Below are 144,179 nucleotides of genomic sequence, written 5' to 3' on the forward strand. Positions count from 1 at the left end.
CAGCAAAGGTCCATCTAGTCAAGGCTATGGTTTTTCCTGTGGTCATGTATGGATGTGAGAGTTGGACTGTGAAGAAAGATGAGTGCCGAAGAATCGATGCTTTTGAACTGTGGTGTTGGAGAAGACTCTTGAGAGTCCCTTGCACTGCAAGGAGATCCAACCAGTCCATCCTAAAGGAGACCAGTCCTGGGTGGTCATTGGAAGGACTAATGCTAAAGCTGAAACTCCAATACTTTGGCCACCTCATGCAAAGAGTTGACTCATTGGAAAAGACTCTGATGCTAGGAGGGACTGGGTGCAGGAGGAGAAGAGGACAGCAGAGGATGAGATAGCTGGATGGCATCACCAACTGGATGCACATGAGTTTGGGTGAACTCTGGGAGTTGGTGATGAACAGGGAGGCCTGGCGTGCTGCAATTCATGGGGTCACAAAGAATCGGACACGCCTGAGCGACTGAACTGAACATGAAATCTGGTCCTGATGTCTATGAACTCTGCCATGCCTTCTGGGCATGAGATCTTGGCACTTAGATACTACACTTTTCTCTCTTAAGAGCAGTTTCTTCTGCTACATAAGCCACATAGACTTACTCCTCTGTCTCCCCTCCCCACTATTCTAACTATCTAGTCTTCATAACAAACCACATTTATGGCATAAGAAACATTTTATCATATTCTTGGATTCTGAGGAGCAGGCATCCAGAAAAAGCCCAGTGGGGACAGCTCGTTTCTTCTCTGAGCTATTTTGGGCTTCATCTGGAACACATGATGTCTGGAGACTGAAGTCATCTGAAGACTTCTTTCCTTTATTATCATGTCTGAGCAATGAGGCTGGCTGTTGGTTGCAACCTCAGCTGGTCCTGTTGGCCCAACACCTATATGAAGCTTCTCTTGGCTGCTTGGGCTTCCTTATAGCACGAATGGCTGGGTTCCAGGGGAGAAAAAAAAATGCAAGAGAAACAGGCAGAAGTTGTTTGCCTTTTATTACATAGCCCTGGAATCACACAATGTCACTTTTCCTGTTTGTAAGCCCACCAGATTCAGGAAGAAACACAAACCCCTCCTCTCAGTGGTAGGATGTCAAAGTCACTTAGTAAAGACAGAGTGTGGAAAAAAGGAATTGTTACAGTTGTATTTCAAAAATACCACATGCCACACCCGCCTTATGGAGAACTTGATTCCTTACCAAGGTTGCACCAAACCAAGCTTGTGAGAATTCTCTGAAGCTGCCTTCAAGCCCACAGTGCGTATCTCTTCTTTTCGTTTGGCACCATCACGTGGAGCCTCTCTTCAAGGTCTGAACATTCATGGGCCACCCTTGGGAACAGAAAGGCTTCACTACTCTCAGATTTCCATCAAACTCATGTGCGGTCCAACTCTATCTCACTGAACGGAACAGATGGGTGGGTGTGTTGGACTTCTTTTTAGCTTCCATCAGCTGCTATAGACTAGAAACTTCTCCAACTTTCCTCTCTCTGCCTATCCACTGAGACCTTTACTCATCTGTTTCAAAAAACAAAGACTGTATCTGCATATTTCCGTTCTTACTCTGATGTTCATTATTTACCTTTTCTCTGTGTTGTAAATATTTGTTCTTTCCATTGTTGGAATCTTTAAATCAGATTTCTTTCCTGCAAATCCACATTTATATAAATCAAGAGTTCACGGAAGACTTTACCTAGATTTCGATTCTTAAATCTTATTTTGGAAGTCAAAGCCAATTATTTGACTATTTGTTCATATTCTGTTGTTTTTTCCCTTCACAGGTCAGCAACTCAGTATTATTTTAATGATATAGGTAACTCAGAGTAAAACAGAACCAAGAAAGGGAAAAAAATCAGTTGAATAGAATTTCAAAATGCCTTTCTGCTACATTTGCAGAAAGACAATTATCTATACTTACCATTATATAACCAATAGAATTTGGCAATGATAAGTTTTCCATTATAACATTTACTATGAGTAAGTCATAATAAAATATATTAATCTAATTCTGACACATATACAATTTCTAATTATACTTTATATTTTTGTTTATGATAATATGATCTCTAACTGTATAAATATTTAGGTCATACCAGATCCCAAGGAAACCCAGGAATATTTAGTAAAGTTTGCTTTTTGACTCAACTCATCTTTTTACTCTCTAATTTGATGTAAGTTCCATTTGTTGTGTTAATATATGTTTCGTCATTTTCTAACTATGCGAAAATGTAATATTTAAATCCAACTGATAGATAAAATGCATGACTTGCCAATTGGATGTGTTTATACTAAAAATAGGTTACAATTAGTTGTCAGGTTCTCATAGTAGCAAATTATGAGGTTTATCCTGGCTTTGTTAATTGATTATTTTATGCCTCTCTAAAATACTGACATATATATGATTAGATGGTATTGTTCTTACTGTGTGCACTCAGTCATGTCCAATTCTGTTTTACTGCCATGGACTGTAGCCCACCAGGCTCCTCTGTCCATGGGATTTTCAAGGCAAGGGTACTGGAGTGGTTTGCCATTTCCTTCTCCAGGGGATCCTCCCAACCTAGGGATCAAACCTGTTTCTCCTGCATTGGCAGATGGATTCCTTACCATCTGAGCCATTGAGGAAGCCCTTGATGATATGCCTGGGTAAAATTTCTGTAATACTTTTAAGTAGATTATTAAATACAGGGAAGATAGTTATAGACATAGACTTGGAGTCTGTTTTCAGCATAATCACAAACTTACAGACTATTTTTAGGAGATTTTTTTCCTAAAACAGAGAAATATACTCAAAAATACTCTGTTAAAGACTTCTGCTTTCCAGTTTGACATGTAAAGAGATTGAAATTGACTATTCCTTCTCAATAACATATGAAAAGATGAACAGATGGAAAAATAACATTAAATAAAACTATGAAAACAAGAGATGACACAGGATAAACTGCTGCCTCTAAGACTAGACAGACAGGTGAACACAGAGAGTTACAGCTTCTTGGAACCTGAAAAGAAAACCCTTAATACAAGCTGTGGACTTTTGGTGATGTTGTTAGATCAGTGTAAGTTCACTGCTTATAACAGATGTAGTGTTTGATGGAGGAAGTTGAGAATGGTTTGGGGGGGTGGGTGCTATGCATTTGTGGGGGAATCTCTGTACCTTTACCTCAGTTTTGCTGTGAACACACAGCTCCTCTAAAATATGAAATCTTAACACGAATTTTTTTTAATTACTATACTAATATAAATTTGAAAAAGTTATTGAAAAATACACGATGATATTTCTGGAAGTATTCTGCGATAAGAAAATGAAGCATTTCTTCAATTTTTCGTTAGACTCCAAATTGTTACTGGTAGAATTCCCATATGCCTGTGTGTGAACACACAGAAACACGCACAGAGGGAGAGGATTAAAACATAGAAGTTAAATATAAAAAGCAAACAAAGAAACAGATCAATAATTGAAGGAAAGACGAGGCCCAGTCTTCATCTTCTAAAGTAGTAGCTCTGAAAATATAGTATTCAGGCTCTTGGGGTCCCCTAGACACCTTCATTGTAATAGGAAAATTATTTTCATGATAATACTGAGGAGGTATTTGCCTTTCTTACAGCATTGGTGTATGTGTCCACCTTGGAAAGCAGCTTGGGTAAAACTTCTGGATTCTTGGTGCAAATCAGCTGAGTGACCCTAAACCACAGGTAGCCATGGATTTCTTCACAGTCAGGAACGTGTAAGGAAAACATAATAAGAAAATTTATTCAAGACTTTCCTAAGTGAAACATAAAAATTATGACTTTTGTTAAATCTTAACTCTCTGGTAATGCTGTTGTAATTTACTGAGTGATGAAATGAAGGCATTTATAAAGCATTACTGCTGCATATCAAAGTATGATATTGCTCCCTAGCTTGTGTAATTGTCTGAATTGCAAGCCAAACTAGCTCTTTTATTTCATGAAGCACCATTTTCACTTGAAAGAAAAATTGACAGAAAAGCTCTCTTTATTTATTTTTTAATAATGAACAAAGACATTGAACTTGCCACTTTAAGAAATAACATCTGATAGGGACTTCTCTGGTGGTCCCTATGGTCTCTGGTGGTTGAGTTCACCTTCCAGAGCAGGGGGTATGGGTTTAATCCCTGGATGCGGGGGCTAAGATTCCACATGCCTCATGGCCAAAAAAATAAAACATAAAAGAGAAACTACATTGTAAAAAAATTAATAAACTTTAAAAAGTGGTATGTGTGCATGCTCAGCTGCTTCAGTGGTGTTCGACTCTGCAACCCTGTGGACGGTAGCCCATCAGGTTCCTCCATCCATGAGATTTCCCAGGTAAGACTAGAGTAGGTTGCCATGTCCTCCTCCAGGGGATCTTCCTGACCCAGGGATGGAAGCCACGTCTCTTATGTCTCCTGCACTGGCAGGCAGGATCTTTAACATTAGCACCACCTGGGAACCCGTCTTTCCGTGCTGATCTGTGATTATATTATTTTCTTCTGACTTTTCTCCTGTCCTTTTGTTATTCCTTTCTGGACTCTTTCAATATTTTAAAATATTGGTGTTTCTGACAGTTTACTCCTAGCTGTTTATTTTTCCTCTGTAACGTCTCCCTAGTGACCGTTGTGAAAGAAGCTCCATCTGCTGTGGGTGGCACTGTGCATTCTTACCAAGGACGCCAAGAGCATACAGCTCGGCCCAGTCTCCCCTGGGGCTTTCTTTGGACTGCGTTTTCAGTGAGAGGTCCTGAAGGGTGAGAGACGAACGGCACCCTGACTTCTCTTTTGATGCAAGCAGCAGATTCCTCAGTCTCAGGGCTCCTCTTCTCAGCGCGACCTGCTGTGCGTGCCAGCACCCATCATGGGCCGCCTGCATTACCTCCTGGGATCTGAGTGTCTTTGCAAGCGGACAGAAACAGATGAGAACCTCTGGCTTTCCTGTTTGGGTTCTAACCAGATGCCAAGTATCTTCTGCCAGCACCTAAGAAATGGTGGCAGGCAGATTTGCTAACTTTCAAGTAGAATAAAACCCTTGACCTCTCACAGTTCTTGAGTGTAATCCTGTTTTTCACCTAGGGTTCCCAATAAAAGTCACAAAAGCAAGGACTTATAAAATGCATGACTTTAACCTAGATTACTGTCTCAGTCCAGATAATCTACTAGAATAATAGGAAAAAGATACATTTCATTCCTATTTTGCTCAAACGTAAGGTAATTCATTTCCTCACTGGCTGTAAAATCCTTGAAGTATAGGTCAGACCATCTAGATATTGTATTTGCAGCCCTACATTTTGTATTAGGTCATAGCTAGACTTCAGTAAGGTCCTCAATAAGAATTAGTTATCAGTGATAGTATTTTCTTCTTTGATGCTCTACTATCGGGTAAGAATTACCAAGCAATAATTCAAGATCCCACGGAATCTTGTTTTTTTTTTCTTTTGTTCCATATTTTCCAGAAATATAATTAATTTAGCTTGAGAGTTATCTCACAAGCTGCAGCTCTAACCCATGCCCTTTTAAACAGTGTACCTCTAAGAGTGTCTGAAAACTTAGCTGAGCAGAGAGCTATAGCCAAGAGTTCTGTTCAAATGCACAAAATACAATATGTTGGTTCTGAGACTTCAGTTTCAGCTCATGGCCGGTGTGATCATGGTCCAAAGCCAACTCTTGGTATGGACACAGTACCCCTGAGGGGGGAAGAAAAAATATCTCTTGTAGTGACATTTTAGTTATGGTTTCAGAATCCAAATTATTGACACATTTTGCTTAGTGAGAAATAAAACAATAAAACTTTGAAACCATAATTAAGGCTAGGGTCATATTTTAGGAGAGTTTGAACAGAACATTTGCACAGAACAGAAGAAACTTCCAGAGACATTTACAAAAATTAAAAAGGTTGGTTCGAATGATGACCAAGTGATATCAATGAGGTATTCTTCCATTGAGGTCACATGATTTGTTACTCTATATTCTTGAAGAATTAAGCTTTAGGCCTTTTATAGCAGGATTCTGGTAGCCCCAATGAAATCTACAGATTGTTCTAGCAGTTTACATGAATATACACTCTATTTTATATCTCTACCAACTATGACTAGTTAATAACCACCTTCATGATGAGGCATATTTCAGAAATTAAAACCACCCCTTGATTTTGTTCTGGTTAGATAGTCCTTTAAATTTGGTCATCAGAAAAACAGATTCAGCTATTATTCTAACTTAAAACTTTGTTTGAAATGAAACAGAGGAAAAAAAATTATAATACATATATGTATATATACATACACACACACATGCACACACACACACACACACATATATAAAATACAAATGCAGGCACACCTCGGAGAACTTTCATGTTCTGTGCCATACTACCACAATGAAGCAAATACCACAATAAAGAAAGTCACCCAAATGTTTCCCAGTGCATATTAAAGTTACATATACACCATATTGTTGTCTGCTAAATGTGCCATAGCATATGTCTAAAAATGATGTATATAACCTTAACGGGAGCACTGTGGGAGTCTCTGCTGGAGGAGTGGGTCAGTAGTGGCCTGCTGCAGGGTCCAGGCACCAAGTACCGCAGAGCTGGCATGGAACCTTCTGAAGGAAGTCCCATTATCTTCATTCAGTTCACTTCAGTTCAGTCATTCAGTCATGTCCGACTCTTTGTGACCCCACAAACCACAGCATTCCAGGCCTCCCTGTCCATCACCAACTCCCAGAGTTCACTCAAACTCATGTCCATGGAGTCAGTGATGCCATCCAACCATCTCATCCTCTGCCATACCCTTCTCCTCCCGCCTTCAATGTTTTCCAGCATCAGGCTCTTTTCAAATGAGTCAGCTCTTCGCATCAGGTGGCCAAAATATTGGAGTTTCAGCTTCAACATCAGTCCTTCCAATGAATATTCAGGACTGATCTCCTTTAGGATGGACTGGTTGAATCTCCTTGCAGTCCAAGGGACTCTCAAGAGTCTTATCCGACCCCACACTTCAAAAGCATGAATACTTCAGAGCTCAGTTTTCTCGATAGTCCAACTCTTACATGACTGCTGGAAAAACCATAGCCTTGACTAGAGGGAACTTTGTTGGCAAAGTAACATCTCTACTTTTTAATATGCTGTCTAGATTGGTCATAGCTTTCCTTCCAAGGAGCAAGCGTCCTTTAATTTCAGGGCCGCAATCGCCATCTGTAGTGATTTTGGAGCCCAGAAAAATAAAAGTCAGCCACTCTTTCCACTGTTTACCGATCTAGCTGCCATGAAGTGATGGGACCATATGCCATGATCTTAGTTTTCTGAATATTGAGCTTTAAGCCAACTTTTTCACTCTCCTCTTTCACTTTCATTGAGACTCTTTAGTTCTTCACATTCTGCCATAATGGTGATGTTATCTGCATATCTGAGGTTATTGATATTTTCCCAGCAATCTTGATTCCAGCTTGTGCTTCATCCAACCCAGCGTTTCTCATCATGTACTCTTCATAGAAGTTAAATAAGCAGGTTGACAATATACAGACTTTACTTACTCCTTTTCCTATATGGAACCAGTCTGTTCCATGTCCAGTTCTAACTGTTGCTTCCTGACCTGCATACAAATTTCTCAAGAGGCAGGTCAGGTGGTCTGGTATTCCCATCTCTTTCGGAATTTTCCACAGTTTATTGTGATTCACACAGTCAAAGGTTTTGGCATAGTCAGTAAAGCCGAAATAGATGTTTTTCTGGAACTCTTACTTTTTCGATGATGCGACAGATGTTGGCAATTTGATCTCTGGTTCCTCTGCCTTTTCTAAAACTTACCTCCACCATAGTTTGGCCTCAGGTCAAACAACAGTAGGGAGCACAACCCCACCCATCAACAGAATATTGAATTAAAGATTCATTGAGCATGGGCCCCGCCCATCAGAAAAAGGCCCAGTTTTCCCATCAGTCAGTTTCTTCCAACAGGAAGCTTCCATAAGCCTCTTACCCTTCTCCATCAGAGGGCAGACAGAATGAAAACCACAATCACAGAAAACTAATCAAACTGATCACATGGACCACAACCTTTTCTAACTCAATGAAACTATGAGCCATGCATGTAGGGCCACCCAAGATGGACAGGTCATGGTGGAGAGTTCTGACAAAATGTGCTCCACTGGAGAAGAGAATGGCCAACCACTTCAATATTCTTGCCTTGAGAGCCCCATGAACAGTATGAAAAGGCAAAAAGATAGGATACTGAAAGATGAACTCCCCAGGTTGGTAGGTGCCCAATATGCTACTGGAGATCAGTGGAGAAATAATTCCAGAAAAAATGAAGAGACAGAGCCAAAGTGAAAACAACACACAATTGTGGATGTGACTGGTGATGGAAGTAAAATCTGATGCTGTAAAGAGCAATATTGCATAGGAACCTGGAATGTTAGGTCCATGAATCAAGTTAAATTGGATGTGATCAAACAGGAGATGGCAAAAAAAAAAAAAAAAATCAACATTTTAGGAATCAGTTAACTTAAATGGATTGGAATGGGTGAATTTAACTCAGATGACCATTATATCCCACTGTGGGCAGGAATCCCTTAGAAGAAATGGAGTAGCCATCACAGTCAACACGAGTCTGAATTGCAGTACTTGGATGCATCTCAAAAATGACAGAATGATCTCTGTTTGTTTTCAAGGCAAACCATTCAATATCACAGTATTCCAAGTCTATGCCCCAACCAGTAATGTTGAAGAAGCTGAAGCTGAATGGTTCCTTGAAGACCTACAGGACTTTCTAGAATGAACACCCCCAAAAAGATGTCCTTTTCATTATAGGGGACTGGAATGCAAAAGAAGGAAGTCAAGAGATACCTGGAGTAATAGGCAAATTTGGCCTTGAAGTACAAATTGAGGTAGGGCAAAAGCTAACAGAGTTTTGAAAAGAGAACGCACTGGTCATAGCAAACACCCTCTTCCAACAACACAAGAGAAGAGTCTACACATGGACATCACCAGATGGTCAACAACGAAATTAGATTGATTATATGCTTACAGCCAAAGATGGAGAAGCTCTATACAGTCAGCAAAAACAAGACCGGGAGCTGACTGTGGCTCAGATCATGAACTCCTTATTGCCAAATTCAGACTTAAATTGAAGAAAGTAGGGAAAACCACTAGACCATTCAGGTATGACCTAAATCAAATCCCTTATGATTATACAGTGAAAGTGAGAAATAGATTTAAGGGACTAGATCTGATAGACAGAGAGCCTGATGAACTATGGACTGAGGTTAGTGACAATGAATGGGAAGCAGTGACCAAGACCTTCCCCAAGAAAAATAAATGCAAAAAGGCAAAATGGTTATCTGAGGAGGCCTTACAAATAGCTGAGAAAAGAAGAGAAGCTAAAGACCCATGAGAAAAAGAAAGATATACCAATTTGAATGCTGAGTTCCAAAGAATAGTAAGGGAAGATAAGAAAGCCTTCCTTAGTGATCAATGCAAAGTAGAGGAAAACAATGAATGGGAAAGACTAGGGATCTCTTCAAGAAAATTAGAGATACCAAGGGAACATTTCATCCAAAGATGGGGACAACAAAGGATAGAAATGGTATGGACCTAACAGAAGCAGAAGATATTAAGAAGAGGTGGCAAGAATACACAGGAGAACTGTACAAAAAAGATCTTCATGACCCAGATAATCATGATGGTGTGATCACTCACCCTCACCTAGAGCCAGACATCCTGGAATGCAAAGTCAAGTTGGCCTTAGGAAGCATCACTACGAACAAAGCTAGTGGAGGTGATGGAATTCCAGTGGAGCTATTTCAAATCCTAAAAGATGATGCTGTGAAAGTGCTGTACTCAATATGCCAGCAAATTTGGAAAATTCAGCAATGGCCACAGGACTGGAAAAGGTCAGTTTTCATTCCAATCCCAAAGAAAGGCAATACCAAAGAATGTTCAAACTACTTCAAGATTACACTCATCTCACCTACCAGTAAAATAATGCTCAAAATTCCACAAGACAGGCTTCAGCAATACATGAACCATGAACATCCAGATGTTGAAGCTGGACTTAAAAAAGCCAGAGGATCCAGAGATTAAATTGCCAAAAAAGCAAGAGAGTTCCAAAAAAACATTGACTTCTGCTTTATTGACTACGCCAAAGCTTTTGACTGTGTGGATCACAACCAACTGTGGAAAATTCATCTAGAGATGGGAATATCAGACCACCTTACCCGCCTCCTGATAAATCTGCATACAGATCAAGAAGGAACAGTTAGAACTGGACATGGAACAACAGACTGGTTCCAAATTGGGAAAGGAGTACGTCAAGGCTGTATATTGTCACCCTGCTTATTTACCTTATATGCAGAGTATATCATGCAAAATCCTGGGCTGGATGAAGCACTGGAATCTTCTGGAATCCAGATTTCCAGGAGAATTATCAATAACCTCAGATATGCAGAAGACACCACTCTTATGGCAGGAGTGAAGAAGAACTAAAGAGCCCCTTGATGAAAGTGAGAGAGGACAATGAAAAAGCTGGCTTAAAACTCAACATTCAGGAAACTAAGATCCTGGCATCCGGTCCCATTACTTCATGGCAAATAGATGGGGAAATAATGGAAACAGGGACAGACTTTATTTTTGCTGAGCTCCAAAATCACTGCAGATGGTGACTGCAGCCATGAAATTAAAAGATGCTCAGTCCTTGGGTTAAAAGCTATGACCAACCTAGACAACATAATAAAAAGCCGAGACATTACTTTGCCAACAAAGTTCCCTCTGGTCAAAGCTATGGCTTCCCAGTAGTCATGTATGGATGTGAGAGTTGGACTATAAGGGAAGCTGAGCACTGAAGAATTGATGCTTTTCAACTGTGGTGTTTGGGAAGACTCTTGAGAGTCTCTTGGGCTGCAAATAGATCCAACCAGTGAACCCTAAAGGAAGTCAGTCCTGAATATTCACTGGAAGGACTGATGTTGAAGCTGGAACTCCAATACTTTGGCCAACTGATGAGAAGAATTGACTCACTGGAAAAGACCCTGATGCTGGGAAAGATTGAAGGCGGGAGGAGAAGGGTATGGCAGAGGATGAGATGGTTGGATGGCTTCACCGACTTGATGGACATTAGTTTGAGTAAGTTCGAGGAGTTGTTAATGGACAGGGAAGCCTGGCATGCTGCAGTCCATGGGGTTTCAAGGAGTCGGACTTTACAGAGCAACTGAACTGAACCTTAATTTAAGGGATTCCCTGATGTCTCTCTGGGTAGAGAAACTGCCTACAATACAAGATAAAGGAGTTCGATCTCTGGGTCAGGAAGATCCCTGGAGGAGGAAAGTGCAGAGGAGCTTGGTGGGCTACTGTTCAAAGTGTCACAGAGAGTCGGACATGTCTGAGCAACTAAACACACAACCTTAATTCAAAGATACTTTTTTTTTTCTACAAATTACTGACATCATCTTAGCTTTTAGTGAGTTATAATCTTTTTGCTGAGGTTAGGTCTTGTCTCAGTGTTGGTGGCTGCTGACTGATCAGGGTGATAGTTGTTGAAGACTGGATGACTAAGGTAATTTCTTTAAGTAAGACAACAGTGAAGTTTGCCATACAAACTGACTCATTCTTTCATGTACAATGTCTCTGTAGCATGCCATGCAGTTTGATAGCATTTACCCACAATAGAATCTCTTTTAAAATTGGAGTCAGCCTTCTCAAAACTTGCCTTTATTGTATCCACCTAATTTATATAATGTTCTAAATCTTTTGTTATCATTTCAAAAATCTTCCCAGAATCTTCCCCAGTAGATTTCATCTCTAGAAACTATTTCCTGCTTCTCTTCTGTGAAAATTTGCTCATGAGGTTACATTGTCTTCAGGCTCCACTTCTAATTCTAGTTCTCTTGCTGTTTCCACATCTGCTGTTACTTACTTCACTGAAGTCTTAGAACACTTCAAAGTCATCCATGAAGGCCGAAATCAACTTCTAAACTCTTGTTAATATTTTTGCTTCTTTCCATTCCCAGATGGCTCAGTGGGTAAAGAACCCACCTGTCCAATGCAGGAGACACAGGAGACTTGGGTTCAATCCCTGGGTCATGAAGATCCCTTGGAGGAGGGCATGCAACCCATACCCACTCCAGTATTCTTGCCTGGAGAATACCATGGGCAGAGTAGAGTGGCAGACTATAGTCCATGGGGTCCCAAAGAGTCGAACAAAACTGAAGTGACTCAGCACATAGGCATGAATCACAAACATTGCAAACCGCATCTAGATTGGTGAAATCTGTCCAGAAGGCTTTCAATTAATTTTGCCCAGTTCTGTCAGAGGAATTGCAATCTATGGCAGGTATAGCCTTATGAAATGTACTTCCTAAATATTGAGAGTTGAAAATTAAAGTTACTTCTTGATTGATGGGTTGCAAAATGGATTTTGTGTTAGCAGGCATGAAATCAACATTAAGTCCATTGTACATCTCAATCAGAGCTCTTGGGTGACCAGATGCATTGCCAAAGAGCACTAATATTGTGAAAGGAATTTTTTCCTGAGCAGTCAGTCTAAATAGTAGGTTTAAAATATTCAACCCAAACCATGTGATAAACAGAAACTCTGTTATCCAGGCTTTGTTGTTCCATTTATGGAGCACAGAAATAGTAGATTTAGCATAATTCTTAAGGGCTCTCAATTTTTGTTTTTCTTTTTGAATGTTAAAGAGTGTTGGCTTCAACTCAAAATCCCAACTGCATTAGCCCCTAAGAAAAAGGCCACCCTGTCATTTGAAACCAGGCATTGATTTCTCCTTTCTAGCTATTCTTAGCTGGTATCTTCTCAAAATATTAAGGCTATTTCATCTACACTGATCATCTTAATGTGGTCTTTTCAGTTCAGTTCAGTCGCTCAGTTGTGTCCGACTCTTTGTGACCCCATGAACTGCAGCACGCAAGACCTCCCTGTCCATCACCAACTCCCAGAGTCCACCCAAACCCATGTCCATCGTGTCAGTGATGCCATCCAACCGTCTCATCCTCTGTTGTCCCCTTCTCCTCCTGCCCTCAATCTGTCCCAGCATCAGGGTCTTTTCCAATGAGTCAGCTCTTCACATCAGGTGGCCAAAGTATTGGAGTTTCAGCTTCAGCATCAGTCCTTCCAATGACCTTGGACTTGTATGTGATGGAGATGGCTTCTTTCCTTAAACCCCATGAACCCACCTCTGCTAGGTTCAAACTCTTCTTTGGCAGCTTTCATACCTTTCTCAACCTCAATAGACTGAAAGGAAGTAGGAACTTGTTCCGGATTAGGTTTTGATTTAAGAAATTGTTGTTATTGGTTTGATTTTCTATCCAGGCCACTCAGATATTCTCCACATCAGTAGGAATGGAGTATTTTGCTTTCTTACCTTTTTGTGTGTTTGTTGGAGTAGCATTTTTCATTTCTTTCAAGAATTTTTCCTTTGGATTCACAACTTGGCTATTTGTTGCAGGGGGACCTTGTTTCTTGGATGCAAACAAGATGCCGTGAAGTAGGTGAATAGATGAATAAACAGTGGTACATCTAGAAAAAGAAATATTTTTCAGGGCTATCTAGTCATGAAAAGACCTGAAATGCATGTTCACCAAGGGAAAGAAGCTAATCTGAAGAGTCTACAAACTCTACTACAAACTACAGTAGGGTACATTTTTGAAGAAAATTTCATGAGTGCTGGATAGAGGGAATCATGATGAGTGCTAGATAAGCCACAATTTTATAAATAATGCAGCTGCACAAAATAGTATATTAATACATGTCCCTTCCTGTCTCTGCTATATTGAGCTCTGCAACTCAACTTGACTCTGACCTTAGAGAAACACGGTGCAGTGACAATCCACGTGGAGCAGCTGGATATAAAATATTAGGAAATACCAGGGAGAAAGTATTAGGAAAGGTGGGCTCTTTCAGAACTCTCTGCACCTGTTGAAAATGGATCAGCGCCCCTTTGCATCCCTGCTGTGGATGCCCAGTTCCTGCAGCGAAGCTGCTTCCTACTCTCCCAGGCTCGTTGTCTTGCCAACCATAGAAGCTGACATTTCTCCTCTTGTTTGCATGAGCATTTAGAAAAGGTTCTTGAAGCAGCACCTGAGGGAAAGGCAGATCTAGTGGGGGAAAAAAAAAAAAGGAAAAAAAGCCACATAAAGAAAGACGATCCTCCTAACCAAAAGCACAAATTTAACAACAACAACAACAAATTTTAAAAGAGGAATGAAGCTTTGGGGAGCAATTGTAATAGCTTTGTCACATTGATTTAAGAGAATTATTTTAGGTAAAATGTTTGCAATACAACTGAGAGCTATACCTTAAAGAAAGCTGGAGCTTAGGCTATTGAATCTCTCTTTATCCAGTTCTTAAAATAAAATAGACCTGCAGGCTAAATAACTTTTGAAATAGGTACTAGATAATTTTTATTACATCTATATAAACAAAGCACTGACAAATGATATAAGGCATATGAATGGACTTATATGTATGCATGTATAAAATTAACACATAAGATACACATGAAAACATATACATATAAATAATAGTAATGTCATCAGTATTAATTGTGGCTTTAATGCAATGGTTGTATATATGCAAACAACATCTATATTTACAGATGCATGTAATTTTTCAATTGAACATTTGGGTTCCATTTGGAGTTAATTTTTATTTATAAAATTTCATTTTAAATGTGCTGTCATTTTAGAAGTATTTAAAGTATACTATTTTTGTAACATAGATAACTCATACTAGAGGATTGAACCTGCCAAATTTGAGTGACTATGATACTGTGAGTATTAATAGGACCTTCTGAGGTTACGGAATCCTGTGATGTTCTGATGACTCGGAGTTGTGCTCTAGTGGAAGTGCTGACTTCAGGTGGATCCTCGCCCTCTGTCCTCCCAGGTGTGTTATCAGACCTATATCACCACCTTGCAAATTGCTCCTCGAAAAGGAAAGACATTCTTTTCAAAGAGATCTTGCTAAAGACCCATTTCTTCTCTGCTTAGAATGAGCACTTGAGCTCAATCCAGATAATCAGCTCCAGTTTACAGTGATTTATGTTTAGTAGCAGGGAGAAGGCAGAGCTATGCCAGCTCATTGTAAGTTTGGCTCTTTGTAACGCTGATGCTTGAGAGGGCAGAACTTCTAGCTCAGTTCAAGGGAGTGGCATCATTCCAAGTGAGGACCTAACAGTTGGAGAAAGACACAGATACAGAGTCAGTTTCAAAACTTGATGAAAAGAAAACACATGAATGGAGAAGAAAACGGAGCTGATATAATAGAAAGAAGCAGAAAGAATAACTCCTATTAGATCATCCAGGAGGACGGACTGTGACTTCAGTTGCCTGGAGCCAGCTGTGATCTCTCATCAGTCTTGCCAAAGAGAGAGGCATATGCCCCAATTAGGGACAGGGCACAAGGCCATTATCTTTGTGGAGGAGCACCACTGGGTGTCAGATGAGAGATGGCCAATGGGGAGACAGTCCAAGGGTGTGTTCCCTGCAAGGATGATGCCAAGCTCTGTCTGCTAAACAGTATGGCAAAGCAGCACCACTGCGCTGTGGTAATAACACAAGCGATGTCTCATGAGAAGGTATGTCAAATAACTTAAAGACCAAGGGTTACATACGTAACTATTGCCAGCTTTTGTCTTCGCATTCCCTAAATGAGTGCATCGCAGCTACATCTGCAGTGTGAGACCAGCATATAACTGTCACCAATTTCTAACATTATTTTTACTGCTGTTATCATTGATAGAGACATCCCAACACTTCAGCTTTCTGGGATGGGCATGTGGCCTCTTCACTGCATAAAGAGGGCTTTGAAGGGAACTACAGCGAGGTATCATTTTTAAGAAGCAATGTAAATAGTTTGTTGGGAGCAAAAACAGGGTACTGAACACTCCTTCTGCACTCAACACCACTGGAGTGGTGCGTAAAGCCACTGCTCCAGCCAGACCCCGGGACACACCCCTATCCTCACCCCACATAGGGAACAAGTTCACCCCCAGCCCCCTCCCCACCAAAGAGCAAGCAAGCAAGGGAAATTGTTCCTTCTTGTTACCCCCTGCTTCAGCAGGGGACCCAGACAAAGCCTTGCCTGAAAGAATAAATAAAAGAACGTGTTGTATCTTTGGGTAGTAGCAGCAGATATGATCAGAGCAGGATGAACTGAAGCTTATGAGTTAGGAGGACCTGGGTGGTTTATCTCACTACTTCTTTGCACGATGCTGATGTGTTTGATATGCAGAGAGAAGGGCCCTCAGGGAGGGGGAAATTGCTCTGATTAATTTTGATATGGTACATAGGAAATATGTTCCCCAGTAGATTTCATCTCTATAAACTACTTCCTGCTTCTTCTAACCCTAACCCTAACCCTAATTTTCACACCTTCCTTATTTAGGTGTGAAACACAGATCAGGTGAAGAAGGTCAGGACAGACTTTGGTCAGTGGAAGGAGAGGGGTACATCATCTGGTTTAGGGAGCAGTGTTTATTTCGAAGCACTTGAACGATATTTGAAGGGAGGCAGTCTTAACAACGCCAAATGCACACTTGATGATTTTTCAAAGGCTGGCAGTTTAAGCAGATGTAGGAAACATCTGTCATGTTTAAAGTTTACAAATAGCTTTAATTCAAGGATACAATGGGCTGATACTATGTAATTGAGTCTGGAAGGCTAGCACTGAAGAGGAAGAATGGGCAGCAGAAATGAGAACCATCCTCATTCTGTGCATTTCTAGAAATGTGTCAAAGACAGTTTAAGATTTTCTATAGTTTCAAAATATTGAGCTAAATGTGCTGTGGTTTCCTTGATTGGATCGTAACACAGACAAATGTATTTGTGGAAAAACTGGTGAATTCTTAATAAAATCTAGAGTTTAGTTAATGGTATAGGGCTTCCCTGGTGGCTCAGTGATAAAAGAATCCACCTGCAATGCAGGAGACACGAGTTCAATCCTTGAGTCAGGAAGTCCCTGGAGAAGGGATTGACTACCCATTCGAGTATTCTTGCCTGGAAAATCCCATGGAAAAAGGAGCCTGGTGGGCTCCAGTCCATGGGGCTGCCAAGAGTCAGACATGACTCAACAGAAACACAAGGTACATACCAATCAAGAAATAGCATTATGGCAGTGCTAATTTCTTAATTTTGACCAATGTGTCTTGATTATTTAACATGTTAAACTTAAGGGTAACTGGGCTAAAGGTATTTAAGCCTTAACTCTCTGTGCTATCTTTGCAACATTTTTGTATATCTATAAATATTCCACAATATGTGCATTTTTAACATTGGGAGTTTTAAAAAGATGTCTCTGAAAAACTGAATAAAAGCATGAAAGCATTGTTTTTCCATGCACCAGGGAGGCACATTTCAATCTTTTATTTTTTTACTAATTTTTATTGTTCTATGTTTTAAGCTACTGAGTATTGAATAATGAAACAATGCAAGAAAACAATCTCAAAAGTTGTATGAATTTCTGTTTTTGAGTCGTGTCTATCCTTGGAGCTTTTGAATCAATGATAAGGACCCTCACGTGTGTGTGTTAGTCACTCAACCATGTCTGACTCTTTTCGACTCGATGGACTGTAGCCCGCCAGGCTCTTCAGTCCATGGAATTCTCCAGGCAAGAATACCGGAGTGGGTTGTCTTGCCCTTCTCTAGGGGAATCTTCCTGACCTAGGGATTGAACCCTGGTCTCTGAATTAGCAGGTGAATTCTTTACCATCTGAACCACTAGGGAAGCCCTCTTAACGACTGGGAAAACTGTTCATCAAATTTCTCTGAATCTAATTTTCCTTAAAAAATATTTTACAGTGAAAAGTTGTAATTTATACATGCAAAGAATATTCAAACTTTTTAGAGATTGTACTTTAGTTAGAGAAATTAAGCCTAAGGGAACCAGGTTATAAGAATGCTGATGAAACTGAGCACTTAGCCCCAGAACACAGGCAGATTTTTTCTAAAAGGTGAAAAAAGTCTGTTCTTTAAATTCTACCACATTGTCTCAGGATAAGATATTCTCATCGATCCTGGCATTATTTTTCTTGCAAAATTTCTTCTCTAGCCTGACATCAAGGATGATTTTTAAAGTGTTAAAGATATAGTTTTGGAAGTATGATATGTATTTTATCTCTAATCTTTTAATGATTGTTTGCAAATCTATTCAGAGTTTTCTATAATAATGCTTATGTCTTGTTTCATCAGTAAATTGCAATATAATTGTTACAACCATAAACCATTTTGAAGTTTAGTGATTTCACATCAAAATAATAGCCAGGACATAGAAGCAACCTAGATGTCCATTAGCAGATGAATTGATAAGAAAGCTGTGGTACATATACACAATGGAGTATTACTCAGCCCTTAAAAAGAACATATTTGAATAAGTTCTAATGAGGTGGATGAAACTGGAGCCTATTATACAGAGTGAAGTAAGCCAGAAAGAAAAATACCAATACAGTATACTAACGCATATATATGGAATTTAGAAAGATGGTAGCAATAACCCTGTGTACGAGACAGCAAAAGAGACACAGATGTATAGAGTAGTCTTTTGGACTCTGTGGGAGAGGGAGAGGATGGGATGATTTTGGAGAATTGCATTGAAACATGTATAATATCATATAAGAAACGAATCGCCAGTCCAGATCTTATGCAGGATACAGGATGCTTGGGGCTGGTGCACTGGGATGACCCAGAGGGATGGTACGGGGAGGGAGGTGGGAGGGGGGTTCACGATGGGGAACACGTGTACACCCGTGGCAGATTCATATTGATATATGGCAAAACCAATACAATATTGTAAAGTCATTAGCCTCCAATTAAAATAAATAAATTTATATTTTAAAAAATATATACATATCTTATTTATTCTCCCAACAGCAAGAGTTTATAAAACCCATATAATACATTAGACACTAGGTGACTTATTAGACAAGAATCAGACAAGTCAATGTTCTAACTCACGGGATGATTTCAAAGCTAGTGATTTAGTTTGTTTTACTATTTATGAGAACTATTAAATACCACTTGCTTTGGTGATGTATTTGATATTATTTTATTTTGATTCTTGGAAGATTGGGGAGTAAGGGAGTTGTGTATTAATGCATTCTCTTAATTTGCCAAAATCTTTCCTGTTAAATTGAATATAAATATAAAATGGGTCTTTTGAAAAATGGTGGGATTTCCCCTGGATTTTGTAATTTGGCTCATAAGAAAGATACAGGAAAAATATACCCACACATTTTGCATGATGCTTTTTGGCTGTTGCTTTTCTATATTTTAAAACACGTTCATTTTGGTGAGTTTGCTCTGGAAATTCATTAAATTTGAGCTAAATAATTAAATCATATGTGAGAAATTTATGGCAAAAGTAGTATTCACGATGCTTTAATTCATGTTCAGGGCTGTATGATGTTTTAAAGAAATAATGATTAAAACACTACCACCAATATCCTCCATGTTTCAAAATGTTCCAGGTATTTGGGGGTTCGATGACAAATTAGTGTGTGGCCCTGACATTTGACCAGAATTTTAAAAAAACAGATAATATTAATTCTAACTTACAACTTAAATAAATTTTAATATTTTAGAAAAACCTAGAAAGAACTTACAGACTTTTTATAAATCAACATAAACTCATACCCAATGAGCTTGTACAATTTTCTTTCTTTTTCTGCTTTTTCTTTATTTTTCTTTATATCTGTCCTTCACAGCCATGGCCTGTCCTCTGATGTTCTCTTAATAACACTGAGAAATTATCACATTTTTTCTGGTACTTTTTTTTTTTTTTTAATTCTTTTTACACACAACCAAGGAGTTTAAGTTTCAATTGTGGTTTGTTTGCTTGTTTTTCTCTTGATTTATTTTTTGATTGATTTTCATGATAAGATCACTTACCAGGAGTTCTCTGCTCTTTAACAAAACTTGAAGTGTACAGTATGACCTTGTTACCTGTGGGCACAGCGTTGTCCAGCAGACCTTTAGAACTTAATCACCTTGCATCATTGAGACTTTATATTCCATGGACAATCTTCCTTTTCCTTTCCCAACAGCCCCTGGCAAGTACCATTTTACTCTGCTGCTTATATGTTCTGGACTATTTTTGATTCTTCATATCAATGGAATCATGTGATATTTGTCCTTCTGCAACAAAGTAGATGAATCTTGAGAATACCATCATTGGATTTCTCTTTAATCATGTTTATAGCATAGATATTATTACTTTGTTACAGACGTAAGACTTAATGGACATGAGTCTGAGCAAATAGTGAAGGAGATAGTGAAGAACAGGGAAGCCTGGTGTGCTGCAGTCCATGGGGTCACAAAGAGTTGGACCCTAATTAGCGACTGAACAACAAAAACAGATATAAATAAAAATGTTACAGATATAAGTAACAGTACCACAACATGGTTGCCTTCTTCTGTCTCCTCCACATCCACACACACGCAGTGCAGGACCTTGCACTTGTCCCTCCATGGAATAAGATTTCATCATTTCTACTGTGGTTTAGTCGCCAAGTCATGTCCAGCTGTTTTGTAACCACATAATACATGTATTGTAGCCCAATAGGTTCTTCTGTCCATAGGATTTCCCAGGCAAGAACACTGGAGTGGGTTGCCATTTCCTTCTCCGGGATATCTTCCCAACCCAGGGATCAAACCCAGATCTTCTCCATTGCAGGCAGACTCTTTACCAAATGAGCTACCAGGGAAGCTATCATCTCTACTGTACTAGTTTTATATTTCTGCTGCAACAGATAGCTGCAGACTAATGACTTAACACAACAGAAGGGTATTATGTTACTAGTCCAGGGTAAGGAGACTAATGTGGGCTGGCAGGACTGCTTTCTGGACAACCTCAGGGCCAAAGCATCTCCTTACCTGCTCCTGCTTTGAGAGGCAGCCCCTTGCATCAGTCACACCTCTACGTCCATCATGACCTCTCCTTCCCTGAACCCTCCTGTTTCCTTTTATAAGGACGCTTGTGATTACATTGGACCCATCCAGAAAATCCAGGAAAATTCCTCCACCAGAGAATTCCTTAACTTAATCACATCTGCAAAATCTCCTTTGTCATGTGATGTCACATAGTCACAGGTTCTGGGAGTAGCAGGTGAACGGCTTTGGGAAGCTGTTATTCTGCCTACCACACTGGTTCATAGGATGAAGTCCAGATTGAATAGAAGAGCACCCAGACCCTTTTAATATCCAGCTCTCATCCACATTCTCCATCCCTACCCTCTCCGAATTTCTCACTGGCATCTCAGGACAAAGCCATGCCAAATTGCGCATGGCTTTCTGAAACCATCTTCTTCTTTTAGAGTTTCTAAATTCCTTTGCTTCCTTCTGCCTGCAATGCATTTTCAGTTTTTTTCTACCAGACTAATTCCTACTCATCCGTGTTTTATTTTAATTACAAACCACTTTAAACATATGGAAAGAAACAGAAATAACAGAACAGAGCCGTGTACTCCAACTCCCAAGATTAACCAGATGTTAGCCCTGTGCTGTGTTTGTTTTGAGTTTCTCTTTCGTTTTTTAGAGAAATGAAACATTGCAGATCCCACTGAACTCTTATCTTCCATCTCTGCCAGCGTACCCAAATAAACACCTGAGTTGCTATTTTTTGTTTATAAACCGTGTATATTGTAGTTTTTATCTCTATTCATATAGAAGATAGATTAAAACATGAATTTGATTACAGTATGATTTGTTCACTCAACATTGTGTTTTTAGATCCTATGCATGTGGACACATACTATTTTTTAATTTAAATCCTCTGCAATCTTCTAGATTATTAAGAAATACATTTACCCAAATATCTATTTAGAATTAGCTAAGAAATTTCTACATCATTTTTTGCTATTTGAAGAAACTGCAATAAACAGCAATGTGAAACTCTCCCTTTGATGATAGGAGGTTTCTCTAACATAAACACCTATAAGTAGAATGTTTTATGAAGCTTAATACTGTCAAACTGTTTTCTAATGTGATAGGACTAAATCCTACTCCTGTATCCTATTTGGTATTATCTGATTATTTAAAAGAAATCATCTGATTATTATATAATATAGTTTTGATATGTATTTATCATATCTGTCACCCAGTGAGGTTAAAATCTTCATATGTCAATTTATCATTCAATTTCCTTGGTCTTCAAATTGAAATCAACATGAGCAGTTTTAAGTTTTTATAATTTTGTATGTGTATGCTTGAGCCTTGTTTAAGAAATCCTTCAAACTTGAAGGTATAAAGATACTCTATGATCTTTTCTTCTCAATTTTATAGACTTATTATTTAACTATCTTTTCTTAAAATATGTTGGAATTTGTTTATGATGTGAAGTAAGAATCTAAATATATACAAATAGACATGCTTGTTTCTAGGCTTCCTGTTTTGACCCACTTGTCTATTTGTTTTGCTTTTTGTGCTACTAATACACAATGTTATTGACTTGATCTTTTTATCATGACCTCAGTTCAGTTCAGTTCAGTTCAGTCACTCAGTCGTGTCTGACTCTTTGTGACCCTGTGGACTGCAACACACCAGGCCTCCCTGTCCATCACCAATTCCCGGAGTTTGCTCAAACTCATGTCCATTGAGTCGGTGATGCCATCCAACCACCTCATCCTCTGTCGTCCCCTTCTCCTCCTGCCTTCAATCTTTCCCAGCATCTGAGTCTTTTCTAATGAATAAGTTGGTTCTTTGCATCAGGTGGCCAAAGTATTGGAGCACTGAAAAATCTCTCTATCTCTTCCTTATATTTCTTGTCTTCCTCCCCTATTAAAAACAAAACTAAGTTTTATTTTTCAGAGCAGTTTTATCTACATGGCAAACTTGAGCTGAAGTCTATGAGTGTGGGTCCAGGGGCCATGTGGGAATCCTGTGTACTTTCAGCTGAGTTTTGCTGGCATAAACTTCAGCACTCTCAACATCCCACACCAAAGTAGTCCATTTGCTGCAAAAGGTGCAAGTATTGACACATCGTTGTCACTCAAAGTCCATGGTTTACACAGGACTCACTCCTGGAGCTGTGCATTCTATGGGTACTGACTAGTGCATAGGGACATGTCTCCACCCGTGCAGTATCTTACAGAAAACGTCACTGTCCTAAGGAGCTGTGTGCTTCATCCCTCTCCCCAGACCTCCTGGAAGCCACTGATATGTCCACACAGCTCTATCTCTTCCAGAAGTTTATGTACTTGGAATCATATAACATGTAGTCTTTTCAGATTGGCATTTTTCACTTAGTAATATACATTTAAGCTTTATCCAGGCCTTTCAGTGATGTGATAGTTCAATTCTTTTTAGTTCTTGATGGAAATGTCATTGTCAGGATATACCAATTCATTTGTCTATTCACCTACCAGAGGACATTTTAGTTGCTTCCCAGCTTGGCAATAATGAAAACACCTGCTACAAACATACATCTATAATTTTCTTACAGATATAAATTTTCCAATAATTTAAGGTGATGTCACTAGATGATAAGAATGAGTTTAGTTTTTAGCAAACTGCCAAACCATCTCCCAAGGTTGCTGTACCATTTTGCATTCCCACCAGCAATGTATGAAGTTTCCTGTTATTCCACATTCTTGCCAGGATTTGGTGTTGTCTGTGTTTCAGATTTTGGCTGCTCTAATAGTCATGCAGTGGTCTCTCACTCTTTGCTTTAATCTGCAATTCTCTAATGACATAGGATGCTCTTTATTTTTGGTTTAGCCTTTTTAATTCATTTTCAGGATTGTCTCTGCCATTCTTGCTCCTTTACTTGACCAATTTTATGTGCCATATTGAATTTTCTAATTAGCTTCTATTTTTTTAATTTCTATAAATTCTATTTATTTTTTCATAGCATCTCTCTGTTCTTACACATCTGATAGCTTCGTTTACATTTTCACTTGTTGGCAATGCCTATATTTCGTATTTTCAGACTGTCTGTTATCTAAAGAACTTGAATTCACTTTCTTATGGTAGTTGTGTCTGTCAAATATTTCTCAAATTCAACACAGATAAAAATCACATAGATTGGGAATGAAGGAGAGGTGGGCAATCCTACCTGAATTAAATGAGGTGGGACTGAATATCCCACAAGAAAGACATATGCGTTACAAGAATGGGAAACGAAGTAGATGCATTTTGGACTGGGGGAATAAACCATTGTAATTATCACAGTCCTCTAGAGCTCCTCTGATTCAATAGACAGGCTTTCTTATGTAATGATGCTCTGAGCTCCCACAGCACTTTACAAGACTGAAGACTCTGTAGCACTGATAACATGACTCTATTGTATTGTCTGTTTGTATGTCACTTCTACTCTTCTGTACACCCTTCAAGATCAGAAAGTGTATTCTCTTTTATACTTGAAATCTCAGTTCCCAGTCCTTTGTAATTGCATCAAAAATGGTTATTAAAAAAAGAGAAAAGGGCAAAGAAAAGGAAAAAATAGGAAGAGAGAAAAGAATCCTACATAAAGAAAGATTAAAAAAGTTTCCATCATTGCCTCAAGTTCGTGGTAGAGACAGAAGTAGAACCCATTTTCTATAAACACAGCCAACTGAACACTCCTGTTACATGTATATGTCTAAGTAACATCATAGAGATATTTATAAATGTTGGTGAAGAAAAACCAAAGAATCTAATAAAACTGAAAAATGAAAAAAATACACTATCTCCTTTATTTAAATAATTTCATGGAGACTATTAGTTTAATTTATTTTGGAACGTTCAATTTTACCATTTGGATTTAACGTCCTATTTTACAGTCCTCTATATTTGCCTATGTCTGCTTCAATGTCATCTTCAGATTGTCCTCCCCAAAGTAGCCACATGAGTGTGCAAATTCCCTGATCTCAGGTCCTGCCCTCTTAATGTCCAAGATAAGAGTGAGCACTTCCTTCAGGCGCCGCTTTTTAAAAGCGTGAGGTTGGCTTTCAGACTCGCCGATAAACGTCCTGCGTTACTTCGTTGGCTGTGCCTGGCACAGCTCCACAAGCACATCCTCTTGCTTACATGATGAGCTTTCTGAATGACTGACCTCCATCAGGTCCACTGTGAGAAGTCTTTGGGTCAATCCCCGAAGAAGAAATGCAATTCAGAACAAGAATGTTTGGTCTTACGAAGGAAATCTTGGAGAGTTCCTCACCAGAAGGTGAAAAAGTGAACACCTGACAGTCAAAACCACCATTGTGCACGCATGCTCAGTCGCTTCAGTCATGTTCGGCTCTTTGCGACCCCCTGGACTGTACCTCCTCAGGATCTTCTGTCCATGGGCTTTCCCAAGCAAGAATACTGGAGTGAGATAGCCATTTCCTTCTCCAGCGGATCTTCCCAACCCAGGGATCGAACTCAGGCTTTCTGCATATTGCAATCGGGAAGGCCACTATCACCAAACACCTTTTTCTCCCTGGGAATAGATTGCAGTCTCTGTGTGGTTGATGACAAGGTCTTGATCAGTTGATGCCCAGTAGTTATTTGTATTTGCCACTGAATAATCATCTGCTGCTGATACTAATTTTCTCATGACAGGTCAGAATTACTTTCTTTGTTAGCCATTTCCCTCTGAAAATGTATTCTTTTCCCATACTTGCTAAGACCACCCACATCGTATTGGAATGTCACATGCTGAAAGCTCTGTTTGAATTGCTAGATCCAGTTACATATTCACTTTGTATAGGAGAATAATACCCAATTAATTAATACGAAAGGGATTTCCATGCTTTCATACAATGTGTTTTTCAGATCTGAATATCCAGTCTGTGTCACCTACTGTTAGCTTCCACTCAGCATGTTCTACACTCTTGAATTGCCCTTGTTTTCCTTCCTCCTAATGCAGTCAGTCGGTCTGAGTCAGAAGAGGCCTGCCTTGGTGTATACACCTTCTCTGAGAAAGGAAGCAATTAATAGACTTAAAAGTTCCTTTTTTTCGCTCTTGCTAGCTCCTGCTGGCCCAGTGTAAACTGTGACACTGTTCATGTCAACAGAAGAGAATCAGCAAACGGATAATCCACGTGCGATTATCCAGACTTCGCAGTAACAGCTTCATTTCTATTTCATAGTTTTGAAAACTTGTCACTCCGCTCCAGCCACAAGAGCCACTGAACTTAACCAGATGTGAGAGTTTGGCTGCTCTGTCAGTCCCTGAGGAAGCCTTGGCCAAGGTTTTTAAATCTCTGACCTTATTCTCACCCTCCAAGAGCAGAAGCAGTAATCCAAAGTGGTTTATCTTTCTTGCATTTTAGTCTTTTTCCCAGCAAATGTACATTTACTATTCTTTTTTTAAATTTTTCTTTCTTCACTTTTGCTTTCTTGTATAACTGTATTTCTTGAATCTTGGTGAAAGAGGAGAAATTATTTTCCTTTAATCCTTGAGGGCAAGTAGGATAGGAAGGCACGATATCATTTTGGCAGGTTGAAATAACTCCAAAGTGTATTATAATACTTTACAGATGTATGAAAGCTTGGTTTACAAATCTCTTTTGTGTGCATTAGCTCAAAATCTCAGAGAGGCCAGTAGGATAGGAGGCTCAGAAAGCTGAAATTATGTGTCCAGTATCATGCACAGGGTGATGTAAGGACGCTCATACAAATCTGTTTGGAAATGCAATGTCTTTTTCGAGCTGCCTTCTTCCATGTCTCAGTGTTGGTTAGAGCTTGTGGAGTAGGGAAAGCACATTCATGTATCCACATTTTTCCTTGCTCTTACTTGTCTTTGTCTTGCCATCAGGTTTTCTGTACTATCGAACTAAAACATTGCAAAATGTTTCTGTGTCCCAGTAGCTTTGCTTCACAATTATAGTTCTAATTGCTTTACAGCCAACCAATTAGGCAAATCCAAAAGTATATACGGAATTCCAAGAATCTGCCTGCCGATGCAGGAGACACAAAAGACTCAGGATCGAACATCCCTGGGTTGGGAAGATCCCCTGGAGCAGAAAATGACACCTCCAGATTCTTGCCTGGAAAATTCCATGGGCAGGGGAGCCTGGTGGACTACAATCCATGGGGTCACAAAGAGCCAGACATGACTGAGCTTCTGAGCACATATTGAATCTGCTTGATATAAGGTACTGAGTAATCAGTGTTAGCAGAGTGAAATGATCATTGCCAAGAGTTGGGGGAATGGGGGTGCAGAAAGATTGGTCAAAGAGGGTGCTGGTTTTAGCTGCTCTAGATTAGTAAGTTCTGCAGATCCGATTTATGGCATGGTGACTGCAGTTACAAATTCTGTATTATATACTTGAAATTCACTAGGAGAGTCGATTTTAATTGTTCACACACACACATAAAACGTAATGATGCTAGTTGTTGAATATCTTAATTACCTAGTATGGTGAATGTTTCAAAAATATACATGTTTCAAAACATCACATGTACATCTTAAACATATACAATTTGCAAGTGTCAATTATATCTCAGTAAATCTGAAAAAGAGAGAAAGAGAGAGAGATCAGGGTTAGTAATATTTTTCCATGGTCACATCCAGTAAAAGCCATTTTGCGGTAAGATGAAGCAAATTATTCTGAAGAAGTGTATTGATCCTATGAATGATGATGATTCTGGAATTAGAATAGATTGAAGAAGCAAGTGAGTGCTATTTTCTTGCTTCAAAAATGCAAGAACCCAAGAAGTCAGAGCTGATAGGAAGAGATTTATGTGGACATTGAAATATGTCAGGAGTCAGTGGGTTCCCTTGTATCAATAATCCGTTCTCAATTTGGTGACAGTCCCCTTGATAAATTACCTCAACTCAGACAGGATGACTTCCTGAAAAGTGAAAGGGAAAGTCACTCAGTTGTGTCCGACTCTTTGTGACTCCATGGACTACATATGCAGTCCATGGAATTCTCCTGGCCAAAATACTAGAGTGGGTAGTCTTTCCCCTCTCCAGGGGATCTTCCCAACCCAGGGATTGAACCCAGGTCTCCTGCATTACAGGCGGATTCTTCACCACCTGAGCCACAAGGGAAGCCCAAGAATATTGGAGTGGGTAGCCTAGCAAATCTTGCCGACCCAGGAATTGAACTGGGGTCTCCCACATTGAAGGCAGATTCTTTACCAACTGAGCTATGAGGGAAGCCCAAAGATGGGTCTGAAGTATGAGTCTTCCAGGATTCCCAGTAATGCTGTGGTCCAAGCAAGGCATAGATTCCAGAGAGAAACTCACTTGAGGTCACCAAAGGAATCACGTTGGTTTGGACCGTGAACACCTATGTTTTTGATATTGGTCCAGCATGGCGATGAGATTGGAAGTATTCTAGAATATGCATGACTGTGAAGAAATCAGGACATCTCTTACCTAGTCTTTTCACAATTGTTCTTGGAAGAGAAATACTGCTTCATGTGATGAGTATATAACTTCAACTGCTGCTGGAATTACTGTCAGTATCCTCAAACCCCAACAGTAAAATGCAGGAATGATACATCTCAGGAAGTGTGTTTAGATCCATGATTCTGATTAAACAAAGAATAAACCTGTGAATTTATTGCTATCCCCTCCAGAAATCCACTTAAAATCTTAGTATAAGAAGAGAATAGTGGTGACCAGCAACCAAAGTTATGTCTATGTCTGTATCACTTGCTCCCTTTCACAATAGATGATAACAAATCAAATTCATATTTCTCAGACTCCTATGTTGATACATTTGGCCATGTGACCCAGTTCTGGCCTCGCAGGTAATTGGAATCAATTGCATTTGCAGGCTGCAGTCTAGCAAACATTTCCTCCTTGAGAAATAGCAGGTGTCACTCTAACCTGGAGGGGAATATGAAGGAGATGTGTGTATTTTCTTAATCAAATCATAAAATAGCAACTGGATATATCTACTTATAACATTCAACATTCTTCTGCATAGCAGGCCCGCATTCCAGCTTACAGAATGGACTTTTACCCCACTGATGTTTTCTCAACCATACTTCTTCCACATATATTTGTTATGGAATATTAATTTTTGTGATTGCTGATGACCTCCTTGTAGTAATCAGCAAAATAATTTGGAAAAATTTCTACAATGCCACGTGGTATGGATTAAAAAATGAGCTTCATTAGGTACTTAACAAGAGAAGGGGCAGCAGGAGAAGACAAAGCATACGCCTTTGCCTTACTTCTCATTTTACCCTTGGGACTGTTGTTCAGTCACTAAGTTGTGTCCCTTCTCTGCAACCCTATTGACTGCAATATGCCAGATTTCACTGTCCTTCACTATCTCCTGGAGTTTGCTCAAACTCATGTCCATTGAGTTAGTAATATTATCTAACCATCTCATTCTCTGCAACTCCCTTCTTCTTTTGCCTTCAATGTTTTCCAGTATCAGGATCTTTTCCAATAAGTTGGCTCTTCACATCAGGTGGCCAAAGTATTGGAGCTTCAGCTTCAGCATCAGTCCTTCCACTGAATATTCAGGGTTGATTTCCTTTAGGATTGACTGGTTTGATCTCCTTGCTGTCCAAGGAACTATCGAGAGTCTTCTCCAGCATGACAGTTTGAAAGTGTCAGTTCTTCGGCACTCAGCTTTCTTAATGGTCCAGTTCTCATGTCTGTACGTGACTACTGGAAAAGCCATAGCTTTGGCTATATGGACCTTTGTCAGCAAAGTGATATCCCTGCTTTTTAATCTCTAGATTTGTCAAAACTTTCCTTCCAAGGAGCAAGCGTCTTTTAATTTCATGGCTGGAGTCACCATCCACAGTGATTTTGCAGCCCAAGAAAATAAAATCTATCACTGTTTCCATTTATCCATGGAGAGGGACACCCAAACCATGACACTCTGCTGGATACGACTCTCCATTGCTTTCTGTACTTACAAGACAAGCATGGGAGCAACCTGCCGAGCAGAATTTGAAAGGACCATTTTACCAGTAGACAGTGCGTATTTTCAGGGAAGCTATTCACTTGTATTATCTCAGAAAGCAGTCTTCCACCACTTGGGAAACGTGGAGTTCATTAGAACCACATACCCACCTCTGGCAGATGATTGAAGTCTGTATCTTGTAGGAACTTGGCTTTGGGTGCTGGTCCTTATGCTGGGAGAAGGTGGAAGCCCCTAGATCCTGTTGGCTCTTGATCCAGGCAACCCAGAGGAATTTGTAGACATTCCTGCCTCTTTCACTATGACTCAGCAATTGTCATAACTGGTGTAAAATCCTAAGGCATTTGCCTTCAAAGCAGTGATTTTAGACTTTCTGCAATACTCAGGAGTTAACTCTATTCTAGGAGAGATCATTTTCATCTTTAAAAAATTATTATAGATTCTTGGGAACAATAGATGGAAATTAGACAGTGTTCTAAGTTTAGTCCAACAATTATGCTCAGATTTAGAGCTAAAACCTTTTTCTCTTGGAGTAAAAATAGCACTCTTTATTTTCCACCCTTGAAGATCAATTAATCCAGGAGGATTGCAGAATCTTTTAGAAAGCATGACGGTGCACACATAATCTGACATAAATCAAGCTTTGATTGGACATGATGGCAGTATTAGCTTCAATAGGCTAATGGTGATACTTCAAAAATACATCCCTAATTGTAGAGACAAGATTTTTGTGTAACGCTATTGGAAGAGGTGTCCAGGGATATGTACAAAGTGAGATCAGATGGCCTGGCAAAATTATGAATATGTTAAATACTCATTTTAATGCATCCAAATAAGTGAAGTGTCTGTAGTTTATGAGAAAATGAAATTCTACAGGTCTTCATTTACATTTATAAATTCTGCTAGTCCTTGCTCTTTCCTACTGTAAAATATTATGTTTATATAGTTTATGTAGTTTAGTCACTCAGTCGTGTCCGACTCTTTGTGACCCCATGGACTGTAGACTACCAGGCTCCTCCTTCCATGGGATTCTCCAGGCAAAAGTACTGGAGTGGGTTGACTTTTCCTTCTCCAGAAGATCTTCCCAACCCAGGGATCGAACCCAGGTCTCCCACATTGCAGGCAAACTCTTTACTGTCTGAGCCACCAGGGAAATCCTTATGTTTGGCATATGTCAAAATATTATAAAATAAAATAAATATTATGTTTGGCATATGTCAAACACATACATGTTTTAATTTTGTCATTATATATGTTCTTTTTGCATTGTGCTGTTTAATTAATACATTCATCTATGATAAATATATCTATATAATTTTATATTTAGATAAATATACTCATGTTTACTGTAAGCAATGTGAGGACTCAAAAGATTAGTAATGTGCTTTCTATGGTAATGTAACAACTTAGAACCTGAATTATGATATTTTTTATATAAAATTTGTGACTCTTTGTGACCCTATGGACTATACAGCCCATGGAATTCTCCAGGTTAGAATACTGCAGTGGGTAGCCTTTCCCTTCTCCAGGAGATCTTCCCAATCCATGGATTGAACCCAGGTTTCCCTCATTGCAGGCAGATTCTTTACCAGCTAAGCCACAAGGGAAGCCCAAGAATACTGGAGTGGGTAGCCTCTCCCTTCTCCAGGAGATCTTCCCAACCCAGGAATCACACTGGGGTCTCCTGCATTGCAGGTGGATTCTTTACCAACTGAGCTATCAGGGAAAGCCCTTTATATAAAACTGGGATGATTCTATGCACAGCTTTCCAAAAGGAAAGGTTTTGTGTACCACACAAACCGCTTCATTTACTTTCAATTCTTTTGCAAATCACATGCACAAATATACCCCCGTATTCTGTTTCTATTTTGAAAGGTAATATGTTTTCAATTAGGGAGAAAATTATCTGAAAGATAGCCAGGATTAAGACTAGATTGTATGCATTAATGTGTGGATTTGTGTGTGTAGGTTTCCATATATTTGTGTTTGTATGTCTCCATATGTGTGCATGTATATTTGTGTATGTGCTTGGGTGTGTGTGTATGCTTGTGTGTGCTTGCATGTGTAAAGTTGTGTGGGGGCATATGTGCGTGTGTGTGTGTGTATGTGAATTCCTCTAATTTCTCTGAGTAACCTATAATAGCACATATATACTTTCAGAGGTACAATGAATCTTTAGGCAATGGATAACATGCAATAAACTGTTAGTTCAAATTAAAGATTGTAGATAAACTCAAAGGTCAATTACTGAAAAGCTCATTGTACATAAGTGACGCGTTTATAATGAAATCATCCATTTAAAAGCCAATCTATACCAGAAAGTGAATTTGTATTTCATTTCAGTTGCTCCCTAAACTTGCATACCTATTTAACTCTAATTTTTATAAATAATAATAAAAAGCACAAAGAATAAAACTGATGCCGTCCAGTTACTTTATTTCCTACAAAACCTAACACAATGAAGACTATAAGAAATAAAAACAGTTGTAGCACTGTGCTAGCTTCATAGAGAAATAAATAAAATTACATTCTTTACAGGTGTGGGAAAGAAAGAAGTGTGATATATAATATGCATATATGTAAATATATATATATATGATCTCTAGTAATGCAATAGTTATTTTGCTTCAGAGTGATTATTATGATTGGGTTTTATATTCAAATCACATAATCACAGCATATGTTTCTGTGAGTCATTTCAATAGCATAATACTCATCAAATTGTTTTCTATAAACCAAACTTTAAAAATATATATGAACTGCTATAAATTCTTAAAATTTCTACTAGATTTAAAAATACGTTGGTACATTAATAACACTAAAAATATTATGTGAATATGTTTTTAGGAATTACATGTTTGTTTATGTATAAAAATGTGATAATACACTATTATATTTTAATTAATGCATATTAATTTGAAAGAAATTGGCTGTACTACTCTACCAAATCCTGATTGTTTGGGATAAAGAAAAATGTTAAAAAAAATAGAGAATACTCTACTTCTTTTAAATAATAATAATAATGTCTCTCTACACATATGGTATTTGAGTCTCATCTTTACAAAATATTTTTCTGAAGCACTCTGGTTCATTTGAACATCTCAGGGCATATAACAATGCAATTTCAGTACTTTTCAAATATCGCTGCTCATAAACGTACAGAAGCCATAGATTCACAAAGGCTGTCTCACATTTAAATATCCCAAAGAGTTTGTTTTTCCATTTTCCCTAAGAGACAATTCCTGCTGAAAGGCCTTTACTATCACCGCATTTTGGATGGCAGTCAACCCAAATTTTCTCTTTATTAACTTGGAGTGATTCAGGCTTTCTGATCTCAGCCTGAGCATTTCTGCTCCAGCCTTGATATTTGCATCCTTGTAAGTACTTGTAAACAATTACCATATCCCCTACTTAGTTGTCTGTTAGCCAAGCTAAACAGATTGAGCTCTTTTAATCTTTTCTCATAAATCAATCTCTCCATTCCCTTAATTACTCCTGATGTTCAGTTTTGAACTTATTCCAATATGCTCATCATATTTCTAATACTCAGTTTCCCAGAACTAAAGTAGTTTTTTAACGGATTCATGTCAAAATTGTGCTTATTCAATTGAAATAACTGCAGCAAAAGATGTTTTTCTACTGTGTTCAGTTCTCCACAGAGTGGAACCACCACCATCAGGGTGCTCTTCATGAAATGTATTCTTTTTTCACTCTTCTGGCCTTGAGCCAAAGTACAGGGCTAGCATATGATATGTGAAGGGTAATGGTTTTAAGATTGCATGGGATGAGTGCAAAGACTGTTAAAAAAAAAAATACTGTTTCCTAGTGTAAATAGGAGAGTGAGTTCATTTGCACACATTAGCTTGACAAAGAATTTCTCTATAGAGTATATAGTCCAAAATGTAGGTGTCTTCCCACCAAGCTAATTCATATTTAAACCAAAGTTTTGCTACTGCTTTTTGCGGTTGTTGAACAAATCCTCTCTTAGAAATTAACAGCTATGATTTAGTATTCAAACTAAGATCTTGTGAACCGATCACAAACATTTAGTATCAAGAAGGGAAGAGTAAAAAGAAAAGTTGAACTTGAATGTAGACCTATGTTGCAGCAGCGAGCGTACTGGGGATGTTTGATCTCACTGAGACCTCCCGATAATCCCACAGGGGAGAAGCTGACCAATGCCAAGACCAGCCTGGGGTTACAGAGCAAGAAAGTCACTGCGTTGCATAACTGCTTGCCTCCAAGGATAGAGGAGTGATGAAAATATTTTTCTAGAATTATGTTATGATATAATCGTTTCATAAAACTTTTATTCTTTATCATTAAACTCTGCTTTAGAAATGTTTTGAAGTCTTGGAAGAAAGAGGCTTTGATCCATTTAAAGAATCCAGGAACACAACTGGGAGACCCAAGCACATGAGAAATGAATGGAGTTATGTTTACCGAAGGGGAAAAGTGGAGGGGGGATAGATTAAGAGTTTGGGATTAACATATACACACTACTATATATAAAAAAGAGACTCAGGGACCTACTGTATAGCACAGGGAACTTTACTTGAGAGTCTGGAACTACCTACATGGGAAAAAGAACCTGAAAACGAGTAGATATATGTATATATATGACTGAATCACTTGGCTGTTCAACTGAAATTAACACAATATTGTAAATCAACTATATTACAAGACAAAATAAACGTTGAAGCAAAAAAGAGAAATGAACAGAGGACATGTGGCTATAGTGTGAACATTTCACAAAATATCAGAAACATATAGATATGCCAATATCTACATGATTTTCATAAATCTGAAGAGGTCCTCTTCCTACATTCTCTCCCATGCTTCTTTGATTTTTTTGGCACTTTACAGGTTCTTGAAGTATTTTCAGAAAATTCCAATCATTTACTCAATGAATCAATATTTATAGAAAGCATGGACATGTGCATGCTCAGTTGCTTTAGTCGTGTCCAACTCTTTGTGACCCTATGGACTGTAGCACATCAAGCTCCTCTGTCCATAGGGTTCTCTGGGCAAGAATACTGGTGTGGGTTGCCATTTCCTTCTCCAAGTGGTCATCCTGACCCAGGGGTTGCTTCCTACATTAGCAGGCTGGTTCTTTACCTCTAGTGCCACCTGAGAAGCCCAATAGAAAGATATCAAATGTCAAAAATATATATTTTCAGGGTGTGATGTGAGTAGGAATTTGAGCTAGAAAGTAGGTAACCATAATAGAGCACAGTGGAGGATTATAATTGCTTCAGGTGGATTGAAGGTGGTTATGGGAATCACTTCAGTTCAGTTCAGTTCAGTCACTCAGTCATGTCCGACTCTTTGTGACCCCATGGACTGCAGCACATCAGGCTTCCCTGTCCGTCAACAACTCCAGGAACTTACTCAAACTCATGTTCATTGAGTCGGTGATGCCATCCAACCATCTCATCCTCTGTCATCCACTTCTCCTCCCGTCTTCAATATTTCCCAGCATCAGGTCTTTTCAAATGAGTCAGCTCTTTGCATCAGGTGGCCAAAGTATAGGAGTTTCAGCTTTAGCATCAGTCCTTCCAATGAATATTCAGAATTGATTTCCTTTAGGATGGACTGGTTGGATCTCCTTGCTATTCAAGGGACTCTCAAGAGTATTCTCCAACATCACAGTTCAAATGCATCAGTTCTTTGGCACTCAGCTTTCTTTATAGTCTAACTCTCACATCCATACATGACTACTGGAAAAACCATAGCTTTGACTAGACAGACCTTTGTTGGCAAAGATCACTGCTTTTTAATATACTGTCTAGTTTGGTCATAACTTTTCCTCCAAGAAGCAAGTGTCTTTTAATATCATGGCTGCAGTCACCATCTGCAGTGATTCTGGAGCACCCCAAAATAAAGTCTGTCACTGCATCCATTGTTTCCCCATCTATATGCCATGAAGTGATGGGACCAGATGCCATGATCTTTGTTTTCTGAATGTTGAGCCTTAAGACAAGTTTTTCACTTTCCTCTTTCACTTTCCTCTTTCACTTTCATCAAGAGTCTCTTTAGTTCTTTGCTTTCAGCCATAAGGTTGGTGTCATTTGCATATCTGAGGTTATTGATATTTCTCCCAGCAATCTTGATTCCAGCTTGTGCTTCATCCAGGCCAGCATTTCTCATGATGTGCTCTGCATATAAGTTAAATAAGCAGGGTGACAATATGCAGCCTTGATATATTCCTTTCCCAATTTGGAGCCAGTCTGATGATCCATGTCCGGTTCTAACTGTTGCTTCTTGACCTGCATACAGATTTCTCAGGAGGCAGGTCAGGTGGTCTGATATTTCTATCTCTTCAAGAATTTTCCACAATTTGTTGTGATCCACACAATCAAAGGCTTTGGAATAGTCAATAAAGCAAAAGTAGATGTTTTTCTGGAACTCTCTTGCTTTTTCGATCATCCAATGGATGTTGGCAATTTGATCTCTGGTTCCTCTGTCTTTTCTAAATCCAGCTTGGACATCTGGAAGTTCATGGTTCACATACTGTTGAAGCCTGGCCTGGTGAATTTTGAGCATTACTTTACTAGCGTGTGAGATGAGTGCAATTATGCAGTAGTTGGAGCATTCTTTGGCATTGCCTTTCTTTGGGATTGGAATGATTTGGATTATTTTTCCTTTCAAAATGATTAAGATTCCCATGTATCCACCTTCACTTTCTTATTCTTCTTTGTGGATCCTTGATTCTTTAGTTTTGGTCCCATCAGAAGCAGGCTCGAGACAAAGATTAAAAGGAAGTGCCTGATTTTAGAGGTGATCACAGAAACCACTAGTAGTAAATCTAAGAGTCAGTGAGACAGGGAAGGAAAAGAAGCCCAAACTGTGTTTTTTTAAGCAACTCTTTAGCCCAATTGGTATAGGAGTCTCTAATCCTTTCAGGGTATTCAGAAGTCAGTGTGAAAAAATTACAAAAGATAATAAGGAAATAGATAAAAAGAAATGTATTTAATCATACATATAAACACATATTAATAATAAAATATCATCATCATTAGTGTTCAAAATATAGGATAATTTAATACATTTGACTGCAGTGATGCAAAAAGGTAAACATTAGATAATCTATCACTATAATTCATTACATTCAAGGAAAACTCTTTAACCGTGCTCAACACTGAATAAACACTTCATAAATATGTGTTCTTATACTGAAAATAAAGATTAAATGTATTACCTCTTCATGCTAATCTTCCAATCAATAGAATAAAACTGATACAATCATACAACAATTAGCTACCTGAAAAAAACAGTAAATATTTTAAATGGTAGTCCAATTCAAATCTTCTACATAAAAATCAAGGATGTCTACATTGTCATTGCTAGTCTTTCTTTTACCAGAACTGTCTTAAAGCATGAAATCAGAGAAAGGAAGAATACATATAAGAAATGTATAGTATCATAAGTATTATCATAAGTATTAGAGAGGCATACACAAGAATTTTCAACTGCCAGATTCCAAGACTACCAATTATCAATTCTTAGAAGAAAAATTGAACTTAAAATACTGTTGTTGTTGTTGTTTTTTCAAGACTACTATATGATGCTAAAGCTGAAACTCCAGTAGTTAGGCCACCTCATGCGAAGAGTTGACTCATTGGAAAAGAGTCTGATACTGGGAGGGATTGGGGGCAGAAGGAGAAGGGGATGACAGAGGACGAGATGGCTGGATGGCATCACCGACTCGATGGACTTGAGTTTGAGTGAACTCCGGGAGATGGTGATGGACAGGGAGGCCTGGCGTGCTGCAATTCATGGAGTTGCAAAGAGTCGGACACGACTGAGTGAATGAACCAAACTGAACTGACATGAGCTGTCTATTCTTTTTAGTGATAACCAAATGGACAACCAAGTAAACAATGCATTGATTTGTAACTTCAAGAAAACATGGAAAAATAAGAAATAATCTTAAGCAGAAACATTCAAAAACAATATAGTAAAAATCAATAAAAATTTAGTAAGGACACTAGGCAAGTGTGGTATAATCAGAACATTTATTGTATAAAATAACAGTGATATAAAATATAGTAGAAGTGAAAATTCTCAAGTCAAGCTACAATTGAAATTTGAAACCAATCTGAAACCTAGGTTTTTCCCATAAATTTAAGGTGCTGTTTTATCAATAGCTATACAAAAAAAAATTGGATAACTTTTTAAAATAGCAGGTTTTTACAGACTTTTTATTTTGGTACTAATAGATTAATATAAGAGAGTACAGATTCTATGTAAGACACAAAAATTATTGGAATGTAAATGCAATTGAGTATGCATTATATGATAAGATTGAATTTTCAAATCATAGAAAGGAATACTTTAGTCAATGTTTGTTAAACCTATCAATTATCTCATCTACTTCATTTACTAAGAAATATAACTGATGAATATAACTGATAGAAATGTTTGTTTGAAAGCACACACTTTACTTATATTTTATTAGTTAAAATACTCTCACCTTCACTTAGAGGACAGATTCTTACCTCACATTAAATTTTCCTCAATTCTCTACATATTTCAGGATTTTAAAATTCAGTTCATCGGTTCTGCCTGTGAAGTGTGTGGAAGTGTAATTCACTCAGTCATGTCCAATTCTTTGCAACCCAATGGACTGTAAGCGACCAAACTCCTTCATCCATGGGACTCACCAGGCAAAAATACTGGAGTGGGTTTCTATACCCTCCTCCAGGGGATCTTCCCAACCAAGGGATTGAACCTAGGTCTCCTGCATTGCAGATGGATTCTTTACCTTCTAAGCCATCACACAACCACCTATTTTACACAAACATGCAGTTTGGCTGCCTGGTTTTTAAAATTTTACTGCAATACTCTCCAAATTACTTACTTACTGCTGCTGCTAAGTCATTTCATTCGTGTCTGACTCTGTGTGACCCCATAGACGGCAGCCCACCAGGCTACTGCATCCCTAGGGTTCTCCAGGCAAGAACACTGGAGTGGGTTGCCATTTCCTTCTCCAATGCATGAAAGTGAAAAGTGAAAGTGAAGTCATTCAGTCGTGTCCAACTCTTAGCAACCCCATGGACTGCAGCCCACCAGGCTCCTCCTTCCATGGGATTTTCTAGTCAAGAGTACTGGAGTGGGGTGCCATTGCCTTCTCCGACTTACTTACTAAGACAGTGTATGTCCTTGTTAGACATAATATATCTGTGTTTTGCTTCATAGACTTTAACATAACCTTTTTGTTAGTATTGCCAATGATAATCCAGGGGTTTTGTTCCCCTTGGCTTTCCATTTGAAACTCTAGTTCATATTCTGTGAAATGTGCAAGGCATTGATTTAGTCCGATATCTGTGATTTTTTTTAATTAAAAAAAGCTATTTCTTAAAATCAATGGTATTTTTACTTCTGTGTTCTTATGATGTGTGTTCCAGGACATATATCAGCAATAATAAATCTTGGAGTATGAAAAATTCCAGCCATGTTAGCTGTGTAGTGCTAGTGGTAAAGGACCCACCTTCCAACGCAGGAGATGCAAGAGATGCAGGTTCAATCCCTGGGTCCAGAAGATCCCTTGGAGAAGGAAACGGCTCCCCACTCCAGTATTCTTGCCTGGAGAATCCCATGGACAGAGGAGCCTGGAGGGCTACAGTCCACGGGGACACAAAGAGTCAGACATGCCTTAATGACTGAACAAGAACAGCACAATTTTGCTCTAATCTAAGGCTTAGCTCGGAGAAGGCGATGGCACCCCACTCCAGTACTCTTGCCTAGAAAATCCCACGGGTGGAGGAGCCTGGTAGGCCTCAGTCCATGGGGTCGCAAAGAGTCAGACACGACTGAGCGACTTCACTTTCACTTTTCATTTTCATGCATTGGAGAAGGAAATGGCAACCCACTCCAGTGTTCTTGCCTGGAGAATCCCAGGGACGGGGGAGCCTGGTGGGCTGCCCTCTGTGAGGTCTCACAGAGTTGGACACGACTGAAACGACTTAGCAGCAGCAGCAGCAAGGCTTAGCTATCTATCATTTGAAATCATCATGGGCACTAGAATTCTCTCTCATGCCCTTTAAAATGTATTTCACAAGTTATACATTTTATACGGAACACAAAGCAAATGCTCAGTAAAAATTTTGTAATGAACCACAGGTTGTATTTTTATTCAGTAAACAAATACTTCCTAAAGTTCCCCTAAATGTTTCCATGCAGTAGAAGTTAGACTATAGCTCATATCAAAAGTGCCATTGGCAAGAATTTGGAAATCTTTGTTATACAGGGAAAGTTTTAAAATTTGTTGTAATGGTATTTACACACACCTATGCACTTGTAGAATATTACTAGCTTTAGGCTTTCTCTAAGCCTGAACAAAGTCAATTCCCAAACTCCCAGAGCAATTTTTAAGCAGAAAGGAAGAAGGCAAACCTGGAAGCATATACGGTAGTGATCTCATATTAGGTGAAAATCAGAATTGAATATGGTAGGGGTCAAACACAATTTAATATTTGTGGCACAATATACTGACCGCTATTGCTTTGACATATTGGGGTGGAGGGCAGACAAGACCATAGTAATGGAAAGCACACTATCATTATGATGTTATTATGGTGTTATTCCAATCTCAGAGACAGAAAACTGCCTCATAGCAATCTTAATAATAACAATACATAAGTGAAGTGAAGTAGCTCAGTCGTATCCGACTCCTTGCAACCCCATGGACTGTAGCCTACCAGGCTCTTCTGTCCATGGGATTTTCCAGGCAAGAATACTGGAGTGGGTTGCCATTTCCTTCTCCAGGAGATCTTTCCAACCCAGGGATTGAACCCGGGTCTCCCACATTGTAGACAGACGCTTAACCATCTGAGCCACCAGGGAAGTCCAATACATAGTATGTATTAATTATTTACTATGTGTATTTTATTGAGATAAATGTTTTGCATGCATATTTTAATTATTTCACAAAGTCTGTTACTAAATACTATTAATGTTTAATTAATTAATTATTAATTAATTTAATTAATGATTAATTATTAATCATTCTTGTCCAAGATAATTTAACTATTAGAAGACAAATCCGGGACTGAAATATATTTATAGCTTCACAATCATTAATTGTTACTGTGAAGTATTTTTCATATAAAGTCCTAGTAAACATTTCTTAATGATCTAAATATAAGAGAAGGATAATACAAATAAAAAAGCCATAAAAAACAATACTTATTACTAGCAACTTAAGGATAATCTACATTTCTAGACTCTTGAAGTTACACAATCTGCAACTCACTAACCCATTCATTTTATGGAAATATCCTGAGTATAAGAAAAATGTTTGATGTGTTATTGTATGTTTATATAATCTAGCAGAAATGTTTGAAGTATATGTATAATTTAAAATATAGTGTAGAGCATATAGTTTAATTTAAAGTATATGTTTAATGTCTAATTATATAAAAGTATTCTGCATTTTTTGTTTTGTTAAGCTTTAAATGATGAATTTAAAGCTATAGAAGTTAGGTTAACCATTTAACTTCTGGAAATATATAATCTATTGGGGAGACTATTTCTAGTTCCACTAACATTTTAGAGGTAGTAGTGGAACTGCAGTCCCATAAATCTTTTTTTCCCCAATATTTAAGAGTTTTAATAAATCCTGCAGAATACAGTCTCCATTTCTATGTAAACCTTATACACTTTCACTTGTTATTGTGTGGTGCAGCACACACACTCTTCACATAGAGGGCAGCTTCATCCCTCCGAATTGCAGATTCTCTGCACTTTTTCAGCACTTCCCCAGACAGCCAAAACTGAGCAGAGTCCAAAACATTATAATAACATTTGTCTCTGTTGTTGATGAGGGCCAACACATATTAATTTGTCATTTGCCGCATATTTATCAACCAGATTGCAGACTATTTCCAGACTGAGGCAGTTAAAAGCCTTTATTAAAAATGATGCTTTTGAAATCTAATTTATTTCACCATGCATATATTTTTATTTAATTTTTTTATGTCTTGCAAGCTAACAATGCTCCAAGTGTCAAACAGGAATGTTAGGCTTTACAAATCTATTATTTTTTTATTAATTTGTTTCAGTATGATGCTTTTTACTTCCTTATTTTGCTATTTCAGTTCTGAATATTTTAAAGCAACCTGCCAGAGGTAGTGGTACATGGCTGCTGGTAGTTACCATGACAATCACAATTTTAAGAAATTATGCCTAAGACATTTTAGTGGGATATTATCAGGCAAAGAGGATGCACAAATGAATAAAGGTAAGTAGTCAAATAAATATTTGAATAGAACTTTTTATATCATACACAAAGAAGCAGAAGGATAAGCATGAAGTTTGTATTTACATATGGGCTATGGTAGTATCTAGAATAATGTCAATTCCCAGGGTTATTAAAAAGATAAAAGATAGTATTTTAAGGTTATATGTATGTGAGCTGCAAACAGTGAAGACTCAATCTATACATTCATCTTAAAAAGTTTGCAGGAAGATTTTCATTGAAAATTTTGAAAAATATATGAAAGAAAAAAGAAATCACATTGTTGAAAAGATGTGCTCAGTCACTCAGTCATGTCTGATTCTTTGCAATCCCATGGACTGTAGCCCACCAGGCTCCTCAGTCAAAGGGATTTCCCTAGCAAGAATACTGGAGCGGGTTGCCTTTTTCTCTTCCAGGGGATCTTCCCAACTGAGGGATCAAAGTCTTGTCTCCTGCATCTCCTGCATTGCAGGTGAGTTCTTTTCCTGCTGAGCCATGGAGAAAGCCTATCAATTTTTTTTTACAATCAAACTAAAGTATCTTTGGGCTTCCCTTGTGGCTCAGCTGGTAAAGAATTTGCCAGCAATGTGGGAAACCTGGGTTCGATCCCTGCGTTGGGAAGATCCCCTGGAGAAGGGAAAGGCTACCCAGTCCAGAATTCTGACCTGGAGAATTCCATGGACTGTATAGTCCATGGGGTTGCAGAGTTGGACTTGACTGAGCGACTTTCACTTTCACTTAAAGTATCTTTATAGGCAGTTAAACCATGCTGTTCACCATTTATTATGACACAATTAACTTTTATCATTGTTTTTTAAAATTCCTTTAATATAGTATTTACCTTATTGTGCTGTGTTTTAAATACAATGTTTATTGAACAATTTTCAACTCCATGATTCTACTAGGTTCCAGATTCCAGATTCTACTAGGGAAAGGAAGATTTAGAATAAAACCTTTCCCCACTATGAGCTGAAAATATAGTGAGGGAACAATACAAGCCTACATAGTTATTGTGGTATAATCATTCCAAATCAATAGCACAAACAGTTAACATTACAGGAATTCAGATGATTTTATCAAGCTACAATCTTCACAGCAAAGATCAAAAAGAATAGGAAAGATTTTCCATGTTGCATCTCAAGAATGGACCTTGACTCCTGATCCTGCTGCCATTTTGTCATTTATAAAGTTCATTTTTTCCCTCTAAACTTCATTTATCTAAATAGCAACTGTATTAGTTTTCTATGGCTGTGCTAACAAAGCACCACAGACTATGTGGCTTAACCAACAGAACTTCCTTTTCTCACAATTCTGGAGGTTGGGTGTCTAAGATCAGACTATGAGCAGGATTGATTTTTTTCTGTCCTTGTGTTCAAGATGGCCGTCATCTCCTCCCTATGTCTTCACATACTCTTTCCTCCGTGTCTACCTATGTCCTCTTCTTGTTTAAGAGAAGTCATACTGGGTTAGAGCTCTCCCTAATGATCTCATTGTTTAATTGCTGCTGCTACTGCTGCTAAGTCGCTTCAGTCATGTCCAACTCTGTGCGACCCCATAGATGGCAGCCCACCAGGCTCCACCATCCCTGGGATTCTCCAGGCAAGAACACTGGAGTGGGTTGCCATTTCCTTCTCCAATGCATGAAAGTGAAAAAATAAAGTGAAGTTGCTCAGTCGTATCTGACTTCTAGCGACCCCACGGACTGCAGCCTACCAGGCTCCTCCATCCATGGGATTTTCCAGGCAAGAGTACTGGAGTGGGGTGCCATTGCCTTCTCCATGTTTAATTGCTAAGTGGTGTCTATTATTTTGCAATCCCACAGACTATAGCCTACCAGGCTCCTCTGTCCATGTAATTTTCCAGGCAGGAATCCTGGATTCCTGAATTCCATCTCCAAGGGATCTTCCTGACCCAGGGATTGAACCCATATCTCCTGCATTGGCAAGCAGATTCTTTACCACTGAGTCAATTACCTCTTTAAAGAGTTTATCTTCAAACAGTCTCCTTTTAACATACTAGAGCTTAGGGCTTCAACATATGCATTTTGGGGGAGTACACAATTCGGCCAAAAATAGCAACTAATTATACATATGTCATGTGACTGATATAATGTTAGAATATGATATTTTCTGTAAAGCACGTTGTAAACTGAAAATAATTAGCACATGTTAAATGGTGGGTTAGTTTCTATAATGACCAACTCCAAGAGCAAATAAATCTCAAGGGCTTCTTAAGACAATGAGTGTGTATTATTAATACAAACTCATGAAAAATCCAGTGAGGATGTTCAGTCAGGTGTCCTGAAATGAGGACACAGATGCCTTCTACCATTTTTAGTGTCTTGGTGACCTGCACTGGGATCTGTGCTTCCAGCCAAGAGATGAAGGAAGAGAAGATGAATCGCTAGGGAGGAAATCTCTGGGATCAGGTGTGGAACTGGATTCCACCATTTCACCCACTTTCCATTGGTGAGGATTAGTCTAAAGGGACTAAGAAGATTTCAGTGCTGAGCAATGTTTAATGGTGAACTAAAAAACGAGACCATAGATGTTTTTAAAAAAAAGTTTGTTGTAGTATAGTTGATTTACAGTGTTGTGTTAGTTTTAGATGTATGAGTTATATATATGTGTGTGTGTGTGTGTGTGTGGGTGTGTGTGTATATATATATGAAAGTGAAAGTGAAAGTGAAAGTCTCTCAGTCATGTCCAGCTCTTTGCGACCCCATGGACTACACAGTCCATGGAATTCTCCAGGCCAGAATACTGGAGTGAGTAACCTTTGCCTTCCCCAGGGGATCTTCCCCACTGAGGGATCAAACCCAGGTCTCCCACATTGTAGGTGGATTCTTTACCAGCTGAGCCACAGGGAAGCCCTTATATATGTATATGCATTCTTTTCAGATTTTCTTTCCATAAAGGTTGTTATAGAATATTCAGTAAAATTCCCTGTGCTATACAGTATGTCCTTATTACTCACCTATGTTATGTATCATATGTGTATGTTAATCCTGATTTCCTAATTTAACCCTTCCAACATAGATATTTTCTATGTTGGTTGACAATTAGTGAAAATGTATTCACAAAGTGATAAAAAAAAAGAAACAGTCAATGTCTGCCACAAAAATTATCGATAGGTTTGTTTTAGTTGGACTTTGAAATTTAAGTAGGAATCTAATAAGGGAAAATGGGTTAGAAATCACATTCCTGTAAAGAGAATGGCCAGAACAATTAATGAAAGTATAAGACTTTTTAAATGGAAGAAATCCAATATAGAGGTGACAAGTCTGGTACAGGGTGCCTTAGTCTATATCCTGACAATGTTGTGTTTTAGCAGTGATGTAATTCCTGGTAAGGGCTTCCCTGGAGGCTCAGTGGTAATGAATCTGCCTACCAATGCTGGACATGTGGGTTTGATCCCTGTGTCAGGAAGATCACCTGGAGTAGGAAATTGTAGTGCACTCTAACATTCTTGCCTGGCAAATCCCATGGACAGAGGAGCCTGGTGGGCTACAGTCCATGGGGTCGCAAAAGAGTTAGACATGACTTAGTGGCTAAACAACAACAATTCCTGTTGTTATCTAACCTCTCTAAATCTCAATTCATTCCAGAGTAAATTCCCCATAGTAATACCTTATAGATGTGTGGATGTATGTGTGTGCATGCTCAATTGTGTCCCCATGGACATGACTTACAACCACATGGACTGTAGCCCACCAGGTTCCTCTGTCCATAGGATTCTCCAGGCAAGAATACTGAAGTGGATTATTATTTCCTTCTCCAGGGGATCTTCCTGCCCAGATATAGAACCTACATCTCTTGCATCTTCTGCATTGGCAGGCAGCTTCTTAATCAGCTGAGGAACCAGGGAAGCCCACCTTATAGATACTGTTGTATAATACCTTATAAGTATTTTTCTGGGAATTAAAATAGAAAATACAAGTTAAGTAATCTCACATTGTCTATTGCATTATAAGCATCTTTAAGATTCAATAACATTGAAGGACACTAAAGAGCATCTGTGGGACTAAATCTACTGCCCAAACTAATGTGATTTTTATATCTTTTGATTTCTTGATCTGGCCCAACTTAATATATGCATAAATCAAATAAGTTGTAACAGAGACAAGGAAGATAAATGTGAGACAAATACATCCAGTTAGCTACTTAGGAAACTAGCAATGTTTTGGCAATAGTGTTTGATTGGATTTTCTGTTTTGAATAATGTTGATAGTAAACAGTTCAGAAGCACAAGGGCACTTTTTAGAGTTAAGTTGTGCAAAATGGTCTCTGAAAGAATATGTGGTCAATTAAAGAGAAAGCTGTCTTAACCACACTTTCCTTCTTCATCTTACTGGGAACCCACCTCAGTACTCAGAATGACTGATCGCTTTGTTAGACTCACAAAGGATTCATTTCAGGTTTAGCTTCACCTGGTGATACAACAGAATCACTGAGAAAATTCAAGCTCAAGATCTGTGTCTTTGCCGACGGAGATTTTGGTATTGAACTATGATCGCTTTTTGCCCTTAGAGATAGCTGCTGTAGACCTTTGAACAAAAGGCTGGGAGGAAAGTAACAGAACTTCAAAGACAGTGCAGCAGAGCATCATTTGCCTGGGCTTTTACTGAGAAGATCTCAGAACTTTGATATATTCTAAATCAAAGTGTCAACTCTATGAATTGTGTTCAGAGATGGAGAGGCAGTCAACATGGGTCTAGAGTCCAGGATATCTGCTCCCAAACCCCAGGACCACAGCCACATCGCCATGGTTGTTTCATACCACATTGGGCTTCTGAGTGATACTCATCATCCAAATCTTGAGATGATTATAATTAGTCCTTCACTATTTAAGATCCAAACTTCAGAAAACTGCAATAAGCAAGTGATTGTGTATCTAGAAGTCATGTAATTTTATTAAATATTTATGTCAAAATATTTCCAAACATACATCAGATCAGATCAGTGGCTCAGTCGTGTCCGACTCTTTGCAACCCCATGAATCACAGCACGCCAGGCCTCCCTGTCCATCACCAGCTCCCAGAGTTCACCCAGACTCATGTCCATCGAGTCAGTGATGCCATCCAGCCATCTCATCCTCTGGCGTCCCCTTCTCCTCCTGCCTCCAATCCCTCCCAGCATCAGAGTCTTTTCCAATGAGTCAGCTCTTTGCATGAGGTGGCCAAAGTACTGGAGTTTCAGCTTTAGCATCATTCCTTCCAAAGAAATCCCAGGGCTGATCTCCTTCAGAATGGACTGGTTGGATCTCCTTGCAGTCCAAGGGACTCTCAAGAGTCTTCTCCAACACCACAGTTCAAAAGCATCAATTCTTCGGCACTCAGCTTTCTTTATAGTACAACTCTTACATCCATTAGAGAAGGAAATGGCAACACACTCCAGTACTCTTGCCTGGAGAATCCCATAGATGGAGGAATCTAGTAGGCTATAGTCCATGGGGTCCCAAAGAGTCAGACACGACTGATTGATTTCACTTTCACTTTCACTTACAACCATACATGACTACTGGAAAAACCATAGCTTTGACTAGATGGACCTTTGTTGGCAAAGTAATGTCTCTGATTTTCAATATGCTATCTAGGTTGTTCATAGCTTTTCTTCCAAGGAACAAGGACAACAAGCTGCAGTCACCATCTGCAGTGTTTCGAAGCCCCCCAAAAATAAAGACTGTCACTGTTTCCACTCTTTCCCCATCTATTTGCCATGAAGTGATGGGACTGGATGCCATGATTTTAGTTTTCTGAATGTTGAGTTTTAAGTCAACTTTTTCACTCTCCTCTTTCACTTTCATCAAGAAAGTGTCCCTGTCATATGATATGTCATGCCATATGATATGTAATATGATACATCCCTGTCATAGTACAAAATAAATTTAGATAATCTCTACTCACTAAAATGAAAGCATCCAAATTGTTCACTAAGGTTGGTGACTTCTTTGGATCCTAAAAGCAGTTATAAATTTTAATGTTGTATATCTTGTTTTGTTCTTTCTATAGTAGTGGCGTTAAGAAACAGTCAAATAAACTAATCCAAGTTAAAGAGTTGGAAAGAAATCATAATACTAAAAACAGGATTTCTTCCTTCTTCGATAGAAAATGTTAGTTTTATTTTATTTCTCATTAAATGTCAAAAAGGCAATTTTGTAAATGTTTTTTACAAAATTTTATAATTTATTGTAAATAAATTTTGTAATGTTTATATTGTCAGAACCATAAAATGCCAAAAAAAAAAAATACTTCAAGCATGTCAAACCATATCAAATGAGGTTATTTTACATTGCATTTATCTATTACAACAGTCAAAACACATATTTTTTAAAGTTTATTTTGGTCTTGTCTTATGGGAAATAGTAGAATATACATTATGAGGTTGAAGCTTATTAAGCAAAACCTAGTAAAATTGGCAGATGGATACTTATCCTGAATGCTGAGATAGCTTTCTTTCCTGACTCCTGGGAAACTAATTTTAGGCCAAATAAGTGTATGTGCTTTGAATTCATCCATTTAGGAAATACCTATTGAATGTCTAGTATATGACTAACCTTTGACAAGGTATTAAAAATGTAACAGGAAACTTCATGGAGCTTGCTTTCTCCTTAAAACAAAGTGGAATTAAATCTATGTTTATACTTATATTTGTAACTTAAGTATAAATATACACTTACCAGGGAAACATCAAGAATTTCCCTGATGGCTTAGATAGTATATATGTATATATATATATATATATATATATATATATATATATATATATATATGTCTGCGATGTGGGAGATCCAGGTTTGGTTCCTGGATTGGGACAATCCCCTCCAGAGTTCTTGCCTGGAGATTCCATGGACAGGGGAGCCTGGTGGGCTACAGTCCAAAGGGTCACAGAGTCAGACCCAACTGACAGTTTCTGACAGTTTCACTACAATAGGTGAGGTCATGTTAAACAAGCTTCCACCAAAATGTGTTCTTTCTTTCAGATGCACCTGGGGTGTGGTCCCTTTTCAGTGATTGTTTCTGCCAAGGCCAGGTGAACAGAACTGATGTGTGTCCACTTCCTACCAAAGGTTATGAAGTGGCTCTTTCTCTCTTGCTTTTCTCCTCTCTTCATCTCCTGCCTCATGCATCCATGAAAGATCTTCAAATCAGGTACACTGCAAAAGAGATGAGGCTCTAATTCTGATTCCCCATGAAAACAACCACCATCCAGGGACCAGGAATCCACTGGGCTAATAGGAGCAATTACAATTAACTTGTATTTAACCTGCAGGTAAAGAATCTGCCTGCAATGAAGAAGACCCAGATTTGATCTCTGGGTCAGAAAGATCCTCTGGAGAAGGGAATGGCAATCCACTCCAGTATTCTTGTCTGGAGAATCCCATGGACAGAGGAGCCTGGCAGGCCACAGCCCATGGGGTCGCAAAGAGTAGGACACGACTGAGCGACTAACACACACTGCAATTAACTTATTACTCTTGAAGTGTTCTCATGCATTGGGTGTTCTATTTATTGCAGTTTAACTCATGTCCACTGTTACACATGAGGAGATACAACAATGTAAGGGAAGAAGGTGTGCCTAGAGAGGTGGGATGTGAGGGGATTTAAGGTGATCAGATGAGCTCTTCTATGAAATGACTTGGATGAGTTGTATGAATAGAAAATGCCCTGATCCAGACCATTGCCCTCCACACATGCTCTAGATATCATTTGTTCTCCATTTCTGCCAAAATTGATCAGCCAATTCTTTCCCCACTCCCCTGAATCAGCACCTATTTATGCCCTCTCAAGAGTATGTTTCTCATTGGCATACACTCGTGCTATTATTTTGGGCTTCCCTGATGGCTCAGTGGTAAAGAATCTGCCTGCAATGCAGGAGACTACAGGAGACATGAGTTCAATCCCTGTGTTGGGAAGATCCCTGGAGAAGGAAATGGCAAGCCATTCCAGTAGTCTTTTCTGGGAAATCTCATGGACAGAGGAGCCTGGTGGGCTACAGTCCAAGGGGTTGCAAAGAGCTGGACACAGCTGAGCACAGCATGCGTGCATGCTACTATTTCAGCCACCTTAAAGTTCCATCTGTGCCTACGTCCTTTCCCTCCGAGAACCTACTCATTATTCTCCTTGTGTTCACAATAAAACTCCCGGAAAAGCTGTCCTTATGCCTTGTTTCCTCTCTTCCTATCCTTCTACAGACACTTGTCAAGTTTATACACTAAGACTGCTTGTGTTAAGTTCCCCCAAGACCACAGAGTTCAGTGACCATTTCTTGACCCTCAACCTAGAGGGTCTCTCAAAGGCATTCAGAACAATTCTCTTTCTTGAAACAGTTCCTTCATGTGGATTCATGATGCTATGCTCTATCGGTATCCCCTCTACTTTCTTATTGTTTCTTCTGTTCTGTTTTGCTTGTTCCTCCTTATCTCCTGACCTTTTAATGTTGCTTCACACCATGCTCAGTCCTTGAGGATCTCCTCCATTCTGTCTTCCTGACTCCCTCACATCCTTCATACAGTCTCACAGATGGTACACCGTCCACATGCTGATGATCCTCTAGTTGGTATTTCTAGCCCAGATACTCCCCTGAACTCCAGATTGGTTTGTCCATTTCCAAGAAAATCCAGTACTAAGCCCCAGAGTTTCATAGGTCAGCTCCTCTGTAGTTTCCCTTCACTAGTTATGTGTACTCACATTATCGAGGGCTTTAAGGTCTTCACCGTGATGTCAGCAGGACTTGCCTATTTTGTCATCTCCAGTCTCTTATTCCAATTTGTCAGGAAATCCTGATAGCTTCAAGTACATAAAATGAAAGAACGTTTCACTCTCCTATCTTACAGTCATCTCTCATCAAAATGCTAAAGACCTCAGTAACATCCAACCTGGCTCTTTGCAGTATCTCCTTTAAAAAAAAAAAAAATCTCCAGAGGGATTCAACTAAAATGCCCCAAAAAATAAAGTCAGCCACTGTTTCCACTGTTCCTCCATCTATTTGCCATGATATGATAGGACCGGATGCCATTATCTTAGTTTTCTGAATGTTGAACTTTAAACCAACTTTTTCATTCTCCTCTTTCACTTTCATCAAGAGTCTCTTCAGTTCCTCTTCACTTTCTGCCATAAGGATGATGTCATTTGCCTACCTGAGGTTATTGATATTTCTCCTGGAAGTCTTGATTCAAGCTTTTGCTTCATGAAGCCCAGCATTTTGTGTGATGTACCCTGCATATAAGTTAAATAAACAGGGTAACAATATACAGCCTTGATGTACTCTTTTCCCAATTTGAACCAGTCTGTTGTTCCACGTTCGATTCTAACCGTTGCTTCTTGACCTGCCTACAGATTTCTCAGGAGGCAGGTCAGGTGGTCCATCTCTTTAAGGATCTTCCACAGTTTGTTGTGATCCACACAGTCAAAGGTTTTGGCGTAGTCAATAAAGCAGAAGTAAAATAAATTAATAGCTGCAAAATTTAAACATTAAAATACTACATCTATGGAGATGTGTTGGGCTTCCCAAGTGGCACTAGTGGTAAAGAACCCATATTCTGATACAGGAACCTCAAGAGACTTGTCTTGGATTTGTGGGCCAGGAAGAGGCCCTGGAATAGAAAATGATAACCAACTCCAGTATTCTTGCCTGGAAAATTCCATGGACAGTGGAGACAGGTGAGCTACAGTCCATGGAGCCCCAAAGAATAGGACAGGACTGAGTGACTGAGCACACACACATGGAGAGGAGTTAAAAACAATCTGCATAGTTTATTTGACAATCAATTCAGTTCAGTCGCTCAGTCGTGTCTGACTCTTTGCAACCTCATGAATCACAGCACGCCAGGCCTCCCTGTCCATCACCAACTCCCGGAGTTCACTCAGACTCATGTCCATCAAGTTGGGTGATACCATCCAGCCATCTTATCCTCTGTTGTCCCCTTCTCCTCCTGCCCCCAATCCCTCCCAGCATCAGAGTCTTTTCCAATGAGTCCACTCTTCACATGAGGTGGCCAAAGTACTGGATTTTCAGCTTCTGCAACAGTCCTTCCAGTGAACACCCAGGACTGATCTCCTTTAGGATGGACTGGTTGGATCTCTTTGCAATCCAAGGGACTCTCAAGGGTCTTCTCTGACACCACAGTTCAAAAGCATCAATTCTTTGGCACTCAGCTTTCTTCACAGTCCAACTCTCACATCAATACATGACCACTGGAAAAACCATAGTCTTGACTAGACGGCCCTTTGTTGGCAAAGTAATGTCTCTGCTTTTCAATATAATATCTAGGTTGGTCATAACTTTCCTTCTGAGGAGTAAGCGTCTTTTAATTTCATGGTGGCAATCACCATCTGCAGTGATTTTGGAGCCCAAAAAAATAAAGTCTGACACTGTTTCTACTGTTTCCCCATCTATTTCCCATGAAGTGATGGGACCGGATGCCATGATCTTCGTTTTCTGAATGTTGAGCTTTAAGCCAACTTTTTCACTCTCCTCTTTCACTTTCATCAGGAGGCTTTTTAGTTCCTCTTCACTTTCTGCCATAAGGGTGGTGTCATCTGCATATCTGAGGTTATTGATATTTCTCTCAGCAATCTTGATTCCAGCTTGTGTTTCTTCCCACCCAGCATTTCTCATGATGTACTCTGCATATAAGTTAAATAAGCAGGGTGACAATATACAGCCTTGAGGTACTTCTTTTCCTATTTGGAACCAGTCTGTTGTTCCATGCACAGTTCTAAGTGTTGCTTCCTGACCTGCATATAGGTTTCTCAAGAGGTAGATCAGGTGGTCTGGGATTCCCATCTCTTTCAGAATTTTCCACAGTTTATTGTGATCCACATAGTCAAAGGCTTTGGCATAGTCAATAAAACAGAAATGTGCTGGGAGCCGGCATATTGCATATTGAGTGAGGATCTGTAATAGCTCAACTGGAATTCTATCACTGCCGGGAGCCAGCGTGAGGCACTCCGCCCATGACAAAGGTCATGAGGAAGGAGGCTCGGCATACGCAAAGGCGGGATCGAGCCTCAGGAGTCCCCCTGGAAATTCTCGAGCATCTACCCCCAAAACCAGAGTCTGCCTACTTTCTGCTTTGTGCTTTCACCTACACCTCTGACTTTACGGGGGGCTGTCTCCCACTACCTCTCTCTGAAAAAAGAGTTAGCTTACAGCTCCAGTTAATAATTCTTGGATGTGACAGTGTTTCAACCTACAAACTCCTTTGGAAATCCTCTAGCCTGCCTGAATGGGTTTTTCCGGCCACATGTGATTGTTCAGAGCCTCCCAACTGTGAGAGGCAGGAGATGTTCTAAACTGCCTAAACACAGATTCCTTTGAGTAGTTAAAAGATTGATTAGAAATTGTATTGGTGAAGGGTTTTTCACTTGTTGGGCCAATGTTTGCTGCTAAGTCTCCATACTCCTTACCTACTGTGTCCTTGGCAGTGTATTGATTGATATAATGGATGTATAGAAATGTAAAATGCAGCTTTGTCCAATGCTTTTTTGGAAGGCTGGCGCCTGACTTTGGAATAATCACCTTTAGAGAAAGATAAGTTTCTTAAAATGTTAACAGGCCTCCTGGCCAGAAGATGATGTCTATCACCTGAACTTTTGCATATGATAAGTTTACAGGAAAAAAGCCTGGCTTGCTGCATGACTCTACCCCTTCCCCCATTATCCTCTATGCATAACTTAAGGTATAAAAACTACTTTGGAAAATAAAGTGCGGGCCTTGTTCACTGAAACTTGGTCTCCCCATGTCATTCTTCTCTTTAACTTCCGGCTGAGCGTCCATCTGGAGCGTGGATGTCCTCTGCGACCATTTATTTGCCTGGGCTTCTAAGACCCACTCGAGAAGGTGTCTAAGGTGGGGCACCTTCCGCTATTCGAGAGGGCGCCTGCGGCCTCCATGGTCAGAGCTAACCTGGTGTCACGGGTTATATTGATTTTCCGCGTAAACCAAGCCACTCAGCTTCTTTTCTCCACTGAATTTTCCTACTGAGCTATCCTTATTTCAGCCGCTTTTCTCCACTGAATTTCCTCACTGAGCTATCCTTATTCTATTACTCTTTATATCTTTGATGAATAAATAATTAAATAAGTCGCCGACGCCGTCCCCGCTTCGAATACCCTGGATCAGCTGGGGCTGGTCCCCGGCAGAAATGGATGTTTTTCTGAAACTCTCTTGCTTTTTTGATGATCCAGCAGTTGTTGGCAATTTGATCTCTGGTTCCTCTGCCTTTTCTAAAACCAGCTTGAACATCTGGAAGGTCACGGTTCACATACTGCTGAAGCCTGGCTTGGAGAATTTTGAGCATTACTTTACTAGTGTGTGAGATGAGTGCAATTGTGTGGTAGTTCTAGCATTCTTTGGCACTGCTTTTCTTTGGGATTAGAATGAAAACTGACCTTTTCCAGAACTGTGGCCACTGCTGAGCTTTCCAAATGTGCTGGCATATTGAGTGCAGCACTTTCACAGCATCATCTTTCAGGATTTGAAATAGCTCCACTGGAATTTCATCACCTCCACTAGCTTTGTTTGTAGTGATGCTTTCTAAGGCCCACTTGACTTCACATTTCAGGATATCTGGCTCTAGGTCAGTGATCACACCATCGTGATTATCTGGGTCATGAAGATCTTTTTTGTACAGTTCTTCTGTATATTCTTGCCACCTCTTCTTAATATCTTCTGCTTCTGTTAGGTCCATACCATTTCTATCCTTTATCGAGCCCATCTTCACATGAAATGTTCCCTTGGCATCTCTAATTTTCTTGAAGAGATCTCTAGGCTTTCCCATTCTGTTGTTTTCCTCTATTTCTTTGCACTGATCGCTGAGGAAGGCTTTCTTATCTCTCCTTGCTATTCTTTGGAACTCTGCATTCAAATGCTTATATCTTTCCTTTTCTCCTTTGCTTTTCTCTTCTCTTCTTTTCACAGCTATTTGTAAGGCCTCCTCAGACAGCCATTTTGCTTTTTTGCACTTCTTTTCCATTTCTTGATCTCTGTCTCCTGTACAGTGTCATGAACCTCAGTCCATAGTTCATCAGGCACTCTATCTATCATATCTAGCCCCCTAAATCTATTTATCACTTCCACTGTATAATCATAAGGGATTTGTTTTAGGTCATACCTGAATGGTCTAGTGGTTTTCTCCACTTTCTTCAATTTAAGCCTGAATTTGGCAATAAGGAGTTCATGACCTGAGCCATAGTCAGCTCCCAGTCTTGTTTTTGCTGACTGTATAGAGCTTCTCCATCTTTGGCTGCTAAGAATATAATCAATCTGATTTCAGTGTTGACCATCTGGTGATGTCCATGTGTAGAGTCTTCTCTTGTGTTGTTGGAAGAGAGTGTTTGTTATGACCAGTGCATTCTCGTGGCAAAACTCTATTAGCCTTTGCCCTGATTCATTCTGTACTCCAAGGCCAAATTTGCCTGTTACTCCAGGTGTTTCTTGACTTCCTTCCTACTTTTGCATCCCAGTCCCCTATAATGAAAAGGACACCTTTTTTTTGGGTGTTAGTTCTAAAAGGTCTTGTAGGTCTTCATAGAACCGTTCAACTTCAGCTTCTTCAGCGTTACTGGTTGGGGCATAGGTTTGGATTACCGTGATATTGAATGGTTTGCCTTGGAAATGATCAGAGATCATTCTGTCATTTTTGAGATGCATCCAAGTGCTGCATTTCAGACTCTTTTGTTGATCATGATGGCCACTCCATTTCTTCTGAGGGATTCCTGCCCACAGTAGTAGATATAATGGTCATCTGAGTTAAATTCACCCATTCCAGTCCATGTTAGTTTGCTGATTCCTAGAATGTTGATGTTCATTCTTGCCATCTCCTGTTTGACCACTTCCAATTTGCCTTGATTCATGGACCTGACATTCCAGGTTCCTATGCATATTGCTCTTTACAGCATCAGACCTTGCTTCTATCACCAGTCACATCCACAGCTGGGTATTCTTTTTGCTTTGGCTCCATCCCTTCATTCTTTCTGGAGTTATTTCTTCACTGATCTCCAGTAGCATATTGGGCACCTACCGACCCAGGGAGTTCATCTTTCAGTATCCTATCTTTTTGCCTTTTCATACTGGTCATGGGGTTCTCAAGGCATGAATACTGGTTTGCCATTCCCTTCTCCAGTGGACCACATTCTGTCAGACCTCTCCACCATGACATTCCCATCTTGGGTGGCCCCACATGGCATAGCTTAGTTTCATTGAGTTAGACAAGGCTGTGGTCTGTGTCAAATACTTACTATTTGACAACAGTAAGTATTACTATACATGCATCATGCCTGACATTTGGCCAACTTCTGTTGTGTCTTTCATTCTTTTTTTGATTTAGCAATCCACACAGAGAAGAGAACACAAACTGAAGTGTCTTTCATTCTCAGATCAAAATGAATTGTGCCTGAAATTTGGTTGTATCCTGAGCAAATGAAATTCCTCATAAACATGCTACACTTTTCTGGTCTTATCAGAAAAGAGACACAACCAAATAGGCTATGGTAGTGGGATGGAGATAAAACTAAGCCTGAACCCACGAGGGGCTGTGTTTTACTGCCCAGTGGTCCCTGCAGTCATGTTACAGAAGCAAGGCAGAGCATCTCTGAGCAGAGCTACCTACAAGCTCGCCTTGTCTAGCAGTCCGCAAGCATTTAGTCTGAAAGGAGGCCAGGTGGCCCCTGAGGAATTAGAGAAGGAAACCCTGTAAAAGTTGAACTGAAAAAACCTGGGGAATAAATACAAAAGCATGTGTTCGCAAGGGCGAGTACTGCAGGAATGCTACCTCAGCAGAATGTGGTAACTAGGCCAGGCAGAGAACAGTCTTCTGAGTTTAAACTATTCTTGCAAAAATCTTCCCTATCTCTTTCCTAACCTTCAAGTCTGCTGTATATTCAAACATGCAAGAAAAAAAAAATTAAGTATATATTTAGGAAACAGACACAAATTCAGCAAATTTTACATTACATATTTATAGAGCCTTTGTCTGCAATTTCTTCAACTGGTAACTATAAAGTCTTCATGCTGATATGACAGGTAATGGATGCTTTTATTTGCAGTTTGATAATTCATCTTAGTTCCCGTGTCATTTAAACTCTGCAAGAATATCACTGCATTCATGAAGGGTTTTGAAATGTTTTAACTTTTGATGTTATGATCTGCAAGGATCTCTGATGAAATGTTTCATTTAAATGTGCTCAGATTCATGGACATGAAATTTTGTGTCAGTTGATAGAAAACAGCTTACAAGCTTGACCTATGCTGAAGGCCCTGTGCTGATTAATCAAGAAGAGACTGCACCTCCTCCCGCTAATGACCTCATCAACAGTGGGTGTATTTTTAAGATGAAAAAATAAAAGGTGCATCCTGATTATAATTATTTTCAGTTTGATTTGCTCCTTAGCTTCCATGGTGAGGCTCTGGAGAAAGACCATCTGGGTTCAGAGACTAATGATAACAACTCACATTTACTGAATCGTTGTTACTACCAGGCACTATATACAACACTGTATAAATAAATCATATAATTAAATTACCACAACAATACTAGGAGGTTGGTGTTATTACTACCACTGTTTTATAGACAAACAGATCAGATAGTAGGAAAGCTACCTAACTAGTTCAGAACAATCTGTCTAGTACATGGCAGAAGCAGGATTCAACCCCAGGCATACTGCCTTTGGAATCAATGGTCTGAATAATCAGAAAACTGGCACATAGTAAGCCATTGATAAATGTTAGTTTCTTTCTACTTGTACAGCTTTTAAAAATGCTTTTTAAAGCAAGATTCTTTTCCTTCCAAGACTCTCTTTAATGAAATAAAATATTACAAATGTAATTGAATTCTATTTGTTACCTACCTGCCCATGTTTCTCACTGTCAGTACAAAGAAGTAATATTATGTTAAATATAGCACAGTTCTTTCCAGGCCAGTTTATTATTATTTGAATATCATTGTCCATGACCATCTACGGAGTAAAGTAGTGTTAGTCGCTCAGTCGTGTCCCACCCTTTGTGACCCCATGGACTGTAACCTGCCAGATTCCTCTCACCAAGGGATTTCCCAGGCAAGAATACAGGAGTGTGTTGCCTTCTCTAGGGGATCTTCCTGACCCAAGGATTGAACCTGGGTCTCCTGCATTGCAGGCAGATTGTGTACTGTCTGAGCTAACAAGAGAGCCATCTAGAGTGCATTAGAAAATACACAATTCTTCAAATTGCTTTTTTCACTTGTCACTACATTCTCAAGATTTACCCAAGTTGTTCTATATTTAATTGTATAATTCTTTTCAAATGTATTTGTTTGACAATCAAACATTAGATTGTTTCTATAGTTTACTGCAGCAAGTGATTTTTATAATGAGCTTACTTGTCACATTAAGAACACACACAAGACAAAAAAGTTCTATACATCTGCTGTACAAGATACTGTCTATTTTTTAAAAATGTTGCACATTTAAAATTTGTTAAGAGGGTAGATTTCATGTGAAGTGTCTTTCCCATACAAAACACACACACACACAAGTGAGGAAGGAGGAGAAAGTGTTTAGAGGGTCTGGATGTGTTTATTACTTTGATTGTGGTGATGCTTGGATGAGTGTATGTCTATATCCAAACTCATCCAACTTTATACATTAAATGTGTGTATATCTTCTATATGCCAATTATACTTCAACAAAGTTATTAAAACAATAAGTGCAAGTTTTAGGCACAAAGTGTATGCTGTTGCTGTTTAGTCATTAAGTTATGCGCAACTCTTTGCAACCCCATGGACTGCAGCACACCAGGCTTCCCTGTCCTTCACTATCTCCTAGAGTTTGCTCAAACTCATGTCCATTGAGTCAGTAATGCCATCCAACTATATCATCCTCTGTTGTCCCCTTCTCCTTTTGCCTTCAATCTTTCCCAATATCAGGGTCTTTTCCAGTGAGTCAGCTCTTTGCATCAGGTGGCCAAATTATTGGAGTTTCAGCTCCAGCATCAGTTCTACCAATGGATATTCAGGACTGATTTCCTTTAGGATTGACTGATTTGATCTCCTTGCAGTTCAGGAGACTCTGTCCAAGGCTGATGTCACCTGACCACACCTGAAGAGACACACCATGACCCTGACTCCTGCCTTTACGTTGGGATCGAGATGAATTCCCATACTTCAGGCATTCTGATTATTCAGTGACTTTCCAATGGTCCAAATGACTCAATACAAAAGTATGTTGGCATTAATTCTTTGTGAGAGCAATCTTGGCCATTAATGACGGGAAGATGTAATAGAAGCCTTAAATAAACCCCTGCTACTCCCCTTCTAATGAATTGTTCTCAGATATGATGTTTCTTTTTGGCTGGCTCAAGATATTCTATGCAACCAGAGTCAGCTGTATCTCCTTATGAAGCTGCTTGATAAACTATAATCTTATATTTGTCTCGCTTTCTTTGAAACATTTTTCTCCCCTCCCTTGCCTGAAATCTCACCTCCTATGAAAGCAGTAGCCTCTTGAGTTTACTTCAGTTTCCATTTTCTAGCAGGTTATGGCATCTTTCGAAGAGACCAGAGAAATAGAGCATTAGCTTGAGAGAGCTGTGGGTCAAGATACTTTGTGTTGCTTTTTATCTGTGTGCTATAATGGTGAAGGATATTATAGTATCTTTGCACGCTCATGTAACAATCCTCTAGGTACATTCTAAAGCTCATCTGCAGAAGCAACTTTTTTGACTGGGTGCAGAAGACTGGAAACTACTGCAAAAACAGAGACCTTAGCCAGAAACAGGGGTGAGGCCCCCTCTCAAAGTCAGAATATGGGAGTGTGCAACTGGGAGGGGGTGGCATTGGGGAAGGGTGAGGAAGCTCTTTTCTGATTTATCCATAATCACATTTGAGAGTTTTGATCTTTTCGAATGCAATTCTTTTACCTCCAATTCCTATTACTAACGTTTAGTCTGAAAGTAGTGCTTTTTACAAAAGAAATTTCACGGAGAGAGATTCTAAACATCCTCCAGATACAGGACACAAACATTGGAAAACCCTATTAGGTAAGAATCAGCTTTACCTAAAGTAACAAAAAATGTTACTTTTTGTGGATTATGCAGATATTTCTGTTATCAACAGAAACCTGCCAATCTTTCCTTAGTAAAAGTGAGGAATCAAACTCTGACATTATTGCAAAAGAATATGTTCTGTTATACAGTGATTGTAACTTACAATTGAAAACAGGGATTTTTTTTTTTCATTTTAAATGTCTCTCTTTTTATTCTGACCACCCTTCCTCCTGGGAAACACGACTATATTTAATATTTCCTAAGCTAATAAGACACCTTTGGAGTTTCATGATTATTCAGGGTTAATAATCAGATTTTTTTTTTTCTGAGGCAGAATTATTCCTATTATCATGTGGATGAGTGGTTACTTTCATATGAATCGCTTATTAAAACGACTATCCTCAAAATAATTTTTCTGGCATATGTATTTTTCAAGGGAACATTATCAGTGCCAATGAAGAGGCAGAGGGAAGGATACAGAAATCCAGAAGTACCAGTGATTATATTCCAATGCTGCTGGGTGTGCGGGAGTCTTCATTTCTCTATGCCAACAGCCCTGACACAACCTCTCTTAATGAATGGCCACAGATACAAAGACACTATATTCTTGCAGCATCAGCCCTCTGCTGACATACCTTATCACTGCAATTTGTCTCACCTTTCCTTGTGTGTACTATCTTTCCTGAAGTTTTATCTAGTCAACTGCCATACGCTGCTGTTCTCAAACACATTTTTCAAATCTAATGAGAAAGGTGATTTTTGGAAAAGAAAGTTAATGGCTTCTGGTGCTATCAGCTTCTCTCCCTCAAATCTGCACAGCTGTAGCACCAATTGTCTTGAGAAAGATGTAGCTGATCTCATATTGGCTTGGGAAACTTTTGAGTGCAAAGCAGTGCAAAGCAGCCCCGAAGAGAAAGAAAAAAAGTATAATTATTGTTTGGAACTCCAGAAAGGAGGAAAAACTAAACTCACCCTGGAGAATATACAGTAACCTACCCTTAGCTATTAAATGGGGGGAAAGGGAGGGTAGTGATCTTTAATGTCCATTTGATGGAAGGAAGAAAATAAAATATGGGGGGGGGAGGATAAATGAGTAGGAGGAAATTATAAATCCTCTTTCTTTGAAAGCAAAGCATAGGTGGCCAGACAAATGGACAGGTGCATACATTCTCGCTGATTCACGTCTGTCTTCTCCTTACTAGGGGACAGAGTCAGAGGATTTAACGTAGAGACCACAGTCTAGGTGAAGAATGTTATTCCCCCTTCAGATCCTCTTTGGCAAGATGGCTCTGAGGTGAAGAGCCATTTTTAAGCAGACACAGAAAATTATAACCAAATCTCTTCTCTAATTAACAAGATAATTAGTATTGATGTGCTGCGGCGGTGAAGGATATTCTAGCATCTGGGCTCATGCAACGGTCCAGTAGGTACATGAGAAAGTTCACCTGCAGAAGCAACAAAACACACACTTGACATTTAAACCGTCTCCTCTGATTTTCAGAGGCAACTCTCTTTATCAAGTACTGTCAGCCCTGACACCTCTGTGATGTTTGTCCATTTTCTCAAGTGAAGATTGGAGGGAAACATGGGCACTTATTCAGGATGTTTGCTTCTTTCTTTCTTTTCCTTCTGGTCCAGCCAAACAATTCTGGCAACATTCAGTTCCTAGACTTGATAATATACCCCCTGATGCCTCACCACTCTTTGGAACCCAGATGGTCTTTTTCTTGATGCTGCTGAAGCCAATTTGGTAATGGAGTCAGCCCAAGAATCTTAAGATTAGCCCCAGCAGGGCATAAGATTCGTGCTTGGAGATCCAGCCCCCTCACCTGTCTTGTAGAGACTCAGCCATGCCCCCTCCACCTGGTATGCTCGAGGATGGACAGGCAGAGCTCCAAGTCCAAGCTTACTGCTCTCTTCTCACTGAGAATTGCTCAGTGACATATAACATCAGAGCCTTTGTCTCTGATGCTTTATATCCATGTCTTTATTCTCTCTATATGTCACTTATCTTTAATAAGCTGCCTAAACTAAAGGAAAAATTAATGCCTTTATTTGGCTTTCAGTGTGTTCCCAAGGGTCATGTGAACAGTGAATGAATCCTCTTATAAAGCAGTAAAGAGGATATGGAGCGTGGTTTATCTCCTGGAAACATGTTATTTTCCAGAGAATTCTGGAACCTTGTTATTCAGAAGTATACAGCAAACCTGTTTCCCAGGTTTGATCTTGTTATTATTAATCCTGGAACATAAGCATGACATTGGTTGCGATAAGGATGGGGCACGATTATTTTTTTCTTTTTAGATTCATTAGACCCTTAAATTCTTCAGTGTATCCAGGCATGAATCCAGCAGTGCCATTTCAGGAGGGCTTTCAACGCTTGCCAAATGGTCATAGACTCTATAAAACAACCTGGCCGAACGCTTTAGAGACGGGTAACTTCTGAAGACTCCATGGGTGAGAGACATCCTTCTCAAAGGTTGGAAAAGAATCTCAGGTAATTGACTTTGCATCTTTTTGCCATCACCAGGCACCAAAGTCTTCTCACATAGGATATAAGTATCAAGCTATTTAGTTCAGAAGAATATCTAAAAATTACAAACATCCATTAAGTAATTTCCACAGATAGTTAGAAATGTTTAAAATAAAGGTAGACATAAAATATATACTCTAAGATATTGAAAATGGCTATAGTTTCAGACACATAATATAATAAAATATAATATACAATACAGAGCAGGCGTCCCTGGTGGCTTAGCAGTTAAGGAATCTACCTGCCAATGCAAGAGACTCAGGTTTGATCCCTGGGTGGGGAAGATTCCCCTGAAGAAGAAAATAGCAATCTGCTCCAGTATTCTTGCCTGGGAAATCCCACGGACAGAGGAGCCTTGTGGGCTACAGTCCATGGGGTCTCATAGAGTCAAATGGACTTAGTGATTAAACAACAACAAAAATACTACAGAAGATGTTATTTCGAAGTAGTCTTCTTGTTTTTCTTTTGTTTGCCTCTGAAGATAAAGCATTCACAAACAACAAAAGATCTGTCTTTCTCTCAAGGTGGTACCTATTATCTTTCACCTTCTTTCCCAAGCTTCCACTCATGTTCTTTCAATTTAAGCTTCATGATGCTCTAAATTTGGTGAATTTGCTGTCTTTCCATCCATATTCATTGAGATGATGCATTTTTTGAGTGATTCCACTGTTCCACACACGAACATCAGTGTCAGTCGTTCAGTCGTGTACGACTGTGCGACCACGTGAAGTGCAGCCCACCATGCTCCTCTGTCCATGGGATTTCCCAGGCAAGAATACCAGAGTGGGTTGCCGTTTTCTTCTCCAGGGGATCTTCCTGACCCAGGGATTGAACTTGGGCATCCTGCATTGCAGGCATATTCTTTACCACCTGAGCCACCAAGGAAGATGTTAGAAGGTCAGAGAGTAATTAAATTGCGGGAAATTTCTGGCTTCTTCTTGGGAAACTGCATCCTGACTTCCTAATGCCGGTTGCATAATCCAGCTGAGTACCAGACAAATGCCTCAAGCATACTACATCTCAAACAAAGATCATTAGTTTCTAAGAAAAAAATATATATATTCATTTATATATATTATATATATAATATATATAAATGGGTGTTAAATTGCTGACTTAGCACTTAGTTGTTCTGTAGCCAAGGAAGCACTGTGTTCTCACATTAGCATTTTGGACCTATGGAATTTTGTTAGTAATAGGAAAACAGAGAATTATTAGAGAGTTAGCCAGGAGTGTTAAGAGACTGCGTGTGTGTGCACTCAGGTCTCCTGCATTCTAGGTGGTGCAGGAGATGTAAGAGATGCGGGTTCTATCCCTAGGTCAGGAAGATCCCCTGGCCACCCACTCCAGTATTCTTGCCTGGAGAATCCCATGGACAGAGGAACCTAGTGGCCTACAGTCCATGGGGTCTCAAAGAGTTGGACAGAACTGAAGTGACTGAGCAAGCAGGCATAGCAACCTGAAGTTTTCTGTCATCTTACTCAAGGCATTTAGTAGGTTTGAAAGCAGTTGTGTCATTATGTGTGTGGTTTGTTGTGTCCACTGATCTAGTAGACCAAGAGGAAAGCACCATCATCCTTCTCTCACTTTTCATCATGGCGCCTGGCTATGGCGCTCAATGGACATGGTGAAATGAACTAAAGTGTGGTATCCCTCTTCATTGCTATTTGGTGAATCAGCAAATACTCTCCAAGTCTCAGGCCAAATGATTCCTGAATGATGCATTTCTTGATTGTCAAAGTCAATCTGATGCTTCCTTCTCCATTTTCTGATGGCTTGCACCCAGTCCCCTGGGAAAGAAAGGACTTACTGTAGAGCACAGGGAGCTCTGCTCAGTGTTACACAGCACCCTGGATGGGAGGGGGGTTTTGGGGAGAAGGGATACATGTATATGTGTGACCGAGTCCCTTCACTGTTCACCTGAAACAATCACAACATTGTTAATCGGCTCTATGCTATGCTATGCTATGCTAAGTCACTTCAGTCATGTCCGACTCTGTGCGACCCCATAGATGGCAGCCCACCAGGCTCCCCTATCCCTGGGATTCTCCAGGCAAGAACACTGGAGTGGCTTGCCATTTCCTTCTCCAATGCATGAAAGTGAAGAGTGAAAGTGAAGTCGCTCAGTCGTGTCCGACTCTTAGCGACCCCATGGACTGCAGCCTAACAGGCTCCTCCGTCCATGGGATTTTCCAGGCAAGAATACTGGAGTGGGGTGCCATTGCCTACACCAATATAAAATTTTAAAGTTTTTAAAGCAGTTAAATAAAAAGGAGAATCACATTCTGGCAAACCAGATTTTAACCCCCTCACTTTGTAGGAATAAATGTCTATTTCTTAGCTCTGATATTTGGTCATTTTTCTGGCCTTTAATCCCAATGTCTGTGTCAAGAAGGAGTAAGGACACAGTCTCACTGGGCCATTTGTTATAGTTGTTCAGTAGCTCAGTCGTGTCCGACTCTTTGCAACCCCATTAACTGCAGCACGCCAGGCTTCCCTGTCTGGGCCGTTAGAACCCATCAGACTGTCTACTGATGACCATGTCCTTGGTGATACCCTTTTCTTCCCATTTCATCCCATACCCTCCATGGATCTATTTGAGAAGAATTATCTGGGACTGGGATTCTTGTAAATTTGGTTGATGTAGAACCAGAAAATATCTGTTCAGAATTTTTATTATCATTTTATTCTTACCACTAGGATGAAATGGCTTAGAACACACAAGTGGTAAAGGAATTTCTGTTGCAGTTATTATAGATGGAATATAGATTTCAGTTGCAGGGTATTCTTTAGAATTAACGCAAAGTGTGGCTTCTACTTTTATTTAACATCTGAAGGAAAATCTCTAAGCCCTGCATTTCAGATATTGTGGAAACCCTGGCTTGGGTTTCCAAAGAAACTGCAAAAGAAGCCTCCAAAATTTTTGAGAAGTATTTCCTAGACCGAGGGCATAACAACAGTGATACTCAGACCTAGGTTTATTTACTTATTTTTTATAGTCTTTTTTAAAACAGCTTTTACTTATTTATTTATTTTTTGGCCATATCACTTGGCATGTGGAATCTTAGTTCTCCAACCAGGGGTCAAACCACGCTCCCTGCAGTGGAAGCACTGAGTCTTAATCACTGGAGCTCCAAGGAAGTCTCTAGACCTAGCTTTACACATAAATATTTTCCTGATTGAAGTTATCACTACATTGATCCCAACATCTCAGAGTAATACAGTTACAGTAAGGACATAAAATATCTTCATCTGATCAATACAAAATAGATTTTAAGAAGTGCATAATTTTTTCCAAATTCTGTTTGCATGGAAGAGACAGAGGGAGAGAGGACGTGAGAATTGTATTGCCATGAATGTTTTCCTGTGGAGCAGGGCATATAAATCAAGGCCAGCGTGGGAGCTCTCATGTCACACAGAGCCAGCATTCTGTACTTTTTACACCGATGATTGTTTATGTTGCTAGAAGGACAAATATTAAAATGCTGTGCCTCTTTCTATGAGGCTCTGAAAAAGAATGCAAATGCTAATTCTATTATGAAAATAACCACTTCATTTTATTGGAGCTTGCTATGTGCTGCTCCCTGTGCTGAATACTGGGCACTTCCCATGCACGCTTTGTAATAACGTGGCAAAATACAGAGGAGGTATGTTCAGGTTTAATCTCCAAATCATAGATAAGAAAACTGAGATGATTTATACTGATTGTACAGGGATATTCAGAACTAAGAGGAAGGGCCAGGGAACTTCTCTGGAGGATCAGTTACCGGGGTCCAGCCCCGGTGGATCCAGGGAACTCAAAGCGGGGACAGCGTCAGCAAGGATCAGGAAACAATTGCTTAATTAAACGTTAATTAAGGATAGCTCAGTGAGGAAATTCAGTGGAGAGAAGAGGCTGAATAATTCAGCCAGAAGGTGAGAGAAAGAATGACATGGGGAGACCAAGTTTCGGTGAACAAGGCCTGTACTTTATTTTCCAAAGTAGTTTTTATACCTTAAGTTGCGCATAGAGGATAATGGGGGAAGGGGTAGAGTTAGCAGTAAGCCAGGCTTTCTTCCTGCAAACTTATCGTATGCAAAAGTTTAGGTGAATTACATCATCTTCCGGCCAAGAGGCCTGTTAACATTTTAAGATCCTTTCTTCAGAAAACTTATTTTTCTCAAAAGATGATTATTCTAAAGTCAGGTGCCACCCTCCAAAAGCATTAGATAAAGTTTCATTCCTATAGGGCAAAGGTATGGTGGGCTATAACAAGAAAAGAATTAACTCAAGGATCCAAGGGTCCAAGGTTACAAACATTAAAGCTGCTACTTACATTCCTATACACCAATTATATTAATCAATACACTGCCAGGGACACAGTAGGTAAGGGATATGGAAACTTAGCAGCAAACATTGGCCCAACAAATGAAAAACCCTTCACCAATACAATTTCGAATCAATCTTTTAACTGCTCAAAGGAATCTGTATTTAGACAGTTTAGAACATCTCATGCCTCTCACAGTTGGGAGGCTGTGAACAATCACAAGTGGCCGGAATAACCTTCAAGTTTGTAGGTTGAAACACTCTTATCACGCCCAGCAACTTTATCAACTGGAGCTGTAAGTTAACTCTTTTTCAGAGAGAGGTGGTGGGGGACAGCCCTCCGGTAAAGTCAGAGGTGTACGTGAGAGCACAAAGCAGTAAAGTAGGCAGACTCTGGTTTGGGGGGTAGATGCTCGAGAATTTTCAGGGGGACTCCTGAGGCTCTATCCCGCCTTTGCGTATGCCGAGCCTCCTTCCTCATGACCTTTGCCAAGGGCGGAGCTCCTCACGCGGGCTCCTGGCAATCAGGGGTTACATTTCACCTTCCAGTGTAGAGACTGTGTGTTTCATCTTTGCTCAGGGAGCTGACATCCCACATGCCTAGCCAAAAATCCAAAACACAAAACAAAAGCAATATTGTAACAAACTCAATAAAGATTTGAAGATGGTCCACATTAAAAAAAAAAAATCTTAGAAAAAAAAAAAAAGAAGACTGGTTAATACTCAATTCAGGTCTTCTGACTCCATGGAACACTCTCAAAATTCCCCTAAGTAACAAAGATAATGTAACACAGAAAATAATATAGTTAAGTCTATAGATTGACTTGAGCTTGGTGGAAATGGCATATGTGTAAACGTGAATTTGCTTACAAGTTATAGTTTGGACAATTTGACAAGTAGAAAGACATTTATAGGTCTAAGATTTTTAAAACTAGTTGCTCACAATTCATATCACAATGAATTTTTAGGCAAGTATTATCTGTTTACCAATAAAATGAAAAGAACAAAGGATGCATTTTAACTGCCAAAAATGGATTGTTAATATTCAGATTTTAATAGACTGTGGACCTATGGTAATCAACAAAGCCAATAAAATGAAAAGAACAAGAGCTGCATTTTAATTACAAGAAAGTGATTGCTAATATTGAGATTTTAATGGACTTGTGAACCTATACTAAACTAATTAGCAAGACTTGTACTATTTTATCTGTATACGGTGAGGAAAAAATGGATTTTTCTATGTTCCAGGAGAATCAAATTGTAATATGTTACAACTGATCTAAAAGTTATAGGTACTACAAAATAGAATAACATCCATTCCAGGGAAAAACTGCCATCACATATGTAAGTGGGTGTGTGTATGTTTCATAGATTCTTAATTCTGATTTATATTATCAAAATGGCAGGAAGAAGATATAGGTCTTCTTTCCTTAGCAGGAAAATCAAACAATCCCTAAATATCTGATATCACTATGTTTCAATATAGTGAACTCACATTAAAATATACTTTAAACTTGTGTCGTGCTTCGAGAGACTGGATTTAACAGGCCTGTGACAGTTTTAAGAAGAACTGGCTAGATCATTAGACACACACTTTAGAAAAAGAATTTTACACTTAATTTTATATTAGCAAAATTTTATAAATATCACCCATTTTGGATATATTTATAAAACATTGCATTACAATAAAATCCCAATCCTATATCTAAAGAGTTTTTTTAAACACTTTAAATATTTAGTGTTGTTTCTGAGAAGATCATAGACACATGCAATGTTAAAATATTTTTTAGAAAGGCCCATTTCCCTCCTCCATCCTTTTATTTTCCACTCCCTTTGGCAAAGCTGTGCTCTTTCAAACCCCCAAATCACTAACCTCTCTACAACACAGTAGTATTGCTCCTATGTTTATCTCCAGTTCCACTTTCTACATGTTTTATTCTCTAGGAGTAATTCTCTACCTTTTCCAACACAATCAATTTGTGTTTGCCTTTCTTTAATTTTCTCCCCTTCCAACCTGCCCCCCCTACACCCCACTGTGGCCAATCTGCACATAAGACCCTGCACAAGACTGGCAAAAATAGAATTATCTTTAATGGGGAATGAAAGGGGAGAGGCTATGAAACTCATGTGTTAATGCTTTTGCTGTCACACTAGATTTCATTTTTCAAACCTTTGTAACATTGCCCTCGTAAATTGCTAAGTTGGTATCTGTCTGCCTTCTGTGCCAAGACACGGAGCCCTAAGAAGTCCGGCCCTTACATCATGCCAGAACACTGCAGGGCTCTCCCTAGTAAGGTTGAAAAAGATGCCTTCTTTTCAAAGATAAACTGAGTTCAGACGTTTTCTGAACCCCTTATTTGGTTATGATCCAGGTACATCTGTAGAGAGTAGAGAATGTCCCTCAGAATCTCAGAAAACTGAAGATGCACTTTTGTCTCTGTAAATACCCAGACGTGTGCATCAGGTGTTGAAAAGAAGTTCCTCTGAGTTGCTGCTCTGCCATTTAAGTGCATAGAAAAGTATATAGAAATGAATGAAAAAAGAAAAAAAAATCACACAACTCATATCCCTCTGTGAGTTGCTAATACTCCACCTTTGCCTGCTGCTTTTCTACATATGATAGGGCTTAAGATCCAGGTAAACATTATGTGGAATCTAAAATGAGATGCAAATAAACGAATCCACAAAACAGAAACAGACTCCAGGACATAGAGAACAGATAGATGGTTGCCAAGCAAGCAGGTAGTGGGAGAGGGCTAGCCTGGGAGTCTGGAATTAGCAGATGCAAACTGGTATAGGTAGACCGGATAAACAATGTCCCTGTCCTACTGAACAGCACAGGGGACTATATTCAACATCTTGTGATAAAGTACAATGGAAAATAATTTTTTAAAGGATATGTGTCTACATAAAATTGAGTCACTTTGCTGTACAGCAGTTATTAACAGACTGTAATTCAACTATACTTCAATAAAAAATAAATTAAAAAAAGAAATAGCAAAGGAAAAAGTATAGAACTAAACACTTCTATATTCAGGAAAAAAAAAAATTACAGTAGAATGTGAGCGGTTAGTATAATACTATGGGACTAATAACGGTTTGCTTGAATTTTCTGAGTCTCAACAGTCCATGACATCTGTTCAACAATTTATATTAAATTACTCTTCAGATGCAACACCATTAATTTAGCAATTTGTATTTTATAACAAAACATGCAGGCTAGACTTTCCTCATTCAGAAGTTTTCTTTGTTTCCACTAACTTTGATATTAATATAAATATGGAAAAATATGGTGCATATTTCTCTTAAATTAAAGCAGACTGGACCTAAATCTGTGGGTTCTACTCTTAATTGTTGTGTGTGTGTGTGTGTGTGCGCGCGCGTGCACGCGCAACTGTCTCAGAGAGGTTGTAAGCACAGGCATATGGATCTACTTACAAGGTCTCACACTAAATTTGTTCATTGCTTGATCTCCCATCTCACTAATGGCTTTTTTTTTTTTTTTTTTTTTTTGTCATGGCCTACAGTTGACTGCTTTTATTGCTTTTAATTAAAGTCTGAAATAAAACGTGTCTATTAATCAATGTGTGAAGCCAATCATGAGTAAGGGCTTTATAAACTCTTTACAAGATGGATAGTTGTTACATAAATTGTCCCACCTTTGTCATCATGGCAGAAAGACAGTTGTTTAAGTTAATTACATCACGGGGAACACCTGTAATCTGGAAATTTGAAAGGCAGCTCTTATTTTGACAGGACAGCTTTTTTTTTTTTTTTTTTTAAGGAGCAAAAGATATATTTTAAAATGTATCCTTTCACAGCACAGTTGAAGAAAGAATGAGGAATGATTTTTCGTGTGTGCTTCTGGAATCAGGGTATAGTCAGCTAATCACTGAAAATGATTAGCTGTACATTTTGACTAGCTTTTTCTCCTCCTTTTCCTAATAAATTTTAAATGGCTTGATTTTTTCACATTTCCCAATTCAGATTTATAGAATATGAACTTTTGATGATAAAACACTCAGCAACCTATTCCCTTCAGTTTCTAAGATGGAGATAAATGAAGCATTTTCCCTGATCCTTCTTTTATGGACTGGAAAGTCTTTTCAAATTCAATTTAAATTTAATTCAGAGATGAGACATTGCAATTCACTGTGATGATGAGAGTGTCCAATCTCACCAATACATCTAGTTGTGGACTAAAATAAAAATATTGAATTACAATTCAGTGAAATTTACCCGAGGCCCTTAAGGAGTTCTCCTGAAGAAGGAAATGGCAACCTACTCCCGTATTCTTGGCAGGATAATCCCATAGACAGAGGACCCTGGCTGCTACAGTTTATGGGGCTGCAAAAGAGTCAGACAAGACTGAATGACAGAGCACTTGAGTTCTATAGCTTGATTCATTTTCAACTGCCTAAGTGGGGCAGGATTTGAGTCGGTGGTGGATTGGTTTTCCAAATTGTATACTTCTAGTAATTACATAAACAAACACATCTCAGAGAGAGAAGTGCCTATCAATCTTCAGTGAAAATCACTATTATTAAGAAATGCAGAAGGGAGGAACTGTCAAGGAGCATGGTGGTTTTGTCAACTACAAATTGGCACTTCCCAACTACCTCTACAAGGATTAAATCATGTCCTGCTGCAGATGCTGACTTTCAATACCCCTGAAAGTAGTTCAATGTGAAGATCAGGAACAAGCCACTCTGTACCCTGGGAAAAACTGGCAGAACAGGCCTTCAGATAAATATTTTCAGCAGCCAGTTTTATAAGTCCAATTCTTAAGTCTTCTCATATATAGAAAAGCACTGAAATCCTTTATGGTGAGACTTCTTAGGACTAGCAGCAACCTATAGGAAACAGAAACCTTCTGCAAAAAATATGTGCTAACCCTTCACCAAAATCATGTCTATACTGACCTTCTCCTCTACCTCTTTGGAGCAGTTTCTAGGAGCTATTTGAGATGCCATGTCCTGGGCTATAGTCTTCATTTTGCCCCGAATAAAACTTAGCTTACCACTCTCATGTTGTGGCTTATTTTTTAAGTCGGCCATTTATTGGTCACAAGAATAGACGAGTTCAAAATTGTGTCGTCGATGTTAAAATTACCACCATATTTAGAACTGTGTTTCTCTGTCTTTCATTCTTTTATGAAAATGTGTTTGGACTGTGGGACAGGCTTTGGAAGACGCTAAAAGGTGATTCAGAAAGAGAATCTGGTAGATATTCATTTTGGCTTTTTAGAAAGATAAATTGGACTCTGTGGAGCAGAGATAAAATGATTCTTCAGGTCTGAAAGAAAGGGAAACAGAAAAGGAGCCTGCTCAATAGTCGAGGGAGATGAGAAATGGAACATTTCCTGCCATATCAGTAAACAAGGATGCCACAGTCATCAATAATCGCAGCCCTCCAACGTGAGCTGGTTTCTGGAGGAGGAAATGGCAATCCACTCCAATATTCTTGCCTGGAAAATTCCATGGGCAGACTAGCCTGGTGAGCTACAGACCGCGTGGATATTAGTCACTCAGTCTTGTCCACCTCTTTATGGCCCCGTGGACTATAATCCGCTGGGCTTTTCTGTTGATGGGATTCTGCAGGCAAGAATACTGGAGTGGGTTGCCACTTCCTTGTCCAGGGGATCTTCCTGACTCCTGCATTGCAGGTGGACTCTTTACCATCAGAACCACCAGTGAAGCCACGCATGTCTGTGGGGCCACAAAGATTCAGAGGCTACTGAGTACATTGTCAGCTGGTGAGCCCTGAGGGAACTCAGGGCTGAAAAGAAGACTAGCAGCCATCAGACTGCAGCCACTCCCTATGATGAGTCCTGAGGAAATTCAGGGTGTGAAAACACAGGATATGGGCCTCAGAGAGCTGGGGTGCATACCAAAGGAATGCTTTCAGTGAGCCTAGATCTGGCATCTTGCCAGGCATAGAAAAGCTCTAAATTCCTTGAGTTGGGATATCTGTTTTTCTTTAATTAACAATAATCTTTTGACATTCTGACTACCTGCCCTTTGTTGCAAAACTTTGATAAAACCTGGCTACCCTCACACCTCACTGGAGCCGTTCTCTTAGGGTTTTATGAGATGCTGCCTCCTGGGTTGGAAGTCCTAAAAATTTCCCCTCAGATAAAACATCACTCTCAACTTTTAGGTGGCATGATTTTTTTTTTTCCCCAGTGCACATCAGTCTTGCTCTGGCTGGAGAAGTGAAAGGAGATACTAATTCCTTTAAATAGGTTTTTTTTTCTCTATATACAAATATCTGGAACTTTTAAAAATTATATATGATTTTATGTTTATGATTTGAGGTCTGGAAATGTTATCTTTAACAGTAAAACAACACAACTCTGCAAAAAATTTTAGTTTGGGTGTGTGTGTGTTTGTGTGTGCACGCACCTGTATTTATGGAAAATTTCCCCCTCACGGAAAGAGCTTGGTTATTTATACTTTTCTTCTAAGCAATTTAGGGTCTCTTTACAACTGAGTACAAAATTGCACTCAGACACTGACAACTTCACCTTGAAGGCTCTGACCCTACGGTAATCTAACCCCTGATAAAAGTGAGAATTTTTATTTTGCTTTCTAATTCTTCAAGACTTAAAAAATAACTCCAAGGTAGGTAGTTAAGCTGCAATCACTTCTAATGACTGTGCCTTTTAAGAACAACGACCTTCTGAGATGAAACTATTTGGTCATTCATAGATTAGTTAACCTTTTGGAAGCTCAAAGCCTCAATTACTTCTTAGCAGAGAAGGAACTTCACAGGACAAACATGTCTGTGCCTTTAGTGATAAATGACATAGGATAATTTAACCAGTAACTTTATGAAAGAAGACTATTTACTCAGGTGTAGACAGAATATTGAATCAATAAACAATGAAAATGAGCATTATTAATTAATTAACAATATTGGGGCTGAGCTAATTACTTAATTTTTTATCAAAGAATTTTAAGAATGAAATATCAAGGGAATTTATTGAAATGGCTTAATGGAACAGTCTATCAAAAGTCTGACAGATATTTTCTTAAGGAAATAATTTTGTTTTCTCTGTATGTTCTTTAGTAAAAGAAAATTTTCTACTCCCAGAAAAATACCCAGTGAGTTTGACCTGAATGTGTATTGGTATAATAGACAGCACATACTTGCGTAACATTGAGGTTATTTCTTTTGTTTGTATTTCAGAGTGAGGTGCCCCAAATTTAGTGCTCTGAATGGAGAATTTACATTTAAGCATTTCTAGAGTATATGAGGGATCTCCCCAGTGGCTCAGTGGTGAAGTATCCACCTGCATTGCAGAAGACGCAGGTTTGATCCCTGGGTTGAGAAGATCCCCTGGAGGAGGGCATGGCAACCCACTCCAGTCTTCTTGCCTGGAGAATCCCCATGGACAGAGGAGCCTGGCGGGCTACAGACCACTGGGTCACAAACACTCAGACACAACTGAAGTGACTTAGCACGCATGCATGCAGAGTGTATGAGAATGTGTGTACGTGATTTTTCTTGGAAATATGTACCCTATATGGGATAATTTACTATGTCTTTACCTTTCGTTACTTTTAATTTTTTCATGCCTTTCTGCTTGCTAAGTTGCTTCAGTTGTGCCTGATTCTTTGTGACTCTATGGACTATAGCCTGCGAGGCTCCTCTGTCCATGGGATTCTTCAGGCAAGGATACTGGAGTGGGTTGCCATTTCCTTCTCCAGGGGGTCTTCCCAACACAGGGACTGAACCTACGTCTCCTGCTGCCTCTGCATTGTAGGTGGATTCTTGACAGCTGAGCCACCAGGGAAGCCCCAGATTTTTACTCAGTTACCCTGTAATAAGAAAAACTGCATAAGACCTATTACTGTATAATATAGCTCAAGAAAGGCATATAATTTATAACATCAGGAAAGTGACTTTTCTTTCTGCACTGATTATTGGTAATCTGTGTCTTAAATTGATGCCAAAGATTATCTGATTTGATTTTTAAATTTTATGCTATCAGTATATATTAAGTCCCTATGCTGTGTAGACTGCTGCACTTGACACAGTAGAAAGAAAAAGTCCTCGAGCCATTTAAGAGCATTTCTTTTTCTACCAGCTATTGCCTCCTGAGTATGGCTATCATGTATTTCATTTAAAAAACTGCTCATGCCAACTGCATTATGACGTTTCCCTCTTTGTGTCAACATGGCTTTGATATTTATAATTCATTATGTCTGCACTTCCTTTTCATTTCCCATTATCATAAGCTGTTATAGTGTTAGGTCAAGTGTTACCACTTTATGCCATTTATAGTGTTGTCTCTTTGCTGCTTTGGTAAAAGCATTCATCAGACAGCAATTGTTTTATATAAGCAGTGAGGTATGTGGAGGTTGAGGAGCGGTACCACTGGGAGTCGTCTCTGTCTAATTGCTCAGAATACGCTACCTGAATTCCATTTGTCTTCCCAGGCACTGGGTGATAAGAGACACGCTTGTTTATGCATCATTCACCTAGATCACATTACAAGAACCAGGAATTGTATTTGCAAGTACAATTTTGAATTGCCTGGCAAGACTCACCATAGCCCTAGAATGACAACAGCGTTCTCAGGATGCATGGATAATGTGTATTCTACACCTTGTTATAAAATCGGGTTGAATGTGTTGTACTATCTTTGAGGTAGAGAATCGTTCCTCTTTTGTTCCCTCTCTGACCGCCTTTGTCAATACTTTGTGGGAGTGTCTGTGAAGCCCATGTAAGTCATACCTGGCAGAAGTTGGGAGCAGTAGCAAAGTTTCTTGGGGAACTCTGAGAAAGAAGAGCTACAAATAAAGTACAAAAGTACACAGAAAGGAAATACCTCTTAGATGGTATTCAAAGTAGTATCACTATGGCACAACGTTCTTACTGTTACTGAGATCATACTCATCTTTTGCAAATTATAACATGAGACATAGAACTGCATGCTGCTGCTGCTGCTGCTGCTGGTAAGTCGCTTCAGTCGTGTCTGACTCTGTGCGACCCCATAGATGGCAGCTCGACAGGCTCCTCCATCCATGGGATTTTCCAGGCAAGAGTACTGGAGTGGGTGCCATTGCCTTCTCCGTAGAACTGCATAACATGGTGCTTTTGTTATTGTCCAGTTGCTAGGTTGTGTCCTACTCTTTGTGACCTCATGGACTGCAGCATGCCTGGCGTCCCTGTCCTTCATCATCTCCCGGAGTTTGCTCAAACTCATGTCCTTTGAGTGAGGGATGCCATCCAGCCATCTCATCCTCTATCTTCCCACTTCTTCTCTTGTCCTCAATCTTTCCCAGCATCAGGGTCCTTTCCAATGAGCTGGCTGTTTGCATCAGGTAGCCAAAGTATGATGCTTTAGCTTTTATCTTATAAACACTTTAACTCTCAAAATTAACAATACAACATAATGCAAAATACAAATTACCTAGATACATCTGGTCTTATATTGGCCATCCAGATAGTCATATAGCCAGTGATGACTTGAGATGTCCAGAGAAATTTCAAGATATAAAACTTTATATATAATTTAGAGACCTATGCAAGACAACTTAAAAGAAACCTAAGTTTTAAGTGGTAAGTGGAGGACAAAAAGACATAGGAGTCTAAGTTAATTTGTTTAAAGAGATAAAGAGGCAAATGAAGGGAAAGGGTATAAAACAAGCTGGCTAAAGAAACGACATTTTACATTTAATCAGTTATGTTGCTGTAATTCATTGAATCAGTGTCATAGGACTTAGATGGATTGTATAATCCAGCATAATCATATATACAGGAAAAAAAGGATAAACTAATTTGGTATCACCAACAATAGGTAAGGTAGCTCCTTTGTGGTTCTAAGTAGGAAGTACCAAGGGTAAAACAGAGGCTATAGGCATAAGCACAGAGACAAACAAATAGATAGAAATATATTGTAAATGAGGAACAAAGGAGTTGTCATTGTGGATATGGATTTTTTTAACTATCAGTTTATGAAAAAGATGGCATTTTGAAAGTATTCATAATAAGCATATGTTTCATAGCATATTGTTATTTTAAATGTCTTTTGAAATACACCATTTTCTTAAATTTAGACTATGTAATATATTTTAATAGATTCATATTACAAAAATTGAAACCAAGTCACCTAAAGATAACATAATTTATTTTAGTCTTGTTTATGTATCACTCACCCAGAACATCTGGCATGAACTAGGGTTTGTACTTGTAAATATTCAATCCTCATATTAGGAAACATAAGAAAGAGAAGTTAAATATCCAGGTAAATGTCCTGGGAAAATAGAATAAGGAGTTTCCTGGTTGTTAAGTTAGAGGTTATCATTTTCACCAAAATTGTGAAATGAAAAAAAATGGATTTTTAAAATGCATATATTTTGACTAGGGTCATAGGCTTTATGTGCCTTGACCCAAGTTCCTCTGGACATCAAGAACCAGATAAAGAACCTCAAATGTTTACAGCAATTTATTTGAATTTCTAAAGTTCAGTAGGAACTTCTGTACAGTAGGAGATCATATGCATGTTTTTCAGTTTTACTTCCTTCCACCCTCTCTTTTGGAGAAGGAAATGGCAACCCACTCCAGCACTCTTGCCTGGAGAATCCCCATGGACAGAGGAGCGTGGCTGGCTCCCTGGGCTCCCTGGGGCCGCAAGAGTCAGACATGACTTAAGAGACTAAACCACCACCCTCTCTTTCCCCCTCTCCATTTTGCCCCTTTATCCCTCCCACCCTCTCATTCTTTCTTCCAAGTAAAGGTGCTGCTGCTTACTTGCTACGTAAAATTGGAGGGGTTAAGTGACCTCTCTGTGCATCAGTTACCTATGGAAAACAGACATAAAACTAATATCTATCTGGAAGGCTGTTGCTAGGATTAAGTAAGGTAACATGCCTGCATCAGATGCTGTTGGTTCCGGACCAGGTACCCTGGATCCTTGGTCTGCCCTTTCTCTCTGTGCACCTGGGGTTTCACTCTTGGCTCCCACCTCTTCCTCCCAGGGCTTGCCTTTAGGATGGTTGATCCCTCCTTATAGAAGAGAAGCCTAGAAGTTTCTTCCAGGCCTTACAAAATTCAAGTCCATTGTATCAAGGCAAGACAGCTCTAAGGAATTCCTGCTGGGGTCGGGCTACAAACTGGATTTCGCCTGACATCACGTGTTTGAGTAGCCATTGTCTCTCGCCCACTCCCCTCCTTCATTATGGATCTTTCCTGAGGGCTCTCCTTCAATAAAGAGCATTGACAAAGCCCAGTGCATTTATAGGGAATTCATATTGGCCACATCACCAGCAGAACTTGGAAACAAAATGGAAGTGTAGTTGATCAGTAGTAGCCTGGGGAAACACAATGGCAGTGACTTTTAGAAAAATCTGAACTATATTTTTCTTTTATTTTGTAAAACATCTGGTGAGAAATGAGATTACTTTTTGTAAATTATTTTAATATTCACAATAAACGTGCTTCTCTTCATTTGTGTATTTTATTTTGGTACCAAAATATGAGTGTTTGTACTTACTTCAGTTATGCCTTATTTAAATGGTATTTTCAACCCACCTTCTTATCACAAATTCTGGCCTCACCCAATGTCTTACCCAATTAACCATCTGGCAGGATTAGTTATTTGCTTTAATGGTTTTTTTGGTTATGGCTTTGACAACATGTTATCTTTTCCAAAAAGTACCACTGTAAACTGTATGGAAGGTTAAGCATTCTAATTTGATGCTATGACTCATTCTTCTTTTCAAAGAAATACTCAGGACAAACACATACGAATTCTGTAATTTCTGGAATGTAGGCATTTGTGTTACTAAGATTTCAAAGATACGAATGGAGTCTATTTAAACTGAGTTTACTGTGGTTCAGCTTAGTAAAGATGTTTGCAGCATGATATATATAGTATTCCCTCAAGCAGAGAGCAGGATCAAAGTGCTTATTAAGCTGAGCACCAGAAAAGTGCACAAGGATTTATTTAAAGGTCAATACATTTTATAAGAAATGTTGTTCATAAGGAAAAATAGTTATACTAATGAAATTTAACATTTATACCTAAAACTTAGATCTGAAAAAAAGATATTGTTTTCAGTAGTATTGAATTCTCAACTCTCACCTCTACCACAAGACAAGGGCTAGAATGAGCACAGATGAAGATTTTAAAGTTACCTGTTATCTTTATCTACTTCAAAACTGTCCATACTCTTTCATTTATCTCAGGAACCTAGAGAACAAACTTTACCTAAGAGTGTAATGGCTGGGTCAGTGTGTGATTAAGTTTTCAAGAAATGGTGGAGCTGGTTTTGGAATTGTTTATACCATTTGCACCCCAAGAGTTGTGTATGAGAGCTCCAGGTCATTTGGATCCACATCAATATTTGGTATCATCTGTCTTATATTTTAACTCTCCCAACTGATGGATAGTTGTATTCCATTTTGGTTTTCATTTCCATGACCATAATGACTATCAATGGACTTCGCAGGTGGCTCAGTGGTAACGGATTCGCCTGTCAGTGCACAAGACAGGAATTTAGCTCCAGCTCTTGGGTCTGGAAGATCCCCTGGACAAGGAAATTGCAACCCACTCCAGTATTCTTGCCTGGGAAATCCCATGGAGAGAGGAGCCTGCTGGGCTACAGTCCATGGACTTAGCAACTACATAGCCATCATCACCACCATAACAATGACTGTTAATATTGAGCATCTTTTATATGCTTGTGTGTTAGGTACCCTTTTTAGTGAAGTATTTCAGTTATTAGCCTCTCCCTCCCACCCTTTTCAGCTAAGTTGTTCGTTTTCCTATTACTGAGCCTTGAGAGTTCTTATAGATCCTAGACCCAAGTACTTCCTCAGATATATGATTTGCAAGTATTTTCTCCAAGTTTGCAGTTTTATTCTTTAAACAGCATTTTTCAAAGGGCATACATTTTAAATTGTTATACAGGAACAATTTATCAATTTCTTCTTTTATGAATAGTACTTTTGGTATCAATAAATGGTGCTGGGAAAACTGGACAGCTCCAAGTAAAAGAATGAGTTCAGAACATTTCCTCACACTATACATAAAAAACTCAAAATGAATTAAAGACCTAAATGTAAGACCTGAAACCACAAAACTCTTTAGAGGAGGATGTAGGCAGAACACTCACTGGCATAAATGGTAGCAACACTGTTTTGGATTTCTTTCTTAAGGCAAAAGAAGTAAAAGCCAAAATAAACAAATGGGACCTAATTAAAATCTTTTGCACAGCGAAAGAAACAGCTACAAAACAGAAGGGCAACCTATGGAATGGGAGAATATACTTGCAAAGAATTCCGCATTGTCTGCATCACGTGTTTTCTTCAGCAGATGACTCAGGCAGTAGTAACAGTATCACCAGGGGCACCACACACTGCAGACCCAAACCCCAGCCTAGGTTGGTGCCCTCAGAGCCCTTTCCCTGCCCAGCCCCACTCTCACATGCCAGGATCCTTTCAGGGGTGCCCACCTGCCCAGCTTCTAGGAGCTGCTGCAGCCAGATCTGACTCTTGCAGAGGGCTCGTCTCTCCGCCTGGTTTCAGCTGCGCCTTCTGTAGCACATGGACGTCCTCCACATCCCTGCCCGGGCACAGCGGCTCCCATCTCCCTGAGAGTACACCTGCTAGCTTGGAGACCCTGGACCAGCTCTGGGGCAGGCAACTCAGCAAACTCCATCCAATTGGCTGAAGCTCCACCTTCTTCAACAAGAACTGATCCTCTCTTCCAAGGGTGCCCTTCCATAGATTTTCTTTCCCATTAATTCTTTCCTAGCCTTAGTAGCCCTTGTAATTTTCTCTTCATGGTTTGACTTGCCCCTATTGTGTGTGTGTGTGTGTGCACGTGTGTCTGCACACATGTGTGTGCGTGCACTCAGGCATGTCCGACTCTTTGTGACCCCATGGTCTGTAGCCCACCAGACTCCTCTGCCCATGGGATTCTCCAGGCAAGAATTCTGGAGTGGGTTGCCATTTCCTTCTTCAGGGGGTCTTCCCTCCCAGGATCCAACCTGGGTCTCCTGCATTGCAGACAGATTCTTCACTGTCTGAGAACTTTGTAAGATCTGTTATGTATCTACTTTCTGGTCACAGATAAGGGGAGGGAAATGCACAATAGCAGTGTGTTAATGGGGGAAAATTCTTAGCACGCAGCAACAGTCTGATGCTTTATTTCAACTGAATGGAGCAAGGTGAATGATCTGAAGAATGGTGTCATGACCAAATCGATCAACGTTGAAGAAAGAAGAAAATTTATTAGTGCTCAGGAGGTTGATATTTGACCTTGTATTCTTCTCTATTTCTAAATACCAAAGCTAGAGAACAAGGATTCAGAAATAAACATCTAGAAGACTTTTTTCCATCTATTGTCACTGGGATATGGTAGATCCCTTGGAACAATGAAAGTAAGCTTGAAAGAACTTCTTGTTTTTCCAACTCTTTTTTTGTGTGTGTGAAAGTGGTTTTCCTATTTCTATTGTCTGTTGGCAAAAGTGTTTAATAACATTTATCTTTGACCTTCTATCCATTTGCCCTTTTAGTTTATTTGCACCAGCCTTGCAAGTCCTTGTGATACAGAGCAATTTAGTGAGTATTTGCTCTGTAAATCAAAACCACCTCAAAGCAGTTTGCAACTATACAGGACTGTACATTTTCTTCAAGCTGTCTTTGGACAACAGGCAAGCACAACAGAAAGATGTGTGTGTGAATTATAGGGTCAGGTTATTTCTCCATTGTTGTTTATTTCCCTCACCTGTATTTGAAGAACATCCACTTTATATATCTCAATACCCAGAGAGGAGTATCGAATCAATGAGATAAATATGCACCTTATGTTTTTGTTAAGAAAGTATGAAAAATTTACTTTTACACTTAACTTACAAACACATATAAAGGAGATTGTGTTAAATAGAATGAATATAAACTATTAATATGTCCTTCTTCTTCTCTTTATTATTCTGTCAAAAGGGTAGAAAGCATCCAGATGTATGCATTGCACTGGCTTAATTCCAAACTCTGTCATCAGATTAGTATTCAACTTAATGTTCAGGGGTTGAGCCATTATAATTAATCATCCCCTAAGTGTAGAAAGATACTTAATACTCTGTCCCTACTCATTATTTAGATTTTTAGTTCTGTAGTGAAGGGTCTCAGAAAAGATTAATTAAGTCAAACACTTTGGGGTAATTCTCCCATCATTGTACAGAGGATTTACATACATAACTGGCATTAGTGTGGGTGAATATTCCTCCTGTAATTCTCTAGAATATCAATGAAACCAATGACTTCCTGAGTGAGTTTGTCTGGCAACAATAATGTACATCAGAATTACCCTAGGGAATGCATCTGATATTTTGCTTTTACTGTTTACCTTTTTTGGATTAAGTAATAGCCAATTTTCATACATAAGGCAGTGCATACTACATTTGAGAAAAAATAAAAGCTGATTTTAATTTGGAAAAATAACTAACTCTACCCAGTTACTTCCATATACTCATTGAATCCCAATTATCACTGCTAAAAAAAGTGATAAATTAAAGTTGTGATCTCTAAGATTGCTTATATTTTAAAAATACTTTTCTTCAATATGTAACATATTTGGATCTAAAATGAATCTCAAATATCAGAAATCCAAAAGGCAGAGGGTACAGTTTGCTACTTAGAGTAAATAAAGAGATTACAAATTTTAGTGTTGCCAGTGCTAATTAGAAGTGCTTGAAATCTGTTCTATGCAAAAAGAGAAATTCTTTTCTAATGTTTCTTTTTTTCATTTATGAAATACACATTCTTGTGTTTAATAATATACACCAGATTCTGTTCCATCAGAGAGAGAAGAATCCATGCTATAATTTGAGACTCAAAATAGCCAAAGCAAACTTAAGAAAGAACAAAGCTGGAGACACCACATTCCTGACTTCCAGTGAATTACAAAGCTACAGTAATTTTTAAAATACGGTACAGACATAAAAACTGACATATAGACCAATGGAACAGAGTAAAGAGTCCAGAAATAAACACACCTATATGATCTATTGATCTTTAGCTGAAGTTCTAAGAATAAAGAGTGAGAAAGTATGGTCTCTTCAATAAATGGTGCTGGAAAAATCAGACAGCCACATGAAATAGAATGAAATTGGATTTTTATCTTGCAGCATATACAAAAGTCAACTCAAAATAGGTGAAAGATTTAAACATAAGACCTAAATCTATAAAACTAAAAGAAGAAAATACAGCAAAACACCTTCATGACATTAGTGTTGGCAATTATTTCATGGATATGACACCAAAGGACAAACACATATGCAAGTGGGATTACATCAAACTTCAAAGCTTCTGTACAACAAAGAAAACAATCAACACAGTGAAAATGCAACATATAAAATTTTTGCAAACCATAAATATGGTAAGGGATCATTTTCCAAAGCATAAGGAAGTCCTACAACACAACAGCAAACAGCAATGCCCAATATAAAAATGAGCAAAGTACTTGAATAGACATTTCTCCAGCAAAGACACATACACGGCCAAACTGTATAGGAAAAGATGCTCAAGGTCACTAAGCCACAGGAAACTGTACAAAGAGATATTACGCCCCACATCTTAGAATGGAAACTAAAGAAAAAAAAAAAGACAAAACAAAATAGAAAAAAAAAAAAAACAGTTAACAGGTATTGACAAAGATGTGGAGAAACTGGAATACTGGAACACTGCTGATAGGAAGGCAAAGTACTGCAGTCATTACGGAAGATATCATGGAGGTTCCTTAAAAATAGAACTGCCATATTATCTAGCAATGAAAATTCTGGGTATATATATCCTAAGAATTTAAATCAGTATTTCTATGAGATCTGTACTCCCATATTCATAACAATGTTCTTTATATTAGCCTAGATATGAAATCAACATCAATGTCTACTGATTTATGAATGGAAAAAGAAAACAGTATAGTTCAACTCTTAAAAAGAAGGAAATTCTCTTTATAATCAACAGGACTTAGAAGTAATCTAAATGGCCATTGATAGATGAATGGATAAAGAAGTTGTGGTACACATAAACAATGGAATATTACTCAACTCTAAAAAGGACTGCATTTGAGTCAGATGAAATGAGGTGGATGGACACAGATCCTGTTATACACGGTGAGGTAAGTCAGCAAGACAAAAACAAATATCATATATTGACACATATATATATATAAGGAAACTAGAAAAATAGTACTGATGAACTCATTTGCAGGGCAGAAAAAGTGGCACAAATGTAGAGGACTGTCTTGTGGACACGGGGGAGGAGAGGGTAAGATGAACTGAGAGAGTAGAATTGATATATATATACTACCATGTGTGAAATAGAGAGCTGATGGGAAGCTGTTCTTTTACACAAGGAGTCCAGACTAGTGCTCCATGATGACCTAGAGGGGTCAGAGGCTGTAGCGGGAGAGGATATTTATATGCTTATGGCAGATTTGCATCGTGGTACAGTAGAAGCTTCCCTGGTGGCTCAGATGGTAAAGGATCTGCCTACAATGCGGGAGACCCAGGTTCAATCCCTGGGTTGGGAAGATCCTCTGGAGAAGGAAATGGCAACCCACTCCAGTACTCTTGCCTGGAAACTCCCATGGACGGAGGAGCGTTGTAGACTACAGTTCATGGGGTCGCAAAGAGTCGGACACGACTGAGCGACTTCACTTTCACTTTTCACAGTAGAAACCAACACAACATTGTAAAGCAATCATCCTCCAAGTTAAAAAAATAAAAAAGGAAGCCCTGCCATATGCAACAGCATGAAGGAAAGTAGAGGATATTATGGTAAGTGAAATGAGCAAGTCACAAAAAGATAACTACTGCATGACTCCATTTATATGAAGACCCCAAACAGTCAAACTTATAGAAAGAGTGTAGAATGGTAGTTGCCAAGGGAGACAAAAATGGGGAAATGTTCAATGGTTATACAGTTTTGATTATACAAGATGAATAAATCCTAGAGTTCTGTTATGTGCTCATAGTTAACAGCACTGCACTGTGCCCTGAAAATTTTAAGAGGATAGATCTCATGTGGACTATACTGATCACAGTAAAAAACATAAATAAAAGAAGAGAAGCACAAACAGCTTAACTTTCTAACATTGTATTCCTTATATTATTCCAGGGCCATACAAGTAATGTTTTCAAAGGTAGTTCTTCATCCAGATTATTAATTTTCAATACATCAGTGTGCAAAATTCATATCATAAGAAGGCTCTTTCACCCTCAAAATATTTTTCTATGGCTTTGTTTACTTCTATGAAGGTCATTTATCAAATGGTAAAACATACATGCACTTGGAAATGTTTAGATTTTATAGTTGTGACTATATTCTTCAACTAGATACAGGTCCTTTTTTAAGGTTAAAAGAGAACTGCAGATATGGTCTACTCTTGAGTTGATAAATCAAAAAACAAAGTATAAATCAATATTATATTTTAAATGTTAACTTAAAAACTTAAGCAGATGGAATATATTATTTTTCATTTGATTTTCAAATGCTACATTCTTAATTTACCCTAGTTTATCCAGAAGAATCAGCACTTTATTCTCAGAGGAAATCAATGTTATTTAACAGAAGCTCTGGGCAAAATTTTTCAGAGTATATTTTGCATACGTTTGGTCTTACTGAGATCTTTAGTGTTATTGAAATCATATTTACCATGTATGATAGAAAATGAGAATGAATTTACTTATAAAAAATTGTCAAAGAGCAGGAATTCTACTCTATGGACAATATAATATGGTTTTACAGATTCTGTGTCCAAGTATTTGGGATAGTATTAATGCCATAATAGAGTAAAAGTAGTGTCTCAGTGGTAAAGAGTTTGCCTGCAATGCAGGAGCCTCAGGACGCATGGGTTCTATCCCTGGGTGGAGAAGATGCCCTGGAGAAGAGCGTGGCAACCCATTCCAGTGTTCTTGCCTGGGGGTCCCATGGACAGAGGAGCCCGGTGGGCTATGGTCCACAGAGTCACAAAGAATCGGACATGACTGAGTGACTGAATACACACACATTCACACACACACTCACACACACACACACAGAAGAATCAGTGTGTTTGACTAACCAAAGATCATTAAAGATTATTTCAAACTAGAATTCCCAAGTGAAATATCCCTGCTTGGCAGAATTTATTAGGAAAAATGCAACAGTTGATATTTATTTGATGTATATATTTTTTCTGCTTGAAAAGATTGTAAACTGTTGAATGCAGCGAATATTACATTTGTTTGACATCCTAAAGCAGGAATTAGGAAACATGTTTCTGTATATGGAAAGGTAATAAATATTTCCAGTTTTTTGGGTCATATCATCTCTGTCTCTTTCAAAATCACTAAACTCTGCCATTTTAGTGCAAAACCACAATTTGAAAACAAGCAAATGTGGTAGTATTTTTTTAATTGTAGGATAATTGCTTTACAAAGTCATGTGGCAGTTTTAATAAAACTTTATCTACAAAAATAGGAAGACAGTTTAGCCTGTGGACAATGGTTTACAAATTCTTCTATGTGGGCATATTGTAGTGCATAATAAACATGGTCTTAAATATAAAACCAGTATAAAGTCTCACTTGCTTTTAAACATTTTTCTACAGTATTAATTCTTTTGTCATTTTGTTAATAAATGACAATCTATGGTGTACTTGTTGTTGTTCAGTCACTAAGTTGTGTCTAACCCTTTGCAACCCCTTGTATGGCAGCACTATCTGCAGAGTTAGCTCAAATTCATGTGCATTGAGTCGGTGATGCTATCTAACCATCTCATCCTCTGCCACCCTCTTCTCCTTTGCCTTCAATCTTTCCCAGCGTCTGAGTCTTTTCTAATGAGTTCAGTATCAGTATTGGAGCTTCAGTTTCAGCATCAGTCCTTCCCATGAATATTTAGGACTGATTTCATTTAGGATTGACTGGTTTGTAGTCCTGGCTGTCCAAGGGACTCTCAAGAGTCTTCTCTAGCACCAAAATTCAAAAGCATCAATTCTTCAGTGCCCAGCCATCTTTATGACCCAACTCTTAGATCCATATGTGACTACTGGAAAAACCATAGCTTTGACTATATGAGCTTTATTGGCAAAGTGATATCTTTGCTTTTTAATACACTGTCTAGGATTGTCATAGCTTTCCTTACAAGGAGCAAGCGTCTTTTAATTTCTTGCAGTCACTGTCCCCAGAGATTTTGGAGGCCAAGACAAAAATCTTCCTGCTGCCACTGCTTCCACATTTCCCCCTTCTATTTGCCATGAAGTGATGGGAACAGATACCATGATCTTAGTATTTTGAATGCTAAGTTTTAAGCCAGTATTTTCACCTACCACTTTGACTCTCAAGAGGCTCTTTTGTTCCTCTTCACCGTCTGCCATTAGAGTGGTTTCATCAGCATATGTGATGTTGTTGATATTTCTCCCGGCAATCTTGAGTCCAGCTTGTGATTCATCCACCCTGGCATTTTGCATGACATACCCTGCATATTAGTTGTACTATGAACATTAAAATCCACTTAGAAATTAACTATTGAGCGTACTTTATTTATAAGCTAATATCTGTCATATAAAAATACAAACATGTATGTACGAAGGCCAACAGTAGCAGTGCAGTCATAGTGTAAAACGGCAATTTTGTTTCTGATTTTGTCAAATTGCAGCAATGCACATTACGTTTATTTTTATAACAAAGCTAACCATTTTAATAACACAGTAGATTGAGATTGTTCTACATGACTTAGTTATGCATGAAAATTAATACAGCTGCTCATGGTTTATTTATTGGAAAAATTTTTAAAAAATACATGAAAGATACCCTATGCTAAGAAAACTACTGGTTGTCATTTTTTTAACAGTGATTTTTTCCATTCAATTATTTCAGCAGATATAATTGCAGCCTCTGATATCCTATCACAATGATTTAGGATTTTAATCACTTTTATTGGTGGAAAACTTGTACAGATTTTCAGCACTTTCACAGCACTATGTGAAGATAGCAGTAAGATTACACGTGATAAAGTTAACACAGTTTTGTTATTGTAAGTCAGAAGCAAAGATTACTGGGTCCTGAATTTAATAACTTAAAAGGTTTTAATTATGTGAAGAAGCCGCTACAGAACGTTGAACTTTTCTTTTTTTATGATTATTTGGTTAGAACAATAGAACTCAGAAAGCTATATCAGAAAAGATCATTGTAAAATTATGGAAATGAAAAAAAGAAATACATTTTAAGTGCTCTTCTACACTGTAATAATATTCAGTGCATTATAGATATAATAATGTTATGAAGAGCATGTGTTTTAAAAACTGACATATCCACACATGCTTATTTCTATGTCTACATATTTACTTCTATGTCTAATCCATCATTACAAAATACTCATATACCAGATATTGATTGCTCATTTAGAATTATAACTCCTAAAAGGAATACCTGAATTCAACTTCTTAAGCTTAAGAAAAGTATGTTTTTTTTCTTTAGTGGAAGATGGAACCTCTAAAAGTCATTCTCATTTTCCAAGATTTTTTAGTGACTCTAAAAAATAAATGTAGGAATTAATATAGCAGTTATGATCATTTAAATTTTACATAACAATCTGACTTGTGTGGCTTGCAGTAACAAAAGGATTTTGTCCTAAGAGTACAGGAGTCAGAACTTGAGTAGATTAAAAGATTGAATATTCGTGAAAGTGGCTTCCTCACTTGACCTCTTGCCTATTTGTTTCTCTTCCTGTATGTTCTTCATGTACTGCGTTCTTCTTTATTTGTGAAAGTGAAAGTTACTCAGTCGTGTCCAGCTCTTTGCAACCCCATGGACTGTAGCTTTCCAGGCTCTTGGGTCCATGGGATTCTCCAGGCAAAAATATTGGAGTGTGTTGCCATTTCCTTCTCCAGGGGATCTTTAAAACCTAGGGATCAAACTCAGGTCTCCTGCATTGCAGGCAGATTCTTTACCATCTGAGCCACCAGGGAAGCTCTTCTTTGTTTATATGACAGATTTTTGTTGTTGTTGTTGTTAACCGAGAGAGGTTGTATTTACATGTTCTCAGTTTCATCCACTTAGATATTGTTCCAAAATCTAGAGCACACATTCACATTATCTCAGCTCCTATCACCTTTGTACTAATTAGCCTTGGAAGTAGGTGGGGTCATGTCACAGGACATGCTTTTGATAGAAACATGTGGATCAGGAGAGGTCAGCCACTACTGGATATGATGTGTGATAACTGGATGGTTTGCACAATCAAATAAAAACAAAAACAAAAAAACCCCATAAGTGTTCCTCAACATAGCGTGCATTCTTAAAAAAAACAAAAAAAAAAAACAAAAAAAAAAACTTTTAGACCTTCCAAAATTCAAAGCAAAAATATAAATTAAAAACTCTAATCACTCCTCATGTTTATTAGGTGAAGAAATAGCCTGTTTTTCCATAAAACTTCCTGAGGCATTTCAAGAATGTCTTCTCAGATTCCTTAAAAATTATGACATACATAGCTTTTCTCACTTGACTTTCTAATGTAACAGATAATGTTACTGCATTTCTGAGCATGCAACCATTTTCCTGCAATTCTTGCCAAATCTTATTGTTAATGATATAGTCTTAATATACAATGGAAAGTTGTATTTTTATTATTATTTTATTCAGTATTTTAAATTAAGTGAGTTTTGGTTTCTTTGATATCAAACAAGTGAGAACTCTATTTCCTAAAGAACTTCACTGGAAAATATTGGACTCTTCATGTCCAAGGTCATTTTTAGTCTTCACCTTAATTCATATCGTTTGTCTCTGTTAAGTAGGTTCTCAATATGTTTACTTATTTCCCAAAATGTATCTTCACCCATTTGATTTCCTACTTATGAAACCTCAATGTCTTGTTAATCTAATTACATTAGACACAGTATTTAATCCCTGGATCCTCATACTTTTCTCCACCCTCCTTTGGTAAACTCATCCAAACTTTTGGCTTCAACTCATTTAGATGCTGAAATTCTAAAATTTATATGTCCACCCAATTTCTTTCTCATGAACTAGTATACAGAAGACATCCATGAGTGTATGATGATATTATATATTTTTGTTTTATTTAATGCATCTAAATATATTACTTTCATATATGGAATTGTTCTCTAAAAATTCCATTTTGTGTCATGCTTATTATGTTTAACTAAACTGAGATCATTTTCTTTTGACAACAAAAAAGACTTCTGAAAGTACCTTATGGTTGCTACAGAATATTTCATCTCAATATACTTTATTTTGTTCATTTAAAATATTACTGTTAGAGGTTATATATGAAGTGTTGCCATATTTTTATACCATGACAAAGTTGCAAAGAATGTTCTTTGAGATCTAGAAATCAAAAATTCTTAGAAACATTTTATATTAAGGTGTACATTTTTAAGACATTTCAACATATTATTCAGTTGCCCTCATATAACTGAGTAAGAGTAATAGTAGTATCAATAGTATATGAGAGTGCCAAAAACCTCATAAAAATTCATGGACAAGTATTAATACTTCTAACAGTTAAAGAATTAAGTTATTTTGTTGTCTGGTCTTAATTTCATTGATTATTATTGAGCTTGAAGGTTTTTGCATGTGTCTTGGAAAGTGTTTTAAAATTTCTGTGCCTGATTATTAAGAATTCTGACATGCCTTAGATTTTGTTCTAACTACAAACTAATATATTAGCTGGTCATAGTTCTCTGGATGCTCACAGTGGACAGCAGACTCCTGACTTACAGCGTCAAGAAACTGAGAAAACCAAACAGGATGAACTCAAACAAATCCATACCAATGCACATCATTAATCTTCTGAAGACGAGGAAAAAAATCTTGAAAGCAGCCTGAAAAAAAAAAAAGTGACAACTCATGTATAAGAAATTATAATGGCAGTGGATTTATCATCATAAATCATGGAGCTCATAAGAAGGAGGCATGACGTTTTCAGACCTTGAAAGAAAGGAGCTCTTAACCCAGTATCCAATATCCAATAAAGTATCCTTTAGGGATGGATAGGAAATCGACACATACCCAGATGTAGGGAAGCTGAATGAATTTCGTTGCCAAGCTCATTCTAAAATGTATACGTGGTAAAAGGACCTAGAATAATACTTAAGACAATCTTATTAAAGAAGAACAATGTGGAAAGAATGACTTGATTTAATATTCAGCTCTACTATAATCTGCATATGATACTTTACATACTATACGTATATTATATATAGTATATAGACTATATACTATAGAGACTATATGTACTCTACTATTCTATATGTTATATATATTATACTGTATGCAGCTTGTCTTTTCTCTCTGGAAGCTCTTAGAATTGTTTGTCTATGTCCAGTGTTCTGAAATTCTATGATGATGGATTAGGTGTGGGGTTGATTTGTTTTGCCATCAGTGTGCCCTTTCAACTTAGAGACTTTCTTCACTTCAGGATAATTCAATACTTTAAAATAATTTCAGTGATTCTTTCTTCCCTTCTGAGTCTCTGTTCTTTTTTGTGGAGCTCTCACTATTCACAGGGGCTTCTCAGGTGGCTCAGTGGTAAAAAAATTCTCCTGCAATGCAGGAGACTCAGGAGACACAGGTTCGATCCCTGGGTTGAGAAGATGCCCTGAAGGAGGGAATAGCAACCCACTCCAGTATTCTTGCCTGGAGAATCCCATGAGAGGAGCCTAGTGGGCTATCATCTGCTGCTGCTGCTGCTAAGTCGCTTCAGTCGTGTCCGACTCTGTGAGACCCCAGAGACGGCAGCCCACCAGGCTCCCCCGTCCCTGGGACTCTCCAGGCAAAAACACTGGAGTGGGTTGCCATTTCCTTCTCCAATGCATGAAAGTGATCATCTACAAGGTTGCAAAAAAAAAAAAAAAAAAATCAGGCACAAGTGAAGCGACTGAGCATGTGTGCACACATCTGCAGTACTTAGGGCAGTGTGGTACTGACTAAGGGAGGATACTTAGATGAAAAGCTAAATTAGCAAAATCAATAATAGAGTCACACAATTCTTCCCAACTGATTTTTTTACATAGTCGCAAAAACAATTCAAGGAAGGTAAAATAGACTTTCAACAAATAGCTGGAGCAACTGGACATGCATAGACCAAAAAAAAAAAAAAAAAGTGAACCTTGGCTTAAGTTCCACTCCTTACAAAAAAACTAATTCAAGCAGTATTATGGAATTAAATGCAAAACTCAAAATTTTATGAACAGATAGGAGGAAATCTTTTTGACATAGGACTAGGTAAAAAATTCTTAGACTTAGCAAAATGTAAAAACAAGCTGCTGCTGTGTGAAAATATTTGTAAACTTACTTATCTAACAATGAATAAGCATGCAAAATATAAAAAGAACTCTCAAAATTCAACAATAATAAAGCAAACTATCCATTTAGAGCAAGGCAGAAGTCACAAAGAGCAATTTCCCTGAAGAAGATATGCAGATGGCAAATGAGCTCATGAAAAGATGTTCAGCATCATTAGCTGTTAGGGAAATGTGAATTAAAATCACAATGAAATACCAGCACACACCTATTGGAATGACTAAGATAAGAAAAAAAAAGATAAGAAAAAAAAAGTGACAGCATCTAATGATGACGAGGATGGAGAGGAACTGAATCATTCATACATTGCTACTGAGACTGCAGAGTGATACAGCCACTCCAGGAAGCAGTAAGTCTCTTTCTTAAAGCACTAAATATACACCCCCAGTGGCACACCTCAGTATTTATCCCAGAAAAGTGAAGACTTAGTTTGGCACAAAACCAGTACACAAATATTCAGGAAGCTTTATCCACAATAACCACAAACTGGAATCAACCTAGATGCCCTTCAATGAATAAATGATTGAACAAACTATGGGTTAGCCATTCCATAGACTCCTACTCAGCAATATAAAGGGACGGATGGTTGATACACATAAAAACCTGGAAAGATCTCCAGAAAATTTGCCGAGTGATAAAGTCAATCACAGAAGGCTTTGTACTCTACGTATACAATGTTGTCTAAATGACCAAAGTCTAGAAGTAGAGAATGCTTTAGTGGTTTCAGATGGGTTAAGGAGAAGGTAGACAAGTTATGTTATGGGAGACAAGTAGGTGAGGCTATAAAATGTTACAGGAAGGATCCTTTGTGTGATCGGAACCTGTGTGTTTCAATTGAATGAATGTCAATATTCTAGTTGGGTATATAGTGTTATGTATTGTGTCGTGGTTTTGAAGATGCTACCTTTTGGAGAAACAGTAAAGATTATTCAGGGTCTTTCTATCTAATAAATAATACAATTAATCTGTGAGTCTACACTTGTGTGCATGTGTTCTCGGTTGTTCAGTCATGCCTGACTTTTTGCAACCCCGTGGACTGGAGCCTGCCAGGCTCCTGTGTTCATGGAACTTTCCCAGAAAGAATACTGAAGCTGCTTGACAATGTCTATCCCAGAGGATCTATCTTCCAGACGCAAGAGTTGAACCTGCATCTTCTGTGTCAGGTGAATTCTTTACCACTTGCCACCTGGGAAGCCCAAAGTGCATGCACAACTATTTCCCAGTAAATGTTTTCAAAAAGTCAGAAGAGAAATATTTAAAAACTTTATGATTGTTTTAAGATATATATTTCATCTATATCTACCATACACAAGAAAAAATAAAAATAAAGATGTAACTCATTTAACTAGCTAAATATAAAATTTATGTATCTTCTGTGTAGAAAACAACAGTGACATAGAAGATGAAGTTAGTAGATAAAATTATTAAAAATAGACATAACATCAACAAACTTTAAAAGATGCTGCTGAAGGACACAAAGAGTAATAAGTAAAAAAATTATTAAATAAACTGAAAATGAAGACTCAGTGTATTTTAAATGATATAATTTTTCCTAAATTATTTCTATATTTTATGTAATTCTAGTGAAAATTCCAACTGATTTTAAATGCTAATTTATTTTTGGATTTCTTAGACAAGATAAATAAGAATGACTCCCAGAATGAAAGATAAGAAGAGAAAAATTGAATCTAAAATTAAGTATTGGAAAATTTGGTATATTAAGAGAAACATGATAAATATAGTTTATTAAATATATATTAAGAGGAATATAATAAATATAACTTATTAAGTAAATAGCAGATAATATCTAAGTTGAAAAACATTTTAAAATTTCTACTCTTGCATGCATGCATGCTAAGTTGCTTCAGTTGTGCCCGACTTGTGCGACCCTATGGACACAGCCCACCAAGCTCCTCCTTCCACAGAATTCTCTAGGCAAGAATACTGGAGTGGGTTGCCGTTTCCTTCTCCATAATTTGTATTAAAAGAAAGTCTAAAAGTGTTGGATAATTAAACAAAAGAAAAGCACCATTAAGGTACAATGAAATAGACCGTCTAATATTAATTCAGAATTTCAGTAGTTAGACCCATATCCACAGCATTCATACAAATCTTAGACAGTTTACATGAAGCTCATTAATAAATTTAAGCTATATAAATAGTATACCTGTATAATGCAACTTAAAAAAAAATCATGACAACTAGAGACAGCTGACCGTTTGATGTTTCTGTCAGTTGTTGCTGTGTAACAAGCTACCCCCAGACCTCAGAGCTCACTCAGCAAGGATTTGTGCTCACACCCATACAGCCTCAGGTTGCATCTGGACAAGCTAACTCAAGCAAGGTTGCCGGGGGGAGAGGGGAATCTCTGCTTCCACCTGCAGCACCAGCTAGGTTTGGCTGCTGGCCAAGGGTGAGCTCTGGTCTCTGTATGTGTTCCATGTGGTGGTCGGGTTGAAAGTACAATGCTAAGTGTGGGAAACCACTTCTAATTGTAGATCAAACAATTCCAGACCAGTCTTGTAAGCGAATTTGCATTCTCCACTCTATGAACTCATCCTTGGCCAAAACAAACGACATTGACAAGGACCAATTCCAGGGGTGGAGACGTCCACCATCTCATGATGTGCCAAGAACCAGGTTTTTGATATATAATCTAATAAGGGAAAAGCTGGGACTAACAATTCAATTTTTGTCAGTAATGTTCGTGTTTACAATTCATATGGGATTAAAAAGCAACTTTTCTTGTACATAAGGATCTTCTACAAATCCATTAGAATGAAATTGAAATCAAGATAAAAACTAATGAAGGGTATGAATAAACAATTTTTAAAAAATAAGCAAGCACGCTTTATTATATACAGTTAATCTACCTCACTTATAATAAGATAAAAGTAAATTAAATTTGGCAAAGAGTGACAAAAATGAAAAAAAAATCGCAATGTGCTGCTGAGGCATTTTCATGCATTACTGATGGTTGTGAAAATAGTATATCTACAGAAGGCGATTTACATATATTTTGACACACACACACACACACACATATATATATAAAACCTGCCTGCCAATGTCAAAGTAAGAGAGGCAGTTTCAATCCCTGGGTTAGGAAGATCCCCTGGAGGAGGGCATGACACCCCACTCCAATATCCTTGCCTGGAGAATCCCATGGACAGTGGAGCCTGGTGGGCTACAGTCCATGGGGTCTCAGAGTTGGACACGACTGAAGGGACTTAGCACATATGTGCATTTTCTATTTACTTTTAATTGGGGGATAATTGCCTTACAATGTTGTATTGGTTTCTGCCACACATCAACATGAATCAGCCATGGGTATACATATGTGCCCTCCCCCTTGAAACTCCCTCCCAGCTCCCACTGCATCCCATCCCTCTAGGGTGACATACATATTTGAATACCTATATATTTTACTTGTATATATTTAAAGTGCCGTCAACCTTTGACCTAGCAGTTCTATTTCTTTAACAGTTCTATTTGTCCTACAAGTAAAAAACTGCACACAAAGCCATTCATGGAACAGTTTACAAGAGTAGAAGACTGAAAACAACTAAAATGACTATCAAATTCAGATTTCTATAAATCACATTGTATCTATGCAAGTATACTCAGCCTTTAAGAGAATTAGTCTTCTTTACGTACTACTGGGTAATGACCTCTGTGACATGTTACAAGGAAAAATATAGGACGGAGAAATAGAGTTTACGATATCCTCACATTTCTGTAGGAAAAAGAAAAACATACAACGGGATTCTGCTTGTGGGAGATTTCACAAATATGCAAATATGAATGAAAAATAAATAAATAAATGTGTTTTCCCAGGAAAGGAAAACCTGGAAGTAATTTATAGCTGTTATTGAGATAGAAGTTTTAAAACTCTAACACTCCCATCAGTAGCACTTTGAAAAGCAAGGATGCCATTTTTTAACATTCAAGGAAAATGTATCAGTATATTTACAGCTTAAGATTGAAGTTTAGAACTTGCGGTAGTTTTCTGTTCCCTACCCACATTAGCTTGAAAACTCTGAGATGGCTTTAGTACATTCATAATGTATGTGTTCAACAATGAAAATTTGAGACTTAATATGTAAATTTCTTCAGGAAAATCATCATTCTTTTTCATTTTCTTTGAAATTACCCAGGACTATTCCACTGATGATTTTGATAATGATGACAATTCTGATTATAATAATTTCCTTGTTATCTTCCAGCTTTAAAAATCATCTGCTCCAAAACTGAATAATATTCTAATTCCTTCATCATAAATGTTATCTTCTAAAGATGTCAAATACAGCAATTGAAAGGAAACCTTAATAAGGATAATTATTTTCTTGTTGAGGAATTTCCTCTCTTCAGATCTATGGATCAATTTTCTTGAAAGAGGAGGGACATGATGAACTAATTCATCTCCTGTTTTAAAACTACAGTTTTTCATTGGCATGTTAAAATGTAAAATACATTTCAGCCAAGCACTTGCTTTCTCTTAAGAGGTTATATTTTTTAACAGCACTCTGCCAGTACAACCTGACATAGCTTAATTTTTTTAGATATTTATGTCACAAAGTCTAAATGAAGTCAAAGCAGCTTGGTCTGGTTACCTCTACAGTGTTTGAATCAGTTCTAATGAGGTGGATGAAACTGGAGCCTATTATACAGAGTGAAGTAAGCCAGAAAGAAAAACACCAATACAGTATACTAACGCATATATATGGAATCTAGAAAGATGGTAACAATAACCCTGTGTACGAGACAGCAAAAGAGACACAGATGTATAGAACAGTCTTATGGACTCTGTGGGAGAGGGAGAGGGTGGGAAGATTTGGGAGAATGGCATTGAAACATGTAAAATATCATGTATGAAACGAATTGCCAGTCCAGGTTCGATGCACGATACTGGATGCTTGGGGCTAGTGCACTGGGACGACCCAGAGGGATAGTATGGGGAGGGAGGAGGGAGGAGGGTTCAGGATGGGGAACACATGTATACCTGTGGCGGATTCATTTTGATATTTGGCAAAACTAATACAATTATGTAAAGTTTAAAAAATAAAATTAAATTAAAAAAAAGAAAAATTTAAGGAATATATCAAGTCATTTACAAATAATTAAGAATGACTGAGAAGTCGGAATTTTCCTGTGGATTAGGTCATATGTCAACAACTCTATATTTCTAAAAAATTTATTGATGCTTTTTATGCCTTAGTTTTCTCATCTACAAAGTCTGAATAAGGAGAATTCTTTTTTAGGCTTATGAGAACTAAACAAAAATCATTACACTAGTGAATGAGGAGAAAATGATTGTTAGTTATATTTGCTTCTGCTAAAATTTTTATAAAATGTTATTAGGAAACTTAAAGATTGGCCTTGTCTTATTCTTATTTCAAGAAGAAAGTTTGTAAATGTTGGCATATTAAGTCTTAATATGGGCTTCCCTGATGGCTCAGACAGTAAAGAATCCACCTGCAATGCAGGAGACCTGGGTTCCATCCCTGGGTCAAGATCCCCTGGAGGAGGGCACAGCAACCCACTCCAGTATTCTTGCCTAGAGAATTCCATGGACAGAGGAGCCTGGCAGGCTACAGTCCATAGGATCGCAAAGAGTTGGTACACGACTAAGCTCAGCATGTAGGGCTTCCTTATAATTGGTAAAGAATCCACCTGCAATGCAGGAGACCCCTGTTCGATTCCTGGGTCAGGAAGATCCCCTGGAGAAGGGAAAGGCTATCCACTCCAGTGTTCTGGCCTGGAGAATTCTATGAACTGTACAGTCCATGGGGTTAGCAATGAGTTGGACACGAGTGAGCGACTTTCACTATCACTCACTAAGTCATAATAAGTAGTGTTTATTACTTTAAAATAATTGAGTAATGGATTCTGCCTTTATAACTTTCAGAGTCCTTTAATATGGATGTATGGATAGATTCTTTATTAACTTAGCAAACCAGTACACTACAATGTTTATATTTCACCTTTCCAGCTATCTCACAAAGTCTTTTTACTACCGATACTTTGATCTGTTCTTTGAATTAAGCATTTATGGGATTATAAAAAAAATCAAGAGTCTCTCTTTTGCTTTCTTCGAAAAATGATTATACATTTGAGTTTCAGTAAGCTTGTGATTCTGAGCGACACTCTTACAACTAATTTCATTCAATGGCTTTGATGTTCTTCAAGGAGAATTCTGGTTTTGGAAAAGCCATAGAAAGAGCAGTGACCTGAAAGGATATTAATAGGAGTATTAACACTCCACTAGCAGTGATTATCTGCCAGGAGCAGAAATCCCATAAAGAGGGAGATAGTCCCCTTCCCACAATGCAGTAATTCATCCACCAGGAGAATCCATTCAAAGTGAAACAGTGATTTTCATCTTTGTGCTGCACATTCAGTTTTAAAAATGCTATTATATTTAGATCTTACTAAAAATGTTAATTGAACTTAGTATATATATTTATAGATTGGAAACCAAATTTAGAGAAATTTATTGATTAAATATTTGCTCCATATATCTTGAAAGTACTTTAAAAACCTAATAGAATATGGAGTTTCTAATTTCGACCCCAAATAGTGGGATGATAAAATTAATTGGAAAAGTAAGTACATAGAAGAAAAATGGACTAAAACTATATTCACCGCCATCTTAGATAATAATATATAAGATCCTCAGTAATATTCTAAATTCAAATTGTAAATATTTGGGAACAACACCAAATATGAAAGTATTTTATTTATTCCAAAGTTTAGTACATGTGAAAAGTTATTACAATGTAATCTTTCTTCTACATGATTCAGATCAGATAACATTATAAATGTCTTGTGTGAAATTAATATAAGTGATAATGAAGATAATGTACCATATTTAATGAATAAACATTCATTAATATAATTTATATTTATAAATATGTAGTTGAAATAATTTTGCCTTCCAGTTGAAACATTAATTACTTTGCTGACTTTTCAAGAAAAGAAAAGTCTGTTAATAAGTTTTTAAAAGTGCTAATTTTTATGTTTTTTAGGAGGGCTTCCCAGATGGCACAGTGGTAAAGAGCCTTCCTTACCAATGCAGAAGATGCAGGTTTCAGCTCTGGTTTGGGAAGATCCTCTGGAGTAAGAAATGGCCACCTGCTCCAGTATTCTTGCCTGGACAATCCCATAGACAGAGGAGCCTAGTGGGGTACAGTTCATGGAGTCACACAGAGTCATGATGCAACACGATAGAACACACCATACTGTGAGGATCTCACTGTCACTTAGTACCCATATTGAGACTGAATCGATTTTACAAATCACAAACTCGTTGGCACAGAGTCCGTTCTAACGAGAGGAACCTTTGGGTCATTGCAGATTCCCCCACATGAAGGCCAGCATCTCCTAATCACAAAGAGTCTAAAACTGAGAGTTCACAGTGTACAGATTGAAAGGAATATTGCTATAAAGGTGGAATCAGGCGCTAAACTCTATTTGCCTTGAAAAGCAGTGTCAAAAAATGACAACTACAGAATTAAAGCAAAACTTATTAGAAATTTTGCTAAGCAGTTTTAAATTAAATAACAGCAATAGAAGCAAAGAAAGTCATTCTATTTACAAGCAAGTTGATTTAGAAACTAAATATAGAACACAAATTAAAATACTCACTAACTAATTTAGCGCTGTACTCTAAACAGGGACTCATGGTCTCAAAGGGGAATCTAAAAAGTTAGTAAATTAACTTAGGGCAACTTTTACAGTGTAAATTATTAAACTTATATGACATTTCCCTAGTGGTTTATTTCCCAGTGCCTGGTCCAAGAATGCGAAGTCAACTGCCTAAAAACCGTAGTTGTAATAGTAAAAGAATGAATAAATATTTTAAAGTAAGTTAACAGACTTGGTTGAAAGTTGATCTGTTTCCCAGAGTCTGGGACACCGATTACTGTCTATAAGCCACTTCTATGCCCACCCCCCCACCCCCGCCACCCCCTGCCACCTCTGGAGTGTCCTCTCTAGAAAATGAGCAGAGTTAATCAGCTGATATTTGACATACATGATTTGGGATGAAAGGGTCAGCATGATGACCATGAATTAGTATCTTTGGGCTTTTTCTCAAAAGAAACATTAGGACATTAACCAAAGGAGTCATGGGTTAGTCTTAAGAAGTCTATCTATACTACTCATTAATTCTCATCTCAAAATGTGAACTTGTTCCTTTAAGAGATGACATTTTCTAAATAATGCTTTCCCCAGTACCTAAAGGCTGTTATTTCCTGTTTTCTTGTAATCCCATTTTTTTCTGCTCATCTTTATTTTCCAGAAAAGGACAAAGACCTTCCATTTGATAACAAAGAGAGTTCCTTTCCTTTTTTTTTTTTTTTTTTTTTACCCCTTTTGCTCCAGTTTGTCAATGCATGAAAAAAGAAGGAAAAGTGAAAATGTTAGTTGCTCAGTCATGTCCAACTCTTTGCTACCCCATGGACGGTAACCTGCCAGGCTTCTCAGTTCATGGAATTCTCCAGGCAAGAATACTGGAGTGGGTTACTATTCCCTTCTCCTGAGGATCTTCCTGACCCAGGGATCAAACCCTGGTCTCCTGCATTGCAGACCAATTCTTTACCTCTGAGCCATCAGGGAAGCTCCATAATAAAGTACCTTGTTTAAAAACATTGCATTTTTGGTCAACATATTAAAATTCACTTACTCCTTTCTTCAAGGGTTTTTGGACATGTACAGGTACCCAGCACTTGGGAGAATAAAAATGTTGTGAGCCAGATACAGGCTGATACAAGGATCTCTGGCTGCATCACTGCCTGCTTCCAGGAAGCTGTGGAAACTCACATGGACCGAAGCTTCTGGGCGCAGGACATGACACCAGGGCCTGGACAGTTTCCTCAAGGGCTCTAGGATTTCAGCGTCCTCAGTCACTTCAGTCCTGTCCAATTCTCTGTGACCCTATAGACAGTAGCCAGCCAGGTGCTTACCTCAATGTGATTCTGCAGGCAAGAATACTAGGGTGGGTTGCCATGCCCTCCTCCAGGGAATCTTCCCCACCCAGGGATTGAACTCGTGTCTCCTGCATCTCTAATTCATGTTGCAGATGAATTTCACTGGCCTTGGTCAAAGGAAGAATTTAATAGTCAAATTATCTCTCTCTCTCTCCTTTTTTTTTAATTTTTATTTTTTTCCAAAATAAAATACTCTACAGCAAAGGGCATAGGAGCGTTGAAAGAAATTTTCAATGAAGCAATGTTAGCTTCTGACACATGGATGAACGTGGTTCAACATTATCACAGTTGGATCTGGAATCTAATTCAGGTTGATAAAAAGAGATGAAAGAAGTAACAGAAAAAGCCCTTGCTTTTAACTATAATGTCCAGAAACTTTTCTTTTAATTTCTGATTTGCAAAATTTCCCTGGGAAGGAAGAATTTCAACTAAAATATATTTATCATCAGAACTTATGGAAAAGCTGCTCTGAAATTCACATTTGTGAGATGGATGAGAGAGAGAGAGAGAGAAGGTTAGGGAGACCAGATTTTGAAAAGTAAATCTAGGCAACAAATATCCAAATTTTCTTTTTAACTCAATTCTAGGAACATTTTAGTTACTATCATATTAGTCATCTGTAAAGGACATTTGTCTTAATATTTAATATCAAACTGCATCATTCAAATAATTAACAAATATTTCTCATGGAAATCATTTTCTTTTAAATCCTCATTTTAAGATATTAGTAGTATATTTACTGTTTTCTAGCTTAACCAAGACAGAGTAGAGAAAGTTCAGTTCTGGAATTTAGCCTCTGAGTTCTCAATTAGTTCTGAGATAAAAATATTAATGTTCATACTGTTTAGGCAACAGTGAATGTCCTAATAGCTGAACAAGCCTCACATTTGTATCAGACGCATATGCTGAGCAATGATGCAGAGTCTGTGAATAGTGCTCTGTTTTCATTTTTCTTTCTGTACTATTTTTGAACTTTTGAATTCTTATGGGATTCTGTGGGGGTGAGGTCAGGAACATATTTTAAATTAAGTTATTAAACATGATTTAAAGAAAATCATCTTTGGGAACCATAGAGATCATTTATTCTAATGTGGTGAGTTAAATACATTGAAATAGTTTATCTGGATAAAGTTTGACCTGCACCTAAAAGACAAAACTTTAATTTGATATTTTGCTCTATTTATCCTTGGGGCTAATATGGCAAATTCAATTGACCATATTTAGTCTGATATATGTAGACTCACTCAAAAATGTGCCGATTACACTTCCTTTTGTGGGGGAAAAGAATTGTGCTTTGAAAAAAAATTACCTATCATAGCACTGCAATGATGGGAACTAGGGACTTTTGAAGTTAATAATATAGAATTAGAGTTATTTATTTAATTGGTTCCAGTCTACTGCAGTGTTTAACAAGCTCAGATAAATAGACTAATCTTTCACAATTAGTCTATTAAAGTCTGGTTATTTTTAAAACTTGTATCAGTTGTAATCAGAGGGTTTTCTAAGGCATACATTGTCTAGCACCTTTATACTTCAGGAACATTTGACTTGCTGTTAAACTATTTGCTCTATGAACTTTGTTTGTTTTAATATAAGGAATTCTAGAATCATAACAGACATCTGAGAAACTCCAGATGACTTCAGTGGATGAAATACATTAATCAGTTACTAGTGACTAAAAGGAATCCCCATTCTTTATTGAATATGCGTCTCCTATTGTTAAATGTGTAAGTGAAAATGGCATAAGACACAGCGTCGTACCTTGTAGATAGTCCTCATAATTGACATTAATAGGTTCCACCTTTCGTCTTGCATCAGGGTGTTATGTCACACGACATTTTTTCTCAATACAGAATCTGCATTTATTTAAACTCAAGTGTAATCACATTTAACCTTTTATAATCTTTCAGAACTTCTTAAAGAAGTAAAGAACATCTATTCCTCTACATAGTTGAAAATCTAACATTTTCCTATTATATAGTCAATCATTGCGAATTTTACAAAATGAACGAATGGAAATAATTGGCACACTATAACCCCAAGGTCAGAAGTAATAACCAAATATGTTCTTCAGTAAAGATGAAAAACTCCAAGCCTAGATTTAATGCCTTGTGATCTCCTAATTGATCCCTAGCCCTTTTCTCCACCCACCAACTCTGACCTCTGACCAGCACAGTTTCAATCTGGTTCCCTGTGTTGGTCCCATTTGAAGTCTCCGAAGTCACTGCCGGTTGTTCTGTTTTTTTCTCCTCCACACGTGTGAACTCTTTCTAATATGTGGAATGGCAACATTGTTGTCTAGGTTCTGATGGAGTTTCAAAATAAACCTCTCCTTACTCTGATTACCCAGCAAACAAACATTTGATAATTAAGTCAATTGGCTTTACAATTTGATCACATTAACTCTACCAGTTACACACTAGATTTATGCTCCTGCTTTAGTCCCTTGAAAGCGGAAATATGTTAACATATAAAAGAAACGTTCAAAGCTGCTAATTCTAATGTGATTGAATTCAATAATGGCAATTTTAAAGGAACAGCTGAATTAATTGTACAACAAACCCCCTAAGAGCAAAATAATTCAGTTTGTGCTTGTGTTTAAACTGATTTTAATAATAATGATAACTGAAATTCTAAGGGGAATAATAAAAATACAGCTAAAGAGAACAGAGCATATGTTAAATTCTCTATTATGAAAAGTTTGAAATTTTACATATTTGGCATTTAAGTTCAAATTCACATTTAAATGAGAGACTTTTGATACAGAAGTGGATTGAATCATAATTAAAGGAATTAAATAACAGCAATATTAAATATAACCATAAAGTTGCAAAACCTCACACTTTAAAATCAAAGAAAAAGAATCTTCATAGACAAAATATTTGCTTCCATATCTGGTGTTTTCATTAGCATCCTGAGTGGTGGATCTAGAACTTTATGCTGTACGGTCTCAACCAAGTCATGGGGTGGGAATTAGCAGGTACCAGGGAAAAAATGCAAAAATGTTGAGTTTCTGTAAAGACAGTGAAGAGGATTCCTTAAGACCACTCTTTCATGCTACCGTTAAATCCTCCCAATTGCCTGAATAAAATTATCTGAGGAAAATAGCAAATATTACCAAACATTAGACAAAGGTACTGAAAACAGGAAAATAAATTCCAAAACAGAGAGGATAAAGTGACAGGTTTGCCAGTTTAAAAAAAGTCAATGACATCCTATTATTTTTGGAGAACAAAATAAGTCATAAAACCTCTTTTGTTATAACATATTGGTAAAAGTACCAAGACAATTTTGTAAGATAGCAACACATATTAAAAATATGATGTTTGATATTTACCTCTCTTCTAAGGGATTCAGGAGTATAGTTTTATTTTTGGTACTGTTTTACCAATGGAGAGAGATTATTTCTATATTTTCCCTTAAGTTAAACATTATAAAGGTATCACACTTCAGAGTTTTCAAATATAGCAGGCAATATACTATATACTATGACTTCTGAAGAAAGAGATTAGTAACTGCAAGGTCTGTGTGTGTGCAGGCTAAGTCACTTCAGGGGTGTCTGATTCTTTGTGACCCTACAGACGCTTCCAGATCCAGGGATTAAACCCCAATCTCTTAAGTCTCCTCGGAGAAGGCAATGGCAACCCACTCCAGTACTCTTGCCTGGCAAATCTCATGGACGGAGGAGCCTGGTAGGCTGCAGTCCATGGGGTCGCTAGAGTCGGACACGACTGGGTGACTTCACGTCCACTTTTCACTTTCATGCATTGGAGAAGGAAATGGCAACCCACTCCAGTGTTCTTCCCTGGAGAGTCCCAGGGACAGGGGAGCCTGGTGGGCTGCCGTCTCTGGGGTCGCACAGAGTTAGACACAACTGAAGCGACTTAGCAGCAGCAGCAGCTTAAGTCTCCTGAATTGGCAAGCAGGTTCTTTACTACGAGCGCCACCTGGGTAGCCCTTAAAATTAATAATTAGATGCAATTTTTGTAGAATTGCAAATCTATACAGTCAATGGACTTCTCCAGGCCAGGATACTGGAGTGGGTAGCCTATCCATTCTCTAGCATATCTTCTAGACCCAGGAATTGCACCGGGGTCTCCTGCATTGCAGGTGGATTCTTTACCGACTGAACTATCAGGGAAACCCCTTTGTGGAATTTAGATATCTTCATTTTATAAGGTCTACCAGTGCAAGAAAGATAGGATGTTAGCTGTATATTGTTATAGCTAAGTAAATAGAGGACTAGATAGAGTAAATGACCTGGCTCACAAGTCTAAACGTTTTCAAGTGGTCAGAACTAGAATATGAATCTTCTAATGTGTGTTTCAGTGAGGATGCCATTGTACCATGCTGCTTTACCTAACTCTCAGAGCAAGAACACAGTTCCCATGTGTATTCTTTAGCCCATCACTTGCAGGAAATTATATGGATAATACATATTCAGATTAACTATAGTATCAAGATAATTGTGGAAAAAAATATTTCACATTATTCCCCTCCTAGTGCACAGCCCTGGGGAGCCTCAGCAAAAAGAGCAACACACAGGCATGAGCTTTTCCATTTTATTTGGTCTAGAATTTTTTAAACTTACTTATCAAGGAAGTCTTTTTTGCCTAGCATCTTGAGATTTAAGGTAATGTCAGGACGAAAGCAAGGATCCTCATATCGAAATTACTAATGTTAATATACTTAAGTTGTTTCTGCAAAGTATGCACAAATAAGTAGTAAATTCACCTAATTATGTATCAAATTGCAAAGCACAAATTTGTGCCTGAAATATGATGAATCAATTTAATGAAAGTATGTAACAATTTAAGGCATACTATAAAGATAGCTTGTACCTATTGCCTATATGGTTAGAGACAGGATATTGTCTTTGAAATGATAGCTTACAGTGAAAGGTGTTTGATTCTTGATCTCCAAGAAGATTTAGCTTCAGGACCAGGGATCAGGCTTGATCACTCAAGAGCTTTTGTGTAGCAGAGTTTTATTAAAGTGAAAAGGGACAAAGAAAGCTTCTGACATAGAAGGGGGATGGAGAGTGCCCCTATCCCTAGTCTAAGCAAGGGAATTATATACTTTCAAAATTAGCTATTGCAATAAATCAAAAGAATGTCTCAATGTTGTTAAGATCTTACTAGACCCACTCCCCTAATATACATTTTAAGATAACAGAATTAGCCAGAAGGTTTTCAGGAAGGAGAAACTGTCCTCAAGCAGGATACATTGTTGTTACATAATCCTTAGTACAGAGTTTAAACTGAGTTGTTTGTTGTGAAATCATCAGTTCTGGGCTTAAATTAAAAAACATTTTATGTGACTAAGACTAAGGAATGTAGAGGAAAAAAAAATGTCATTTCCTCCTCCTTGAGAATTCCAGACCCCTTTCTCCTCCTTGGGACCCCGGACTTCTTATCAACCTGCTCAGGAATTGACTCTTTCAGAAAATGAGGTGGATGAAACTGGAGCCTATTATACAGAGTGAAGTAAGCCAGAAAGAAAAACACCAATACAGTATACTAACGCATATATATGGAATTTAGAAAGATGGTAACAATAACCCTGTGTACGAGACAGCAAAAGAGACACTGATGTATAGAACAGTCTTATGGACTCTGTGGGAGAGGGAGAGGGTGGGAAGATTTGGGAGAATGGCATTGAAACATGTAAAATATCATGTATGAAATGAGTTGCCAGTCCAGGTTCGATGCACGATACTGGATGCTTGGGGCTGGTGCACTGAGACGACCCAGAGGGATGGAATGGGGAGGGAGGAGGGAGGAGGGTTCAGGATGGGGAACACATGTATACCTGTGGCGGATTCATTTTGATATTTGGCAAAACTAATACAGTTATGCAAAGTTTAAAAATAAAATTAAAAAAAATAAATAAATCAACAGTACATCAATAAAAAAATTTTTAAACAACAACAAAAAAAGAAAATGAGTAGAAAATATATTGAAAACATAATTTAAAATGATAGTTAATCATGCACATCTAATAGCCTAAAACATTTACAGTAGAAAGATTTTAAAACAAATAAAAATAAATAAACATCATTTTCAGTTCTTTGGAATGTTCTCTAACCACATACAGACACACATGCACACACGCACAAACACACTTGTACAGATGAAGACGTTTAAACTCTTGTTTAGTATAAGAATAGACGGTCTTATTCGCACTGCCTAATTAACTCACTCATTCAGTCATTATTTATACTGTGCCCATATAGACCAAAGTACGTGTTTCATATCCCATCAAAATTAATATCTTCTTTATGTTCTTATTTTTGAAAGGTTACTTGGTGAAAATAATGCAAGTATTTGTACCCTGTCCTTTAAAATATGTTATAATTATTTTATCAGGTCAAAATCATTTTTAATGGCTCAGTTATATTTCTTTCCTAGGATGGACCAACACTCTCTGAAAACTGGACACAACTGCATTTGTGGGCTTCCCTGGTGGCTCAGAGCTAAAGAATCTCCCTGCAGTACAGGAGCAGTGGAAGACCCGGGTTCAATCCCTGGGTCAGGAAGACCCCTGGAGAAGGAAATGGCGACCCACTCCAGTATTCTTGCCTGGGAAATTCCATGGACAGAGGAGCCTGGTGGGCTACAGTCCATAGGGTCACAAAGAGCTGGACACACCTGAAGTGACTGAGCATGGTATTTGTAACTGTATCTATAGTTCATTCACTAATTCTGATTCCTTCCTTTCTTATCACTACTCCTTAATACACTTCAGTGAATATTAAATTATTGTAAAGTGAGGACCTTATTCCCCACCTGTGACCGTAAAGGTCACACAAGAATATATCCTGATAATCCCAGCATGGCTCTTTGAGTTCTTAAAGATTGTCAAAAATGCTAAACCCTTTCACTTTTCAGGGTCTTCAAAACAACTGTTTCTCTGCCCGAAATATCCTTCTTAAAATTATCCAGTAGCTGTCGACTTCTCATTTTTGGTCCTAGGTTTAAAAGCACTGAGAGGCAGACAACGCACAGCATGGAAAGGTGAGTAGCAAGCATTGAACGAGCAGCTCCTGTGCTAAACCCATGCTCCCCACCCCCCGACCCCCAGCTCCTCCCTTGAACCATAAATATTTGAAATTCAGGACTGAGCTTTCTTCTCTGTCTCGCATGTAACAAATCATGGAAGGTTTACTTACAACAACACAGGTTTGGGGGTGTAACGAATGACTGAAAGGATGAATGAAATTGGAAATATTTGTAGAGAGGAATTGTTTTTCTGCAGACTTGAAATATATGATGAAAATGATATGGTTGAGGAAAAGCACAGGCTCCTAGCATTGTAGTCAGAAACTAAAAAATAATGATAAACTTTCAGGTAAAAAGAACTTTTAGTGCCTTGTCTTCTTAAATATGCTGACTTTTCTTAATATATATTTATGACCAATATTCAGCAATATTATAATAATCAAATATTTATTTCATAGAGTCACTTAATCATTAGAATGTTTTTAATAAAAGAAGATACATATAGTTAAGAAAATGCTAATGGAATAAAAAAAGCCTTTGATTATGAGACAATGTGCTAAGCACAATTTAGTTTCCCATAGATCTTTTGGTTCCATCACATTTCTTTAAATCTTTCTGAAGGAAATCAATAGCCTATCAGGTACACAGGGATACTTGCTAGTTTAATTTCAGAAGAACCACAAATCAATAATTTTAATGTTTTACAGTCTTAAAAATTTTTAATAAAAATATCAGCCTATGCATAATGTCTTTTTAAAGTATTGATGGTGGCATCTTAATGTTGAAACAAATCTCACTATTTTTCTTCATGACATAGAAATCTCTGTCTTTCTCTGACTCTGGCTCTGTGTGTGTGTTTGTGTGTGTGTGTGTGTATGTACATGAGGTAGGCAGAATGATGGAGAATGGAAATAGAATATATAAGATGTGGTAGGACTTGAACATAACCTGATTTTTTAAATAGGCTGATTTCACTTTTCTACTTTTATTTTTTTTTTTAATTTTATTTTATTTTTAAACTTTACATAACTGTATTAGATTTGCCAAATATCAAAATAAATCCGCCACAGGTATACATGTGTCTACTTTTAAAAAATGCTAAATGCTAAGCTTTTTTGTATAATTTTATTTAAGTCAAATGGTATTTTTTACAAAATAGTTTTTAATAGAAAAGAAGGGTATGCTGCTGCTGCTGCTGCTGCTGCTAAGTCGCTTCAGTCGTGTCCGACCCTCTGTGACCCCATAGACGGCAGCCCACCAGGCTCCCCCGTCCCTGGGATTCTCCAGGCAAGAACACTGGAGTGGGTTGCCATTTCCTTCTCCAACACATGAAAGTGAAAAGTGAAAGTGAAGTCGCTCAGTAGTGTCCGACTCGTAACGACCCCATGGACTGCAGCTTACCAGGCTCCTCCATCCATGGGATTTTCCAGGCAAGAGTGCTGGAGTGGGGTGCCATTGCCTTCTCCAAAGAAGCATATATATGATGTCAAAATATAATCATCATTAATACACTTGTGAAAAGTATAAACTCAAATACCTATTATTACTATTCATTTCAAAGAGAAATTGGCTGTATTTAAAGGTCAAAATAATATTTTAAAATCATACTACATTTTGCAGTTTCAATTTAAGGATTAGGTCTTTGAGAATGCAACAAGTTTTCCTTGTTCAAATATTCTGCTTCTAAACTTCCACTAATATATCACACATCACAGAAGAATAAAACCCACAAATGACATCTAACTCGATTCTGGAATCTGTGAGTTTTAAATTTCCCCTACTACAATGTAGCAAAAACAAGATTTAGTAGTGCTACACATGTTTTACTTTTCAACTAGATAGTCATTGGTGAAATAAACTAAAAGAGTAAAAGAAGAATGAGAGGGAAGGGAGGAGAGACTGAAGGAGGAATATAAGGAAGGAGGCAAGAAAAAAGGAAGGAAATGAAAGCTGATCTACCATCTTTATGAGCAAAAGGGAGAGGGGCCTTGGCCTCTTTGGGGAGATCAAGTGATTTGTTTTTTTTTTTTTTTTTTTAGACTTAACAATTGATTATTTATTTTTTATGAACAGGGTTCTATGCACATTGTTTTTTTTTTTTTTTATTTTTAAACTTTACATAACTGTATTAGATTTGCCAAATATCAAAATGAATCCGCCACAGGTATACATGTGTTCCCCATCCTGAACCCTCCTCCCTCCTCCCTCCCCATTCCATCCCTCTGGGTCGTCCCAGTGCACCAGCCCCAAGCATCCAGTATCGTGCATCGAACCTGGACTGGCAACTCATTTCATACATGATATTTTACATGTTTCAGTGCCATTCTCCCAAATCTTCCCACCCTCTCCCTCTCCCACAGAGTCCATAAGACTGTTCTATACATCAGTGTCTCTTTTGCTGTCTGAACATAGATGCAAAAATCCTTAACAAAATTCTAGCAATCAGAATCCAACAACACATTAAAAAGATCATACACCATGACCAAGTGGGCTTTATCCCAGGGATGCAAGGATTCTTCAATATCCGCAAATCAATCAATGTAATACACCACATTAACAAATTGAAAAATAAAAACCATATGATTATCTCAATAGATGCAGAGAAAGCCTTTGACAAAATTCAACATCCATTTATGATCAAAACTCTCCAGAAAGCAGGAATAGAAGGAACATACCTCAACATAATCAAAGCTATATATGACAAACCCACAGCAAACATTATCCTCAATGGTGAAAAAAGTGATTTGTAAAGATGAATGGGTCCCATACGAAAGCAGAGGGGAAGACTGATCCTTGGTGACAAAGCTTGTCTGGGTGTGGGCTTGACTAACTTCTCGTCTCCTCTCCTGTGACCAGTCAACGTTCCCCCGTTGAGAAACTCCCGGGGAGGGAATTTATGACAGGAGAGTCCCTTCAGTAGGATCTGTCTCTAGGCTAAGAGGAGTTCAGAGAACACCTCTCACTTCCTTTGCTCTTTCACAAGGGCAGCTCAAAATAATTAGTATGGCAAACCATCCTATTTGGGGTGGCATGTCCTGAGCTCCTATAGTCTTATTTTGGGGTGCTGTTTTTGGCTACTGTTCACATGCACCCCAATTTTCATAGATACTGCCAACTGGCTTTCCATGCAGTTAAAATATGGGCCAATGCCTGCTTCAGGACTATTTTATTAAGCTTTTAGACCTTTCCTCAGTGTGTGATATAATCTGTGTTATTCTTACAAATAAGTCTGGTTACCCTTTATAACACTTATGAGGTAACTGTATCGTGTGTGTGTGCCCATACTTAGTCACTACTTCATGTCTGACTCTTTAGCGAGCCCATGGACTGTAGTCCGTCAGGTTCCTCTGTCCAAGGGATTTCCCAGGCAAGACTACTGGAGTGGATAGACATTTCTTCTCCAGGGGATTTTCTGACCCAAAGACTGAACCTGTGTCTCCTGCATTGGCAGGCAGGTTCTTTGCCACTAAGCCACTAGGGAACTGGCTCAGAGGTTAAAGCATCTGCCTGCAATGTGGGAGAGTGGGGTTCAATCCCTGGATCGGGAAGATCCCCTGGAGAAGGAAATGGCAACCCGCTCCAGTATTCTTGCCTGGAGAATCCCATGGACGGAGGAGCCTGGTACGCTAGAGTCCACGGGGTCACAAAGAGTTGGACACGACTGAGGGACTTCATGGAAATGGCACCAGGGAAGCCTTAACTGGATGCATTTATTACTTATTCTATTGGGTGGTTTTTGATCCTTTATTATGCACCAATAGTGACTGCATATATTTCAGGAAGATTAGCTCTTTGATGTGATATTGGAAGAAAACAGATTTTTCCAACCTGTCATTTGTATTTTGACTTTGCTTCTTTTGATGTTTCCTCTGCATTAAGAGATGTCCTTGCTCCAAATGTTTATAACAAATTTCTTACATATTTAGTATTTTGATAATTTTATTTTTTGCATTTATTTTCTGATTCTTTAAAATGAATTTAGTCTATACCATATACTTCAATTTCTGCAAGTTGTAGTGATTACTCCTGTTTTTTTTTTTCCTAGAGTTTCCCTAGGTAACTTTGTCTGTTCCTATTCTTTCAGATAAATTTAAAATCAAATTGTGCAGTTAAAAAGTATCCCTGTTAATGATTTTCAGGATATTGTTAAACTCATAAGTTAAGAAAGGGAGAAATTATTCCATGATGTTAAGCATCTTCCTAATCAGCATCACAATAAGCCTTTTCTCTTGTTTAAGGCATTTTTGTACCAATTGTTGTTGTGTGGCCCCTAAGTCAAATCTGACTCTTTTGCGACCCTATGAACTATAGCCCACCAGGCTTCTCTGTGCTTGGGATTTCTCAGGCAAGAATACTGGAGCGGGTTGCCATTTCCTTCTCCAAGAGATCTTCCCAATCTGGGGATCAAACTGCATCTCCTGCATCAGCAGGCAGATTCTCTACCACTGGGCCACCAGGGAAGCCCATTTTTGTGCCAATAAAATGGGCACAGAGCATCAAAAGATTTGTTCACATAGTTCTTGGACATTTCTTCGTTTTAGTGCTATTTGATATCTATATGCTTATGAATTTTGTACATTTTTGTATGTATATTCATTTTGTTTGTACATATAATTAACATATATATCACTAAATGAAGCATGTATACTTAAAATTATAAAAAACATGAGTGGACATTTTAGTGCATAAATAAATATGAAATTCCCAGATGAATACTACTCAGTGAAGAAACTCTAGCTAGATATGTAGAGTGTGGTAGCTGTAATTAATGTTAATTGATGTGTACTGTGCATTTACCCACAAGTTGTGGATGATCATTCAAGTCCTTCCCAATATCTCACTATCATAAGCCATGCCTCTATGAATGTTTCTGTACAATATCCCAGTCCACAAACTTTTCCAATGTAGATTTGTAGGAATGCAATATTACATTGTATGGTATGGGCAGCTTCTAATGTAGTAGGTAAGTCTAGATTATTTTTCAAAATGTCTATCACCATGCAAGACATCAAAATTCAGTTGTCTACCCAGGTGTTTATTTTCAAATACCAGAGAGACCAAAACATTTTGGTGTTGATAACATAATTTTTTTTCACTTCAACATTGATAAATCCCAAACTGACTCATTCCTTGTTTCCTCCACTCTGAAAATGTCCAGGGCCTCCCTTCTCAATAATCAAAATTGGTGATCTTAAACCATTATCAAAACCATTTCTATCTCATCTTTACCAGCCCTTTGTCTTGATTTCCCTTTTCCCTATTTCTTAAATCTATTCATTGCTTAGAAAATTTCAAAAAAGATTATTAAAGTGACTTTCAAGGTCAGCATGATATAGGCCCGGACATCATTCACCTAGAGCCAGACATCCTGGAATGTGAAGTCAAGTGGGCCTTAAGAAGCATCACTACAAACAAAGCTAATGGAGGTGATGGAATTCCAGTTGAGCTATTTCAAGTACTAAAAGATGATGCTGTGAAAGTGCTGCACTCAATATGCCAGCAAATATGGAAAGCTCAGCAGTGGCCACAGGACTGGAAAAGGTCAGTTTTCATTCCAATCCCAAAGAATGCTCAAACTACCTCACAATTGCCCTTATCTCACACACTAGCAAAGTAATGCTCAAATTTCTCCAAGTCAAGCTTCAACAGTATGTGAACTGTGAACTTCCAGATGTTCAAGCTGGATTTAAAAAAGGCAGAGGAACCAGAGATCAAATTGCCAACATCCATTGGATCATTGAAAAAGCAAGAGAGTTCCAGAAAAACATCTATTTCTGCTTTCTTGACTATGCCAAAGCCTTTGACTGTGTGGATCACAATAAACTGTGGAAAATTCTGAGAGAGATGGGAATACCAGACCACCTGACCTGCCTCTTGATAAATCTGTATTCATGTCAGGAAGCAACAGTTAGAACTGGACATGGAATAACAGACTGGTTCCAAATCTGGAAAGGAATACATGAAGGATGTATATTGTATATTATTCTCTGAAAATTTAAACATTTTTATATCACTCTTCTGTGCACACACACAAGAAAAAAAGTGATGTAAACTTAAGTTTGATGTTACTTCATATTCAGAGTCCAAGATTTCTGAGTCGCTCTTAACTCAGCATAAATCAACATCTTTTTTTCACACAATCCCATGCTATGTGCTGACAAGAGCAATAGTGATGCAGCATTTCTTAAAAGAATGTGCTGCTGTGGTTTTCTGTTCAACATCAGCAGAAAATTTCTGGCAAATTGATGTTTGACACCGTAACAAGAGCCTCCTTTGATGTATAGATCTGTCACGCCAGCATCTCTTTACTTTGATTTTTCACCTATTCCTAGCTGTTTTGCAATTTATCCTGACATCAACTTCATCAGCTTCACTGTCTGCAGTGCTACCTGCAATCCTGCATGCATGCACACTCAGTTGGTCAGGCTTGTCCAACTCTGCAATTTCACGGACTGTAGCTGCTCTGTTCATGGAATTTTTCAGGCAAGAATACTGGAGTAGTTGTCATTTCCTCCTCCAGGGAATCTTCCTGACCCAGGAATCGAACCTGCATCTCCTGCCTTGCAGGTGGAACATGCACTCCTAATGCAACTGAAGTGCAGAGGACGTTCAAACTTTCAGATATCTTACTTCCCTAGGTCTCATAAAGCATATTCTTGTCACTTTGCAAGAAAATATGATATTGTAATCATTTATCCACTGATTAATATGTTCTTCACTTACACTGAATTTACGCTCTGGTGTTCCATTCTTTCCTGTGGACATAGTACCTTTTTTATTTTAATACTATTACATGATGTAATCTTTGTAAATATAATTTTATTGGCAATTAAATTCATACCTGTGGAACTAAAACTCCACAGCTCAGTTAAAAATGAGCACCTAATACCTTAACCTAACCCTAACCCTGAACCCTAACCCTAAAAATGTTACCTTTGGCTGTAACTCCTGCATATCAATGCAAAACAATAAACACGGAGTCCTATCTGTGGTCTGATTTGCAAGGCACAACCAGAGTCAAGATATATCAAATTGTGAAAATGTATACCTCTCATGTTTGACAAAATATGACATTCAAAAATCCATAAAGTGTATAGATTTTTCACACCAGTATTAGAAAACAAATCTAAAGAATCCAGCAGTCAGAATATGTGGAAACAGCAAGTAAAGGCAAAAGATTATCATCAAGATGAAACAGGAAATGGTTCAGCTTAGTTTTAATTCCCTTAATTTTTATGTGGCTTATATATGCAAATCTCTTCTAAATGAGCACTTATGGATGTATAATCCAGATACAAAGGTTTTTAAGTGGTTGGAAGTAAATTTCAAAACTCCCAAATCACTGCAAGGACTCTCACTGACCTTTCAGTCTGCACTAATGAAAGACCCGGTGCGGTGGTGGCTGCCTTTCCCCACCAGTGTCCTCCTTTGGTGAGTAATGACAGGAATAGATTTTCCTTTTCCGATCCACAAGGTTCAAAACTGCCCTCCGGAGGTCCCGTATCTCTCCACCTCTGCTAAAAAAATAAATAAATAAACAAGCAATTTACATAGACTACCCAATTAAAAAAAAAACGTTTACTTTCTGTGATAATGTCAAAAGTTACCCAACGAAGATGATGAAAGCTTCTTGTTTGGCACACCAGTATGCGTGCAGAGGTTCCCCAGCACGGGCCACAACACAAAGAAAAGCAATGGAACAGCCCCTCTTTAAGTTCCAGCGTGGAACCACAAGGGTGGTTGATGACACAAGAGAAAATGAGGGTGAAGATGGTGATGTTCGCAGAGCCCTGGACCATGCAGGGCACCAGGGGAAGCAGGTGCAACTTGTCTCCTGATTTCAGGCAAGGACTTCGTGGACCCCTGTGAAGCAGAGGCCAGCATTTCCTGCAGTAGTCCCAGCTTCCTCTAAATATGTCTACTCCCTCTTTTTATAACATCTATCCAAATGCCTAGGGCATCACAAATGTGGCTCCATGTTGAATGCTTTTTTGAAGACTGGTTGAGATAATATTCAATTTTTTAAAAAGTAAATTAAAAAAAAAAAAGTACATACTTTTAGATTGCCACAGAATAGAGTTCCCTGTGCTATCCAGTAGGTTCTCCTTAGCAGTCTATTTATACAGAGCATCACAGTGCCGTTGTGTCAATCACAGTCTCCCCAATTCATTCACCCCTCCTTCCCCTCCTGGGGTCCATAAGTTTGTTCTCTACAATTGTGTCTCCAGTTTTTCTTTGCAAATAAGTACATCTGTATCATTTCTCTAAATTTAGCATATATGCATGTATATATGATATTTGTTTTTCTCTTTCTGACTTACTTTTTTATGACTGTCAACTAGGTCCATACACATCTCTGTAAATGGTACAGCTTTGTTCTTCTGCGGTTGAGTAATGTGTATACATGTGCCTCACAAAAAGATAAATAAGTACATCTGGTCAATCAGATGTTGACATCTTAGAAAATTAAAATATTTTAAAATATACAGTATTTATGCAAACCATTATAGACAGATACCTGAAATATAATAAATAGAAGTAAAGATACTCTAGCATGCATTTGAACTTGAAATCTGGAAAAGAAAAACATACCTAGCAATGTGGAGAGAAAACTGAGAAAAACGGACAAATTGGAGAAAAGTAATCCAGTTAGATTTTTACAGCACAACTTATAGAAAATAATTTTACAAATAAATATAATAGTAAGTATAAAAAGTTTAAAAATCCATTTGATTATTAGGAAAGGAAAACAACTATCATATGTTGAGAATATGATTTATCATTTTAACCAAAGCAATTTATTTAGATACACTTCAAATTACTTTCACAATTTTTTCTTTTTCTTTCTGATGCGAGGAACAGAGAGAGAATTATTTGTGTTATTTGTATTACGCACACTGCTGCTAATTCCGTGGAAATTCTGTAACAGGATATATGGGAAAAAGCACAGAATTATGGAGATACAGTTAAATATACTAGAATATTCCTCAATTTTTGGTGTTGTTTTAAATGCATTCTGTTAAAATATTTTTCATTTAACAACTCACAATGACTGAATCTTAAATAGCTACCACACACTAAACACCTATCTTATGCCAGATCCTGTGCTACTAGCTTTGCATGTGTGATTTTATATACTTTCTCAGCAAATCTAAGGAGTAGTTAATGCAGTTTGACCTAAAACCTGAGTGTTAGAAAAATGAAGTGACAACAGCATGTTCACTGTGACAAAATCCAAAGTCAAACAAATATGTCTAAACTCTGTAATTCTTGTTGGCTTGAGTTACATATTCCAAACTATCCTATCATACTTAACATTTGCATTTGTTTTTTGTAACTTTGTTTTAAATTATAGTGTATCATATTTACATATGAACTCAGATAGAAAGTCTCTATTTACCTTGAGGTTAAAAAACAAATCCACGTTTCTTCCACCAATTATTTCAAAATTAAACAAAACCTCTTCATTAAAAAAAAAAAAATGGGTGAGCTTAAGAACAAGTGTAATGGCAATGAAATGAAAAAATGAACTCAATATGTTTCCTACAACCCTTAATTGTTATTAGTGGTAATAGTTTGGGTGTTCATCCTGACTTAATGCAAGATTATTAATATCATGTTCCTGGTGATTCAGCCATGGATCTTAGAATTGCAGGATGAAGCTACATTCTGACTGTTGTATCTCAATGCATTTACTCTATCTGGCTTGATGTATAATTAAAGATATTACTGGAATAAATCCCTTTCTGGCTAACTGAAATATCAATATATTTGAGGACCAGAGTTACAATACCTTGAAAAAAAAATAGATATACATGTTTCCCCAAATACATCAGTCCTGACATGAGACAGTCTTACATTTTCTGATCAGTATTTCTGGTGATCTCCAAGCTCAGAGAATGCAGACCTCAACTGAAACAATTAGAGAAAACGGATATGTCTGCAGAATGAAACAGATCCAGACAAGCTGAGAGTAGGCTTCATAATCAAGTGGGACTTGATCATAAAAGAGGAAAAGAAAGTGCAAGAAAGAGATGGATACTTAATCAAGTCACAAAGCAAGGATTCCTGTTTAACTGTTAACATTCTCCAATTTTATCTTTATTACTATTTTTATTACCATGATTATGCTTGTAATTGGCTTTTGGGCACACCCAATTGGATTATTCGTAATCTTTGTCTCAAAATTATCATTGCCAGTGGTTCATTATGTTTTGATAAATCTTTGCTGTATAATGCCATTTGAGAGGTATGGAGCTTTTGAAAGAAGCTGGGGGGGTGGGGGGGTGGCGGGGAAATATGGTCTTAGGAATAGCATTCTGGAAAAGAAGACTTCAAAGACTGCAACTCACAATCACAAGTTTAATTAGCAGTGAGGTTTTGATTCTCCCTTCGCAGTCATCAGTTATTGAGGGAAAACAGAAATACAGCTAACCCAAATTTAATTAATGAGCAACAAAGAGATATTCACTAAAAAGGGAGCATCAGGATAAAGTCAGACCCATTTCTCAGCATTAAGTAGGCATTGGCTGTTGCCTATTGACACTCTTTAGTGTATCCCTTCTTTTTTTTTCTGTATTAGATTATTTGATTTTTATTTATGTTTTTAAAGTTTTTATTGGCATAGCTGCTTTACTGTGTTGTGTTAGTTTCGACTGTACAGCAAAGTGAATCAGTTACACATATACATATAGCCCTTCTGATTTGGATTTTCTTTCCATTTAGGTCACCCCAGAGCATTCCCTGTGCTATAAGCAGGTTTTCATTACTTGCATTTTTATACATAGTAACGATAGTGTGCATGAGTCAGTCTCAGGCTCTCAATTCATCCTAGCCTCTCTTTCTCCCCACTTCTTAAAAAGGACAAGCTGCTTTCTCCTGGCCTATAGGTATGCTTCTATATCAAAGAGTGTTTCTTTATTTCTTCTTTTAAAGAATCTGATCAGTAATATAACAACAGCTGATTTTTTGATATATTCCCTTGGTAATTTAGTTACTGCTCCAATTCTGTGAATCATAGCCAAGTAATGAATCTTTTACCTAGGAGACAGCACTGATGATGTTAATAAAACAAGGGAACAAGAATACATTTATATAAGAGAAGAGACAGGAAGGACCTGTTTCAGGGTGTTATTAAAAAGCGATGTTTTGGCAGGCATAAGGAGAAATAGAAGCTCGGTATCAGTGTATGGAATATCTCATTACTGGTTAATAGTAGTGTACAGAAATCAGATGGAGAGCAGCTTGTGGCTCAGGAGAAATGCACTTTTTTTTTTTTAACGTAGCAACAATACAATTGGAAAAGCATTCATCTGTCTGTATGGTCCCTTTATAGCCTTCACTTAGATATGTTTCCAATGAAGCTTATTCCAAGTACAGGCCAGCACCTCTTTTTCCCAAGATAAACATTATTCTAATTAACTACATGTGATTAAGAAGGAGTGACTCTAGGAGGTTCCTTTTGATCACAGACTAACTCAAGTGGGAGAAAATTTCAGCAACCTCTGGTGCTTCAGCTATCTACAGTTGAATGACTCAGTGAAAATGTTTGATTTTCATATCCTGATGAAAAGGAAATATGTTTTGGCATAACTCTTAGGCAGCCTGTATAGACTTTCCAAAAAAATTTTATTGTTTTTAAAGTGACTGTTTTTGACACATGTAAACCATTATCACAGCCAGAAACAAAGGCAGCAGCATATCATATCATTCCCCTAAATGTGTATTTTCCATCCAAAATCAATGCTAACACTATCTTAAGAGTTTGACAGAAGCACAGAACTGATAAAATAAATCACAGAAACATACATTTTACCACGATATACAAGCAATGCTGAATAAGATGCCAAAGGGATGACTAATGATTGAAAACCTTATTTAGCTATCAAGATTGCCAAAACCAGTTTTGCTCATTCATATATTATGAAGCTTCTCAAGAAATTATCAAAAACAGCTGTCTTAATAACTATTTTCCTTCTTCCAAATATATTTTATATAGGAAACATCAATGTATTTCCTCCTAAAATGTGCTTTTTTCCTCACCCCATTAAAATTTGCTATGTTCAAGGTTAGCTGATGTTTTCAGTCTCCCTTAAACCTCTAATGCAGGCTCCAAACAGATTTTTATATAGTTTTTCTACATTTTTGTCCATAAAGTGTCCTTGATCTTGATCTTGAAGCTGTAAGTCATGCATTGGGATGGTACTTGTAATTCCTGTCGATTTCTTTCAGTGGGTTGAGTGTTTGATGTCAATAGAGTAGATGATTCTGGAGGCATCTAAGATACTAACACCAGAGTGACATAACCCTAGGGTCTCCATCCTTTCATCTTTAGAAAGTGAGGGTTAGGGGAGGTGATATCTAAGGCATCTGTTAGACTTACAATTATAACATTCATTGTATCTAATTGGTTAATTCATTGTATCTAATGTTAAAATCCATCCGGTATAGTATTTTCTCAAACGTAACTTTCATGAAGGACAGGGGATCCTGGCATACTGCAGTCCATGGTGTCACAAAGAGTCGGATGCAAATTAGCGACTGAACAACAACAAACCTTCATGCTTAAAATCCTTTTTCAAAAACGGTAAACATCCAACACTAATTTTTAAGTGTAATGGTCAAAAATATCAATAGTTTATTTTTTAAAAGCCACTTCTTGTAGCTAATGTTTATAAGAAAAACAAATTTTGTCATTGATTTTCCAATGAAAGAAATCCACATGAAAAACATACAGTCTAAGCAAGCTGATTTGAAAGAAAAAAGATAATGAAATGTGTAAACAGATTGATACTTGGTTAATGGCAGGTGAATAGCTCTCTTCTTACAAGTTGTTCTAGTATATTAATTGCTTTTAAAGCATAAAAGGTTTATTTTAATCCAGTTCTCCTTGGTGTGTTTTTTAAAAATAAAAACTGATCTTATGACTAAACCCAGAATCAATTAATTTTGACTAAAAAATATACTTATAATCACTTCACTTTATTTTTTGTGTTAGAGATAAATATCTACTAAATCAAAGGTCTCAAATATTTATATCTCATGTCAGAAATCTGGAAAAATGATATCTTTGTTGTAATTGGAAGTGTTAGGAAAACCGGGGGCGGGGAAAACACTGACCGATCACGTGACTTGGATTTTGGCTTCCAGAGAAAACTGAAATCTGTGTATTTAGGTCCAATGCATGGACACTCATCTTAATTGCAGTCCGAGCTACCGTTCAGTGCAAGAAGTGTGTCTGGTTGATGGAATACTGGCTGCATAATCCGAAGGTATGCAGACACCTCGTTTTCAGAGATACAATTTTCCAAACTACCTTGCTCTTTTTCTAGCTAATTGTTCATATGCAAAGTTCACCAATTCTCCAGGCTACAATTCTTAGTCATTCTCTGTCAATTAGACCCAGATGGCAAAATTAAAGGCCCTTCACATCACGGCACAACAGTAATTTTAGTTCATCAAAGATCCTTACCCCATGCCGTTTTTTCACAATTAATATTTAAGTTCCTGTTGGGCAAGTGCTTCATGAACAATGACATGAAGTCTGTAGCGAGAGGGTCCATCTTCTTGTCAAAGCTGATGGAGAAATGAAAAGTGGTCCGCGGACATGATAATTACATAGTGCCTGCAAAGGTGGAAGGTGAGAATTGCAGATGCGAGGGAAGATGAAAGACGCGCTCATTGCGGAAGGATTCTGGGCACGACCGAGAACTCTAGTCCCAACGGTGTTACAGTCCCTACTCCAAAGAAGGGCTGATGCAAGTAAGAACCCCAGAGTTTGGTTTGATTTTTATATGTCATTAACAGCAAATGCAGATAGCGTTTAAAGAATGAAAGCAGTACAGAACCAGAAATTATTTTGAAAATCTAAATCTCTATTTTTCTCTCTCTCTCTCTCTCCACACACACACACACACACACACACACACACACACACACACCAGTTCAGCTTTTAAGTCGCACTGGCTTCTGACATAGACGTTTCACATAATCATTATGAATTAGCTATTGTTTCTGGAGTGGAGGAAAGGAAAGTTTTCCATTGCTAGAATATATATTCTCCCCTTAAATTGACCAGGAGGCATTTTTCATCAGTTTAAATGACAACAGTAAGTAAAAGTATTAGTCTGTCAGTCTTGCCAGACTCTGTGATCCCCTAGACTGTAGCCCGCCTGGCTCCTGTGTCCATGGGATTTCCCAGGCAAGAAAACTGGAGTGGGTTGCCATTTCCTTCTTCAGGGGATCTTCCAGACCCAGGGATCGAATCTTAAATGATAATAACTTCTGTATCAATTTGTAATGTTACCTTAGGTTTGTAGATGTGAACTCAGTTAGCAGAATATTTTATATCAATGTGTTCTTGCAACAAAAACAAATGGTAAGACTGTCAATTTAGGGAAGACGTACAAAGAAATTCATTGAATGAAGTTTCCAGTGTGTAAGAGACAGATTTGGGGTTTAAATATGTTTTCTGGCAATGAGTTCACTGTTCTTTCTTCCAAATTAAAAACTACCTACTTGATCTTTAAGAAAGGTGTTATTTCTCCTGCCAGCACTTAATATTCTGTTCCAGTGATGTTAAAAAAGAAGGGATAGTGGTCATTTCCAAAACAAAGCAAAAAAAAAAATGTGATTTCAGTTTATATTGTTCTTTAATTTTATTATTAGAGATAATGTGTCATCAACCATAACTTACAGAAAGACTCGTTGTTCAAGATATTTATATAAATAGCAATAATGTAGGTCTCCAAAAATGAATTATCTACTTGGTAAAATAAAGACATTTGGCAATTTTGATAAGTACTTGAAGAATAGTCCAAAAGGACAAAAAAAAAAAAGAGACAAATTTTGAATAAAATTTTCATGTGAAAATATTTATTTGAAAAAAATAAATGATAAGCAACAAGAACCTATTCTATCATGACTGATTTCTTTTGGAAATGAAAGACTAGTTGACTTTGCTATTTCTAGAAATAAGGTTTTTTTCTTGCTCAATTCGTTCATATTAACATAATGTTCTCTTCCTAAGTAATTATCACAAAAATAGTGATGGTGGTAATAAGATGGTGATGATAATGCTAATAATAGTAATTGATGGCTTAATGTGGGTCAAGAATTGTGCTTCAAATCTCACAAAAGCCAGGAAGAGTCACTGTTATTACCTGCATTTTAATAAGCAGGCAAATGGTGAAAAATTGTCACCTAATCAGAGAGATAAATAGATTGTCCACTATCCATTAAGCAGTAGATTTTTATTCAAACCTTTGTGCCTGAAGCTGGAGACCTTGCTTCTCCTGTGACTCAAATTGTACATAAGACAACAAAGAAAATAAAAACATTTTACTCAAGAACTGCAATTGTCTGAACTGAGATAATTAGAAGAATAGTGACTTCACAAGAGTTTCAATCATTGGAGTTTTATGTAAAATTTTCTCTATATTTTGTGTAAAAGAGAAACATACCCACATATTATTGAGAGCTAATAATGCCTTTCCTTATATTATGTGGTTATTTAAAACTGCCAGAATTTGTGGTACTGTTAGGGGAAGCACACTGATTGAAACCGCCCACCCTGGCCAGGCACAATAGTAACCATTTGCATCTGTTGTTTTACGACACGAGGTCCTGGTAAGGAACACGGAACTAATAAGCCACCACCAAACTGAAGAATTCGGGAAAGGTCAAAAGGAGACACCACCTGTCCCACCACCTCCCAGAATCCTTCTCACTGGCATCCATCTTGGCTGAACAAGGTGTGCACCACCAGGAAGGACTCTGAGTCAGAATGATTGGCTGAAGACAACCCGGAAACTAATCCCATCACCATAAAACCTGAGACTGCTAGCCACATGGCAGATCAGTCCTGGGTTCCTTACCCTACTGTTCTCCACCCGGGTGCCCTTTCTCAATAAAATCTCTTGCTTTGTGAGCACGCGTGTCTCCTTGGACAATTCATTTCCCAGTGTCAGACAAGAGCCCCGTTTCCGGCCCTGGAAGGGGTCAAAAATACTCCTGCTGCTGCTGCTGCTGCTAAGTCGCTTCAGTCGTGTCCGACTCTGTGCGATCCCATAGACGGGAGCCCACCAGGCTCCCCTGTCCCTGGGATTCTCCAGGCAAGAACACTAGAGTGGGTTGCCATTTCCTTCTCCAATGCATGAAAGTGAAAAAATACTCCTAGGAGTTTTATTAATTCTTCAAGATACAGCCTAAGGTTTACATCCATTATCCAATTCTGTTTTTACACCCTCAGATGTCTTTAACTGTGCTGTATTTAAGTTGCTATGGCTTCTCTAAGTTCTCTAATACCTAACTCTATTACAGCATTTATCTTTTTCTTGCCTTTTGAAACTACTTTATGTTTATCAACCCCTGCTAGCATATAAGATAGGAGCCTGCTAGGGACAGGAATCTTATTCAATAGCCATTTTCAGTGTTTACCATCATGTTAATTCTACAGTAGATTCCCAGTTAATATTCATCAATTACAACTTCATGTACAAATCAGCTTTTTACAAAGGATAGATTTTTAAATTACTTCTTATTGGAGAGATCTTCCCTGTAGTTCAGATGGTAAAGAATCTGCCTGCAATGCAGGAGACCTGGATTCGATACCTGGGTCAGGAAGATTATCTGGAGAAGGGAACAGCAATCCACCTCAGTATTCTTGCCTGGAAAATCCCATGGATGGAGGAGCCTGGTAGGCTACAGTCCATGGAGTCCACACGACTGAGCGACTTCACTTCACTTCACTTCAGTCTTGCCTGGAGAATCATATGGACAGAAGAGCCTGACGGGCTCCAGTTCATGGGGTCGCAAAGAGTCGCACATGATTGAGCAACTAAACACACACATTGTTGCTTTACAATATTGTGTTAGCTTCTACTTTTTTTAAAAAATGTCTTAAATCAAGATTTTGCCCCTCAATATTATTATAGTATTGAAATTTTTACATTATATGGTTCAAACTTAGGTACTAATAACATTACCTATTGGTTTTCCTATATTTTCAAATCTTAAGAAACTTACAAATATAGTCACAAGGGTAAAATATATTTTAAATCTATAATTGCTATGAACGAGAACCATAAGAAATAAAATAAGACCTAAAACATATATGAAAAAAAATCTGTGAAGATTAGTTAATGCTGATTTTAGAAGATTTTGGCTATTGTTTTGCTTCCTCCCCCAAATTAAACAGTCACAATCTGAAAATGCAATTAATTTCGTTTTGACTACAAATGTTCTCTCTTTATACTCATACATAATTTACTTCCTTTCCAGAAGTTTAGGAGGAAGTCTGTGAAACAGAACAACAAACAGTTAAGGACAAACTACATGATGAAAAAAAAAAAAATGATGCCAGTTTCTTCATATTCTGAGAAAAAGAGTCACAAGGAAGACAGGATTCTACAAATGTACTTTTAAATCATTTTCTAATGTCATTTTCCACCTCCACTGTCTAGACCTTGACTGTGAGATATAGAGAAATATGGGTTAATTTTAAATAAATCAAAGCGGCATTATTTACTAAGTGGTGTAACTCCTCACATTAAGTATCTGACTTTTGCAAGTCAAAGAGTGGGTCAGAATGAAGTGTTGAATCAACTAAATAAAAAATTACAATTGTGTACAAAATTCCTATGAAAGTTGATTTTTAAATTCCCATAGCAAGTTCATATGTACCAGAATGCTTTTGATAGTCATAAGTAGCTAAAAAATAGAAAGACTCCTCCAATTATCTGCCTTAAGCTTTCACTTTCTAGCCATTTTGTGGACTACTGCTTATCATTCTGTGTGGACTTGGTTTACGTAAACATTAGCATTTTCTCATCTCAACTGAAGGGCAAGCAGCTGAGTTATTAGGTGTGTGGCACACTGCTCAAAAAGCTCTTTGATATCCTCTGCAGCTTTTTATTTCCTCATGAAAAACATTCTGAAAATCCTGACACGTTTGGGAGTGATTAGACCTTGGCTACACTGCAGTTTTTCATTTTAGTTGGATCAATGACTTGTCCATAGGACATGATTTTGAGACCCTGTGGTACTGAGCAGGCTGATCATGCAATTCCAAGTTCAAAGTTCTAGGGTAATAGATCAATCACTATGAGAAAATATGAAGTAAATGGTTTATGCCTGCTCTTAGGGCAATGTAAGATTAACTGACAGCAAAATAGTGAAGAATCCAATCATTTTAACGTCGTCAGTCTCATTCAGATCTAAAGAAAGATCCTATGCTTGCAATGCAATAAGTACAAAAAAACCCGACACTCGAAAAATGTCAGTTAAATACTTAATACAAAATAGAGAAATCACATTGGATAGCTTTAAGGTTACTTGATTTAATTTGTAGGAAGAACCTTAAAATAATGAGGAAATCTTAATCTGAATTCAAAAATTAAGATCTTTCAGGCGATTAGGAAAAGCATGACTGTTAAATGATTTTTCCCAACAGATTAGGGTGCTGTAGGCAGGCAGTTCACAAAATGTGATTCCTCTGATGAAGCTAATAATGAACTTCAGGTAGAGTACATTCCAGGAGTTTAGAATAGACTGAAATTACCCAGATCAGAGTGGTCAGATGGGAAAGCATTCCCCTTAGTTGCTCCAGCTGTGCGGAGATATTACAGACCAGAGCGTATCTGAAGAGAAGTCACACCATGTACATTCTGTTCCCTCCTCCCACAGGGAGACATGACATCAACTTCAACAGAATTATTAAACACACAAAGTAACAGGAAATGGATTTGAAAAATCACTCCTGGATTTTATTATAATGCTTGAATCCTTATGTCCTAAATTCTGAAATTCTGGGCAAACAAAAAGTGATGTTATATCTACATATTTACTATTGGTTTCTTCCATTATTTCTAGAAAGCTCTTTTTTTCCACTCATGTGTTTTCTAGACCCCGTATACTTCCTGACACATAAAACAGATCTGTATTTAATTTCACATTGATATCTGTGTCAATGTCTATGGCTATATCTAAAAAGATAACCATCTATATGGACATATAAATATGGATGCCTAACATTTTAGCTATGGGGTAAATACACCAGGAGATGGTGAAGGACAGGGAAGCCTGGCATACTGCACTCCACGGGGTTGCAAAATATCAGACACGACTTAGCAGCTGAAGAACAAAATAATATTATAGAAGATGTTAAAATCTTAGGAGAGGCTGTTTAATAACTTCAACTTGGGAGCCAAGTTGAAATGAGACCTGGCAATCCAGCCAGACCCTAGTGTATGCTAAGGTGTCAGGCTCCAAGTTCCGGGAGTCAGAGATCCGGATGCAAATCAAACCTTTGCGAAGCCTGATTAAACATTGTGGTGCTTCATTGAATTTGGCACCATAAAATGGGTTAGATTTGGTGAGTGGGGGTCTTACAGCAGAGAATTAATTTAGAGGGATCCAGACTAAACCACATCAGCAAAGGAAAACATTGGAATGGCAGGCACCAGTCCTCGCTGGGAGGTGTTTGTGTTTGCATTTATTTATTTATTATGGGACTTGACCTCACTTACTAATTAGCACCTAGTGGCAATTTCAATTGGTCCTATGCACAGATCATTCTAGGAAGTAATTTTAAAGGTATTAATTAAGCTCTAAAGAGATCTTATCAAAAAATGCAAATGAACACATTTATAAAATTCCTCTGTATGCTTTTGGCCACCTGCCTTCTTGTTTTGCTGCCTATTTTCACAGCCCTGACATAGCAGTGAATATATTAACAGAAAAGAACACGTCTAGAACTCTGACATAGTGTATATTTTTTCTCCTGGAAAGCCTTTTTCCCCTCTTATTTTGGTTCAGATGAGTATATCTATTTTTTTTTTTTCAAACTCGACGTTACTTTTAAAGCGTAAGGTTTATTTTCACACTTCTGATTGCCTCTGGAAGAGGAAAGACATTGTCACACACCAGACATTCTAATCCAGACATTATGCAACCATAGTGACGAGGATTAATAAAAATTAATTTGGTTCCCACTTAAATAATCCTAGCACTTCAGCAATATTATTGGTGGGCATACAGAAAAAGAATAGTTATCATCTGCTTTTGAAACATGCTTGGTTTGGGGTGTAGCACGTTGTTGTCCAAGTCTGAAGCTTGCTTTTATTAAAGTGTTTCCTAGCTACTTTTTTCCAAGAAGCTACAGCTAGGCAATAGGATTTGTGAGGCAAAGTTTTACATGTATGGGTGGGGAAATATCATTCCCCACTATCAAATAGCCACTTTGCTGAGTTTGCTTAATTTCTTTCTTTTTAAAGATTTTGTTACTTGTATTTTTATTTATTTATTTATTTTGCTTTTGTTGTTGTTTTTGTGTGTGTGCGGAGGAGGGATCTTAGTTCCCCCACCAAAGAGCAAACCCATGTCCTCTGTTTTGAGAGTGTGCAATTAACTACTTGGCCAACAGAGAAGTCCCTTGTTACTTGTATTTTAAAATGGAACATACAATTTATTTTAAAGACAGCTTCATAATGCTAGTTCAGACTTCATTAAGAGTTTTATCAAACCAGTTGTGTCTTCTCAAGGCTACATAATCATTCTTCTTCTTCTTCCTTTTTGTTTTAATTTTTCAAATGCTCACTTAGAAGAACAAACCCAAGCACATTCTCTTTCCTTACTCCCAAAGTGGCCATTTGAATGAACCAAACAACGACTTGTTTTCATTGGATAAACACAAGGTGTTTGAAGGCTCTAGGGTAAAGAAAGTAGTGCTAATATAAGCAAACAAGGAGGAAAAAAAAAACACCAACACGTACAGATTTCTTTCCTTCTTTCTTTTTTGTGGATTTCTTCCTTAAGAAGTCATTCGATTCAGCCTCATACTAATTGAGGATCTGAGATTCACTTGGCCTGTGAGTGAAAGAATTATTACTCAGCATTTTGAAACTGGGAGGACAGAATTCTGTATCAACTAAACTCTATTAGTTTCCTGCTGCTGCTGCTGCTGCTAAGTCGCTTGTTGTGTCCGACTCTGTGCGACCCCATAGACAGCAGCCCACCAGGCTCCCTCGTCCCTGGGATTCTCCAGGCAAGAACATTGGAGGTGGGTTGCCATTTCCTTCTCCAGTGCATGAAAGTGAGAAATGAAAGTGAAGTCGCTCAGTCGTGTCCGACTCTAGCGACCCCATGGACTGCAGCCCACCAGCTCTAGGACTGTTGTATTAAAGTACACAGTTTGGGTGCCTTAAATAATGAAAATGAATTGTTTCATAGTTCTGGATGCTGGTTCAAAATTGAGGTGTCAGAAGGGTTGGTTCCTTCAGAAACTGACGGGCAACAATTTACCCGAAGCCTGTCTCCTAGTTTCTGAGAGTCTCAGGTGATGTTGAGCCTGTAGACATATTCTCACTGTGTGGTCACATCTACATCTGTCTGTGTATGCTTGTTTTGTGTGCAAATTTCCCCTTTAACAAGGACACTAGTCATAGCAGAGTGGATTACAAACCACAGTAATGACCTCACTTTAACTTCATGAACTTTGTAAAGACCCTATTTCATGCTTTTTCTAAATGTATATTTTAATTGGAGGAAATTGTTTTCCAATATTGTGTTGGTTTCTGCTATACAACAATGTGAATCAGCTATATGTATACATATATCCCCTCCCAGCTGAGCCTGCCCCTCCTCCATAACACCCTTCTAGGTCATCACAGAGTACCCAGCTGGACTCCCTGTGTTATATAGCAGCTTCCAACTCAGTTCAGTTCAGTTGCTCAGTCCTGTCTGACTCTTTGCGACCCCATGGCCTCCCTGTCCATAACCAACTCCCAGAGTTTACTCAAATTCATGTACATTGAGCCGGTGATGCCATCCAACCATCTCATCCTCTGTTATTCCTTTCTCCTACTCCCTTCAATTTTTCCCAGCATCAGGGTCTTTTCCAAAGAGTCAGTTCTTTGCACCAGGGGGCCAAAGTATTGGAGTTTCAGCTTCAGCATCAGTCCTTCCAATGAATATTCAGGACTGATCTCCTTTAGGATGGACTGGCTGGATCTCCTTGCAGTCCAAGGGACTCTCAAGAGTCTTCTCCAACACCACAGTTCAAAAGCATCAATTCTTCCACACTCAGGTTTCTTTATAGTCCAGCTTTCACAACCATACATGACAACTGGAAAAACCATAGCTTTGACTATATCTTCACATGAGAAGACTATTTAAGTAGTCTCCACAAGAGAAGACTCTGCACATGGGCATCACCAGAGGGTCAATACTGAAATCTGATTGATTATATTCTTTGCAGCTTCAAACTAGCTATCTATTTTATATATGATAGTGTATATGTCAGTTCTACTTTCTCCATTTGTCCCACCATCTTCTTCCCTAGTAGTGTCCACAAGTCCCATTTTCTATGTCTGTGTATCCCTGCCCTGAAGCACATTTACTAAAACTGGAATGATATACAGAAGGTTAGCATAGCCCCTGGGCAAGGATCCTATTTCTCAATAACATTGCATTCAGAGATACTAGCAGTTAACACTTCAAGATATCTTTTTTTTTTGGGGGGGGGGCAGTGGCACAGATTCAACTCATAACTATATGTTACCTTTGATATTATTAGAGGTAGACATTTACGGATTATATTTTCCATAATCAGCACAATACATCTCCTTTCTTTCCTTCTTATCTTGACTCAATTAATTTTTCTGCAATTCTTTAACTTTGATGTGGAGTAATGGCGAAAGCTGAAAATCCTCTTTTATTTTTAAAATGGGATTTCCAGTGCTGTGATATTTCATCCTGCAGAAAGAAGGACTATGTCTGTTTGTCTTCACTCAACAAATTTGCATTCAGTCTCTTCTGTGTATAGAAACTGGATGTCTTAGGGGACAAGAGAAATGGAAGGTGTCCCTCAAAGCAGGCAAAGAAGAGTGGCGTGCTCTTTGGGGTCAGACTGTGAGGTTCAAAACTTGCCTCCACCAGTGCTGTATTTGGGCTAGTTACTTGGCTTCTTCAGTTCAGTTTCAGTTCAGTCTCTGAGTTGTGTCCGACTCTGCGACCTCATGAACTGCAGCATGCCAGGCCTCCCTGTCCATCACCAACTCCCGGAGTTCACTCAAACTCATGTCCATCGAGTCGATGATGCCATCCAGCCATCTCATCCTCTGTCGTCCCCTTCTCCTCCTGCCCCCAATCCCTCCCAGGATCAGAGTCTTCTCCAATGAGTCAACTCTTTGCATGAGGTGGCCAAAGTACTGGAGTTTCAGCTTTAGCATCATTCCTTCCAAAGAACACCCAGGGCTGATCTCCTTTAGAATGGACTGGTTGGATCTCCTTGCAGTCCAAGGGACTCTCAAGGGTCTTCTCCAACACCACAGTTCAAAAGCATCAGTTCTTCGGCACTCAGCTTTCTTCACAGTCCAACTCTCACTTCCATACATGACTACTGGAAAAACCATAGCCTTGACTAGACAGACCTTTGTTGGCAAAGTAATGTCTCTGCTTTTGAATATGTTATCTAAGTTGGTCATAACTTTCCTTCCAAGTTTTGGTTTTTATATCTCCACTATTTTGATGATCACATTGCTAATTTCCTTTTGTTGTTCAGTCACTCAGCCACGTTCAACTCTTTGTGACCCCATGGACAGCAGCACGCCAGGCTTCCCTGTCCTTCACTATGTCCTGGTGTTTACTCAAACTCACGTCCGTTAAGTCAATGATGCCATCCAACCATCTCATCCTCTTGTCATCCCCTTCTCCTCCTGCCCTCAATCTTTCCCAGCATCAGGGTCTTTTCTTCACATCAGGTGGCCAAAGTATTGGAGCTTTAACTTCAACATCCATGGTCATATTTCTAGCTTTTTTTTTTTTTTCCTATTAAAATAGAAGCTACTTAATTAACGGTAGCATTTCAGGGGACTCATACTTAACACTCTTCCATGGACTTCCTAGAGGTTTGTAAAGCTTTCAGAGCAAAGATCAATGGTAACTGAAATGTCCAGCATAAAAAGCATTATAATTACACAGGATGTAAGAAGTTCCTTGGGTATAGTGCTTTTATTGTTATTTTGTTAACAGATTGGTAAAGAATAACTCACATTTTGATAAAACTTTGAAATTAATACTCATCGTAATCAGTGAATGGTATTATTATTGATAAATCATTTTCAAAGCTACATCCCAATGATGTGCCAAACCAATTTGATATTAGGCAATTCCTCAAAAATCTTCTTTTCACTTGGGCTCTACTGTACTTATTGGAATATTTGATTTTTATTCCTCTAAGAGATATGGTGTTGGATATTTTGAGAATACTTTGTTTCAAAACTCTAGATTTTGAAATTGAAAAAAAATTATTCACTGTATTTGCTGCAGTCAAAATGATTTGAGTAGAGACTTCTCTGGTGATCCAGTGGTTAAGACTCTACGCTCCTAATGCAGGGGGCATGGGTTCTATCCCTAGTTGGAGGAATAAGATTCTGCATGCCACACAGGATGGCCAAGAAATTAAAAAAGAAAAAAAAATTAAAAAGAAAAAAAAATTGAGTAGTCATATTAAGGACACAGTTTTGGCTCGGATGGTAAAGAATCTTCCTGCAATGCGGGAGACCCAGGTTTGATCCCTAGGTCAGGAAGATCCCCTGAAGAAAGGAATGGAACATACCCCAGTATTCTTGCCTGGAGAATTCCATGGACGGAAAAGACTGGCGGGCTATCGCCCATGGGATTGCAAAGAGTAGGACATGACTGAATGACTGTCACTTCACTTCACTTTCAGTCAGCTCAGTCATTCAGTCATATCCAACTCTTTGTAATCCCATTGACTGTAGCCCATGGCTTCCCTGTCCATCAACAACTCTCAGAGATTACTCAAATTCATGGCCATCAAGTCAGTGATACCATCCAACCATCTCATCCTCTGTCGTCCCCTTCTCCTCCTGCCTTCAATCATTCCCAGCATCAGGGTCTTTTCCAATGAGTCAGTTCTTCGCATCAGGTGGCCAAAGAATTGGAGTTTTAGCTTCAGCATCAGTCCTTTTGATGAATATTCAGGATTGATTTCCTTTAGGATGGACTGGTTGCATCTCCTTGCATTCCAAGGGACTCTCAGGAGTCTTCTCCAACACCACAGTTCAAAAGCATCAGTTCTTCAGTGCTCAGCTTTCTTTATAGTCCAACTTTCACATCCATACATGACTACTGGAAAAACCATAGCTTTGACTAGACAGACTTTTATTGGTAAAGTAATTTCTCTGCTTTTTAATATGCTGTCTAGGTTGGTCATAGCTTTTTTTCCAAGGAGCAAGTGTCTTTTAATTTCCTGGCTTCAGTCATCATCTGCAGTGATTTTGGGGCCCCAGAATATAAATTCTATCACTGTTTCTTTTGTTTCCCTATCTATTTGCCATGAAGTGATGGGACCAGATGCCATGATCTTAGTTTTCTGAATGTTGAGTTTTAAGCCAACTTTTTCACTCTCCTCTTTCACTTTCATCAAGAGGCTCACTTCACTGTATAGCAAATCGTTTCTATGGATCATTTCTGAGTTGTCTAAAACTCCAAAGATAACCAAGATACCATAGTGGTTGAGAGTCTTTTTTTTTTCTTGTTTTTGAGTTGGGATACCTGATTTGGGAACTAGCTATGTAACTTCAGAGATTTTATGTAAACTCTCTCTGTTTCAACTGCGTCCTCTGTACAATATTTATGATCATGCAGAGTTCATCCCATAAACAAATTGATGTAATTTCCTAAGAAGTACACCTTGAAGCCCCCAAACCTAACATTGTCTCTATTATTAATGTTGTTGTTCTTTTATCCTTGATCCAAATGATTTCCAGTTGGCCTGGGCTTCTGAATATCAACAGAGAATGCACAGATACATTCAACATAACCCATGTGAATAATTGCTGTATATTGAATGTATCTCCTCAAAATTCATATCTAGAAATCTTAACCTTCAAGGGGATGGTCTTAGGTGGTCGAGCTTTGGAGAGGTGATTTGGTCATAAGGGTGGAGCCCTTAAAAATGGAATTAGTGTCCTTTTAAAGGAATTCTGGAGAAAGCCGCCTTATGCAAGTTCACTGAGAAAAGTCATCCTTGAATGATGAAGTAGATCCTCACAAAATACCAAATCTGGCAGTCCCTTGATCTTGGAATTAACCTCTGTAACTTTGAGAAAGAAATATTTGTTTATGATATTTTTATGACAGCCCAAACAGACTTGAATGTACATTTATTTGAAATTCTTACTTTGCTAATATTAGTTCTTGACAATTAACTCTAATTGATGATGGGAGCTACCTTTGTCAGTGTCTTTCTGATGGACAATTCACTTGATCTACAGAAAATATCTCTTGCACATGCTCAATGTAAATCCATCTTTGGGTCATGCTTTGCTGTAAAGCTTCTGGAGATCCTTGTCCAAGGGCCTCAGCTACTGAAATTTGAAAGCCATCATTGCATTTATACCAAGGCCTCAACTGTTCTGTCTGTTTTTGCTAAAGAATGGAGTATTGGAAGTATATCCTAAGGCTGACACATTTCTGGGAGACAGGGGACAACTCTGACCACGATCTTGGCTAGCATTTCATGAAGGCCTTGCTGAAATTTCTTTCAATTCAGTTCAGTCTCTCAGTTGTGTCAAACTCTTTGTGACCCTATGGACTGCAGTACACCAGGCTTCCATGTCCATCACGAACTCCCAGAGCTTACTCAAAATCATGTCCATTGCATAGGTGATGCCATCCAACCATCTCATCCTCTGTGGTGCCCTTCTCCTCCTGCCTTCAATCATTCCCAGCTTCAGGGTGTTTTCCAATGAGTCAGTTCTTCATATCAGATGGCCAAAGTACCGGAGTTTCAGCTTTAGCATCAGTCCTTCCAATGAATATTCAGGACTGATTTCCTCTAGGATGGACTGGTTGGATCTCCTTGCAGTCCAAGGAACTCTGAAGAGTCTTCTCCAACATGACAATTCAAAAGCATCAATTCTTCAGTGCTCAGCTTCCTTTATAGTCCAACTCTCACATTCATACATGACTACTGGATAAACTATAGCTATGACTAGGCAAACTTTTTTTTGGAAAAAAGAATGTCTCTGCTTTTTAATATGCTGTCTAGGTTGGTCATAACTTTCCTTCCAAGGAGCAAGAGTCTTTTGATTTCATGGCTGCAGTCACCATCTGCAGTGATTTTGGAGCCCAAGAATATAAAGTCTCTCACTCTTTTCATTGTTTCCTGATCTATTTGCCATGAAGTGATGGGACCAGATGCCATGATCTTCGTTTTCTGAATGTTGAGCTTTAAGCCAACTTTTTCAGTCTCCTCTTTCACTTTCATCAAGAGGCTCTTTAGTTCTTCTTTGCTTTCAGCCATAAGGGTGGTGTCATCTGCATATCTGAGGTTATTGATATTTCTCCCAGCAATCTTGATTCCAGATTGTGTTTCATCCAGCCCTTTCATTTCTCATGATGCACTCTGTGTATAAGTTATATAAGCAGGGTGACAATATACAGCCTTGATGTACTCCTTTCCCAATATGGAACAAGTCTGTTATTCCAGGTTCAGTTCTAACTGTTGCTTCTTGACCTGCAATCAGATTTCTCAGGACACAGGTTGCGTGGTCTGGTGTTTCCATCTCTTGAAGAATTTTCCACAGTTTGTTGTGATCCACACAGTCAAAGGCTTTGGCATAGTCAATAAAGCAGAAGTAGGTGTTTTTCTGGAACTCTCTTGCTTTTTCTTTAGAAACTTCTTTAGACTGCATGTAACGTGCCTTCCCACGTCTCTCCTTCATTCAGGATTGCACTGTACTCTCCCAGTCCCTCCCCGTATGGTTCCTCAGAGGCACTTTCTCTAATAAAAGTCTTGCTCATTTAATCCTACATCAGCTTCTGCTTCTTGGGGGCTTGGAATCGGAGGGAGTCACTGCATGTCTCAGTGGCAGGAAATGGGCATGTTACTGAGAGCTTTTAATGTCAGTCACCACAGTCCTATGGCTTGTAGGCTTGAGTTCCTGTCGAGCTGGGGTAATTATCATCACCCCTTGTTTCCATGCCACCAATTACCTCTCAGTGTGTCTTCCACACAGCAACTGAGTTTCATGGAGTCTGGAAAAGATTGTAATTGTGCATTACTTAAATGTTCCATATTAAGCTTTAAAGAACACAAACAACAGAATGCACGCAGGTACCTTAGTCTAGTCCTAACTAATAAATAACAAAGTAGGACACACACAAACAACTCCTAAACATTTTAAAGCTCTTTTTCATACAGTCACAGAGTCAATTGTTTTTCAGGGATTTCATTTATTCATAAAACTAACATCTATGGCTATCAATCCAAGTGATCTTGCCATTAATTGAGGAGAAAACTGAATAGAATAAAATGTATGCCCCATGACTGTGGTTGTGAATTTTAATAAATATAACAAACATAGTAAGTCCAGAAATGCATTTTTTTTTTCTCCTCAAACATGCTCATCCCACAGTTTTCTTAAATAAATGAAGCCTCCATTAAATAACCCAGAATCTGTGGTTTCATTTTTGGTTTTGGGGTTTTTTTTTTTTTTTTTTTTGGCTATGGCATGAAGCATGTGGGATCTTACTTCCCCAACCAGGGATCAAACCCATGCCCCCTGTATTGGGAGCATAGAATCTTAACCATTGAACCACCAGGGAAGTTCCTGTGATTTCATCTTTGACCCCTCTCTTTTGCTCACTTACCAACAACTGAACACCCTTCTTTAGGTATGCAGTCTGACTACCCCTTAACTCCTGTAATATGGCCAGGCTGAACCCCTGCAGAGTTCTCCCTAGTCTGGCTGTTTCCAGGTTCTCTGTCACAGTCCACTTCCCACATAACAGCCAAAATGAGCCAAAAAATGTAGCTTCCTGCTGCTGACTTTCCTTCCTCCTCCAAATGACCCTAGTAATAGAACCCAAGATGACCCCATCCCAGTTTTGTTCTTTGGGAAAACATAATGTATCCTTTATGGCTTCTCAGGTGGCACAGTGGTAAAGAATCCGCCTGCCAATGCAGGAGATGTGGGCTTGACCCCTGGGTCAGGAATATCCGCTGGAGAAGGAAATGGCAAGCCACTCCAGTGTTCTTGCCTGGGAAATCCTGTGGACAGAGGAGAATGCTGGGCTCTAGTCCATGGGATTGCAAGAGTCAGACATAGCAACTAAACGACAAAAAATTTATATTAAATTATATACATATATATAATAATTTCAATTATTTTAGTAAAAATGTGTCAACTCTACTCCTACATCTATTTTATATCCTTGCAAGCAATTTTCACATTCAGGAAATATTCAAGATAAAATGTATTCAGCGCAGATATGGGCAAAGTGCCTAAGCACTGAAATAATTATTTTCTTCTTGAAAATGCAGTTTTGATTTTGTAGTCTAGAGAATGTTGGTGGTTGTTTTTCTCCAAACATTTTCTTCCATTTATTTAGTTGATACTATTGCAACATTAAAATATATTTTTTAAGGTATTTTATACCTTGATGCAAGCTTCTTGCTATCCTATTTTAAGCATATGTTGTTTCTATAAATGGAGCTCTACGGTCACCACTTTTTAAGCAACTAATTGGATGAAATATTTATCTCTAAATATTAGGTTATCAAGAATTACTCACTATTCCATCTTTCAGAATTGTGTTAATGGATCTCAATTTCAAATTGGTCTCATACTTCACTTAACACCATTGTTAAGGGACTGTTGAGAATTTATGACTTTCTTCTCAATTTCCCATTTCAGCACCCCAGGATAATTAAATGGATTTTTGTTATAGTAAATCAGAATCCTTATCCTTATCTCTTTTAGTCCAACACATCCTTAATCTTTCTTTATAATATTATTTTTGAACCCTTTTTGAATATCACCCGAAATCCCATCAAGCACACAGAGACATGTCCTAAACCTTTGATGTTCATTTGTCTCTATAAGCAGAGATGCACAAACCATCCTTGGAGCTCTGAGAGAAGAAAGGAGTTGCAAAGTTATGGAATGCTGATCACTTTTTTGCTAGTTTGAAAAATGTGCCCTGATTGGGTTCCGGGTATGACTTTTAAATGTGCTATCAGATCAGATCAGTCGCTCAGTCGTGTCCAACTCTTCGAGACCCCATGAATTGCAGCACTCCAGGTCTCCCTGTCCATCACCAACTCCCGGAGTTCACTCAGACTCACGTCCATCAAGTCGGTGATGCCATCCAGCCATCTCATCCTCTGTCGTCCCCTTCTCCTCCCGCCCCCAATCCCTCCCAGCATCAGAGTCTTTTCCAATGAGTCAACTCTTCGCATGAGGTGGCCAAAGTACTGCAGTTACAGCTTCAGCATCATTCCTTCCAAAGAAATCCCAGGGATGATCTCCTTCAGAATGGACTGGTTGGATCTCCTTGCAGTCCAAGGGACTCGCAAGAGTCTTTTCCAACACCACAGTTCAAAAGCATCAATTCTTCGGCACTCAGCCTTCTTCACAGTCCAACTCTCACATCCATACATGACCACAGGAAAAACCATAGCCTTGACTAGACGAACCTTTGTTGGCAAAGTAATGTCTCTGCTTTTGAATATGCTACCTAGGTTGGTCATAACTTTCCTTCCAAGGAGTAAGCGTCTTTTAATTTCATGGCTGCAGTCACCATCTGCAGTGATTTTGGAGCCCAGAAAAATAAAGTCTGACACTGTTTCCACTGTTTCCCCATCTATTTCCCATGAAGTGGTGGGACTGGATGGCATGATCTTCATTTTCTGAATGTTGAGCTTTAAGCCCACTTTTTCACTCTCCACTTTCACTTTCATCAAGAGGCTTTTGAGTTCCTCTTCACTTTCTGCCATAAGGGTGGTGTCATCTGCATATCTGAGGTTATTGAGATTTCTCCCGGCAATCCTGATTCCAGCTTGTGTTTCTTCCTGCCCAGCATTTCTCATGATGTACTCTGCATATAAGTTAAATAAACAGGGTGACAATATACAGCCTTGACGTACTCCTTTTCCTATTTGAAACCCATCTGTTGTTCCATGTCCAGTTCTAACTGTTGCTTCCTGACCTGCATACAAATTTCTCAAGAGGCAGATCAGGTGGTCTGGTATTCCCATCTCTTTCAGAATTTTCCACAGTTTATTGTGATCCACACAGTCAAAAGCTATACAATTTCTCAATACCCGATCACTCTAGGTAGAAGTATTAGAAGTCTGACTACCATGGATATAAAAACTGAAGTCCAACACACAGTTCATTAGTTGAGGCTGTCTGCAGTCTTCCCCTGTCTTCCACTCCTCTGCCCAGCTCTTTCTATTCAAAACAAACTAAGCTGCTATTTACAATATCATATATTTAACTTCATTTTGCAAACCCCAGAGCCATCTCTACATCTTCTTTCCTCTTTTAATTCCTCATTTATTTTTGGCTGTGCTGGGTCTTTGTTGATGCATGAACTTGTCCCTACTTGCGATGAGTTGGGGTTATTCTCTACTTGTAGTGTGTGGGCTTTTCATTATGGTTGCTTTGCTTGCTGAAGAACAGGAGCTTGAGGGTGTGTGGGGCTTTGGTATTTGCAGCATGTGGGCTCAGGAGGTTTCACTCCCAGGTCCTAGAGCACAGGCTCAGTAGTTGTGGCACATGGGCTTAGTTGTTCCACTGCAAGTGGGATCTTCCCAGACCAGGGATTGAGCCCATGTCTCCTGCATTGGCATGTGGATTCTTTACCACTGAGCTGCCAGGGAAGCCCCTTTAATTTTTATAATACTAGTATTGTTTAAATTCTATCTCCTTTTGTGAGCACTCAGGTGACTCCTACATGGAGATCCCTGCAGTTTCTTATGATTGGCACTGTTTATTTTTATTTAATGTTGCTGATATTATGCATGGTATTGCTTCTATTCTACTACACCGTAGAACACCTCAAGTAATTTCTAAGTCTCATGGTGGAGTGCAATAATATTTTGTGCCCCATTGCTTATCATGGGCCCTTTACCAGGGTGGAAAATGGATAGATGAGAGTGGTTCATAGTGGTGACTATTCTAGAATAATGGTGTATGAAGGGGGGAACCTCCAGTGAGTAGATTTTTATTGATTTTTAATTGCAGATCTTCATTGACTTACCTTGATGTTACATTCCAATAAGCCTATCATCAGTTGAGAATATCCTAAAATCGAAAATGCATTTGATACCTCTTACATACTGAAAATTATGACTTCACGTGCTCAGAACAGTCACATTAGCTTACATTTGGTCAAAATCATCTCATACAAAGCCTACTTTATGATAACATCTGAGTATCTCAATGTATTGAGTACTGTACTGAAAGTGAAAAACAAGAGTGTTTGTCTGGATATGGAAGCGCTGTAGGTGTGTTGGTTGTTTACTCTCCTGATCACTGCCACTGCCCAGAATCATGAGAGAACATTGATAGACCACATATTATTAACCCAGGAAAGGAGTAAAACTTAAAATTTGAAGTATGCTTTCTACTGAACACATTTTTCTTTCTATCTATAAAGTCCTCTTCTTAATATCTTCTGCTTCTGTTAGGTCCATATCATTTCTGTCCTTTTTTTTTTTTTCATTTAAATCAACTTTATTAAGATATAATTTTGTACAATAAAATGTATGCACTTTAATTACACAATTCTGTAAAATTTGACAAATGTATATACTCAAATCCCCACCACTGCAGTCAAGTTACAGAACATTTCCATCACCTGGAACAATTCTCTTTATGCTCCTTCCCATTCCATCTTCCATATGCACATTCACTGCAAACAACCATTGATCTGCTCTGTTCCTAAATGTTAGGATGGGCTTTTCTAAGTTTCATGTAAATGGAATCATGCATATGTACTCATTTGTGTCTGACAGCTTTTGCTTAACATGATTTTCTGAGATTCATCCATGTTATTTGATTAGCTTTCCATTCCTTCTTATGACTTGATAGGATTTCATACAATTTGTTTACCCATCATGGTTAGTGATATCCATGTTGTTCTCATGTTTTGGTGTATTATGGATACAGCTTCTAAAAACATTTGTGTGCAAGCCTTTACATGGAATATCTTCATTTCTTTTGGGTAAATATCTGGCAGTAGAACTGCTGAGTCATAGGTAAGCATAAGTTGAACTTTGTAAGAAACCTCCAAATTTTTCCTGACATGGTTCTACCATTTTACATTCCTGATAGTGTATAAGAGCTATGATCATGTTAGTCATTCTAATAGGTGGCTTTAATTTGTATTTCTCTAGTTACTTAGGATGTTGAGCACCTTTTTATGCTCATGTGCCATTTTTAATACTCTTTCGCAGTGTGTCTAAATCTTTTGCCAGTTTTTAATCAGTTACCTGAACTTGTAAGAATTGTTTATTCTGTTTATACTTCTGTTATGTAAAATTTTCTCTCAGACTGTGGCTTGTCTTTTTATTTTAACCATCTTTTAAACAGCAAGTTTTAATTTTGTTGAATCAGTTTATCCATTTTTTAAAATTTTTTTTTAAATTCAATTTATTTATTTATTTATTTATTTTTAATTTTATTTTATTTTTAAACTTTACATAACTGTATTAGTTTTGCCAAATATCAAAATGAATCCACCACAGGTATACATGTGTTCCCCATCCTGAACCCTCCTCCCTCCTCCCTCCCCATTCCATCCCTCTGGGTCGTCCCAGTGCACCAGCCCCAAGCATCCAGTATCGTGCATCGAACCTGGACTGGCAACTCGTTTCATACATGATATTTATCGAGCCCATCTTTGCATGAAATGTTCCCTTGGTAGCTCTAATTTTCTTGAAAAGATCTGTAGTCTGTCCCATTCTATTATTTTCCTCTATTTCTTTGCACTGATCACTGAGGAAGGCTTTCTTATCTCTCCTTGCTTTTCTTTGGAGCTTTGCATTCAAATGGGTATATCTTTCCTTTTCTCCTTTGCTTTTCACTTCTCTTCTTTTCACAGTTATTTGTAAGGCCTCCTCAAACAGCCATTATGCTTTTTTGCATTTCTTTTTCTTAGGGATGGTCTTAACCCCTGTCTCCTGTACAATGTCACGAACCTCAGTCAATAGTTCATCAGGCACTCTATCAGATCTAATCCTTTGAATCTATTTCTCACTTCCACTGTATACTTATAAGGGATTAGATTTAGGTCGTACCTGAATGGTCTAGTGGTTTTTCCTACTTTCTTCAATTTCAGTCTGAATTTGGCAATAAGGAGTTCATGATCTGAGCCACAGTCAGCTCCCAGTCTTGTTTTTGCTGACTGTAGAGAACTTCTCCATCTTTGGCTTCAAAGAATATAATCAATCTGATTTCAATGTTGACCATCTGGTGATGTCCATGTGTAGAGTCTTCTCTTGTGTTGTTGGAAGAGGGTGTTTGCTATGACCAGTGTGTTCTCTCGGCAAAACTCTTAGCCTTTGCCCTGCTTCATTCTGTACTCCAAGGCCAAATTTGCCTGTTACTCCAGGTGTTTCTTGACTTCCTATTTTTCATTCCAGTCCCCTATAATGAAAAGGACATCTTTTTTGGGTGTTAGTTCTAGAAGGTCTTGTAGGTGTTCATAGAACTCTTTAACTTCAGCTTCTTTAGCATTACTAGTATAACATGTTAATATTTAAAACATTAAAGATAAACTCAGGTGCTGTAGGTTTTCTCTCAAATAGAGTTCTAATACTGCCATCATTAGAGATTCAAGTTACACTAGACTATTTCTGTTACAGTGCAATGGATATCTCTATATTTGATATATGCTTCCTGTTACATTGCAGAATTTTTATTTAGGATATTTAATGAAACATTGTAAACCTTTTATACTCCTTGGAATAGCTGCTTTATCAACCAGTTGAACAATTTCTATTAGCAATAGTGAAGACATAATTATGTGCATGCATGCTAAGTTGCTTCAGTCATGTTCAACTCTTTGCGGCCCTATAGACTGTAGCCCACCATGCTCCTCTGTCAATGGGATTCTCCAGGAAAGAATACTGGAGTGGGTTACCCTGCCCTCCTCCAGCCAGTCTTCCTGACCCAAGGATCGAACCTGTGTCTCTTATGTCTCCTGCATTGGCAGCCAGGTTCTTTACCACTTGCTCCACCTGGCAAGCACAAAGATTATGCATGTACTATATATTTAGCAAAAATTGGATATGTGAATTTTTAGTAATTTTTCAGTTTAATATAAATTTTCAAAGTACAGCTTCAAACAATTATATTAAGACAGATGTGCTTGGCAGTAAAAAAATAAGTCTCATTGTAATCTTGTAATCTTTAGCTCCCAACAAACAAGGGTCAATAATCATTTAGGTAAATGACATGAACTCAATTAACCAGTTCATGTCATTTTTGAAAACAACTTGAGAAGACTTCACTGTACCTTTGGAATCACACGCATTGGGCTTTTTGGTGTCTCATATTCAGTGTTCTGCATTTTCTTGGCATGAAATTATTTGTAATCAATATTGTTGACAGTTTTCTCCTCACAGTGGATTGAGGTAATGTGTTCTTGATGGCCAAGCTGAAACTGTCAATGATTTGTGGCAATATATGAGTAAGCGACAGCTTTGAAATAATGTTCCTTGGAGGAAACAGGTTTTCCTTCTTTTATTTTCTATGAGCATCTTGGTTTGTTCTATGCTGTTATCTCAGAAAGTGAGAACCAGTATGTCTTAGTCTGAGAGCTTGTCTGCAGTGGGAGCCATGATTGTCCTTCATAATGAAATATTCAATTGGTTCTTTAGTGATTTGCCAAAGGCACTGAGTCTATGCATCAAAAACAAAATGTATTGGATTAATTCACTGAAATTTGAATTTTTAGTATCACACTAAATAAACTATAGACCTCGTCACCGAAACTAATTTAAAAAAAAAAGAATGAATTTAGTAAACTTAATCAAAGTATCAAATCAATTTACATTCTGAAATAAAGCTATATTTAATGAGAATATTGGAATCACATCAATTTCATATTTCAACTGATTTTTTACACTAAGGACTGTTAGCTTTGAATAGAGGAATTGGATGATTGAATTCAA

The 144,179-nt window shown here is 38.2% G+C and overlaps 1 long non-coding RNA gene across 1 annotated transcript; it reads right to left on the reverse strand.

Moving 5' to 3' along the window:
* Positions 1-19,774: 19,774 nt before the first annotated feature.
* On the reverse strand, positions 19,775-103,461 carry LOC129624194 (uncharacterized). Its single transcript, XR_008700811.1, has 3 exons — positions 102,945-103,461; positions 101,160-101,290; positions 19,775-20,103 (listed from the first exon to the last, which is right to left on the reverse strand). It is a non-coding gene; the product is annotated as an uncharacterized LOC129624194 (long non-coding RNA).
* Between the last annotated feature and the right edge of the window lie 40,718 nt (positions 103,462-144,179).

The sequence above is a fragment of the Bubalus kerabau genome, chromosome 12, assembly GCF_029407905.1.
Source record: "Bubalus kerabau isolate K-KA32 ecotype Philippines breed swamp buffalo chromosome 12, PCC_UOA_SB_1v2, whole genome shotgun sequence".
NCBI classification, from domain to species: Eukaryota; Metazoa; Chordata; class Mammalia; order Artiodactyla; family Bovidae; genus Bubalus; species Bubalus kerabau.